We start from the raw sequence: 144,179 nt of genomic DNA on the forward strand, positions 1-144,179 counted from the left end.
TGGCCATAGCATTTTCAATAAAGATTTTCACCTGAAAAAAAACATAGCTTTATTGAGATAAAATTGGTATACCATGCCCCGCCTGTATTCAATGTGTGCAGTTTGGTAAGGGTGGTGTGACTGTGTACCTGACACCCCGAGGTCTCAGCCATATCATTCATGACAAGTCTCTTCACACCCCCAAGCCAGGCTATAGCAAAGTCTGCACCTAACACGTGCCGGAGCGTTGACCTCAGTTGTGCTGACCGCGGCACCGTGCTGGAACTTCCGGCCTTTTAAATTAAATGAAGTTATACATTATTTCCTTATTAATTAATTTTATTTTTGGTGCAGAGGATAGTGCCTGCACATTCCAGGACAGAGGGCAGCTTGCAGGAATCAGTTTTTTCCTCCCACCAAGAGGTTCTGGGGGTCACTCTCAGACCTTTGGGCTTGGCAGCAGAATCCTTTTGCGCTGAGCCATCTCACGGGCCCTCAGACAGGTTTAAAGCATTTCAGTGGTGGTTACTCTGATGTAACAACAGTATAAAGCACAATGTCAGTGTTTTCTGACTAATGACTTTGCTCTTTTCTTTTCTTTTCTTTTTTTCCCTAGTCAGGGTTTCTCTGTGTAGCCCTGGCTGTCCTCGAACTCACTCTGTAGACCAGGCTAACCTCAAACTCACAAAGGTCCATCTGCCTCTGCCACCCAAATGCTGGGATTAAAGATATGCACCACCCCTTCTTAATGACTCTTCTTAACAAACCACATGGCCTCAGCATTCTGGCACTGGAAGCCAGTAGCAACATTCCCACATGTGATCTAAGACTCAGAAGTCATGCTCAAATGTCTGCAGCTACCCAATTTTATGTTTTTATGGGGTTTCCTCATCATTAGGATCCAGACAGGCCTCACATCAAGTCCTCGTGCTAAGGCTTCTGTCCCTCTCTGCCCGCTAGCCCACTTACCTACCTGGCTGATTGTGGGAGCAGCCTGGCTGCTCTGTTCTCTTCGGAACACCTGCTGAGGACATGGTGCTGACAATGGCCCTGGATACCTGGAGAGCAGAGGCCTGGGGTGGGGGCAGGGGTAGAGGACAGACTGACAAGCTGCCCCTTCATCACCTGTGCTACAGAGCATCTCCACCTCCTGCCTCTGCTTCCAGCCCGCCCTCAATTTCTGCCTCCTGCCCCACAGGACCTGCCTGTTAATTACTTCTGCCTCTCTCCGATGCCTTTGCTCACTCCCAAGTGCTTTGGTCTCATAGCCCAAAAGGGCATCCCTGTCCCTTCTAGAATGACAGCCCATCAGTTCAGCAGCTAGGCTGAGCCCCTGGCACAACAGCTGTTATTCCAACCACACCCCAGGGAGGTAGGGGTGTGTGTGCACACACGCACCTCCCCGCTCCCCGTTTCCTTTCATTTATTTTAGTTTCTTTTACAATACCAGTGATTGAGACCAGGCACCTGGCAGGTGTGTGTGTGTGTGTGTGTGTGTGTGTGTGTAAAGGGGGAGGAGCTAGGCAAACACTTCACTGCTGAGCCCCAGTCCTGCCCTCTTTTTCACCTTTCTTTTTTTTTTAAATATTTATTTATTTATTATGTATACAATATTCTGTCTGTGTGTATGCCTGCAGGCCAGAAGAGGGCACCCTTACCCCATTACAGATGGTTGTGAGCCACCATGTGGTTGCTGGGAATTGAACTCAGGACCTTTGGAAGAGCAGGCAATGCTCTAAACCTCTGAGCCATCTCCCCAGCCCTTTTTCACCTTTCTTGAGTTAGGTCCTCGACAGGTTATCTAAGCTAACCTTGACTTCAACCCTGTAGCCCAGGCAGGTCTATGACCTGCAATCCTCCTGCCTCAGCTTTCCAATGATCTGGGATTACAGCTTCCTTTCTACCAGGGTAAAAAGTTGGAGACCCGTTGGAGTCACACAGCTGATGTATATTGAGGTGACTCTGTTCCTTCCCTGTCCCCCCAGATCTGGTTCAAAGGCTCTTTGTTGTTTAGGCTCTGGAAGCTGAAGCAGGGTGCCCACTGAGGGTATGAGGGCGGGTGAGCCATGCGGGTTTGCTTGTTCTCAGACTGAATCCAGCTGAGGTTGGTTCTGGGGGTGAGGTTCTACTGGAGATCCATTACATTTACAGAGGTCATGGTCATAGGCCTGCAATCCCAGCTAACTGGGAGCCCAAAGGCAGGAGGATTGCAAGTTCTAGTCCTGTGTAGGCACAAAATGAGTTTCAGGTCACATCTGTTTGCCTACTGCAGTTCTACAGGGTGGAGCCCAGTGGTTATTACAGAGGCCACACGTATGCAAATCTGAAGTCAGCTGACCCCTGAGCCATAGGTTTCTTTGTTGCAAACTGGGGAGGAAAATATCATTCCCCATCCTTAACAACCCAAATCACTTCAGATTTAAACACACACACACACACAAAAGAGGATGCTGGCTATGGTCCACTCTGTGTGCCTCTGACAAGGACCATTACCACAAGAGGCAGGTGGCAGTTTACTGTCCCAAGGCACGGTTCCCATGCTATGGGAGTTCCCTGCACAAATGTCATTTCAGCATTTAACAGGGACAGTGGCAACCTGAATGGGCTCAAGCGTCACAAACTCAGAGGTACAAGGAAAAGGACCTGCTGCAGGAACTTTGAGAGATGGTTTGAAGCAGAAGATCAGGCTCCTGCAGTATCTAAATGGACGCTCCTGGGGGTGGGGGTGGGGGTGGGGTGGGGAGTGCCACAGCCTGAAACCCCGGCGTGTGGAGCTGATGCAGGAGGATTGACAAGATCCAGGCTAGCTCGGCCTATGTAAGTGAGCCCTGATTCAAAGGGACAAACCCAAACCTCAAGAGACAAGAAGAGAAAAGCAACCTTCCTCTACCCAACCCCAGTTTCCTTCCTTATGTATGTGTTCACGTGTTCGGGTCCATGTGCTTGTGCATGTGTGTGCATGCACATATGGAGACCAGAGTTAGTATTGCTGCTTTTGCAATCAGTCTCCACCTTTTTTTTTTTTTTGAGTCAGAATCACTCACTGATCCTGGAGCTTGCTGATTGGCTAAACTGCCTAGGATCCAAGCTCAGGTCCTCTCACCTGTGTGGCTAGCACTTCACTGACTGACCTGACCCTCCTGGCCCCAACAAGCTTTCTTTCTACCAAGACAAAATGACTGTCTCAAATTTGTGTGGGTGGGCTGGAGAGATGGCTCAGTGGTTAAGAGCATTGCCTGCTCTTCCAAAGGTCCTGAGTTCGATTCCTGGCAACCACATGGTGGCTCACAACCATCTGTAATGAGGTCTGGTGCCCTCTTCTGGCCTGCAGACATGCACACAGACAGAATATTGTATACACAATAAATAAATAAATAAATAAATAAATAAATAAATAAATAAATAAATAACATATCTGTGTGGGTGACGGCCGTGATCTCACTCTGACGTTTGTGGGAATCAAGGTGGTGGACTCCCTTTTCACATAGTCTTAATTGGCACTTTGAGCACCTTCTGTGTGGTTGGTCCCCATCATCTGGGGCCTCATTGTATTCGGTGAGTTCTGGTATATGCCAGCGATGGGGAGGCCAGGCTCAGATGCGATGCCTACCATGACGATCTCAATGCCATTGGACACACTCTGTTATAGGACAGCTCTGACTGCAAGGGACACTTGGAAATGGCATCTGTCTGTATTTCCAGAAGAGAGAGTTTGTCCGTTAGTCAACCCGCCATACACATTCTGTTTAATTTCATTCTGATTTCTAACTCGCTAGTGAATTAAACATTCTAAGTGTCTCATGGCATCTTGAACATTTACATATTCTAATGAGTCCTAAGCATTTGGGAGGATTTGGTTGGGAGTAATCCTATATTTGGGGTTCCCTTGTAAATATTTATGCACAAATGCCATTTATTTAGAAAGAGGTTTGTGTCAACTTGGGTGAAAAAGTTGTTTGTTGGGTTTTGTTTGTTTTGTTGTTTCATTTTGGAGTTTGAAATAGGGTCTCATAGTGTAGTCCAGGTTGACCTGGAACTTCCGGCTATCCTCCTGCCTCAGCCTCCATCTTGTTTTTGCTTTTGATGCTGAGGTAAAATACCTTTTCTCAAGGGAGAAAGGGTTTATTTGGTTCATAATCCCATGTTACAGTTCATCGTTGCAAAGAAGTCAAGGCAGCAGGAACTTGAAACAGCTGGTCACACCACAGTGCAGAGCAGAGAGGGAAAGTGTGCACACCGGTGCTCAGCCAGCTCTCTCCTTTTCATTCCGTCCAGAAACCCACGCCAGGGAGAGATGCTGCCCACAGTGAGCAGGCCTTCTCGTATAAATTAACACAATTAAGATAATCCCTTGCAGATGTGCTCAGAGGCCCTTCTCTTAGCTGATACCAGATGGAGTCAGATTGACAATTAAAAACAAATCATTACCGCTCCCAAGGGCAGGGTTGACAGGAATTACCCCATGTTAAAGCATGAGAGTCCACAGTTACTGAGCCCACGTTTTGGTGGCTCAGGAGGAGTCACTGAGTGGAGGTCTCAGGGAGGACTCCGTAAGTCCAATTTCAGCATTCCTTCTTGGTTCCTCTGCAATTTACAGGAGAATGGGCATCCAAAGGCAGCTGTGGTGTCTTCTAGAAGTGCCCCTGTCACACCTCCAATTCACCATTCACCCCTGAGCCTCTGCCCGCCCTCCCGAAGGGATGTCAACAGATCTGATGTTGGGAGGGTTTCCATCAGCAATCACAACCGCTTTGCTTCAAGATGGCCATGGTCACACCCAGCCAGGAGGGACAGCTCTAGCAGCAATTCTTCCTGCCTGTGAAGATGCGCTCAAATCCTCCCCGTGTAGCTGAGCAGGGAGAACGTCAAGTCTGGGCTTCTTCATGCACCTCCCTCCTCTACAGTGGATACGGATTTCTTACATATTGAGACAACTGTCTAAAACTCCAATAGGCAGCCAGGTATGAGGGTGCATGCCTGTGATCCCAGTACCAGGAGGCAGAGGCAGGAGGATAGCTGCAAGTTTCAGTCTAGCCCAGTATACATATCAAGTTTGAGACCAGTCTGGACTACACAGCAAGCTATATAGTGAGACCCTGTCTTCTCCAATGAAAAAAATAGAAACAAAAAAAAGCTAAGGCAAAACAAGTGGATTTTTAAGGAAAGTTCAAAGGACTAAATGAAGCTCTCTCCTGAACTCCTGGGACAGAAAACTCTTGGTACATATGACTTCGGGCTGAGGCCAGGCCGTGTGTGGGCAGCTGTCATGGCAGGACCTCTACATAGGTGACATTGTGGGAGCAGAGGAGCCTGGAGCTGAGTCAGCCTTGGTAACTCTACTCGAGCTCAGCACACTGCTGAGGCCCTTCCTACTCCAGACTACATCTATCCACCTTTGCTTTTCTAGAGTCTTCCACAAAGACAGACAAAGGTCACCACCACACTCCCAAGGAATGGAGTCAGGCCTGTGGTACCCCAGAGAATGGGTATCGTATCAGCTGACTTCACTTGAGCGCCCTTCCCAAGAAAAGACACTCAGGCAGGTGGCTTGTCTCTTCCCGAGGCCACTGGCCAGAAAGGCCCAACCAGGCTGAGTGAAAATCCAGACCAAGACACACAGTGGAGGACTGGCGGCTTCAGAGAGCCATCCCAGCAGGTCAGTGCTATGGCAGCCAGTCAGGTACGCTAGCCAGTCTACCAGCTGTGTGGCTTTGGGAAAGCCAGTCTGCCTCTCTGAGCCTCAGTTCCCTCAACTGTGATACAAGGATACTGACAGGCTACACCTTATGGGGTTGCTGTGAGGACTGAAGGGCTTAGTAAATAAAAAGTCCTCAGAGCAATCTTGGGCTTGAGGTCAACCTGCAATCATTTTTATAAAATACAAAAGCACATACACATTAGTACATACATGTAGCCACACACACATTCATACCCATGCACACAGGTGTACACATACACACTTGTACATGTGTGTATACGCACATGGGAGCCTGCACACCAGTCTACACACAAACACATGACTATGTGCATACACATGCAGTATACATATGTACATATTGACACAACTCTTGGGTGTGCACATGGCCCTTCTCTTAGGTTGGACCTGGTGATTGCCTTCACTCCCCACCCCTAATCAGTGAGTACCCGCAAACCCTGCCTTGGTCAGGATCTCTCCTAGGAAAACAGGATGGCTGGAACAGCAATGGCGGCTGCGTTGTGCTATGGTTTCCACACTGGAAAATGGTTAACATGGTAAATCTGCCTGTAAGTTCTGTCTAAGTGAAAAGGAGCCAGGGTGGGGGTTTGCGTCTCCAGTCTCTCGGGAAGCCACAATGTCCATATGACTGGCAAGCCATTTAGGAACAGTGGCTGTAGCTCCTGAGCCCTAGGCTCCCTGATGCCTCGGGGTCTTGGGTCTCCCTGGGGTTGGCACACAGTCTTCTGGTATTGTATCCCACAGATGACCATGTCAGAGGTGGCCTGGGCATTGGGGGCTCTTGCATGACCATTCACACACTCAGCCCTCCTCCCCCTGGACCAGAGGAGAGAAGCAAGGCTTGGGGACAGAAGAGAAGGAGGAGGGGGGTAGGACGCCCTGTCCCACTAAACCATCCCTCTCTGCTGCTTCTGAGGGACGGGCTGCTGGAGTTAGGGGAGCAGTGACACCCAACAGGGACGCTCACCCTGACGCTGGCTCTGCTGCCTCTGAATTCATTTCAGGATTGCAGTGCTGGCCGGATGTATCTATGATTTACTGCCCCCCTAACAAATAACCCCAGAGTCTGCACTTAACACAATAGCTTATTATCTTGCGGTGTTTGTGAGGTAAGGAAGCAGGAACTGTCCTGAGGGTGTCTGGCCCAAGGAGTCTCTGCAGAGGAGGCACCGGCCAGGGCCGCAGTCTGAAGCTTCAACTGACTGAGGATTCCACATCCAGGCGGACTCTGTGGGAAGCCTGTTCCCTGCTCTGTGGGAAGCTCACAGCAGGCAGCTGGCTTCTCGGAGAGTAGAGAGAGTTCCCACAAAGAAGAGGAGGAGTGCGGGGGTGGGGTGGAGAGGGAAAGAAGAGAGACAGAAAAGGAGGCAGGAGGAAGGAGCCCCCTCTCTTGAGGGGCAGAATACCCAGGGCTTTTCAGACAGCTCTTTAAAGTCAGAGGAGTCTTGATCAGGGCTTCCATGCAGTGGCCTTGCATCCTTCTTCAAAAAGCAGCAGCCACTTTAAGAGGAAGCTGCCAAGAAGTGTGACCCAGGTGATGCCCTGTGAGCCCCTTGGGACAGCTCCTGGAGGCAGGCACATGGAGCAGGGGGGGCAGGGATGTGAATGGGAGCACCACACTGTCACTTCAGGGATAGGTTTCCTTGGTCGACCTGAGACCTGGGGACAGTGCCAAGGCTCTCCAAGTTTGCTCTCCTGAAGGAACACTCAAGAACAAATGCAGAAAGATGAACATTTGTTCTCTCTGTTCTGTGGTACACGCGTCAGTACGTGTTAAACTCGTTTTGTTCCGTGGTACATGACATTCGTACATGTTGAACTCATTCTGTTCCGTGGTACATGACATCCGTACATGTTGACCTCGTTCTGTTTTGTGGTACATGACATTCGTACATGTTGAACTCATTCTGTTACGTGGTACATGACATTCGTACATGTTGACCTCGTTCTGCTCCGTGGTACATGACATTCGTACATGTTGAACTCATTCTGTTCTGTGGTACATGACATTTGTACATGTTGAACTCATTCTGTTCTGTGGTACATGACATTCGTACATGTTGAACTCATTCTGCTCCGTGGTACATGACATTCGTACATGTTGACCTCGTTCTGCTCTGTGGTACATGACATTTGTACATGTTGAACTCATTCTGTTCCGTGGTACATGACATTCATACATGTTGAACTCATTCTGTTCCGTGGTACATGACAGCCGTACATGTTGAACTCATTCTGCTCCGTGGTACATGACATTCGTACATGTTGAACTCATTCTGTTCTGTGGTACATGACATTCGTACATGTTGAACTTGTTCTGCTCCATGGTACATGCCATCATCCGTACACGTTGAACTGTGCATGATGGGACATCTTCCCTATGTTTTGCCAACAGGCCTCCCTGAGCATGCTCCATGGAGGCGTGGCAGAGTGTGCCCCCCTATGCCCACCCCCACACTGATCTTAGCCTCCCCAGCTGACACACACGTGTCATGTCTCAGCATGACAGCAAGTGTTCAGCATCCTGCTCAGCACCCCCGTGTGTTCATCTGGGACCAGGAAGTGGGCATGCTAGATTTAACACCTGGATGCCGGAGCAGGGGCAGCTCAGGCCCTTCCTCCTGGGATATAGGCAGGAAAGCCCTTTCACACACATGGAACCCTTACCCAGGCCACACCCAGCCACCTAGCAGCCATAGCTGGCCTCCTGTCTTTGATCCCTGACTTAATCAGGTGAACCCCATCCTGCTCCCTCACAAAGCCTTACCTCCCCACTGTGCCCCATGTCTGAGCCTGACTTTGTTTCTCTCTTGTTTTGAGACAAGGTCTCATTCTTTAGCGCAGGCTGGCCTCAGACTCATAATAATCTTCCTGCCTCGTCCTTCGAAACCCTGAGAGTACAGGTTTGAGCCACTATGCTTGCTGAGTTCAACATTGGCAAGAGTTTCCTGCGACCTCAGTGTGGTCACTACCCCGGGATGCCTGGACATCAGGTGGGCGGGTTACCCATCTGCCAGCCTTATTATCCATCCTTTGAAATCAGCCAAGCTCAGCTCCTCCCCGGGGCTGACATTCTCCCAGGATTGGAACTCTGGCCTTGTTCTTCTACCTCTAAAACTTCCCCAGGACTGACCCTCAGAACTTCTGAAGAGAGAAAGAAAACCAGGGTCAAAAGGGTATCCAGCCCACAGCACACGTGAGGACCCAAGTTCAATCCCCAGGCCACCTGGGAAAAAGCCGGATGTGGGAGTGCACGCATATAATCCTAGCTCTGGGGAGGCAGATGCGGGAGATCTCTGTGGCTCAATGGTCAGCCAGCCTAGCCTAACTGGAAATCTCCAGATCCCAGTGAGAGAACATGGCTGCCCTCTGACCCTCACTTGCACAAGGACTTGCACACTCATCTATACATACCCCCCCCACACACACAATGAGAACATCAGGTCTGCTCCTCTCCCCAGGAGACAGGGGTTATGTCTTCATAGCTTATCAAGTCCTGCCTACACGTGCTGTTGTGTGGTCCTTCCAATGCTCCTCAGCCTATCCCAGCGCTCTCCTAACGCTGCCTCCCTGTCCAGGGACGAGGGGTCCTGAGCTCTCCTGCATGTGACGTCTCCGATTCAGTGGCGTGTGGTAAATGTCATCTGTCACACGAGCAATGTGTGTGACTGTGCACCCTTGCATCAACATCACACCTCCCAGGGATAGGGAGCTCACAAAGCTGCCTCGGAGGTTTGCTGGAAGTCGGGTGTTAATGTTAAACGCTGTGAAATTTCTCTTTTGGAGACAGAAAATGCCCCAGAGCCAAAAATAACAATGGTTCAAGTGGAAAGTAAAACAACCTAAGGAACACCCTCCCCCAACCTTTGCCTGAACATAAAGCCGGTTGTGGTGGCGCACGCCGGTAGGATTTGCCGAAGAAGGTGGAGGCAGGAGGATCACGAGTTTGAGGCCAGCCTGGGCTACACATAAAACCTTCCAAATGCAGAGCATGCAGCGGGATGTGCAGTGGGGGAGGGGGGAAGTCAATTGGCACAGCGCTCAGAATGCTCAGGCTCCCTCAAGGCTGTGCCTTCAGGACAATGTGGCTGGAGCTGCAGTGTCACTCCTGGGCCAGAGGGGGTCTCCCTCGATCTGTGATCCTCTGAGAGCCTGATTAACAAGCCACCAGAGAACCAAGGCCACGGGCTCCAGCTCCTACTGACCTCATGGATTCTTCCACTACACAGCCTCAGTCCCTGTGCCTCTCTGGAACTGGTCACGTTCAGACATTAGCTACACAAATAGCCAGACGGACTGGAAGCTAATGGCAGAGTTTCAGGCATCGTGGAGAGGGCAGGAGCCGAGCCCGGACGTGAGCAGTGTCCAATATGGCAAGCACATGTCTGGCCTGGCTATTGACATGCTGCTCTGGGTTGCTGCCTGGACCAGGCTTCCTGCGTGACAGGTGGTGGGAAAGAAGCTGCTCGTGCTGGACACAGAGGGTGCAGTCTGTGGATGTGCAGGAACTTGGGTCTCAGCAGAACCAGGGAATCTGCGAAAAAGCCACAGGGTCCAGCTGAGTCTGGAGTGGGCTGTGCTAGTTTATGGGGAGTGGACCACAGACAACAGACAGCAGCTGTACAGACTGCTCACGCCCTTTGGCCTGGGCGTGTGTGGAAGCAGAACTGACGAGGTGACTCAGTGGGTAAAGAAGCTCGGACTTGTCACCAAGTCTGAGGTATGAGTTGATTCCAGAACCCACATGGTGGAAGTCGAGAACTGACTCCTCGGGTTGCTCTCTGACCGCCACACACCCACCATCCTGCTGGAAAGGAGCAATTGTGTGTGTGTGTGTGTGTGTGTGTGGTGTGTATCTGTGTGTGGTGTGTGTAGTGTAGCGTATATGTGGTGTGTGTGTACTGTAGTGTATATGTGTGGTGTGTGCATGTGTGTGTGAGAGCCTTTGGGACAGTGACTTGGTGCGTTGGGGCTATTACTGTCGTCTACAAGCACAGGGGATAGCTCCATTTCAGCTGGGAGGTGGCTGCTTTGATAGAGGAGACACAGAGGCTCTGACTTGGCAGAGCTTGGAGTTAATTGTTTCCATGTCTCCTGTCCCTGCCAACTACCTCCACTACCTCCTGGACAGCATGCCCAGTGCAGGACAGGTCTGCATGGGAACACATCATGTGACACATAGGCTTGCAAACTTCTCCTATGCTGCCGCTGAAGACCAGCCCCTCCCCCTGAAGTCTACCCCTTTCCCCTGAGATCCTGCAGAGAGGAAGACAGCTAGCTGCTCTGCCCACAGAGGTTGCCCTATGTCTTGAGCCACCGCTGTCTCCACTGAACAGCATACTCTGTGCCAACCTACTCTGGCATTGTGAGCAGCTGGGAGATTCTCATTCCAGACTTTGGTGCTTGGGACCAAGGGGGAGAGGAGTTGAGAGCAGAGGAGGATGCTGCCCCTGCCTCTGTGTCTGCAGATACAAAGACTTTGAGCTTGTTGAGTTCCCTACGTGTCCTTTGGATGTAGTACATGTCCATACGAACAGGTATGGCCTCCACCACCCTCACCTCTATGCCTACCCCTACCCCCCAGCCTGCGGTGGCTGGTATGCACACCCAAAGCTGGCTAGCTGCTTTCTGTCCACCAGAGACCCACAGTAAAAGAGGTTTGTCTGCTTCAGAGCTGCCCATGCCCCTTGGCATGCCCACCCCCTCCCATGCTGTCCTTTCCACTTTGCCCAGAGTGAGACCACATGGACTCCGGAGGCCAGTTGCCTAGGTTCAAGTCCTACCTTGAGTCTTAGTTGTGTGACGCTGGGCAAATGCCTTGCCTTTCTGAGCTTCCTCCTCCCCAAAGAAGTCAGCAGTTAACCACTTCACATGCTGGAGCTGGGAACTGGAGTTGACTGGTACACATATGGACAGCAGTTAAACCGTGTAAGCAATCACGTACACATCTCAAGTACACACGACGGGGCTCCGAGGCACTGAGCAAGTGATACAGATAAAAAGAAAAAAATCTGCCCTTCCTGCCTCTGTAGAAAGATGCAAGTCACTGATAAATTCAGCTGAAGACGATGTGATGAAGCAAGGAACTTGCCAGGAGAGCCTGCAAAGCAAAAGGAAGCGAAGGTCCGGAAGCCCGTGCAGTGTGTGCCTAACTCCACGAAGTGCACTAGGCTAGCAGCACCATGAACGTTCTGGGAGGAGCTGCGTGGAGTGCGCATTAGCCATCAGGGTTTCTAGATAGTGGTGAACAATTTCTTTTTTGTGCTTTGTTTTGTTTAGTTGTTTTTGCACAGTTTCTATAATGACTGGATTGATTATAACACGAACCAAGTATATTTTTTTTAAAAAACTGTCATCTGGGCAGGAAACGGGTCCACAGGGTCCCCACTTCTTGTAAAGGAGCTGGCTTCCACTTTCCCAGGTCTACTGGAAGGAAAAGGTGATAGGGGTGGAGGAGATAAAGGACCAGAAGCACCCACAGATCAAGCCATCCTGAAGGAGATCGGGTATGTCAGGGCTCTCTGGAAGCCCCCAAATGATAGAGGAGACACAGAGGCTCTGACTTGGCAGAGTTTGGAGTTGTTTCCATGTCTCCCGTCCCTGCTACAGGGCAGTGAGATGGATTGAAGGTAGAGGTACTTGCAGCTAAGTCTGATGACATGAGTTGACCCCAGAACTCACATAGTGGAAGGAAAGAACCAAGTTCTGCAAGCTGTCCTTTGATTTCCACATGGACGCCATGGCACCATGGCACACACACAGTGGATCCCTCCAGTAAATGTAATTTAAAAAAACTCCTTCAAAAAACGAAAAGGAAAAGCTCGTGTTGCAAATAATGTCATGAAGAAATCCGAGTTCCAGGTGCTATGCACCCGTCTGTGATTCCAGGAGAGGGAAGGATGAAGCAGGAGGATTGCCATGAATTCTAGGCCACCCTGGGATACAAACCGTAATCTATCTAAAAAAAAAAAATGAAACAAAAAAAGAAGAAGAAAGAAAAGGGGTAAAGGGGTAAGACAGCTCACAAAATAGGTTTTGCAATCATACATCCAGTGAGACTCTTATATACAGAAGGTGTAAGGAACACAACAGAAATTCAAAGGAACGCATTTCAGTGGGAGAAGGACCTGAACAGACATTTCTCCAGCGAGGACACACAGATGGCCAGGAAGCACAGGAGGAGATGCTCAATGGCTGATTGCCAGGGAAACACAAATCACAGTCTTACAGAGGTACTGTGCTGCACGCTGCAGGGGCAGCGGCATCAAAAGGACCAACTATGAGTACGGAAGGTGCTGAAGACACGGGAACCCCCTGCTCTCATGCCCTGCCGGTGGGAATGCAACACGAGACCACCATGGTGAAAACTGCTGGGCAGTATCTCCAAAGACAAAGCACAAGCTTGTCGCGGGGACAGCAGCTCCTCTCCCAGGTCATACAGGAGACATTAAAGTCCCAAGTCTGTGCAAAAACATACGCATACCCCTGCCGAGCAACCTCAAAGCAGAAACAGCCAAATGTTCCTCCTCCGAGGGAGGGACAATGGGCAGAAAGGGATTCATCTCCACATGACCGACAAATGCATACTCGAGCTGTGTGAGGGAGAGAGTGCGCAACCTGTCCACACGACAGCAAGTTATGCGGTTACGGAAAAGAATAAAGCACGCACAACGTAGGTGATGCTCAACCACACAGTGATGAGCAAAAGGGGTCCAGGCTAGGTGCCACTCGGTGCCACTTATGTGAAGTGTTCAGAAGACCATAGAAACAGAAAACAGTGTGGTGGATTCTTGGAAGGAAGAGGAAGGAACACGGAGAATAGCTGCTCACGGAGACAGGGTTTCTGTCTAGGGTCATAGAGGGGCTAAGCGTTGTGACGTTGTGACATGGTGGCTCACGCAGTATGAATCACCATAGACATCAACAGCGCCCTCGAAATGGGCGACGGATACAGCAAGTGGGTCACATCTGCCTTGGTTAGGGTTTCTGTCTCTGGGGTAAACATGATGGCCAAAAGCAACTCAGGGAGGAAAGGGCTTATTGGGCTCACACTTCCGCATCACAGTCCATCACTGAAGGACGTCAGGACAGGATCTCAAGGCAGGAACGTAGCGGTAGGACTGAAGCAGAAGCCGTGGAAGGATACGCTTTCTGGCTTGTTTCCCGTGGCTTGCTCAACCAGCTTTCTTATATCGTTCAGGACAACCTGTACCACCTGTAGTAGGCTGGGCCCTCCTCACATCAACCAAGAGCATCCCCACAGACTTGCCCGCAGGCTGATCTTAAGCAAGCGTATTCTCAGGGTTTTCCCGTTTCAGATCTGTCTAGTTTGTCTAGTTGACAAAATGCTAACAGCACATCTCCAGCAAGAATTCCCCCAAATATCCTTTTAACTGACACAAGACCCCCAGGAACGAAAGCAGGAGACCCTATTGGCGTTGGCTGAAGTGTGAGGTGTACTTTCAGAAGTCAGTTGACTTGGGGTACTGATGGATCCAGGCTCTGAAACATGGGTAAAGCCCACCCGAGCTTTGTGAGCTGAGGACAGAGAAGTCTGAATGAGTCGTCTTTGCCCTAAGGGGCTTGGTCCCAGCACCCTTTGTGTCCTGAAGACTGGGCAAATGGCGCAGAAAGGTAGAGGGGGCGCCTTCCTCAATGTGTAGGCAGAAGGCAATGTGGGAAGAGGTGTGACACAGGAAGGGGGCGTCCCCAGCCCCTCACTCCCTCTCAGTAGCTGTTGTTGCCCACTCAGAGGCTCACACACGGTTATTGAGCATCTGGTATGCATAGACACTGAGTTGGAGACAGATGTAAACATGGGAACTCAGGCTGTGTCTTTAGTCTCCCAATGCTGATGGTGACCAGACTGGGCCATGCAGAGAACCCTGTACTGTGATATGGAGACACTGGGCAGGAAGAATGGAGAGGTGGAGAGTGGGCAAGCTTCCTGGAGGAAGAGGGCTACAAGTTGGCACCTGAAAGAAAACACCAACAGAAGGAACCCAGTAAGAGAAGGCAGAAGCTGGCTGGAGTCAGGGGGAAACAGGAATTTAAATATAGAGGGAGTGGGGGGGTCACATTGAAAGGGCCAGATGTCGTCCTAGATTCAGGGAGCGGTGGGCCCTTCCCTGAAGAGCTCCCCTGGGCGACTGTATGTCTGATGGAGCTGGCCCGTACCAACCAGGCCCCAGTCTGCCATTGTGATTCCTGACTCTTGGATCCACCTTGCAGCCTGCAGCAGCCACCGTGCCCTGCAATCCTCTCTCAAACCAGCCTTTCCACATGTGTGATGATCCCTCAGGCTCCTCGGCCTCCTTCTTATGGTCTCCTCTCTCAGATGGACCCAACCCTCAGTGGACAGGAGAGTGGCATACAAAGCCTCTGGCCGCTGGTCCTCACGAGCACCTGACTGGCGGTGGGAGCAAGGCAGAGGGAGTACGTAAAAGTCACATGCTTGAGAGCAGCGGCAGGGAGGCGGTTCCTCAGATGGCTTGTATGTCCCCCACACCATCTGCTGAGCAGGAGGGGTGAGCAGGGCCCCCATAGTCTCCCCACAGTCCGTACGCGGTGTCCCCAAGTGTCTTGTTGACGATACCAGCTGGAGTCTACCAACTATGAAACGTGGGTCAGACGTAGCCTGCGAAGCACCTTTAGCTGCGCCTGCCACTGTAGGGCAAGCTTCAGTTCAGCCTGTTTTCAGGGACACAGGCTGTTGGCTTGTTTGCTGTTCATCTACCATTCAGTCTAAACCATCTGTGCCAGGCATGGGGCTCAGTACCATGTGTCAGGTCTGCTTGGCCATGCTTTCCAGTCCCCATGGGAGTGGACGAGACCCTGACTTAGAAGACGGTCACATGACAAAGTGATAGACATGGTTCAGTGCACTGACCCAGCTCAGCAAAGAGAGACTAGCAAGAGACCAGGTTGACCTGGATCCTCCTTGGCACTGGAGGTGAACCTCAGTGTGTGATGATTGCCCAAGTGCTGAGCATTTGAGCAAGGCTATGTGAGTGGTGTGAGCAGAACAGCTGTGGCCTGAGTGTGTGCCTCCCCAGGGTTCTTTGTGGTTGAAGGCTTAGTGCCCAGGGTGAATCTGTTGGGAAGCGGCAGAACCTTTGGCAGGTAAGGTCCAGTGGATGGTCCTTGACCACTGGGAATGTGCTCTTTGGAGGGGAATTATGGCTCAGACTCTCTATTACACATCTGGCAATGTAAACTCTTTCACACATATCCGTGTACCTCTACTGGGATATGATGCTGAGCGAGAGGGTCCTCCCCAAAGCTGAGCAGAAGCAGGCTCTATGTCCCTGAACTTCTAGCACCTAGAGCTAAACAAACCTTTTCACTTGATAATGTTAGCTGCCTCAGGTATTATGCTATAGTGGTTTTGTTAAAGGTGAGTAGCACAGCCCCAAACACTAGAAAAAAATATATATTCGTGTCAGAATGGAGAACTCAAGAGGTACAGCTGTGCAGATGAATCTAAAGCACAGGGCTGGGCAAAAAAAATGGATATGATATGATTCCACACCATGAAATTCAGAAGCAAGGGAGACAAAGCCAACTAGCACAGGCTGTTGAATGCTAAAGAAAAGCAAAAATCACTAATTTAGGTTCATAGTTTTGTCTGAGAGGAGCAAAAAAAATAGGCTATAAAAGTAGGTTAAATGGGGTTTGGGATCTCGAAGATAAGGTTCAATTCCCAGACCTGGGAGGTCCTTCCATGGGCATTCACTCTACAATGATTTACTAATTATTCAAATATGCTTTTGTCCAAGGGCAACACTCACTTTACCCAGGGAGTAGACAGGGAAGTTGTGGCTGCAGAACTGTGTTGTGACACCCATGGCTCATGTCTGCCTTGGGCCAATGATTTGGCCTGTCTGAGCCTCAAGATTCCTCATCTATAAAGGGGAAAATGACAGTAATAATAATAATAACAGTAATAATAATACCTGCCCCATAAAGTTATTTTAGAATTAAAGATAACAGCAAATGTAAAGTACTGACTACAGTCAAGGACATAAGCTTAAGTTTTCCTCACCACCGTCACCAGCATCATCACCGTCATCACCGTCATCATCACCACCATCACCATTATCACCATCACCATCATCACCACCATCATCATCATCACCATCACCACCGTCACCATCATCATCACCATCACCACCGTCACCATCATCACCATCATCACCACCATCATCATCATCACCATCATCACCGTCATCATCACCACCATCATCATCATCACCATCACCACCGTCACCATCATCATCACCATCACCACCGTCACCATCATCACCACCATCATCATCATCACCATCATCACCGTCATCATCGTCACCATCACCACCATCATCATCACCATCATCACCGTCATCATCACCACCATCACCATTATCACCATCACCATCATCACCACCATCATCATCATCACCATCACCACCACCATCACCACCATCATCACCGTCATCATCACCACCATCACCATTATCACCATCACCATCATCACCACCATCATCATCATCACCATCACCACCATCATCACCACCATCATCACTATCATCACCGTCATCATCACCGTCATCATCACCACCATCACCATTATCACCATCACCATCATCATCACCACCATCATCACCACCATCACCACCATCATCACCATCATCATCACCACCATCATCACCACCATCATCACCATCATCACCGTCATCATCACCATCATTACCACCATTATCATCACCACCATCATCACCATCATCATCGTCACCATCACCACCATCATCATCACCATCATCATCATCACCATCATCACCATCATCACCACCATCATCATCACCATCATCATCATCACCATCATCACCATCATCATCATCATCATCACCATCACCAGCATCATCACCACCATCATCATCACCATCATCATCATCACCATCATCACCATCATCATCACCATCACCACCGTCACCAGCATCATCACCACCATCATCATCATCATCACCATCATCACCATCATCACCACCATCACCATCATCACCATCATCACCGTCATCATCACCATCATCACCACCATTATCATCACCATCACCATCACCATCATCATCATCACCATCACCACCGTCATCACCATTATCACCATCACCATCATCACCAGCATCATCACCATCATCACCATCATCATCACCATCATCATCACCATCACCACCGTCACCAGCATCATCACCACCATCATCACCATCATCACCATCATCACCGTCATCATCACCATCATCACCACCATTATCATCACCATCACCATCACCATCATCATCACCATCACCACCGTCATCACCACCGTCACCACCGTCATCACCACCATCACCACCATCATCATAATCTCTATCACCACCACCCTAGTCATCACCACCATCACCATCATCATAACCACCACCATTATCATCACCATCATCATTACCACCACCCTAGTCATCACCACCATCACCATCATAGTCACCACCATCACCACCATCATCACCATTACTGTCAACTTGTAATCAACCCTGCCATCCACAAGATGCCCACCCTGACTTGGTACTGTGCTTCCTCCAGGTGCACTAAAGGAGCGGTCACACTTTCTTCCTGCTATCACAAGGCAAGACACTATTCCTTGACTGGGGTTCCTGGGCCAGGAGTGGACATCTGGCTTTCGCTGGCCCATGCTGAATCTGTCTCACATGATTCGATTCAGGAGTCCGCATAAGCAATGCTTGCGATGGGGAGAGAAGACTGCAACAGAGAAAACAAGAGCACAGAGGGCACAGAAATTAAATGTTGACTGCAGGACTCAGAAGAAGGCAGACTTGAGCTCCAACACAGTGAGAAGGTGGCTATGACTGCAGGTCAGGGGGAGAAACTGAGTCAGCTGGGACCTTGACTTTGAGCAATAGATACCACTACATAAGCCCCTTGGTCTGTGAACATTAGTTATGGCTGATCCACAACCCGGTCACTTGGCAAGCCGGGAGTAGGTGGCAGGAAAGGGGGCTTGATTAGCAGAGTGTTTGCCTCGCATGTGAGAAAGCCTGGGTTCAATCCCCAGCAGCAGGTAACACAGATGTGTGCACACCTGTAATCCCAGCACTCAGGAGGATCAGAAGTTCAAGGTCAGCCTGGGCTATGTGAGATCTTGTCTGAAACAAACAAGCAAAAATCACTCAAGTGGGAAATGAGGTCAGCTTTGTGAACTATGTGGTGTCTAATAGAACTGCTCAGTTAGCCTGCTTGAGTGTCCGTGTTGGTAGAGAGTTATGGAGACCCTAAGTGGATGGCCATAGCTGTGTTACAACACAACAAAAGTGTATAAAAACAAGTTAGAGTTTGTGTGACCCTTTTCTTAAAACAGCAGTTCAGTTTATTCAGAGACTGTGAATCAGAAGAGATTGGAATAGGAAGATTTCCTCTCAGGACAGTGTGTGTGCATGGTTCTTCCTGGATTCTGGTTGTCTCTGGCTCTCTCTCTCTCTCTCTCTCTCTCTCTCTCTCTCTCTCTCTCTCTCTCTTTTTCTCTCTCTCTCGGCTGTCTTACAGCAATGGCAACTGCCCTGAGCCCCAGCAGCTTTCCAAGAGTCCAAGGCTGCCACTCACTGCTCAAGAGCTAACTTCTGTTGTGTTTGCAAGCCAGTCGGGGTTCAGGGGACAGGAAGGCAGAACCCACCTAGGGGTGGGAGGAGGGCTGATCACACATCAAAGAAGACTTCATAGGAGAGATTTTGCTTCGAGGGTGAAGAGTATGGACATGGCAAATACAGGGGACACTAGAGGGTGGCTGAGTTCTTTTCTAAAATATTTATGCCTTTATTTTGTGTGAGTGTGTGTGTGCATCTGAGTATTTGTATATATGTATATTTGCCATATGTGTGCAGTACCTGTAGTGGCCAGAAGTGAGCATCTGAGTCCCTGGAACTGAGGTTGCAGGTGGCTGTGAGCCCTCCAGTAAGGATACTGGGAACTCAACCTGGGCGCTCTGCAAGAGCAGCAAGAGATCCTAACCTCTGAGCCATCTCTTCATACCCAAAGTATTGCATTTTAATAGGTGTTTCTCGACAGTTTGAAATAATTTCCTGTCAGTTCTCAGTTCTACCTTAATTAGAATTTCCTTCTGGGGACGAGCAGGTAACAGATCTTGAACCCATGACCTCCTGCATACTGGACAAGCGTTCTACCCACTGAGCTAACTCCTCAGTCCCTCGGCTGAGTTCTTTCAAGGAGACAAGATGCTCATGTGGAGATAAAAAGGGGACTTTCTCTACACAGAGAAGCCAGAGCGCCCACCACCAGGTTACAACCAGAAAGCATCCTGGGCTTGGGAGAGACCAGCTAGGAGTGCTGGGACCTCAACTGTCACTATTTTCCCACTAGCAAAGCTCTTACCCAGGAGGGCCAGGCAGTCTTCTAGACAAGGAGTGTGTGACTCCACAGGAGGTCACGGAGGTTCGGTTTCCAGCCAAGCTCAGCACCCAAAGAGTCCATGGAGGACTAAGGCCACAGCTCAGTGGTAGAGCACCTGCCTAGCACAAACACACAGAGCCCTGGCTTCATACCCAGGGAGAGGCTGCAGAATCCTGCTTGCGAGGGGAGCTTTGCCTCTTCCTTGGCTCTTGTCTGAAGTTGCTGGGTGGTATTGTGTTTAAATCACTTTGGCAAAATTCCTCTTAGATGCAATCAATACCTCCAGCTCTACTTTATGGGGGAAAACAGTTTCAAAGTGCACAAATATGCCTCAAAAATCTGCACTCCAGAGAGGAGAGCAGGTCACTGCCTGAGCGACCCTGGGAGTGGGGGAGGAGGTGGGGTGTGCAGGGAAGAGTGGACAGAATGGCAGGGAGCAAAAGGCATACATGATTGGGGGAGCAGTGCCCTGTATCTGGCTTGAGGCCATCACCTCTTCCCAGAGGGAATGTGTTTGCCATGCAGTGCTGTGCAAGCAAGGGCTGCCGAGTCAGCAAAAGGGGACAGGAAATAAAATGAAGAAGACGCAGTGTGTTGCCAGAGTGGCGGCATGGAGGGGAAGGGAGCAGGTTGAGAGCCAGGTATCCCATCCCCACACCACAGAGACACACTCCCTCATAGTTATTAGATGCTGGACACCTGATCCTCACAGCGACCCTATCGGAACTGTTGCTAGCCCCACTTTACAGGTTAGGCAACTGAGCACAGAGACATAAAGTGGCTACCCCAAGCCACACAGCCTGGAAACTGGAATCAGAATTTGAACCCGTACCTCATTTGACCACATATTCACAATTGATGGTTTTTTCATTTACAGCTAACAGACTCAGCATCCTATTCCGTACCCACTTAGATGAACAAAACATACAGAAGCAAAATTAAACCTGAGGATAGCAAGCGCTGTCTGGAAGAACGGCGATTCTGTGCCCCCCAGGCGCATGGCAGGACGTTGCCAACCTCTGATGAAGTCCAAGATGTGCTGCACCCAGCCGCCCACCATAGGCATTTGGAGGACCCCCTGAAGGGGATGGGACGGGAAGGACAGAAAACCATGGACCCAGAGCTGGAACTGGCGCTTTCCCAAAGTCTTGGGAACTGCCACTTGGCTGGTGGTCTTTAAGGAGAGGATGTTGTGCCTAAAGCAGGAGGTTGGGGTTGAAATCTGGGGTTCTCTTTTGGCCGCTGGCGACTCTCCCAGTGGAGACCCTGGCTAGCTGCAGGTGCCACTCCTTACTGCTTCTGCTCTCAGCCTGGGACCCCACCTCCTGGGCCGCGATTCTGAGCCTAAGCTGTAAAGGGCCACCTATCACCACCAGCTCCTAACTAACCCTTACTTTGTGAAGCTGTAAAGCCATTCGACTCCCACCCCCACCCCCAGCCCACTGCACCACCCGCGGCCATTCCCTGTACGCTTTCCGGGAGTGCAGGGGATGCGGGCTCCTGTCTTCGGATTGATGATCCAGGAAATGCACTTTCAATTAGTCCCAGGATGCTGAGGTCCAAGAATCAGACAGCATCTCTTGATGGGGGTGGGTAATGAGTGGAGAGTGACCTAGTAACGCGGAGTAGGGACCCCAACAAGCGACTGCTTCTGGAGTGGGGGGAAATACCTGTTGGCCAGGGTACAGGGTGCACAGGATTTGGGTGGCTTTGCTCCAAGATGCAAACGTGTGGCCCAACTTTCTATTAATCTTTGGAGGGGGCTAAACGCTGTTGCTAAAGACGTGTTTTCCGAGGTGAGCGCCACCCTAGGGACCACCAGTGGCCCTGAAGGAGGAAGGAAGGAGTTTCGTGTCACAGGGAGAAACCACCTGTGGTTTCCAGGAGCCTCACAGTCAAATCGTGGCCAGCGCGGGCCGCGGTGCTGGCATCTTCTGAGCTGACGGGGTGGGGACCGCGCGGCCCTCCACTGCCTGCGGCGCCCGCGACTCCTCCCGGCTCCTGGCCGCGGCGTGCGCTCGCGGTGCCCGGTTCCTTCCCGTTACGCAGTTCCTGTCCCTTTAAATCCCAACCCCTGCCAGGGGAGGCTGGGGCGCGCCGGCCGGACCCCGGGCCGGGGGAGGGGTAGGGCGCCCCGGGGTCCCCGCGTGCGCGCGCGCGGCCGCCAGCGCCCCTCTCTAGGCGGCCGCGCGCTTGCCGGGGCCCGGAGCGCACGCCGCCGCAGTGCCGCCGCCCGGCCCGGCCGGGATCGGTGCAGCAGCGCGCGCCGCCGCCCGCGGGCCCCGCCGCCCGGGCCTGAGCCGCGCCCCGCGCCCTCCCGCTCCCGGGGCGCGCGGCGAGGGGCCCTGGCGGCGAGGTGGAGCCGCGGGCACCAGCCGCTCCCCCGCCCTGCGCCGCCCCTCCCCCGCCTCCTCCCGGTCCTGTCTCCAGCGGGAGCGCGAGACGCTGGTCAGGCTCCGGCGCAGCTCGAAAATGAACAATCGCCGCGGGCGGACCTAGACGCCGCCGCCGGTCCGCGCGCGGGGTCGCGGGCGTGCTCCGTCCGTCCCCACCCCCCCGAAAAGAGCATCGCAACAAAAAGCCAGCCAGCCAACCAAGACTCCGGTTTGTTGATCGCCTTGTTTTTGGTTTTTTTTTTCTTTCACCGCTTGCGGGATTCGCAAACCGCGTTACATGCATGTCCAGTGGGGGTAGGTTTAATTTTGACGATGGAGGGTCCTACTGCGGAGGCTGGGAGGACGGCAAGGCGCACGGCCATGGCGTCTGCACCGGCCCAAAGGGCCAGGGCGAATACACCGGCTCGTGGAGCCACGGCTTTGAGGTGCTGGGCGTCTACACCTGGCCCAGCGGCAACACGTACCAAGGCACCTGGGCGCAGGGCAAGCGCCACGGCATCGGCCTGGAGAGCAAGGGGAAGTGGGTGTACAAGGGCGAGTGGACGCACGGATTTAAGGGGCGCTACGGTGTGCGGGAGTGCACGGGCAACGGGGCCAAATACGAAGGGACCTGGAGCAACGGACTGCAGGATGGCTACGGCACGGAGACCTACTCTGATGGAGGTAGGTGAGGGCAGCGGGGGCGGGGGAGGAATGGGGACCGTCCCCCTCTTTCTCCCTCTGTTTATCTCCCGGGAAGTTGAGCTTCGCCTTCCAATTGGGCTATGGGCTCCTGGGGCATCTCTTAGGTTCCCAGGAGGCCTCAGCGGGCCCCTGGCCACAGGTTGCCCCACGCTTGATGGGGACAGTGGCCCGTGCCAACCCAAGGGTTGGGGGCTCTCCAGCAGCAGGGCCAGGCCCCTGCAGCAGCAGCTGAGCCAAAGTCTCGGCATATCCTGAGGAGCAGGCCTGAGATGTGCACCTGCCGGAAGGCCAGGCCGGGCCCTCTGCCACCTCTGGGACCCGCTAAGGCAGGAAGGGTCTGAAGATAGACCCTTCCCCTCCCTGTAGTGTTGCCCGCCTGGTGTCCCCAGAGTCAGGCCCCGCTTAGCTTCTTGTTTTCCTGCGGTGCCCAGGGCCTCCCTCAGTCCTAAAGCAACCCAAGCCAATGGAGAGGGAGCGCTGGGAGCGCCGGAGGCGGGGGATGCCAACCAAACCAAACAGCAAGGCAATAAACTTCTAGGTGGTTGGACACAGGCTGTCGAAGCAGGCTGCTGGAGGGAGGGAGGGAGGGAGAAGGCCCATCTGTTTAGCGGGAGCCCAGGAATCTGGCCGTTCAGTGGCTGAATCATTTTCACCTTTAGTTTGGGGATTCGCTCTGCGCCTTCAGTGTAAGATGCCACCACAGTCTGGGTAGAGCCAGTGCTGAAAGCCAGGAAACTGCTAGTGTGGTGATTTCTGTTCCGAAGTCCTGGCTGGCTTGGCAGCCTCCACCTTATCTGAACACTCCCGTGCCCACTCCTCAGCAGTGCTAAGACCTCCGCAATAGTTAGAGGTCCTGGAAATCAGACCCCCAAAGCCGACTCTGCCTGGAGCCCGCCCCCACCCCCTGGCGCTCATCCCAAGAGGCTGTTCTCTTGCCTCCCTCTGGGCCTGGGCGGGTTCGGATTTTTCGGGCATGGATGCCTGGGAAGGGAGTGAGATGCAGCAATGACTTGGGCTTCTGCCGGGGATCCGATGGAGCCTGTGTGTGTTCTTGGTGCCTGAAGCCAGCTCCTGCCTGAAGCCAGCACCTGCTCCCGGACACATCAAGGAGTGATCAGGGCTGGAAAGTAATTATTATTTTGGCTTATGCAACTGAAAGGCAGGGTTCGTTATTACCCGAAGAGGAGGCGGAGTCTGGGCAGTTAATTATATAATGCTCCTGCCTGTCTGCGCCTTGCCCAGCCCTGGTCCCAGGTGGCCTTTTCTGTACTGTTGTTTTCGTGGATTAGGCTGGAGAGTTTCCCTGACCCTGGGGCATTGAGGCCCTCCTGAGGTTCCAGGTGTGTGTGTGTGTGCGCACACGCACGTGTACTCACACAGTCTTGGTTAGGTCCTTGCAGCAGGTGTGGGTGGCCAAAGTGGGTGGTCAAGCAGCCTGGTGTTCCCAGCAGGGATCCTTAACACACAGTTGTGGCCCAGGGCAGTCAACACTCAGGGCTCTGGATAGACTGTTTTGCAAAACTGTCTTCTAGGGGTTTCTGCTCTGGAACAGCTGTCTTGGTACCCTGGGGTGACTGGACCTATCAGAAAGGGAGAATCCCAGAGCACTTGGAGGGGGGGGGGCTGTGCCCAGGCCTGCCCACACCCACATCTATCTCCATTGGCTTAAAGAATTCTTACCTCCCCATCAACAAATGTTTATTGAACACTTACTATGGCCAGATGCTGTAAGCTCTGGGAACTCAGAAGCAGACAAAGCAGGCATGATCTTTCCAAGTGTTCATTTAGGAGGATGGTAGCGATTCTCCATGGGGAGTTGGGAGCAGGCACTGGGTCCTCCAGGGACTCAGAGCCTGGTGGGCTGAGAACATCCCATAGATGACTTCCTGGGGATCTTGGCCCTCTCCTGGGAGCTTTCCAAGCCGTTGGCCTCCTGTAGTATTCGCTGCTCCCAAATCCTCCCTGATCCAGCCTGCTTTGAAGGTGAAGTCAGTAGGTCCAGGGTTGTGTGTGAGCGGAGGTTCAGAGCCTAGCCTTGTAGCAGAGCCCTATAGGTCTGGGACCACGATCCCTTGTTTCTTATGACCCGACCTTGCCCGGGTGGCTCCTTTTGTCCTGCACCCCTCAAGATGATCACAGTTCTTAGCACTTTCCCTGAGTGCATGGCAGGCATGTGGGTTCGGGCTTCAGGGCCAGTTCCCCAACTCTTGGCTGTTGGCAGAGCATGACTGAGCTCAAGCCGGCCCTTCTTGCTCTGGACATTCAGGTACAGGTGTCCAGATCCAATTTTCTGAGCATGATCAGCTTTTTGTTAGGAAGGGGTAATTTTTGGGACATCCCCACCCAGTTTTCCCTGAGGAAATCCTTTTGTGAACTCTGGCTGGGGTGTGATCAACTGCAGGAGAGGGTCAAGGCCTGGGAACCACATCCTCTAACCTGGTGGGCACACGGTCCTCAGTTGAGGATGACTGGTTCTCTTGAATGAATTGTCCCAACTTCAGCACCCCTCGGGCTTTCTACAGAGGTGAGAGTTTGGGGCAGAGGTGAGCAACATAACTCCACAACTTTTGCTCCGCGTCCAAGGCTGACTTGGAGAAGCAGTGATTGCCACGAGCAGAAAATGTACTCTGCCTTCAGCTGCGCTTGGTACAAAATCCGCTTCAACTAGGGACACTTCTGCCAAGTCCTCCTCCGGCTTGCCCTCCCCCAGGCACAGTTAGGCATCGCTCCTGATGTGAGCCCAGGGAGCGACTCCTGAAGTCCATATGAGGCCCCAGGGACAGGGTGGGGGCCACAGGAGGACAAGCTTTTGGGGCATTGGCCACTTGGCCTTGAGTCCTGGTCTTTCCAAGGATCTGCTTTGTGACTCTGGGCAAGTTGCTTAACCTCTCTGAGCTTCTGTCCCTTTGTCTTTGCAAAAGGATAGTACCATGGAGTGGGCGAGGATGAGCTGAGGGTGGAGTCCCAGGCTCTGCTAGGGACAAAGTGGGCATTCATTTTATCTTTCCAGTTCATGTGCAGAGAACCTATCTGTGAACAGCTCCTGGGAGAACAACACAGGCAGGTCTGAGGTCACGGTACAGGTGACAGTCGGAGGTGACAGGAGATATTTACCGTGTCTCTTCCACTTCCCATGTCACACACTGGGCAACAGGGACTCGGAGCCAGGAGCCTTGAGGAGAGCTGGGACTCTAAGTTAGCTTTTATTTGCTTTGCCTTTTTATAAACTCCCTTTGTAAACTGCCGGCTGCCTCTCCTACATCCATGTTTCCCATGCTGGGGGCAGCACCCTGGGTACATGCAGATGCCTGCTCTGGCACCCATCACTGTTATTGCATTGAGACCCTGGGACCTCCTTTCTTTCTGAAGATAAACAAGGCTTCCTCTGGATGCCTTGGACCAAAAAGTCACCCCCCCCATAAACCCTCCCACACTGAGAGATGAGTCATCGTACGCCCCGGCCTCCCCACTCCCCATACAAGCAGGTCCCGTTCACCGGCCCAGATTCCACAGCCCACACACATCACACACACCCACAGTAAGAACTCAGATCCACCCAGGCGCCTGCACGCGCACACACACACACGCGCACAATACACCTGCCACCCTCGGATCTTCCACCCCGTCCCCCAAAGCAGCCACATGTATCTCTTGGCTTTGTTTGCTCTGCCATAGCTGAGGGCTGGGAGTCCCTGCCACCCTGTAAATGTGGAGTTCTCTTGAAAAGGTGGTGCAGCTGCTTTCATTTTAAACATAAGCCTCTGGCATTGCTGCTCCTTGTGAAGAGAAACTGTTATCAGACAACACAAACAGAACCCAGGGCCTTGCTGTGCTGAGTGGACACTGCCGGCGAGCTCTGTCTCCAGCCCCTTTTCACTTTTTTTTTTAAATTTTATTTTGGATAGGGTCTTGCTAAGTTGTTTAGGCTGGCCTTGAACTGGTGATCCTCCAACCTCAGTCTCCTGAGTGCTGGGGATTCCAGGTCCGTGTTACCATGCCTGGCTACGTAAACTACCTTCCATGCTGGACTGTGAGGGAAGCTTTGATCGAAAAACTCTAGACTAAGGGGCCAAAACCAGCCCATCAGCCCATGCACACAGATGTTCTCCCCTGGACTCTGTGTCTCTCTTCACTGCTGAGGCAGGGGGATGGTGACAGGCTCTGTCAGGTGGAAAGAGCAAGAAAGCCGACGACTAGTTCTGTGTTCCAGTTATAGCTGAGAAAGAGGGGTCAGTGAGAAGTTGTTCCCTCCCCGACCCCAGCCCCATCTGCTGGCACTGGGGCCCTGATGTCAGCCTTGAGGGTCAGCATTTCCCTTGAGAGTGGTATCCAAGAGCGCCTAGTGTGGAGTGTCGGGTGACCTGAGGTGTGAGGACCTGGGCTAGAGAGAGGGTGACTCTGGAGGAGGTAGTGCCAGTGTCCCAGATGAGGACACGTCCTCCTCAGCACCCTAGGACTCCACAGTTCTTGGTGTGGCTCCTGGGCTATGCTTGCCCGTGGTCTCTGTAGGAGCCCCTCCCTGCTGGCCACGGAGGAGATGCCACTGGATAAGATTCTGGGCTTTTTTTTGGCATAGTTGTTGTATTTTATTCCTTTTGGGACAGGGGCTTACTGTGTAGCCCAGGCTGGCCCGATGTTCCCTCTGTAGCCCAGGCTGGCCTGATGTTCCCTCTGTAGCCCAGGCTGGCCCGATGTTCCCTCTGTAGCCTAGGCTGGCCTGATGTTCCCTCTGTAGCCTAGGCTGGCCTGATGTTCTCTCTGTAGCCCAGGCTGGCCTGATATTCCCTCTGTAGCCTAGGCTGGCCTGATGTTCACTCTGTAGCCCAGGCTGGCCTCATGTTCACTCTGTAGCCTAGGCTGGCCTGCATCCTTCAGATATCCTTATGCTTCCTCTCTTAAGTAGAGATCCCTTTTTAAAAATGCTTAGTAAGTTTTAAATTTGTCATTATTGTGTGTATGATGTGTGGGTGTGAACCTGCCACGTCGTGTGTGTAGAGGTCAGAGGACAACCTTCTTCTTCAGGCTCACACAGAAAGTGCCTTTCCCCACTTGTCTAGCTCATTGGCCCATTTGTTGTTGTTGAGACAGGGTCTTGTGTAGCCCAAGTTGGCCTTGAACTCTCTATGTACTTGTGGATGACCCTTTAACTTTATTTAGTTTTTCAAGACAGGGTTTCTCTGTAGCTTTGGAACCTGTCTAGGAGCTAGCTCTTGTAGAGCAGGCTGATCTCGAACTCCCAGAGATCCACCTGCCTCTGCCTCCCGAGTGCTGGGATTAAAGGCGTGCGCCACCATCGCCCAGCCGCCCCACTTTTACTTCTTATCATCCAGCCTTGACCTCCTGAGCTGGGATTATAGGTGTGCTTCGCCACACACACGTGTTGTTGGAGATCAAATCCAGGGCTTCTTGTGTGCTCTGCAAGCTCTCTACCAACTGAGCTACATCCCCAGCTCTGGGGTCCATTTTTTTAAAAAAGGATTGATGTGTTGATTTGTTTGGGCCCCTGTGTGCCAAGCTCCATGTGCAGAGGTCAGAGGACAACTTGCAGGACTTGGTTCTCTCTTTTCACCACTGGGGTCCAGCAGAATGGACACAAATCATCAGGCTTATCAGCAGGCGTGTTTGCCCAATGAGCCATCTCTGACCTGGGTTTCAAATTGAGCTGGCTGACGTCTGGGTGGGTGGCTCCTCTGAGATGGACCGAGGATCTTCAGCACCTTGGACAGCGCCCCGGCTCACCTATTGCTGTGGACTCAGAAGTCAAGCAGATGACATTCTGGGGCCAAACCCACTGGGCTCAAGTGTAAATGCTTGGCCCTGAACTCTCCTGTCTGTTGTGTGCCTAGTCGGTGTGTCTACTGGCTGGTCTGTCTTACCCCATGCTACGCCCTGCTCACTTTCTAGTGCTGTTGAGGTGGGTTTGGGTGAAGCTTCAGGAAGGCTGACTGCCCTAAGTGCAGTCCAAGGTTTACGACCCTCTTCGGTTGTCTGCTGGGGTCATGGCATGTGGCCGGTGCGCAGCTGAAGGCAGACGGAGGAATGGTTCTGTCTGGTGGCTGACGAGAGAGCGTCTTGTGCTTTCTCTTTAGATTGGCCTTAATGGATTAATCACCTAGGCCAGTCCTGCCCACCCCCCTGGCCTTGGCCTTTAGCCACGTGCAACCATTTGCATTTGAATCTAATTAAATGCAAAGCAATGTAAGGAGTCAGTTCCTTGGTGCAGCGGCCTCGTCTCAAATGCTCTATGGTTTGTGGAGCAGTGTCTGCTGTGGTGCACAGCAGACAGAGGGACCGTTCCTGTCACTGCAGAAAGGCCTGCAGGATGTGATGGCCTGGCGTGTGCTCCCCTTGCAGGAAGGGGTGTTGCTGGTGGGCACTCCCTTGTGGCCAGGGACTAAATATTGCCAGCATGTGGTGGTCACTCCATGAACTTGAAAATGAAGGTAACGTTTACTTTCCTCATTGTTCCTGATGTCCATTTCCTCTGGACAGCTGGAAAAATCTCCATACGATGTATGTCTGTGGTCAGCCTCCCATTTGGCCTCTTTCTGCTATATCCCTGCCGTAGTATTTTATTACTGGCTTGGACAATCAGCATTTGAGACATTTAATCATGATACTGGCCGAACAGTGAGATTCCCTCATGTCTGGAGATGGTTCTGGACCCCCACTGAGCAAGCACAGACCTTGTAGGGTGCTGGAAAGAGGTGGCCCGTGGCCCTCTCTCTGCCTGCGGGAGAACCACCTCTCGGCTGCTGCCCTCCTCAGATGGAAGCATTTGGGACATCAAGAGGCTGTCACAGAGCAGCTACTGTGTTCAAGAGACAGTGCAGCCACAGGGCCCGCCTTGCAATTGCCTGCGTTTGTTGCCTTGGCCTTACTGTGTGCAGGGCCTGGTTTACAGGAGCAGAGGAGACCAGATAAAAGAAAGAAACAAGAAATAGGGTGACATGGTCTCCTGGAAAAGCAGGCCGTCTGGATACAGATGCAAAAAAAAAAATGTACTATAACTTGGTGTCTGTCCTGCCAGACTTTAGGGATGCTGAGGGCAAGTCCCACAAGCCAGTGTTTCACGTGCATCCTGAAGGAGCAGGGGGGGGGGTCCAGCTGTGTCTGGAAGCTCACCCCAGGTTCCTAGCTTCGTGAGAATCCTCCACTCCATCCTCTACCTCAGTTTCCTAGTCTCTGGGGTGGGGCACTGACTTCATCCTGTGCAGCAGGTGCTGTCTCCCCACTTCCCAGTCTAGGAAGGGCTCTAAGGTGCAAACGCCGTCCTGAGAACTAAGACCTGGTGCTTCCTGCCAGCCAGCAAGGCATGGGCTCCCTCTCTGAGTCTAGGCCAGCATCTGTGACAGGACCATGCAGAAGGAGAGCCTGAACACAGATTGTCAGCCTTCTTGAATTTCTGGGCTGGGATATCACTCAGAAACATAGACATCTTACAGACTCAGGCGAGGCCGGTGCCAGCCCTGGGAGTGCTCTGAGAACCATGGCTTGTCTGGGTCCCTCCCAACCCTGCTGCACACTAGAACCACTCTGTGTGGTCCTGGTGTACCCCTATCTCAGCTGAGTTAGTGTCTGGAGCACTCTGTGGGACACCTGGGCTCACCCAGAAGTGCAGGTGAAGGGGCAGCTGAGCCCTGGGGATGCCCCATGAGTTCCCCAGGTGAGGCTGATTCCTGCCTCTAGAGAAGTCCTGTTGGTCCAGAACACTCCAGCTTACATCAGAACCCTGAGCGTGCATCCCTCTCTGCTGGTGCCCTGGTCTTGTTTCAAGTATTTCAAGGCTGTGGAAACGAGACTCTTAGGGAGTGGCATCCCAGGCTGGTGTTTGAGAAAAACAGATGGACCCCAGGATGGTTGTGGCAGAGGCAAGTGTCAAACTCTGGGTCAGTGCTTCAGGAAGCTGCTCAGGGGCCTCCTTAAATATATGCAAAGTAGACTAGACATTTCGAAGCTCAGTGGTGATGTTGTAGTCTCTGCCGCTCTCTTCAGGTGGCCTTCTCTGTGGCTATGATGGCTAATTTTGATTGGAGAGTTGATTGAACTAGGGCACTGGTGTGTTTGGGAGAGCATTTCTAGAGAGAAATAGCCGTGTTGGAAAGAGACCCTGAATGTAGGAACCATCAACTTGTACTGAATAAAAGGAAAAGGACAGATTAAAGTGAGCCTCCCCCCGCACTGTGAGAAAGCAGCTCCCCTTCCCACTGCCACAGCTGTGACCTCCCTCTTGCAGACCTGTGACCATGTGCACTGCCTCGCCCATAGTGGGACAGAGTTGGCAGTCACAACCTAGAGCTCCCCAAACTGTAATCCAGAATGCATAACTTACATACTGCTCTCTTCAAAGAGATTAGAAAAGTGAGGGCCATGGTGTGTATGTGTGTGACTTATTGAGGTCATGTGGTTGAGGGACAGCAGAACCCAAATGGTGTCCATACTCTCGCCACCATCCCCTAGTTTCCTGACGGAAGGTCATGTGTCAGCCACCCCCTTCCTTTATAGATAAGGGACCAGAGCAGTGAGGAGCTCTGGCTGTGGTCTCAGCTTAGCAGCAGGCTGATCTCTGGTAGGGCTTTGCCCAGTAAGTGCTAAGCCCCTTGACAAAACCACTCACTCTCTGGCAGAAACATAAAGGCCTTTGCAGTCTCGTGGTGTTCTGCGCCCTTCTAGGTGTTCACAGAGCCCCAGAGAGGAATACTGTGCTCACCACAAATGCCTGGACCTGCTCTGCTGGGTCTCCTCTTGCAAAGCAAGGACAAGAACAGGTAGATGGCCAGAGCCAGAAGGGCTCTTCAGGAGAGTAAATCTGAAAGTTGGGGCTGAGGCCATGTGGCAGAGGCAGATTTTGCCACCCATTGCATCTGCTACCTCCACTGGACACCCCACCCCGACTCCCTCTCCACAGCATAGGGTACCCAGCGTCTTTCTTGGGCCTGAACCTGGACCCCAGCTCGGCAGAATGGACTTAAATGTTCCTTGGGGTTGCATTAGCAAACATCTCAGACCTTGACTGCTCAGTCTCCAGGCAGGGAGAGCGGAGCTCCCCCACCCCACTGGGCAAATGTGCAGCTGTTGCTCCAAGAAGCCATGGAAGCGAGGAGGGCTGGGTCAGGGACACAGCCTTTGCCATCTGGGGGATCTGGACAGGCGCTTGTACTATGTGCAGGGTCAGGCAATGGAGACTCTTTACTACGACGGTGCTGAGGTCCCAAGGACCGTCACCCCTCAAGAAGCACCCGTCTCCTGCTCATTGTCCCTGGGAAGGGGAAGTGTTCATTTCAGGAAGAGCCATGACCGGTTTCCACAGAAAGAGTTTCCAACACAGAGGAAGGCCAGGGGAGACCTCCCAAAACTTCTGGGTGGAGCAGCCTCTGAGGCCAGTGTGATGGTTCGGTTTTTTTGTCTGCTCTAACTAGAGTCACCTGACAAGAGGGAACCTTGATTGAGGACTTGCCACCATCAGGTTGTCCTGTGGGCAAGTCTGTGGGCCAGCTTCTTGATTGACGATTGATGTGGGAAAGCCTAACCCACTGGGGGCAGTGCCATCCCTGAGCGGGTGGTCCTGGATGCTATAAAAAGGCAGGCCGAGCAAGTCATGTAGAATAAGCCAGTAAGCAGTGTTCCTCCGTGGGTTCTGCCCTGACTTTCCCTAGTGATAGATGTGGCAAGGAAGTGGGAGCCAAATGAAGCCTTTCCTCCCCGCAAGCTGCTCTTGGTCAGTTATTACCACAGTAACAGAAAGGAAGTCACGGCAGTCGCTATCACAGCCCCATGGGCATGCTCAGAAGCCGGTGTGTTTTGCGCTTTGCACCCGAGAGGGAGAAAATGACATTTTGATAACGTTTTTGGGTGATAACTTTATTGAGATATAATTCACATAAAAGTTCATTCTCTTCCAATGCATGCGTTAGTATTTTGTGTTTTTATTTTGTTTGTTTTTGAGTATATCCATAGTTGGGTTCTCATCACTAGTCTAACTTTTTTACTTCATTTTTGTTTCTGCATGTGCATGAGGGTGCATGTACGTGGTGAAGATTTGGGCTCATTCCTGAAGTGAAGATGTGTTGTAAGGAGCCAATGAAGGACTTGGGCTTTGGGGGGGCAGGTGCTGAGGGAGGCCCTAAGCATTAGGGTCCACTCCACACTGGTGCTGTCTGAAAGACAGGCAGCTTTCTAGGGAGGGGACTGTGGGGACAGGGCTGTGATTGCCTGGAAGCATCTCTCCTTTGTTTTTGCTAGAGAGGGATGGTTGGCATTTGTGGGTGGCACAGTGACCTCATTACCCTGCTCTAGGGGTGACCTTGCCTGCAATTGACACTCTAGAAGGCAGTTCACACCCAGAAAGACGTTGATGGGGGTCAGGGGCGCGGGGGTGGGAGTAGCACAGGCATGTAGGTGGCCAGTTGCTCTCTTGTGCTGATGGCGTTGGGGCCACCTCAGGCCTGTGCTCTGCCTCCCGTCCCCTTGCTGACCCTTCCTCAGCCCGTGTCTGTGTGCTCCGATTTCATAACTGAAAGAAGTTTCCAGAAAGTCCACCTGTCTCCTCTCTTCTTGGCTTGAGTCTGAGCTAAGCTGCCCAGTGAACACTGAAGCCCCCATGCCTGTCAGGCAGCAGCCAGAGAAAACCTCAGTACCCAGAGACCTCTGGGGGACCCAAGAAGGCTGACCTGGGCTTCCTGAGAGCTGGGCTTTCTTCTGCCCTCCCTCATCGAAGCCGCCCTGTCCCTCAGCTTGGATGTCCCTTTCCCTGACTGGTGTCCCTGGGGGCTGCAGGGGCAGATGTAGGGGTACAACCTCTGCTGTCCTCGTCCCCGGGCCTCCTTGGCTGGCCACTCCAGTGTCCGGCAGAGTGGGTGGGAGGCTGATCCCCAACTTCACAGCCAGGGCAGGCCACCTGTGCCGTGCTGTCCAGGGTTGTTTGTGTTCATTGGGACTGGGCATGCCATCTCCATGGAGGACAGTCACAGGCCTGGCTTCAAGTTGAGGCCAGTGAAAAGAGAATGTGATCTCTACCCACTTTGCTTGGTCAGCCCCTGCCCATCCTACCTCTCCTTACAAAAGGCCAGGGCTGGAATCAGAGACCAAGGCTGGCCTTAGCCCCAGCCTCCTCTCTGCATGGGACATGTGGATCCTCTGAGTTGGTTTTGGGTGTTTCGTGGAGGTTTAGGGGTACGGCTGGGCCATACCCCTGGCCTGCAGCACAGCTTTCTGGGAAGTCCTTGTCATGGGTGGTCTCCACAGAGCCCAGAACGGATTGAGTAGTTCTGAGCATAACGATAATAGAACATCCCTGTTTGTTCCCACTTCTAGGCTAGATGGAGGACTTGGATGACCAGCAGAAGGGAGCAGGACCCCTTCACCCCAGGGTCAGGGAAAAGGAAGGCTGTTGCTGCCTCCCCAAATTTGGTGAAGCCCACCAGAGGCCCAGCATTCCTCTGGGTGCAGATGGAGGTTTCCCACTGACCCATGGCCTAGAAGCAAAACAGACACGGAGCCCTTGTCCTTGCAGAGGATTCAGGGTCAGTCTTGGCACCCAGGCGGCAGCTCATAATCGTTTGTAACCCCAGTGCCAGAGGGTCTGACACCCTTTTCTGACTTCAAGAGGCACTAGGTACACCTATGATGCACAGACAGACCTGCAGGAAAAACACCCATGTGCGTAAAATAAATTAATCTAAAAAATAAACTCAACTTTATTGACATAAAATCTACACCATTCATAGTTCACTCATTTAAAACGTGTTGCTTGCTGGGCAGTGGTGGCATCCATCTTTAATCCGTGCACTCGGGAGGCAGGGGCGAGTGGATCACTGTGAGTCTGAGGCCAGCCTGGTCTACAAAGTAAGTTCCAGGACAGCCAGGGCTACACAGAGAAATCCCGCCTCAAAACAAAACAAAACAACAACAAAAAATGAAGCACATGCACCTTGGTGGTTTCTACAGTGTCCTGAAGTCCTAAATCATCAGCACAGGCTGTCTGTCGTCCAGCAGCTTGTCCGTCTCAGGAAGAAACCTGGCACCTAAGGATCATTTCTCTGTTTTTCAATCTCAGCCCCAGAAGGTCACCTGCTCTCAATCCTCTGGATCTGCCCAAGCTGGGGGTGGCTTTGAGCAGCTGGTTTCTGTCACCAACGTTCGTGTGTCCAAGGTCCATGCACATGGTGTCAGAGTGTTGTTTCTTTCCATAGCTGAGTAATATTCTGTTGTCAAGACGGACTGCACTGTTTTTGTCCTTCCTCCAGTGGTGTACGTGTGGGTGGCTTCTGTCTTTGGGCTGTGTGGACATCATCGCTGTGGACCGTCATGGTGAACATTCACATGGAAGATGTGTGCATTTTGCTTTCTTTTCTCCAAGTGTGGTGGTTTACTTGCTGTGACTGTGATGAATTTCTGAGATTAATCAAACTGTATAGCGAAAAAGAAGGCTTGGAGATCCCAGTCCAGATTGGCCTCCATGCCTTTGGGCTTGCGGGAAGGCGCACACCATGGTGGGAATACCATAGTGGACACACAAGAGGAAGGGGCAGGTGGACCCCATTATAGCCTTCAAGGGCACACCTCCCTATAGCTCTCTGCTAGGGATTGGCCCCGGTGGTATCCGATCCAGCCTAGAGGACACTAGACACTAGAGGAAATACTTACCGCGGGGTGACATGAGGCCGAATGTTTGAAGAGCTTCTCCAGTCACATCTCATGTTCTGGAAGCTGAACCTGCCCCAGGACCATGTTTGGCAGAAGCTGTAAGATGATGGGCCGGCTGGGGTTGCCAAGCACGTGGTGCATGGTAGGGAAACCCGTTTTGAGTGCTCAGCTCCGTCCTTCTGGCATAGGCTTCTTCCTGTCCTCCTTCCATGCCCTGCAGCCCAACCCTTGAGGCAGGCCAGCTACCCACTGAGAGTCCCTGGACGTTGGGTGCTGAGAACCACAGCTTGCCGTGTGCATGATGAGCAGAACCAAGGTCACGTCTCCATCCCCAAGGTTCTGAGTTGCCAGCAACCTGCTCTCCATCAGGTAGAGGGAAGTTGGAGAAAGGTGGTAAGGATACAGGGAACATGGAGTCTCTGGGGTCCTTCACAGGGACATACAGAGATGCTGGGGACCTCCCTGGAGACTCACAGAGACCCAAGGAACCTCTGTGGAGACAGAAAGACTTTGGGGACCACTGTGGAGAAACACTGTAATTCTCTAAACCCGAACTGCTGTGAAAGTCACATTAAGTATTTTACTAGGACTATGAAGAGCATCCCCATGCTGCTCCAGTGTGGACAGTGGTCAGCCAAGAGAAGTGTTACTATGAAGTCCACATGCTCAGGCCACTAGGGTGTAGCCTGTCATTCACAAAGCTGACTGCATCAGCTTGTCCTTTCGCAGGCTGAGGTGGACCATGCAGGTAGGTAGCTGCTCAAGCTGCATTGACCCTACGCTGCTCATGGTACCTCTCATTCAGGCAGTGTGGAGATGAAGATGGGGTTGCGTTCACAGCTCCGCTGGACTCTGGGTTTGCTCTTGACCTCTCCTGACTCCATGTTTGTGTTATGCAAACATGATGCATGTGTCCTCCAAAGTGGCCACCTTCTGGTCACCTTCCTGCTTCCTCCATCTGCTGTCTGACTCGTCCCTGGTGGCTGCTTTCCCTCTTGCCAGTCCTGTCTTCTCCTGTCCCTAATCCCGTCTGAGAACGCATGTGCCCACAGCTTATGAAGACTGTGTGTGGTAGACTCAGAGTTCAAGCAAGCCACGCCACCAGGGATGCCACATTCCACAACCTTGCCTCTGTAAGCACGCGGTTGGTGTCAGGTCTTCAACATCCTACCCCAGAAGACGGAGAACCTCGGATTCTCGTCCCCATCCCCTCCCCTGGCCACCACAGCGTTGGAGTACAACTTTAAAGCAGAATCCATACTTGGTGTTTTTCATCCTTGCCACTGCAAGCTGGATTACTGCTGAGCCAAGCAATGTTCCCCAATGTACATTTTCCGTGCACAATTTGAGTTAGCAATCGACTGTTTTTTAATTGTATTGTTTTATTTAAATCATTGGTCAGTTTCCCCCCCACCTTCCAGATGCTCAAGAAGAAAACCTCTCAATGCAGCCCTTCCTCTCACACCTATCAGGTCTCTGTCTGTAACTATGCAAATCCAAGTCTGTTTCCAGGCCGATTCTTCATCTCAGTGCCCTTCCATCATCATCCCCATTTGTTCACCCTGTCTTCCTCTTTCTTAGGTTCTTCCTTTGTTTTGGTGGACCGCATCCTGTAGTAGCTTTCTGAGAAAGGATGCCTAGAAGGTCACGTTTGTGTGTCTCGATCGCTTGATTGACATGTTGGTGTAGACTGCAGATGAAAAATTATTTTTATTCAGAGTCTGTGCCTTGTGGGGGGCTCAGTTTCACATCAGGAAAACCTTGCTGTTGTGCAGTCCTGTGTCATTCTGTCTGTTGGGTAGTGTTTCTTTTGTTTCTCTGTGTAGCCCTGGTTGTTCTAGAATTCCCGATGTAGACCAGGCTAGCCTTGAACTCAAAGATCCGCCTGCTTCTGCCTCCCAAGTGTTGGGATTAAAGGCGTGCGCCACTAGTATACATATCTTGTATGCTCCATTTTTGTGTTTTTCTGGAAACTTCCTGCTGCCATGTCCTTCTGTTCATTCTGCAGGGATATGGGTCCTCAGTCAGCACCTAGGCCCTTCCTGTTCTGGGAGGCTATCATCTCAGTATTTGGTCTTTCCTTTTTGTGCTTTCTTGGGACTTCATTTTAGGGCTTCCTGGATGAAACCTTTGGTGCCTGCCTCAGTGTCCTGCCCACTTCATTTCCACCTTCGTCTCCTGGAAGAGCGTGTGTCCACACAGTTCCATCCCTGGGTTGAAGGGATCAGGTGAACACACTTCTCCAGTAGCCGTCACTCTCCAGAGCCGCGCCAGGCTTTAGAATGGCACTCTGTGGTTGGTGATGACAAGGATGTGGTCATTCTCATGGCCTTTTCTAAGGATCACTTGCCAAAGACCTTGAGAAAACCTTCCTTGTGACTGAGAAATTTAGTTCTGGGGATGTGTCGTAAGGACAAAGTTTGATACTGTGTATGAATATCAGCCCTTATAAATAGGCAATGTGTGGCTGAGTGAGGGTTTAACTCGGTTTGTAGTCTGTGTCTGGTGTGTCCTTTGCACCATAAAATAAATATGAAGTAAGTAAAACAAAAAATAAAGCAAGATCCACAGGTCGGACCCAGTGGTGATTTCTGTGGTAAGAGACACCATGCAATGCATTATTACACTGCCATTATTGACAGTGGGAAGAGGTCCTCTGTGAAGCACAGAAGGTTCTAGAACATGCTGTTACTATGTGCTATGCTAGGCACGGTGTCCCTACCTCCCTGTCCTGCCTTTATGCCTAAGACACTGGGGCATACCTTCTGCGATGGTAGGATCCACCCCATCGGGACCTTGGAGTGTTGTGCTTCTCCTCTCAAACACAAGCTCGACAGGTGACTTCCATCCTCAGGGGCAGCACTACCGTGTCCACAATGGTCACTTGAGAGGCCTGCCTGGCACAGTCCCCTACCGTGACAGTGCCCTGGTACCTTCTTTACTCTGGGTGACATGGATTCAGCCTGCTCCCCAGAATGGTTGGGAAAATCACTTCTTGGCTGAAGCCCACGAGGCACAGCTTGAACCCTCGGTGCCATGCACTCGCTGGCCAAGACAGCTGACACTCCCATCCTCCCAGCTTCCTAGAGCATCCCATTGGCTGCTGTGGGCAGAGGGCTGCCAGGCGGCAGGCTCCCTGTCCTTTATGGATGAGGATGGCTACAGATCAGGTTGGAGGAGGGTGCCCGTCCTGGTCCTCAGACCAATGGCCTCCAACCTTTGTGGCAATGGATTGAAGGGCTGGTCCCCAGATCAGCTGCCTTCCCTGCAGGCCTCTGTCCCAGCCCAGCTTTGAGATCACAATGACCCATGGGGGAACACAGAGAGGTCTGCCCCTGCATCCAGGTGGGGTGGATTCCAGTGTGTTCTCCGTAGGATCCTCTGTGTCCTGTCCCTTCTCCCTGACCCCACCTATGTGACCATCATGGGTAGCTGCATCTCAGGCTCAGCTCTGGAGAAGCCAACCTTGCTATATTGCTGGCCACTTTCTCTTCCTTTCTCCTTTTGTTTTGTTATTTTGTTTGCTTTTGTCAAGGAGTCTCACTCGGTAGTCAGGCTGGCCTTGAATATATGACGATCCTTCTTCTTTAGCCTTCCCAGAACTGGGATTGCAAGCATGAGTCATCATGCCGGACTTTTTCTTTCTGTGTAATACTTGGGGTGGATCCCAGGCCCTCGCATGTGCTAAGTATGTGTTCTGTCACTGGGTTGTGCTGACGGCCACCAGTTATGTTTCACCAAGGACGCCACAGCTCTTGGCAGATTTGTTCAAAGCCCTGAGCATCTGTTACTGCTGAGAGCCCCGCATCAGTAAAAGCTGTGTGCCTGCAGTGTGGGGTTGGTGCCTGGGTAGCTAGGAAGGGACACTCTGGGCCCTTCAGGGACCTGGTACTAGTCTGGGCCAGTGTAGTATGTGGATGGTTGGTTCAAGTGACTGGTGTGTTACTAGTGGCTAGGGAGAAACATGAGCGGGGTTGACCTGGAGGGCTTGGGTTTGACTAGGGAGACACTCTGTGAACTCAGCCTCAGTTAACCCGATCTCCTTAAGTCTGATCTGGCTGGGACCACGTGGCTGGGGGCTGTGAGGGGAGAAAGCAGCTGAGAGTGATGATGGTGCGCACGTGGACCCTGAGTGGGGTCGCCTGGCTCACACCTGACGATGGCATGCATTTATCTCAGAGGTCTGTAAATGAGGAAGGGGTCCTGGGTGATGGGGGGGGGGAGGATAAGGGACCAGAGGAGGCAACTGCTATGGAGTCCCAGTCATGTCACATCTGAAAAGAAAGGTCCTGGCCTGCTGTGTCTTTAGAATACATGAGAGAACCAAGTTTGTGCTGAAATCGTTTGGTTTGACACCTTGTGCCTCAGAATGATACCAGTGTCCGCCTCGGGGCATCTGCTGTCGTGGGCTGGAAGAGCCCCTCCCAGGGTGATGAGCCCTTCTGCTGGGTCTGCAGAGAGGGAAGCTGAAGGGGTCCCAGACCTTGCCTCCAGTCAGACAGTCATAGCAGAGAGAGACAGGAACGGGAGGGGGGTCTGAATGTCCCCTTTGTCCCCTTGTTGTTGTCAGTGCCTTCTTAACATCTTGGGGCTTGGGAGATGGCTCGGTCAGCACAGTGCTTGCCACACAAGTGCAGGGACCTGAGTTCAATCTGAGCACCCATGTAAAAAGCCAGGTGCATGGCACATGCCTGGAACTGCAGCAGTGAGTGGGTGGATCCCTGATGCTTGCTGGCCACCTGAATTGGTGAGCTCCAGGTTTAGTGAGCTCTTGTCTCAAGGAGAAGGTGGAACATCTGGAGAGATGGCTCAGTGGCAGAGAGTGTGCACTGCTCTTCCAGAGGTCGCAAGTTCAGTTCCCATCACCCACTTTAGGTGGCTCACAACCTCCTGTAAGTCCAGTTCCAGGGGATCTGGTGCCCTCTTCTGGCCTCTGCCGGCACTGCGTACATGCAGGAAAACACACATAATTGAAATTAAAAGTTAAACCTTTTAGAACATTTTAGTTAAGATACTTTAACTAAAAATTTTAAGTCTTAACAAAGTGGAGAACAGCCATAGAGGAATACAGCCACCAACAATTTACCTCTGCACAGCTGTGCACACTTGCACAATCCATGAATATGTACACACACACACACACACATATTCTCACATTTTTGTTTTGTTTTTTCTTTTTATTTATTTATTTATTATGTATACAATATTCTGCCTGTATGCCTGAAGGCCAGAAGAGGGCGCCAGACCTCTTTACAGATGGTTGTGAGCCACCATGTGGTTGCTGGGAATTGAACTCGGGACCTTTGGAAGAGCAGGCAATGCTCTTAACCACTGAGCCATCTCTCCAGCCCCTTTGTTTTGTTTTTTCGAGGCAGGATTTCTCTGTGTAACTTTGGTACCCGTCCTGGAGCTAGCTCTTATAGACCAGGCTGGCCTTGAACTCACAGAGATCCACCTGCCTCTGCTTTCCAAGTGCTGGGATTAAAAGCGTGTGCCACCACCACCTGGCCCTTAACCACCCTTTTTTATTTGGAGAAAGAATTTGGCCGTTTTACCCAGATTGGCTCTGAGTTTCTGGGCTCAAATAATCCTCCTGCCTCAGCCTCTGAAGCACATACCGTGGCACCTTTCAGCATGCTGTTTAGTGGTATTAAACGTGCCACCATGTAGTCACTATCTACTCTAGAACTTCTCCATCACCCCAAATGGAAAAATGGCCCCCAGGGAGGGGCATTAGCCATGAACTCCTGTTCCCGCCCCTGGGGCTTTATCCCTATAGATAGAACCAGGAGGATTTGTTCTTTGATGCCTGGCCGCTTTTACTTTCATGGTGCAAAGGTTGTGCCTTGGTATGGTGACATCAATACATCCAACTTTTCTTGGCTAATTTTCCATGTCATGGCTTTGCTACAAGGCTGACCATTATTGACACGGAGTTGTTTTGGACTCCTGTGGCCAGGGCAGTATAGAAGTGGCATCTTTCTGTGCTCCTGGTCCTACTGTGTGTCTGTGGTCTGCTAGTTGTCCCTTCCCCATGCACCTGATGCTCTTCTAGGGTGTGCCCACTGAGTAGACTGGCGCCTTCTGGGACACCTCTAGTAGCAGCAATTGGGACCTCACTTTCCCTAAGGGGAGCCCTCAATAAACTCATGGCCTTCAGCATTCTACAGGCCATGCTTCCTCCACTCTTTTACCTCCCACTGAAGGCTCCCCAGGGTCACTCTGGATTCTGCCTCTCTGTATCATACCCCACTGCATTCTCAGAATCCAGCCATGGGAAACAAGACAGGGGTGCCTTTGAACATGACCACCAATGAGGTCTATTTATAGCCTCGTTGTGGCTCCTCTGCCTGTCTCTGTGCCCAGGTAAACCCACTTGGGATTCACCCTCAATGAAGAGGTTCTGAGGGGCAGGTGGATGTGGGTGTCCCACACACCTGTCACCCAAATCCTGCCCCAAGAGCTCACCCCTCTCTCTTTTGTCTCCCCAGGGACGTACCAGGGCCAATGGGTTGGTGGCATGCGCCAGGGCTACGGTGTGCGGCAGAGTGTCCCCTATGGCATGGCCGCAGTCATCCGCTCGCCCCTGAGGACGTCCATCAACTCCCTGCGCAGCGAACACACCAATGGTGCGGCGCTGCACCCGGATGCCTCCCCGGCAGTGGCCGGCAGCCCAGCCGTGTCCCGCGGTGGCTTCGTGCTGGTGGTCCACAGTGACTCGGAGATCCTAAAGAGCAAGAAGAAGGGGCTGTTCCGGCGCTCCCTGCTGAGCGGCCTGAAGCTGCGCAAGTCTGAATCCAAGAGCAGCCTGGCCAGCCAGCGAAGCAAGCAGAGCTCCTTCCGCAGCGAGGCGGGTATGAGCACCGTGAGCTCCACGGCCAGCGACATCCACTCCACCATCAGCCTGGGTGAGGCCGAGGCCGAGCTGGCCGTCATCGAGGACGACATTGACGCCACCACCACTGAGACCTATGTGGGCGAGTGGAAGAACGACAAACGCTCAGGCTTCGGCGTGAGCCAGCGTTCGGACGGGCTCAAGTATGAGGGTGAGTGGGTCAGCAACCGGCGGCACGGCTACGGGTGCATGACGTTCCCCGACGGCACCAAGGAGGAGGGGAAATACAAGCAGAACGTACTCGTGAGCGGCAAGCGCAAGAACCTCATCCCGCTGCGTGCCAGTAAGATCCGGGAGAAGGTGGACCGGGCCGTGGAGGCAGCCGAGCGGGCAGCCACCATTGCCAAGCAGAAGGCCGAGATCGCCGCGTCCAGGTAGGGTTTGGGCAGAGTGTCCTGCAGGACCTGTCTTTGGTCACCAAGTAGGTGTTCGTGACCTGCTCTGCCCATAGGTGCTGTGTCCCGTGTGAGGCCTGCACAGGGGTTCTCTCTCTGTCCCCCACAGAGTCTTGGTGTTCCTTGGAGGTCCTCGGGTGATTAGGGGCAGAGGTGGGGCAAAGAAATGATCTGAGAGGGCTGGAGGACCTACAGCTTCCTATTAAACAGGCTAGGAGGGAGTCCAGAGGCTGCAGGGAGGGAAGGGATGCCTTTTTTATATGTGTCTAAGTGTGTTTTGTTCCTGTGCACCACTGATGGACAGAGAAGGCTGCTGTTCTGTGGTCATGCCTCCCGCTGGCTGGTGCCTTCTGCCTCAGGGATATGGGATGACGCTGGAAGCTACTTCAGTGGCCCAGATCTGTGGCTGGGGGACCCACACGGGCCCCCAAGAGACATCTCTTCCAGCGGGCAGAACAGCTGGGGGGGGGCGGCAGTGAGGGACTCACATAAGACTTGGTATTATGGGTCAATAGCTGCCCCACTCAGACTATGCGGCATTAAACTTGGGGTTCAGAGGGGCCATTGGGCCCCAGGGAACATCCTGTGTTTTTTATTGCTCTGTGTCAGTGCATTGTGCTAGCCTCAGGGCTGGAGAAGGTGCCCCAGGCTGGCTCCCTGAAAACCACACAGGCAAGTGTGGGAGCCTGGGCTGGTCTGTGAGAGTCAGGAGGCAGCAGACAGGGGAGCCACAGGAGCCACAGTCTCAGGCTTGAGGATGATGCCCTGTGGGAAGCCCAGAGCTTGCTCGAGTGTTGCCTCTGCGCTCTGCAGTGACACACCCATTAGATGAGTGTCGTACCTCTGTGAGGGTGTTTACACGGTTATCCACTGAGCCAATCTACCACCAGCTTCACCAGATCACCTGTGCCCGCTTGCAGGAGATCATCATGACTCAGCTTATTGGTTGTGGACTTTCCCTTAGAAGTGGGGTGGGGAGCCTTCACCCGAGTAGCCAATTCTCTCATTCCAAATAGCTGTGTGCTCTTCTGCCCTGATTGCACGTGGTCTGTAGGTCTTGGGGGAGGGCTAGAGGCTATAGGTGGGGGAAGGATTAGGGGCAGAGGCTCCATCTATATGGCTATGGGGAAGCCAACAGACTTTCTGGATAAAGACTTTCCAGAGTGGCCTTTTGGGGAAAGCACCCATATTCCTGTCAGTAACCTCCGCCCAGGCTCTGTAAGGAAACCCGAAAAAGTTGTTGGTTCCCCAAGGTAAACTTTGGTGGTATGTACTTTTGATCCACAGTCCAGGGCACAGGTGTCAGCTAGTGGGACACCTGTCCCCCTGTGGTGTCTGTGGTCTAGAAGAGAGCACAAGAGCTCTAACATGCTCAAAGAAAGGCAGAATTTCTACCTCAGCATTGAGGTCTGAGCCTACCCTGTGTTAGCCCCTCCCACTGCCCCGAAGACCACCTGGAAGTGGCTGTGAGTGGCAAGTGTGGCCACTCACCTGGGATTTTAGGAACCTGCTCAGCTGTAGGTGTTTTTTTTTTAGATTTATTTATTTATTAAGCATACAATGCTGGCAAGGAAGGCATCAGGTTTCATTACAGATGGTTGTGAGCCACCATGTGGTTGCTGGGAATTGAACTCGGGACCTCCGGATGAGCAGCCAGTGCTCTTACCCTCTGAGCCATCTCTCCAGCCCAACTGTAGGTGTTTTTACTGTTGTGAACAAAGGCAGTGTCCTTACCGCATACAGAAAGTTGGGAAATAACAGCCAGAAGGCCACGGCGCTGTCTGAAAGCTGATGTGTGTACCCAGCAACCCCAAGCATCCAATGAACTACCTTTGGTTGTTTTGTTTCACTGTCTCCCTTGTATTTTGGAACCCTGGTGGATGAGGGACAGCTCAGAGGCTAGGATTGCTGGCCACAGCCCTGTCAGTTCCCAGATGAATTCTTTTCGTTGTTGTTGTTGTTTGGTTGTTGTTTGTGTGTTTGCTTGAAACAAAGTCTCTCTATATTGCTCTGGCTACCCTGGAGCTCACTGTGAAAGCCAGGCTGGCCCTAAACTCAAAGAGATCTGCCAACCTTTGCCTTCTGAGTGCTGGGATTAAAGGCACATGATGCCGTGCTTGGCTTTAGACTTCACGAATGAGGATTTGAGAAGCAGGAGCAAGTATCAAGGGATACCTTCCACAGACCTGATGTCCCATGTAAGCCACCACCAGATCCCCAGTGTTAGGCATGAGAATAGGGGACTCATGGTAGTTTCTATATAGATGCCATGGGACCCTGGGTGAAGCTGGTCTCCCTGGAACAGGGAGGCGGAGTTGGACCCAAGCCCATGCGGGGACAACCCTCAACCCTCGTAGTTGGTGTTTCTCTCTGAGCCTCAATTTCCTCATCTATAGCAAAGGAGCCATGCTATTCCCAGCACCTGCCCCTGGCCTGCTTTCCCCAGAGTGTGAGAATGCCAAGATAGACATAGGCTGGCACACAGTGACCTCCACACAGGAAAGCCCGGCGGTAGGCATATGAGGACAAGAAGGACTCAGAGAAGTTGGGATCAACCTGGGTGTGAGTGAGCTCTGAGTCACTCACCAGGGCCTTGGGTCCTGGCCAGTCAGCCAGTGTTTCTGTCTCCTGTGGTTCCTCTGATGTGTTTTCCCTAGTGGGCAAAGGGAGGAGACGTGTGTATCCTTGTGCACCGGGGTACCAACAGACCTACACACACACCCTCAGGCACCAACCTAGTAACCTAGTCTGTTGAAACCATGAAGCACATCCATGTGCTAAACCCCCAATGACTGCCTGACCCCAGGCTTGTTTTCTGCATGGCTAAGGCTACAGAGATGGCCCAGTCCTGTTTCCTTACCAGTGGCATGACCATGAGATGAAATGGACCCTGGTTCTGCATTTACACAGATGCGATTTCAGAGTCTTTTGAGAAAGAAGCCAGTTGATGAAAGGGTCCCCTTTTCTACCCCCACATAGTATGGGACCCATAACATGTATTGTGTACAGGTTTGCCAGTTCCCTGGGTGCCCTCCAGGCTAGTCTTAGGTTATTGGCATGTGCCACACTGTGGGGTCTGGACTGGTTGTGACCGATAGGAAAGACAAGAGGCATCAGACCCTCACCAGCAGTTAGGAACCAGCTTCTTAGACTCTGGCATTGAAAACAGCAGGGACCTGTGTTCAACTCTATTGTCACTGCCAAATGGCCAGGGCAGGCTGCTCTATAAGCAAGGGTTCCCACTAGAGCGGTGGTTCTCAACCTGTGGGTCATGACCCCTTTTGGAGTCACATATCAGATATCCAGCCTATCAGATATTTATAATACAGTTTACAACAGTAGCAAAATTACAGTTGTGAGTAGCAAGGAGGTAACTTTATGGTTGGGAGGGGGTCACTACAACACAGGGAACTGCCTTAAAGGGTCACCATAGCAGGAAGGCTAAGGACCCCTGCACTAGAGGGTAGTAGAGCCCATGATGTGGGGCTCAGTTTACGGCTGGTCCCATCATCGCGGGTGTCACCCCAGCACTGCTCCGAGTGCTGACTCCTGGTACCCAGAGTCTTCTGTTGGAGGTGGGGAGGCAGTGCAGCATCATCTAGATGGCAAGCCACCACCCCAGGCTGTGAGCCTGAATCCGTGTCTCCTGCATCTTCCCAGTGGGCTTAGAATGTGAGAACCAAGGAGGGGAGCCAGAGGCTAGTGTTGATAGGGTGCAGATGGCAAGTGACTCACGGAGCCTTGAGTCCAGCAAGAGCCACAAGCAGCTGAGCTGCCGGTGCAGAGCGTCCATCCCTGGGGTCATCACAGTTATCATCAAGATGACAGAGTCACGGGGCCATGCTGCTCCATTCTCAGCCTGCATGTCAGGGCTCCTTTGGTACGTGTAGTAAGAAACTCCCATGGCATTCTTATCAGACATTCCAGGCCGTCTTGGTGATGGCTCCAGGAAGGCTGGGGCCAGGCACGAGGAGAGTTAACTCTGAGAGGTGCCATCACTCTTGGAGAACCCCTCCTGAGGCCCATCTTGGTGAGGGCAAGAGAGCTCTGGCACCTTCAAGTACCCTTTAAAGACAGCGGTGGGGCTGGAGAGATGCTCCATGGTTAGGGGGACTCAAGTTCAGTTCCCAACACCCACATCAGGCAGCACCTATACAGCTCCAGTGACTCAGACGCCCTCCTCTGGTCTCCGTGGGTACTGCACACACACACAAACACACACACATACACACTAACACATGGACACAAAGCCATTAAGTGAGAAATAAAATGAGTCTTTATTCAACACTACCTCTGGGAAAGTGGTTGTGTACACCTGGGAAGAGGCCCACTCAGGAGAGTGTCCATCCCCTGCTGTTCCCCATTAAGGTGCTGAAATAGCATTCCCTTGTTAGGGATAGGAAGCCCCTGTGTACCATCTTGAGCTAAGGCTGTCCCCTCAGCACTGCATGCAAATGCCATGGTCTTTCTCATCCATTCATCTTCCTGTGGTCAACTGTGGTCTCTCCATAAATCCCATAAGTAAACAATTCATGAGTCTCCCCCCCCCAGCTTTGGGACAGGCTTTCCCTGTGTTCTCACAGGGCTCTCACCGGGCACCATTCTGAGGTGAGCGGTGCTGTCTGGCACCACCCCACCCCACCCTTTCCAGGCTGTGACTCATCCTGTGACTTCGTCTTGTCCATCCTATCTATGCCATGGATGATGCTCACCCGAGAGCCACCGAGTTGCTGTCTTCAAGCGACCATGTTTGACTTAATAGAGTGGCTGTCCTGTCACTAATAGTTATGGTGGGTGCCTGAAATAAGTGGACAGAACAGTTTTAGGGCTGGAACCTGAGATCTCAGCCCTCCTTGTGACAAGGGGACCTGCTATACATGTGCCACACTTGCCTTGTGATGCTAGCATTGCACTGTGTCTGGTTCTCTGAGCTTGTCCCTTCTTGTCCTCCTGTCCCAGGAGTCTCCCCACTGATGCAGCCCGGTGTACCCATTTCTTCACTGTTGAGATGTGGGTGTCGATGTGGCTGGAGCCCTTGCTCTGAAGCCCTTCCTTGGTCGGAATGTTCTGGGCATTTCTGATCTTGCAGTCTAGGAGTATGGCTGCAGAGGACATCCTGCTACCCATCCCGTTTCTGCACCGCCCTCCCCTGCAGCATTATGGTCTGCTGAGAGATGCAGGCTGTGAGCCTGTGCCGTGACAGATGCAGCTCCCAGGAAGAGGCCGAGGGGTCCTGGGTTTATGGATGTGTTCCAAGGGGCTGAACAGAGACCCCTGAAGTGCACCCACTTCTCAAGCCCAGAACCAGCAACTATGTCACCTCTCATGACAAAAGGACTTTGCAGATGTTGTTGAGGATGTGGAAGTGGGTGATTATCATGGACACCCCCCCCTCAGGTGGCCTGGTGTCATCACAGGGTCCTCGCACGAGGGCGGCTGTGAAAGCAGAGGTTAGAGCTGTGAAGTACAAAGATGGAAAAAAGAGCCCAGGAACCAAGGAACGCAAGCAACGTCTAGACATTGGGGAATTTAAGGGAAGGGGTTTTCCTGGAGCCGATCCGGAGGGGCTTGATGCAGACCACACCCCGATTTCAGCTCTTCTGTGTTTTGGAAAATCTGTGTAGCAAGTGGAGCTTTGTTACATTAATTTCGGGAGATTTACTTACATGCTTACTAATCTGGCCACAGTCCCGCCTGCCTCTGAGCACCCCAGAGAATGCTCAAGTCCCTTTGTTCCCCCACTGGCAGCTCTGCCTCACAGTATAGCACTTCCTGGTCCAGGGTTAGGCTCCTGCCCCTGTGGGAGGCTGGTCACACTTCTGGTGGGCAAAGGCCCATCTGTGTGTGCTCAGCCCTGCAGCTTGAAACTGAACAGGGTGGGTGGGGACGGGTTTTAGGGTCCTGGGAAGTGACTAGACGCAGGAGCAGCTGAGGGGATACTGGAGCCCAGTGGCTGGTGTACACCATCCGGGTTCTGGGTTTACCCAAAAGCCTCAGTTCTGCCTCGGTGAGCTGGGAGATCGTGACCTTGGCTGTCTGGCACCTTCTGTGGTATTTCTCATAGGCCCGTAAACTTGGGAATGTGGGCAGCCTCTGCCCATGCCAGCACTGCCTCCTGGTCCCCACCGCAAGGGCTCTCACCTTGCTGCAAACAATTAGACCCTGTGGTTGGAAGCCACAGTTAGGACAGCTGTCACATGCCCTTCCTATGGAACTGCTGGTCACATGGTAGTCTAGGATGGCTGCACAGTCTCAGGCAGCTGTCACCTGGATTCTAAGAGGCTCAGCAGGATTCAGAAGAGAAACAAGTCAGCTGGGGCCTGCTGTATCCACAGCTCACTGGGCCCAAGTCCTGCAGCCCTGAGCAGGTGCAGGAGCTGTGTCCACAGCTCACTGGGCCTGAGTCCTTCAGTCCCAATCAGGGGAAGAATCTGTGGGACTCAGGCCCATAGCACTCTCCTTTCCCTAAATGAGCCTGTTGCTGTTTAGAAGATCCCTGAAATGGGCCTCCATGGGATCTTAATGGTCTGTCCTGGGATTTGGCAACATCATGGTATATCTTCTGAATCCAGTCTGACCTTCTCACTAAATACTCTTTCCCCATCTTTTTGCAGAAGTGCTAAGTGGCTCTGCTGTCTGTGACCTCGGCAGGTGTCTAAACTCTGTAGGATGGCAAGTGGAGTCCTGTACCACATGCCGTACATATACCATGTCGCTAGTGTGTCCGCATGACCATCCCGAAGTCAAGCTGACCCCAGTGGACTCAGCCTAGGGTATCCAGACATTTATTATCCTAGCCTCAGCTCCTGTGCCCCTTGCTCCCACCGGCGGATGCACGTACAGAGTCTCTGTATCTTTCAGTGGCAGGCTGTCATCCCAGCGGGCTGTCTTTGTTCTTTGTTCCTCTGCCTTCCTTAGGCCCACCTGTACCTTTTGCAGGGAGCTCACAGCACCTGCTTGCTCAGGCGGTTCACATCCCCGAGAAAGGGGCTGTGTTCGAGCCTCCTGCCGTAGCCTGAGTCTCCGGGGTGATGGGTGTGCACTGCCGGGCTTGGCGCACCCACTGCTTTGCACTGGTTCTTGGTGAGGTTGATGCTAGACCTTGCTGTGACGTCTGACATAGCTGCCTGGTCCTGTGGTCTTCCTATACACCATGGCTCCAGCCACACTGACTCTTCTGGGAACCTCTCCCTCCTGCTAAAAAAGCCTCATGGCAGCTGTGGCAAAGTGCCATAGACCGGGCAGTCACAGCAGCAAGAATCTGTCCTGTGTGGGATTCTGGAGGCTGCAGTGGGTGGAGTCATTTCTCCTCTGCAAGACCAGGGTAGAGCCTTCTGTCCCAGTTAGGACAGCTGTCACATGCCCTTCCTATGGAACTGCTGGTCACATGGTAGTCTAGGATGGCTGCACAGTCTCAGGCAGCTGTCACCTGGATTCTAAGAGGCTCAGCAGGATTCAGAAGAGAAACAAGTCAGCTGGGGCCTGCTGTATCCACAGCTCACTGGGCCCAAGTCCTGCAGCCCTGAGCAGGTGCAGGAGCTGTGTCCACAGCTCACTGGGCCTGAGTCCTTCAGTCCCAATCAGGGGAAGAATCTGTGGGACTCAGGCCCATAGCACTCTCCTTTCCCTAAATGAGCCTGTTGCTGTTTAGAAGATCCCTGAAATGGGCCTCCATGGGATCTTAATGGTCTGTCCTGGGATTTGGCAACATCATGGTATATCTTCTGAATCCAGTCTGACCTTCTCACTAAATACTCTTTCCCCATCTTTTTGCAGAAGTGCTAAGTGGCTCTGCTGTCTGTGACCTCGGCAGGTGTCTAAACTCTGTAGGATGGCAAGTGGAGTCCTGTACCACATGCCGTACATATACCATGTCGCTAGTGTGTCCGCATGACCATCCCGAAGTCAAGCTGACCCCAGTGGACTCAGCCTAGGGTATCCAGACATTTATTATCCTAGCCTCAGCTCCTGTGCCCCTTGCTCCCACCGGCGGATGCACGTACAGAGTCTCTGTATCTTTCAGTGGCAGGCTGTCATCCCAGCGGGCTGTCTTTGTTCTTTGTTCCTCTGCCTTCCTTAGGCCCACCTGTACCTTTTGCAGGGAGCTCACAGCACCTGCTTGCTCAGGCGGTTCACATCCCCGAGAAAGGGGCTGTGTTCGAGCCTCCTGCCGTAGCCTGAGTCTCCGGGGTGATGGGTGTGCACTGCCGGGCTTGGCGCACCCACTGCTTTGCACTGGTTCTTGGTGAGGTTGATGCTAGACCTTGCTGTGACGTCTGACATAGCTGCCTGGTCCTGTGGTCTTCCTATACACCATGGCTCCAGCCACACTGACTCTTCTGGGAACCTCTCCCTCCTGCTAAAAAAGCCTCATGGCAGCTGTGGCAAAGTGCCATAGACCGGGCAGTCACAGCAGCAAGAATCTGTCCTGTGTGGGATTCTGGAGGCTGCAGTGGGTGGAGTCATTTCTCCTCTGCAAGACCAGGGTAGAGCCTTCTGTCCCAATAGGTTGCTTGTAGGGTTTCTTGGAATTCCTAAGTTCCATGTCTTGTGGTCCCATCACTCTGACCTCTGCCTATGTCCCTCTGTGTTTACTTTCTTTTCTTCCTTCCTTTTTTTCCCCTTCATGGAGAGTTTACGTGGTGCATGTATGAAGTTCAGGGCACTGCTTTGCGGACTCAGTTCTCTCCTCTGCCCTTACGTGAGCTCTGGGGTTTGAACTCAGGTCACCAGGACTATCTGACAAGCGCCTTCACCTGCTGAGCCGTCGTAGCCCTGTGTTCTTTTCCTTGTAAGAAACAAAAAACAAAAAACTAGCCATTGAATACGGGCCCATTGGAGTCCATAGTGGCCTCATCTTACCTTAGTAACTTCTACAAGGACCGTGTCCCAGGAAGACTGAACTGAGACTGCAGGTTGGCAGGAAGCAGGACACTATGGAGCCTGCCCGCTGCCTGATACTCTTCCATGGCCAGCCAAGGCACTCCTCTGTGCAGAGGGCCAACCCTCCACCATTGGCTTTGAGTTCTGCAGCCAAGGTGCTTGCTACAACAGTGACCCCTAGGTCTCATTGCCAGGTACTGGCCCAGGCCTTCCACTCTACAGGAGGCCATGATGTGTCCTCAGCATGGGCTCCAGCATGCAGGGTTTCTACTCATGAACTTTTTGCTGGTGGAATTCCATGATAATCTCCCCACGGAAGGTGCGTGCGTGCGTGTGTGCGTGCGTGCGCGTGCGTGTGTGTGTGTGTGTGTGTGTGTCTGTCTGCAGCTGTACAGATGGCTCAGTGGAGTGAGAGGCACGTTCAGCTCAGCCCTGGGAATTTCGCAGCACTGCCTCGGGTCCTGGCCTTTGAAAGTGTCCACCCTCTGTGTCTTTAGTGCTCCCGCCCCCTCCAGGTTCAACGCTGGGGCCTGTGTTGTCATTCATAGACTAGGATGGGCTCTGCTCCCTATGGGATACCTACTGCCACCTCTTGCCTTGGAATCAAGCAGCCAAGCGTAGGCTTCCCTTTCCCAGGTTGGAGGTGGAAGGGAGAAACAGAGGCAGTGATAAAAGGAGCCGAGTAGGATGTGGAAACAGCTCACCGACCTTGGCCTCCAAGGCTTAAAGCTGTGTGTGTGTTGTGTAATGCCTGATTCTAGGGTGTTTTAAAGTATAACTGATAACTTGGGGTCTCTCCAGTCTGTGTAGCACACAGCCCACCATGGAGTCAGGTGTGGTTGCAAGGTTAGCTCAATCTAAATGTCCCTGATCTAGCTCCCACTCCTGGAGTGGACGGCAGGCACAGACAGCATTGGGGCTCTCTCCCCATGGTCTTGCTTTCCTCTGTCCTCAATGTTACTATCCAGAAAGTTCTCAGCGGGAGGTAGTGGAGCCTGGCAGGTGTGTTTGCTCATGCACCTGAGAGTTCTCAACCTTTGCAGGAAGGAGATGCCCGCTCACTCCCAGCAGCCTTAGAGACATCACCTGGAAGCTCCCGGGCTCCTCTACAGCCTGGGATTAGTTGCTTTTCCCAGAGCTCCAGGGAAGAAGAGCTTGTTGCATAGTTCACTGTCTGTCATGGTGGTGGTAGCTATCAAAAGCCTGAGGCTGTCAGGGGAACATCATGTCTACAGACAGGAAGTGGGGCTGAGCTATCACCAGTGACCCACTTCCCCAGGCCAGGCTCCACCTCCTGAAGGTTCCACAGTCTTCCAAAACAACCCAAGCACCCAAGCAGCAGGGATCAAGTGTCCTAAGGGGGGGAGAGGCAGAGTGGGAAGTGCCCTGTCCAGGGGCCTGATGAAAACCCAGCTCCTCAGCCAACCCTGAGATAAAGCCAAGGCCATCAACCCACCTGCTTAGTGCCCTGTCAATGGTGTCAGTGCGTCCTGCCTCCACTGTCCACTCCCAGAACAACCTCATCACCTCAGGTGCAGCACTTCCCACTCTCTGTTCCCACTCCTCCCCACTCTCTGTTCCCAGTCCTCAGCGCAGAACTAGAATCTGCTTCCTGTCCCTGGACTTCTCACATAACCAGCATCCCACCCCACGAGGCCTTCCATTCCTATCACGCTCTCAGCGGCCATTCCTGTTAGTGATCAGGTGATAGTCCATGTGTTTAATTACCCGCTCATTATCCCGTGGACGCTTGGCGTGTCTCCACTCTTGTCTGCTGTGGATAAGGCTGACTTGGATGCTCATGGACCTATGTGCCGTTTTCCCGAGTTCCCTGGTGACTTTGCTAATCTGTTTGTAGAGCTGCTGGGTGACGTGGCGTGGATCTCTCTATTCCTTGCTTGCGCTTGGTGTTGGCTGTCTCCTCTATTAGACTATTCCAGCGGTTGGGAAGTGGTGTCTCTCTGTGGGTCTGTAGTTCAGACTGGCCTTGAACTGTGATCCTCATCCCTCAGCTTTCCTCGTCATCCCTGATAACCGATGGTGCTAAGTCTTTTTCTGTGTTTATGGATCACTTTATACCTTACCTGAGGGAGTCGCTCAGTTTGGTTTTTTTCAGTAAATATTTGCAGCCTTTGAACGTTAAATCCATGCAAGTTGCAGCTAGGCTCCCTGGCATGAGGCTGAGCTCTTCAAGAGCACAGTGCTGCCCAAGATGGTGCCTTGGAGCACACACGAGGACACTGGCAGGAAGGCTCCTTCAGGAACAGAGCCATACAGTTGATCCCGTGTGTTGACTCACCTAACTCGGAACCCTCCCTGCAGGCCTGTCTTTAGTGACCTCTGAGACACGAGGCAAGGGGAAGGAGGCAGATGCTCCAGCAGGCAGAGCCATTCCTACAGCAGCCCAAGGCTGCTTCACCACAGGACCTGTTGGTGCTGGGCAGAGCTGCTCACTGAGGTTGAGCGCCCAGGTCTTCAGTAGCCCCCCACTAAACATGATCTCAGCTCATGCCGTGATCTCAAGAGGGAGGAGAGAGAAGGCACAGTCACACTGAGAGGACACCCAGTTGCAAGAGAGGCTGGGAAACATGGTCCTAATCCGGGCTACGGGGCCCAAATAAGTGTTGGTGGCTTTAGTCTAATGAGAGAGAAGGGGTCAGCACAATGGGGAATCGACAGCCACATTTGCACCCTGACTGGGGCAGTCACTCTCAGGGCCTGTGTCCCTCAGCCCACCGTCTCCCCTGGGTCTCTGGCTGCCACACTTCTGCATGGCAGCTGCCCTGTGGAGCCCCCTTGTTCGCTGAGCAGAGAGTCTGCCCATATGTCACCTGGGGCCTCCAGGTTGGTCCAGACCGGGTCAGGTAGATGTTCCACAGTGAGGAGTGATTGTGGGTGGCTGTATTAGATTTCTCCAAATCACAGAGGTAAGGGACAGCCAAGGCCTGCTGTCCCCAAACCCAGGGCAGATGAACAGCTGAGGCCTTCTGTACTCTGGCTTTTCCCTCTGAGTATGGCAGGGAGGATATTCTGCCTGTCACCAACCCTTGTCTCTGTTGCTGTGTCTCTTCATGTCTGCCTCTGCCTCTCTCTCCTTTTATCTCCCTCTCTCCCTTCTGCACTCTTCATCCCAACTTCCTTAGCTTTCTCTGTCAATCCGTCCCTCCATTCCCTCTCCTTTTCTCCTCCTTTCTTCACCTGTGGATTCCGGCCATGGAACCAGGGTGGACACAGTGAACTAAGTCAGAGTCTTTACCACCCGGCTGACAGACACATGCAGGGCCTTTAGAAGGTACCGGCTCCCAGCACGTGGAGGAACGTGTCACCTCTGTATTGGCTGAGAGACGGCCTCACTTTCCCAGCCCCCAAACTGAGGCCCATTGACAGGACTGGGCTGCCATGGGAGCCCGCTTCCTTCCACAGTCCCGAGGCCTCCCCTCCCCAGCCCCAAGGCTCTGTTAGTGATTTTCCCAGCAGGGCAGCCTGATGGCTGGTGCCTTGAGAAGCAATTAGGTGAAGTGGCTGAGGAAGGGAGCTATTACCGGCAGGGCGCCACAGCTGCTGTGACCTCAGTTGCCACTTAGCTGTGCCCAGCTGGAGCACCCACAGCAGGCCCAGACACCCCGCCCTGGCGTCGCAGCCTGCCTCTTGTGGAGACCAGCTGTTGGGGAGGCTAGGGTGCTGGGCTCAAGGCTATCATTGATTGGACGGCAGTGGCTGCCTAAGGCACTGGTTAGAGAAGGGTTAGAAGGCCAGATCTGGGTGGGAGGTGGGCCTCTGTTGATTAGTAGCTTCTGTTATAGGTTCACCTGTTTCTAGGGGAGGTTGTTTGTTGTCTGCACTTTGTTGGCTTAAAGCTCCGGAGGTAGGTTTTCCCAGATGCCCCAGCATTGTGTGTGTGTGTGTGTGTGTGTGTGTGTGTGTGTGTGTGTAGTATCATGTGTGTTCACATGTATATGCAAGTGTGCTCATCTATGCCTCTGTGTGTGTGTAGATCAGAGGTCAATGGTATCTTCCTCCATTGCTCTTGACCCCTGAACCATCTCCCTAACTCTATGGTATTTTGTTTGCGATTTTTAAAGATTGTGATGAAAGCAGCCAGGAAGATGACTCAGCTGGCCAAGCCCTTGACTTGCAAGCTCGGGATCCTGAGCTCAATCCCTAGAAGCTCCATTAAAAAGGCAGCCGTGGTGGCTCACACTGTTCCCAGCACAAGGGTGGTGGAGGCTGGGGTCCCTGAGGCTCACTGGCCAACAAGCCCAGTTTAATCTGCACTCTTGGGCAGGGAGAGAACCTGTTCAAAAAAACAAGGTGTCTGGGCCGTGGTGGCACATGCCTTTAATCCCGGCACTTGGGAGGCAGAGGCAGGTGGATCTCTGTGAGTTTGAGGCCAGCTTGGTCTGCATACCTAGTTCCAGGACTGCCATAGCAGAGAGACCCTGTCTTGAGACAGACAAACACACACACAAGGCAAGGTGGACAGGAACTGAGGACGATCCCCAGGGCTAATCTTTGGCCTCCACATACGTGTGCACATGTGTGAACACGTACACATAAATATAAAACCCACAGAACAAAATTATCGTCTTAGCCATTGTTAAGTTCATGATGTCAAATACATGCAACCATCACCAGCATCTTTCTTTAGAATGGCGTCTCTGTGCCCAGGGAGCATGGCTCCCCTCTCACTCCCAACCTGCTGGCCATCATAAAGCTGGTTCTTATGGGATGGCAGGGTTGAGGAAAATGTTTTCCCTTCAGTCATGACTGGTGGGACACCTGCTCAGACAGGAGAGAACCCCGGCCTTTCCCATGTCCGAGTTCCAGCAGTCCCTCACTACCTCTGCACCCCTGGCTTCCTGCACCCTGTTCTTGTGGCACTAGGACTCGCCACCCAGCCCAGCTTTCCGTCTAGCCCCGTCATGGCAGCTCCCCAGCAGCCCCCACAAACCAGTGTCATTTCCAAGTTCGTGGCTGCTTTCGTGGGTGTGTTCTAACCCTGCTGGATTTTTTTTGTTTTTGTTTTTTTTTTTTTTCCATACAGGGTTTCTCTGTGTAGCCCTGACTGTCCCAGAACTGTAGACCAGGCTGGCCTCGAACTTACAGAGATCTGCCTGCTTCTGCCTCCCAAATGCTGTGATTAAAGGCGTGCGCCACCCCCACTTGGCTGACCCTGCCGTGTTGTTATCAGCTTCCTTGCCCTCCTGTGTCTCTCCAGCCCCCTCCACACAGCCGTGTAATTGAATGGTGTTGTTCACCTGTCCATGCTGCGATGTCCAGATGTGCAGACATCTGTTTTAGCAGCGGCCCTGTTCTGTGGCGTGTGGGGGGAATGGCCTTGCATTGTAAAGTCATCACATGGAAGTGTCGGGGGGTTGAAAAGAAATGCCTCCCACAGGGACCTGAACTCTGGGTGCTGGCCAGACCTGGACTCCTTCCAAGTCTTGGAGCGCTTGAGGGATATGATGAGGAGCTGGAGGCAGGTGGAGGTGGGCTGGTGAGGCAGGGAGGTGAGGGCCTGTCACTGGGCTCACCCTAGGCATACACCCCATGGAAGGTTGTTTCCCTCGCCTGCCTGGGCTTGTCCATGTGTTGGCGGGGAGTGAAGGCTGAGCTTGGGGTAAAGGGCCAGACCTTGTCTGGCACTCTGGGCCCTCCCCACACCTCCCAGCCTCCTCCTGTGGGGCTCACCTGAAGCCTGTGTCCACTCATTCATTTTGTTAGCTACTTAAGTTTTGAAACAGACTCTTGCCATGTCATTCTGGCCAGCCTCAAACTGACAGTAATCCTCCTGCCTCAGCTTCCTGAATGCCTGGCTGTCAAAATCAATCTTTGTGATGTTTCCCTTCATCCTCCCAGATGCTCTGCTCTTTTATATAATAGAGGAGTTAAACTTTCTTAGACACAGACAAAACCAGATAAAGCCAGCCTCCCTGCCTCTGCCGGCTCAGTAGTGCCCCCACCTGGCGGGTCCTTACGCTGTTCCTCGAGGTTAATGGATGACCAGGAGATGGCAAGCTCAGCTGGCAGGCACCCAGCTGGTGCTCATCTAGCCTGGACTGCATGTCTCCTCCACAGTACCGGGACCCCAGGCTCTGACACAGGCACCCCTACATCCTGCATGGGCCTGTAGGGTCTAAGACCCATCTCGGGCAAGCGCTTGCTCTCCCCACTCCTCCGTGTGTGTCCTGCATCCTGTATAGATGAAGAGGCAGACACACAGCTAGGGCAGGAAGGTGGCTTGAGTCTTGGTTGCTCATGGTTACAGCCATGTCATCTTCATCTTCTGCCCGTCACTGGGTGTGCAGCTTGGTGGGCACCTGCAGACTGGTCGAGTTGGAAATGAAGGTCTCCTGAAGGCAGGGGTGAGGAGTGGAGCCTGGTCAGGAATCTTGAGAGTGTTCTCGTGGCTGGATGGGGCGGAGTCAGTTGACAGTCAGTCTTTGGCCAGTCAGCTTGCGGGGAGGAGTCCAGTGCAGCACCCCTAAGTTCTGTTCACTCCAGTCTCTCTCTCCCATCACACATGGGGAAGCCAGGACTCCCAGGGCAGAACCGTGGCTTAGCCAGGCTCACAGCTCCTCACTGGCATAATTGGACCCCTGCCTGGTGTCTGTGTGCGCTTTATGGCAGCCAGCTGAGTGCTGTGTGTCAGGGTGAGTCTTAGTCCAGACCTGCACTTTGAGGGATTCCAGGTGTCACCTACACTCACACATCAGCCCCTCTGGGCTTCTGTCTTGCTGACCCTGGCAAGCAGGTGGCGCCCAATGCCATTCCTCTCAGAGAGACACACAGCAGCCAATGCTGCTCTGCTTCCTGCCCCCGTCTGGCCCTCATCTCGTCCCACGCAGAGTGGACCAACTAGAACCTTCCTCCCTTGGGTGCCTATCCGGGACACCTGAGTCAACTAGCTGCCCGAGGCCTGTGAGTTGCAAAGCAGCCTTGCCTGGATGACTTTGGCTGGTGACCACACAAAGTCCAGGAAGGCTTTGGCTGGTCCCACACATAAGGTCTCAGGGCGGGGGGGGGGGCGAGCCCCGGGGCCCCCTTGGAGTCCCTTTTGCATTCAGAGTGCTGCCCCAACAGCCAGCTCATGTCATTGGGTTCTGAGACACCTTCTTTGAGCTTCCTTTGCCAGTGACTTTGCAGGTGGCCTCACCTTGCAGATGCTGAACCAGCCAGAGAGGCAGAACCCAGCCAGCCCTCTTCCCCTAGGCTCAGACATCATGTGCAGGGGCAGGGCCTGCAGAAACTGCACTTGACTCAGTGACGGGGAGCCTGATGCCCCACCCTGTCACACAGTCCACAGCAGCTCTTACCCCTGTGAACCCCAAGCCTAAATTCCATCCCTGTCGGTGGACGTGGATTTTGATTGTCATGGGGGCTATCGTCAGCTCTGAAGTGGCCCTGGGTACTTACTCACTCCTGTCTCTGACTCCTCAGCTCTTTACCTGGTCCATCCTCAGGTGCCCAACTCAGATCTGCAGACAGAGGCAGTGTCTACAGACGTGGAAAGCCAGATAATTTGATTTCTGATGAACTCTTGTGTGAGTGTGTAGAAACCCCTGATTTCCCTATGCCCATAAGGCCTTGTGAGGTAGGCTGTCTCGTCATCTACCTGTCACACCAGCTAGAAGGCTGAGGCATGCACCTGGTCGCCCGTCTGCAGCCTGGCAGTGCCAGTGCACACTGCAGCAGCCAGTGCTGTGCCAGGGACCCCACAGCTGTCCCTGTCGTTTCCTGGGGCTCTGTAGCAGAGGATCGCTGGCCGAAGGCTCAGTGCAAACAGGGACTGTGCTCTCGGTCTGGACAGTTAGAGGGCTGAAGTAGGAAATGCAGGTCCACAGAGGACCACACTCCTCTCAGGCTTCAGGAGAGTCCTTCCTGCTTCTTCCAGCATCATCCATAGCATCCTTGGCATCTTTTGGCTCTTGGCCATACCAATCCAGTCTCCGACTGTCTTTACATGGCTTATCTCTGAAAGGTACCCTCCTCCTCACCCTCTTCCTCCTCCCTTCTTTTCTGTTGTTTGTTTTGAGACAAGGTCTCGTGTAGACCAGGCTAGCCAGATTCTTCTGTAACTGAGGCTGACTTCGAACTCCTAATCTTCTTGCCTCTGCCTCCCAAGTGATGGGATTACAGGTATGTGTCACCATGCCTGGAATGAAATCTGCCTCTTTTAAGCACACTGGTGGTGACAGCTAGGGCCTGGGTGAACTCACCTTAAGGTTCTCCCTTTTTGTATTTGTGTGTGTGTGTGTGTGTGTGTGTGTGTGTGTGTGTGTGTGTGTAGGTCAGAGGACAGCCTGGAGGAGGTGATTCTCTCCTTCCACCATGTGGGTTCTGGGAATTGAACTTGGGTCATCCGGCTTGACAATTAGCCCCTTTTACCTGCTAAGCCATCTTGCTGGCCTCTCTAGGTTTTCCCTTTAATCATATATACAAACTCTCTTCTGAATACTGCAGGTCATTCATTGCAGGGATGGGGGAAGAAGAGGGTGTATCTTTTGGGGGGCCACCTCGTCTGGTGTCAAGTAGGAACTGAATGAGGAGAGTGGGCATGGAATGACACCTAGTGATGCTGGAGTCGTTCCCAGCCAGGGTCCCTAGCCCTCTCTCTGGCTTTGGCACAGTAGACTGGGATGGGCTGTGACTGAGCCTCCCGGCCCTGCTTCCACACCCCACTCCTTCCACTCCCTGGATGTCAAGTTCAACTCTGGCACGAACTCCAGTGTGCTCTGGGTTCTGGTCTCCAGAGACCTCGTGCACATTACAAACACCTCATTAATCCTCTCAGAAGCCCCTGGAGGCCAGGCCGCCATGACTTTGCCTTCGGAGGACTCGAAAATCACAAAGAAATGGCTCCTGGCAGCCCCTGTTTCCTCTTTCAGGAAGCTCCATGTGGGTGAGGCTTGGTGTTTGAGTGTCTACCTGATGGGTGGGATGAGCAGGGAGCTGAGGTCCTACACAGGAGGGACAATGACCTCCATGTCAAACTGTGGGGCAAGGAGTCAATGAGGAAAAGGCCTTGGTTACATTTGAATGGCTACTCAGGCTCACACCTGTGCTGTGGGAGCAGGGTTCTGGGACTTTGGACCCCAGCCCCGTCCCCCTCTGGCTACTTGTCTGCCATCTGAGCCATTGTTGATCCCCTATAGTTCTTGGGGTGACCCAGACAGGGTACTCAAGCTGACACTACTGGAAGTGTCAGGAGCTCTGTCCCTGCTTCGTGTTGCTCCGATGGGGAAAGAACTGGGTACCAGGTGGCATTCAGTCCCGGGTCTCTGGCAAACCCTGTTCAGGACATTAGTTGTTGTTTTTTTTTTTTTTCCCAGAAGCCTGGGTACAGAGTCAAAGCTTTGATAGACATTTCTGCTGTAACCTGAGGTCCTCTGAGGTCCTTGGTTTCCTTTCTTCTGTCAACAGTTGTGTTTCAAATCCAGATCTGAGTGGTGGAGCCCAGGGCAGCCACAGGCCTTCCAGTCCTGCTTGGGCACTGCCTTCCTTTCCCCCCTCCCCTCTGCCCCCCCCCACTCTCTCCTGACACACGATTCCACTTTTAACTGAGTAGAGCAGAGTCGCCCAAGATTAGATGTACACTCGGCACTAGAAATGGCTGGAAACAGGTCTAGGTTACTGTGGCTCCGTCCACACACGTGAGGCTTCTGCTTTTACGTAAGCCGTGCCTGATCCTCCCCCCCCCCCCCCGCCCCTGTATTCCTGCGTCCAGGATCCACCTAGCTGTCCCCTGGGGGAAGACCCTGAGCTCAGCCTGGTGGGAGGACTGCCCTCTTCAGTGGATCTCTAGGCTGTTCCTCGTACAGTTCGCATGGTTTGCCTGCTATTCCTGGGCACGGGGGTGGGCTGTGGGGTGAGGGAAAAGAGGGGGGTGCTGGATCTAAAGATAGATAGGAGGCCTGAAGGTGAGGGGAGGCACCGGAAGGAGGGTGAAAGAATGCTTAAAAATCGACCTGCCTTTGCGTTTCTCAGGCTTCCCGAGCTCCTAGAGCCCTGGGGTTGTCATGACAACTGAGATACATCCTCTCCATCCTTCTCCCCACACAGAAACTGGTTGGTGTGAGTGGGGCCTTTTCTCTGACTGGCCAAGAGCTCTCTGACCCAGGCGGACTCAGCATTGGAGGGGATGAGCCTTGGCCCAGCTTCCCTTCCTAGTAACTGTTTCTCTGCCTGTGATGCGGGGTGACCCCTGCAGCCTGTGTGTTATGACGGCAATATTCTGAGCAGCCCTGCCCACGAGGAACCTCACAGCCGCTAACTGCTGTTCCTGCCAGTAAATCCTTGTCCTCTCTTGTTGGACTGTGTATATAAAGTTGGTTTTCTAAGCCCACCTCAGAAGCCAGCCTTGGTCTTCCTCATCTCGGCAGCAGTGGCACTGGTGAGATTCCAGACAGCAAGGAGGTGTCCATAGGAGGCCGTGCTAATAGGGAAAGCGAGGAGGCCATGGGGACGTGACTTTCAGATGGTGGCATTTAGCTGATGCAGATCGTGTATGGTGTTCATTGACGGGGCCAATTTGGGCTCCATGTGGGGCACAGGAAAATGGAAATCTCTGCCTCACACCTCACTCAGAAGTGAACCCCAGGTGTGCACAATGCTTGTGTATGAAGCACAAAGAGCTCAATTCTTGACTATGTGAAGCCTAGCTCCGAATTCAAACTGCCGGCCGTGGCAGTGAACACTTTTTGTCTCAGCACTGGGGATGCTGAGGCAGGACTGCAGGTTGGAGACCAACGAGATCCTTGCCACAAAGCAAGAGCCTGTTTAAGGCGAGGATACAGCTCACCTGTAGAGCATGTGCCTACCTGTACAAAACCCTGGGCTCAAACACCAGCACACCATCAGACAGTCAACCCAACTACCACACACCAAGCCCTGGGTTCAACCTCTCGTACTACATAAAACCAAGTGTAGGTGTTGCAGAGATGGTTCAGTGGCTAAGAGCACTTCCTGTTCTATCGTGAGGACCAGAGTTCAGAGGCCTTCTGTCTCAGAGCATGGCGGGCGCACTCCTGTTAGCCCAGCATAGCGGTACACCTGTGTAAGCCAAGCAGTTGTAACACTGAGGTAGGAAGGTTATGAATTTGTGGCTAGCCTGGGCTACAGAATAAGAGCCCTTCCTCCTGCTTTCTCTCTCTCTCTCTCTCTCTCCCTCCCTCCCTCCCTCCCTCCCTCCCTCCCTCCCTCCCTCCCCCTCACTCCCTCTGTGGTCCCCAAAAGCCTGCCTGGCCCTTCCAGGGTCTGACTCCAATGTCCAAGCATCCATGATGAGTCTGGCCAGAGGAGAGGAGAGGCATGTTTTACTTGTGACACTGGATGGCTTCCTTTGTGGTCTGCATAACCATCAGTGATCTGCCTGATCACCTATGTGTCCTGGGCACCCAGCATAGGCTCCAAAGATGCCTTTAGGGGAGGGTCAGAGGCCTTATTGAAACACATGCTGAGGAATCAAAGGGTTTGCATCTTTCGGTCGGCCTGGGTCTCCTGGCAATCCGCTCTTCCTTTTTTCTTTCTAAGAGAGAATCACCCATGTAACCCGGTGATCCTCCTGCCTCAGCATCATACGTTTTGTGTGATAGGAATGCGAGTGTGCCACCAGCTTGCACAGCCCTACAACTGTTACTTCAATGGCCTGAGTCCCGCATCACCTGCTGGCTGCCCCTCAGTCCCAAGGCTTTCCCTCGATCCCCACCCCACCTCCTTCCTGCAGCTAGCTCCTCACCGGCCCCTCTGTCAGATGACTGGCCCTTCCTGGCTTCTGGTCTATCTTGGTTTCCTCTATCCAGGTCGGATTCATGAGTCCTGGATCACAATTAGCTGCCTCTCAGTTGCTTTGGATTTTAAGTTGCCACCTCCTCTCTGGGTGTCGCAGCCTATGGTGAGGGCCACAGGTACAACTATGCCCATACACAGGGCACCCATGCTGAGGACATGTGGGTACAACCATGCAGAGGGACCAGCAAGTGATGTGTACAGGAGAGCCCCTCAGAGCTTGAGAGCATCCTATCCTGACACTGCAGCCAGACCTCACAGGCATGAATTTAGACAGTGGGAACCCCCTTTGGAGGTTGCTGTCCCCTAGAGTACTCCCTCAGGGCCAGGTCCTTCGAGTCTTATTTAAAATTACCCTTCGCTGTGTGGGGTGGAGTCTTCGCATCCCAATTGATTTTATTTTGGGGTTGGCACGGTATATTCTTTTTATGTATGTGTGACATACATATGTAAATATTCACACGGTGTTGGTGAATTAATGGTGTTTTTACTAAGTGAGGATGTGGGAACCAATCACAGCCCACAGGTATGTCAGGAAACTGAGCATCACCAGAGGAGCACTGTGAGCCCGGAAGGGTGAAAGGAGCTGTGCTGTGAGTGCCAACATTACCAGACGACAAGCTCTGAGCTACAGCTGTCAGAAGCTGCACCTGCGCAGAGTGAGCCCCGTATCCTAGCTGCCTTCTGTGGGCCTTGGGGGTAGGCACTCTCCCCTGCTTCCCAGGACACCTCAACTCAGCAGCTGCTCTGTCGGGGCTATGTTCTGCCCTGGGACACTGCAGACCCTGTGTGGGAGTTGGGGAACCTTGCAGAGAATTTGGGACAGTTTCCAAGTTGCACAGATTCTCGGGGAGGTCATTCCAGAGTGCCACGAGCTATGTTGGGATCACAGAACAGGACAGAAGGGGACTCTAGCTAGGGGACATAGGCTGTCCTCCAAGGTCCCTGGGCAGTTTCTGCAAAAGAGTCCTGAAGCCAGCAGCTGTCCTGATCCATTGTCAGTAATAAATCAGGTGTTGGTTATTATATTATACTATATTAGTGGGTCCTTCTCGGTTGCAATGACAATTACCAGATACCCAAGGAATATTCTAGAAGGTGTAGTTTTCTTATGTTCCATGAGATATATGAGGTCATGGCTCTGTTGAGAAACAATTGTTTTTTCCTACTTCTAGGAACCAAAGTGCTTCAAGGGATAGAATTTTATTAACACTACATTTTAGCATGGTGGGTTTTCTTGGCCTTGCACAGGCTCCTTGGTGTATGGCAGAGAGCAGGAGGTCGTAATGCTCGGGAGTCATATTAGAGGAGAACCTATGGGCAGGATTAGCATCCAAGTTGCCTGCTTCCCTTGGGCACATATTCATGGCTTGGCCTTCCACGTCTGTATCTGGGTAGCACATTTTCTTCTAACACAATCATTTGAAAAATGAAGCATCAAGCTGCAAACGTTTTGAGTGTTTCAGGAGTTAGCGTGGAGGCTCCAAGGCACAGGTGTGGTGTGTAAGACATGGGAGCCCCGCTACTGAACAGAGATTGTCCCCCAGAGCTGTGTGAGGAAACGCTGTCTTCCATGCATTTGTTCTGGGCGCCCATCTCTGGGAGATGATGAGATTATTGGGGTGGGGCCATCAAGAACAGCATTAGGACAGAGCATGAGGGGACCTTCTCTTTTTTCAAGGACACAGCCAGAAGGTGCCATCTGTGTGGGTCTTCCCCGATAGCATCCTAACTTTGGACATACAGCCCCAGAACTGGCAGAAAGTTAACTCTGATTGAAAGCCGTTGTCCCCTATTGCTTGCTCCAGAGACATGTGAGGAGAATGCCACCTTTATCTCAGGGACTAGGGACCACTGTGTCCAGTGTTGGGGAGGTGGTATTCATGTGTGGCCTGATCCAGCCCTAGAGTCAGTATTCCGGAAGGGAGGAAGGAGGAGCTGACGAGGAGTTCTCCATTCTGCCTTGGAATTCCAGCCTCTGCTCTTACAAGGACAGGGTGGCCCTGTGGGACTCAGCAGAGCATAGCAGAGCTGGAGGAGTAGATACAGGTCCTGGTCTTCCATCCCCAGTGTCCTGTGTCCTCTTTGCCACAACAGGAGCTTCCCCACCCCTGGACCCAGGAGCAGGAGCAAACGGTTCATGTCACATGGACTCACTGGTGACCTGTTACCACTTCCACCCTGAGACAGGAGCTGCCCAGCTTAGCTTTCCACAGTGTGGCGTGTTCTTTGATAAAAATATGTGCTTAAGAATGTGTCCTGCCCCTTCCAGTGGACCTGAGTTCTATTCCCAGCACCCATGTCTAGCAGTTCACAGCCACCTGCAGCCCCAGGGATCTGACACCCTGTTCTGTCCTCCAGGGGCCCTCCCCAACATGCAGCATACACTCACAGACACACATATACACACATGTAAAAAAACAGGATGTAGGGGGAGCTGGATGGTGAGAGCACTGGCTGCCCTTTGCAGAGGAGCCAGGTTCAATTCCCAGCAACCACATGATTCACAGGTGCCTGCAACTCCAGCCCTAGAGGATCCGGTGTTCTCTTCTGGCCTCTGTTGGCACTACATGCACAACACACACAAAAGGCACCCATATACATAAAATAAAAAATGAAAAGGAAATATGCCACCCTGTCTCCAGAGGCTGCTGCACGAAGGCTGGTTGGTTGGTGCCAGCCATGTTTGTTGAGTGACTTAATGAACAGGATCCAAGGGTAGACACCTTGGATCACTGCACAGGGTCCCTTCTGTGCCGCCGCTCGATGCTCACCTTTTGCCTCCTGTCTCCCCCAGGACCTCCCACTCCCGGGCCAAGGCTGAGGCAGCACTCACGGCCGCTCAAAAAGCCCAGGAGGAAGCGCGGATCGCCAGGATCACTGCCAAAGAGTTCTCGCCTTCCTTCCAGCACAGGGAAAACGGTGAGTTCTGCCTGAGCCGGTGGCTCTGAGGGGCAGGGCCTGGTGCCACCGGAGGGCTGATTGTGATGTCCCTTGCTGAAGCCAATTCAGCAAACACGTGGGTGTGTGGTTGTCAGTGTCTTGATTCCAAGCCCCAGCAGTGTGGACACTGCCGCTCCTCTTCTGGGTCCCTGGTGCGATTCTATAGCCATCTGCAAGGGTGGCTGGAGGGCTGAATCTAGTCTCATTCAGCAATTATTGTTGCTTGTTTCTAGTACAAGATTTTATTCTGTAGCCCAGGCTGGCCCATCGCAATCCTCCTGCCTCCTCCTCTGGGCTGAGTTTTATTTCATCTTCATGTGCACTCGATGAAGTGAAGACTTTGACTTACGGCCGGTGGCTTCCAGGTTAGAGAATCTGAGTAGGAGCTTCCTTTGGAAGTCATTGCCCCTCCGGTCTGGGAGCTGTGTGAACACTACATGGAGGCGCAGCGCCTCTGGGGTGGGACAGTCAGCTGCCCCAGGGCTTGTGTTGTGCGCACCCATCCCCAGAACACCCAGCTCTATGGTACATCTCTCCACTTCACTGGGAAACATCCTGGTCCCACTGAGCCTGAAGGCCGCATTGAGGTCATGGTCCCTCCTGTCTGCTCCCAGCTCCTGTATACTAAGGGTCGGGATAGAAAGATGAGGGAGGCTATGGACTCGGGTGTGTCATACCCATCTGTGTTCTCACACAGTCATGAAGAGGCCTTTGGGTTCAGGCTGAGGGTCAAAGCTCACGTAGAGGTACTGGGCCTAGCTAGGTCAAATGAGTCTTGCTGTCCGCTCTGTCTGAGGCTCTGCCCAGGATCCACTCTGGTACCCAGCTGTGACCGCCACCTCCTCTTTCAGGTGTTTCTGATATAGAGGGGGAGGTGGCCATCAACGCTCTGCATAGTCTTCTCACCCAGCTGCTCCCAGCTTCAAGAGAAAGTCAGAAAAAGCCACGGTCCCCAGTGGAGGACCTGCCAGCTGAGACTGAGGTGGCTCTTGTCTAATTGGCGGGCCACAAGCCCACATTCAGACTGCTAGGCACCTGACTGACCCCCACGCCAGGTGGGCCACGTGTAGAATATGTAGATGGACAAGCGTGCTAATGATTCCCATGGGTCCCCAGCTCCGGCCCTGAATGCTGCTGATTCCTTCCTGGGGTCCTACTGTACTGCTCCAAGGAGCTTTGGTTGGAGGGAGGGCAGTACTGTCTGGGGCGCTTGTGTGTGGAACGATGACCAGGGGATTTGTCCACTGGATGCTCTGAGAAGCCTGGGCAAAGCCCACTGAAGTCAGCCTTGGCCCCAGCTGGACCAGATGTGTTGTCTCTTTACGCTCGTGTATGGGGGCCTCAGAGCACTCAGCTGGCGGGTCCAGGGTGCTGCTTCTGTAGGGAGGCCTCAGCTGAGATTGTCTGACTCTCTGTTCAGCCTCCTTGAGAAACATCTATGAGGGAGGCCTCAACTCGCAGTACCTCAGCTGCTCCTTACTGGGATGGGACCAGACCGTGGGACTTGGCCGATGCAGGACCCCTTCCTGGCTGTTGCTCTCTGTGGTCTCTGGCCACGCCTGCTGCCTGGGGGGCTGCCATGGCCTTACCTCTCCAGGCTTGTGTGACTGCCAGGTGCCCTTAAATCCCTTCTGGGAGCCACTTGTCCACATCGGGGCATTTCCTAGAATACATTATCGGCCAGTGGGGTCCATGCTAGAAGGGGACTGGGTGCTGAGTCCCCTTCCCTGGTTCTCAAGGCTAGCAGCTCTTGTCTTCTCTTACAAAGATAAAGCTTCTGACTGCCTGAGGTCTTGTGAAGACGGTGGCAGAACTGACGTTTCCAAGGGGTCTTGTTTCACAAGCTATGGCTGCCTCTAGTTCTAAAAACATTACCAAAGTGCTTCGGGGCAGAAGGATACCCTCCTATGGGCTGGCTGCTTGGGGAAGACCCTGCTAACCAGTCCCTCTGAGACTGCCTGAGGCCACTGAGATGGAAGGGGGTACAAGATGGATCAGAGCAGAACCCACGATACCCATCCCTAAAGCCTGCGTATCCATGTACCTAGGACACAGGCTGGAGAGAAGTACTGGGATTATGTCGCGGCTGCCGCAGGTTCCTTCTTGGTCTTCGTAATGGTCTTCCAGGGACAGCACATGCTTTGCAGCTAATTTTAACTGAAAATGACCTCTGTGGCGCTGGCAGCCAGGCACGAGCTTCCCTCTGAGGTGCTGGTCTAATGGGCAGGCGGCCTCACCCTTGTGAGGAAGGCCACAGGGCCACCTGCAGGCTCCTGCCCTGACTTTCCAGGTCCCTGATGTCCAGCCAAGGGACTCTGGTGACAAGAAGTGCCCAGGCTCTAAGGTCCTGCCAGGTGTCCTTGCTGGGCAACCCAATCCACACTGGCACAAAGCCTCTCTGCAATGGGCTCCGTGTAACCCCATGTACTTTTGTCTTCCACCCAAGGGCTTGAGTACCAGAGGCCAAAGCACCAGATGTCCTGCGATGACATCGAGGTGCTCTCCACCGGGACACCCCTGCAGCAGGAGAGCCCTGAGCTGTACCGCAAGGGCACTACCCCTTCTGATCTGACCCCAGACGACAGCCCCTTGCAGAGCTTTCCCGCCAGCCCCACGGCCACCCCTCCGCCAGCTCCTGCCTGCAGGAACAAGATGGCCCACTTCTCCAGGCAGGTCTCCGTAGATGAGGAGAGAAGCGGGGACATCCAGATGCTTCTTGAGGGCCGCGGAGGGGACTATGCCCGCAACAGCTGGGGCGAGGAGAAGGCTGGGGCCTCTAGGGGTGTCCGCAGTGGTGCGCTGCGCAGCGGCCAGCCCACTGAGGACTTCCGCACCCGGGGCTCGGGCCACAAGCAGCCTGGGAACCCCAAGCCCCGGGAGCGGCGGACGGAGTCCCCCACCACGTTCTCGTGGACTTCTCACCACCGGGCAGGCAATCCCTGTTCTGGGGGCCCCAAACTGTCAGAGCCAGACGAGGAGCAGCTGAGCAACTACAAGCTGGAGATGAAGCCCTTGCTAAGGATGGACGCCTGTCCACAGGACACGCACTCCCAGAGACGGCGTCATAGTCGGGGTGCCGGGGGAGACCGGCGCTCCGAGGACCGGGGCTTTGGGCTGCAGAGACTGAGGTCCAAGTCCCAAAATAAGGAGAACCTCAGGCCAGCCTCCTCTGCAGAGCCCACGGTGCAGAAACTAGAGAGCCTGCGGCTGGGGGACCGGCCTGAGCCCCGTCTGCTGCGTTGGGACTTGACCTTTTCCCCACCCCAGAAGTCCCTGCCTGTTGCACTCGAGTCTGATGAGGAGACAGGGGACGAGCTCAAGTCCAGTACGGTAAGTGCTGCCCGCCTTCGCAGGACAGAGGTGGGCCGCCTCCTGGTCACTCTGCTTTGTGTGCATGTCCTGTCCAGGGATTAGGGTGCAGCTAGTGTGGGCATCTACAGGTAGCAGACATACACTGTCATAGGGGTCCCATTTGCTTTCGTCTACTTTGAGAAGGCTCCTTCCTCCTGGGATTGACCCTTTAGAAGCAGTGTGGGCGCTGGAAAGCTCCTGAAGAGGAACCGGTCTGCCTGGGATGGCATCCTGCCCCTGACTTGTTCAGACCTGCTGCTGTCGGTAGCTTGTTCTCTGGACCTGGACTAGAATAGGATGCTCTGTCCAGACATCTTTTCTTCCCCGAGCGGACAGGGCCCCATTTACCTGCTGTGACACAGATGACCACCCTCCGGTGCCTGGGCTTTATGTGACAAACTGGGTTTCTGAGTATCTGGCTGTGTGTGCTGAGGCTGCAAAGACGCTCCCCACAGGAGTGCTCTGTGGGATGTATTTGTATGGGTCCACACAGAGACCCATAGGGACCCACTGCAGGGTTCGTGTTGCTGCTGCAGCAGGGGCCGCTATCCCTCTCAAGGGACCTGGGGATGCTGTGGTTTCATCTGACAGCCCCAGCAGTCACTTGCCCCATGTGAGGTGTTTTCTGTGGCCCTCAATTCTCCTTGAAGTCACCGATTAACTGTCTTTCTCACCACTGCAATTCTAAGATTCTCCTCTGCTCTGGTTGCTGCTGGGACCACAGCACTAGCTTGGGCCTCACCCTGCCAGCATACAGCCGTCTGCGCAGTTGTGCGCATGCGGAGTGTGTGGCTATTTCAGGAGCAGCACAGCAGTGGGCAGGGGGTGGGAGGTTCAGGAGTAGTTCTATATTTAGCCCACATCACTGTGTCGGCTTTTTTGGGTGCTTTAAGACAGAGCCTCTGGCTGGGAACATATCTCAATGGTAGAGTGCATTTGCCCAGTGTACATACGGCCTAAGTTCAGGCCCCAGCACCACTGAACAGGAAAAGCGAAGTTTTAGCCACACCCGTAACCACAGCACTCTGGAACTTGCTACGGAGGAGCACCAGCCTGGGCTACATAATACGGCTGTCTTTAGAGGGAGCCCAGCATGGGAGATGCTGCGTGAGCCTCAGGGCATGAGTTTGATCCCTGGAATGATGTTTTTTCTGTTTTGTTTTTTAAAACATCAGCCACAGTGGCACATGCTTTGTAACCCCAGCACTGGGGACAATAGAGACAGGCAGATCCTCTGAGGCCAGCCAGGCTAGCCCACTTGGTGAGCTCCAGGCCAGGGAGTGCCTATGTCTAAGTAGAATGAGGTGGAGGCTCCTGAAGAAACCTGGGATTGTCCTCTGACTTCCATATGCGTGTGAATACATGTTCATTCATGCATACACACATGTATAGATGTTCACGCATACATGCACACATGCGAACATCCACACAATGCACATATACATGCACAACCAAAATAAGTACCCAGAATTCCCTAGATATGCAAAACATAGGAACTAGCCACAGGCTGGCCTTAAGTGTGGGGTGGGACAGCCATAGGCTTACAGTGCAGGGTCTCTTTACCCTAGGGCTTCCAGCTGGGATGAGTGATCTGGGACATTCTCTCACTGCCCAAGGCCACCCACACTCCAAGGGTAGAAATTGAAGAAAGAACTCAGCTCCACTCTGTGGTCCCAACATCCTGAGAAAGTAGGCAGGGTCTCTGTAGGTGCCATGCTGTCCTATGGGCCTGAAGGGAGGTCAAGCAAGGCAGATGGAAGGTGAACATGTCAGTGGTGACTGTGAGTGGCCTCTGGGAGGTTGGCTGTCAGGCATTTCAAGACCTAGATGTCCCCTCCCAGCGCAGGGCTCTATACAGTATGGCATATCCTATGTTCTGGTCTGGGAAGGTGCCTTCTGATTGGTAGCATCACTACTTCCTTCAAGTTGTCTGCCAGTGGCGAATGGGTAGGAGAGACCCAGGGCTCTGGCTCATAAAGTTCCTGGCCCTGGTGAACTCTGTGGTCTTCTCTACACCTTCCAAGACCTTAGAAGCCTCACACCCCTCTGAAGTGATAGGCAGAATACGAGTCTCCTGATCTAGACTTACATTCCTGGAAGCAGCTACAGATGACTCCTGGTGGTCAAGTCACTTTGTTGAGTATGGGCTGGCCCCAAAGCTGTCCTTCACCTCTGCCCTGTGACACACCTATGGGCCTGGGGCTTGACTAAACATCCCAGAAGGATGTGGAGCAGTGGGCTGGCATCGGGGTGGGACCTACCCTTGGCCGACTCTAATGTTAAGGCCTTTCCCACTTCCTTGCAAGGCTGGCTCAGCCAAGATGTCATGTAAGTCCTTGTCATAAAAACACTAGAGTTCAAAGGTGACTCTACCCTAGTAAAAACAAGGTCCTGCAGGACAGGCAAGCCTTCTTGTCCCCTCCTGCCATGCAGAGCCTGGGTCTCCATCCAGTCTTAAGCAAGGTGGTAACAGGACAATGGGCTGGGTTTCTGGGCACTGAACTCAGGCAGGACTAACTATTGTTACATGATTAATAAAAACCCAGAGACAGAAATTGGGGTTCAACCTGAAAGCCAAAAAAGTAAAACAGCCAGTCACTGGCTCTTACCTTAACCTCAGTCCGAAATGGCGATCCTGCCTCCAGGAATCTCAGAGTGAGACTGTGTGTGTGAGAGCTGTCTCCTCCCGTTTTATAATCCTCTCTTGTTCTAGCATTAAGGATGTGCACCACTACCACCTGGTTTCTATGGCAAGCTAGTGTGGCTACAGGGATTAAAGGTGTGTGTCACTTGGCCTGGTCTGTAAGCCTGGACAGTATGGCTACTTAACTCTCTGATTCTCTGGCAAGATTTATTAAAATACAAATGAAATGCCACTACCGAATACTTGGATTTTTTTTTTTGAGACAGTTTCTCTGTCTAGCTTTGGAGCCTGTCCTGGATTTCACACTGTGGACCATGCTGGCCTAGAACTCAGAGATCCGCCTGCCTCTGCCTCTGTGCTAGGGTTAAAGGCGTGCATTACCTTTGCCTGGCTCCCCAGGGAAATTTTTAAAGCCCTTGCTTTTTTTTTTTTTTTTTTTTGAGGTAGTTCAGTAGTAAAGCACTTGTCTAATGTGATCGTTAGCATCACAAAGTCAAACATGCATTTAAGAAACCTTCTACTTGGCATACACCAATAACCCCAGCATTCAAAAGACTGAGCCAGGAGACTCAAGATTGAGTTCACTCTAGCTGTCCAGCAAAAAATAAGGGGGAAAGCGCCCTGAAGCCTACCATCTAGTTGAGAAAACTCCTTGGTCTATTATAAGCCAATGTCTCTGGCAGGCAAGGAGCATACCCCTTTCGTGTGGAGTCTCGTGGGTATGGGATGTGAGCTAGAAGGTGCATGTGTGGTCAGCAGGCTGGGTACCTACTGGTCTACTCAAGAGGATGAACTGCAGAGCTGGAGGGTGGGGCCAGATGTACTGGCCTCGCACAAGCAGGCCTGGCTGAGACTTCTGCAGTGCTGGCTAATGCGCTTCTCTCTCAACTGCTGGCTGTCCAGGGCAGAGGCAAAGCCTCCTCTAGGATGGGCCTGTGGAGGCGAGGTGCAGGAGCAGGCAGCGTGATGGGGGTGACAGTGAGCAAGGCGGAGCTAAGGGTTTCAGGAAATGCTGGGGGAAACTAGGTCCTATAGGTGAAGAGCAGGTGAAGATTCCAGGTGACCCCTTGGAGAGCTTCCCGCCAGGTTCACAAGAAAGATCAGTGTAAACAGCAAGGGTACCAGTGAGCAGCCCTGCAGGTAAGCCTTCTCGACCACGGCTGTGGGCTACTCCCATTTAGGCACCAATGTGGAAGGAGGCCCCGCGTTGGCGTTGCTCTCACCTGTCTTCTCTATTCCAGGGCTCAGCTCCCATCTTGGTCGTCATGGTGATCCTGCTCAACATTGGAGTCGCCATTTTGTTTATCAACTTTTTCATCTGACGAGATTGTTGTGACCATGGAAGCAATGATGTACAAAAGGGACGTTAAAAGCAAAACAGAAAGGGGAATCTTGACTCAGACAGCCCCATGACTCCTGTCTTTCCACGAAAGAACAACATGACTGGGTATCACTCACAGTATGCCTTTTTTTCTGGGTAATGTTTTTTGGATTTTAGCCAAAATTCTTTGCTTGTATAACACGATGCTGCGTGGCATGGCAGGAGGAGGCCGGCATGCCATCCCTCCAGTGTGGTGTGAAAGGGTCCCGGGGATCTTTGTGTTTTCTGCCAGGTGTGGAAGGTGTGAGAGGGGGCGCCTTCCCCAGGGTGCCCGTCTAGCCGGGGGAGGGGGAGGGCAGCAAGGTAGCACAGCTGTGGAAAGCCAGTGGCTCTGCCCTCCTCTCTGGAGTAGCTGCTAGAGTGTGGGCCCGGGCCCAGGGACAGCGACAGGGTGTCCTGGCCTGTCTCCATGGAGTCTGTGCTGCGTACCTGTGGAGGGAGAGGGAAGCCCCTGCTCTTCTTCCCACAACAAACCATGATCCCTCTTCTCGGCACTGCCCCACGGCCCTCCTAAGGAGGCTGCCTCCCCACACTGAGTCTTACGGCAAAGTCTGTTCCCCTGCTGTCCTCTGCTCACTCATTGTTGGCCCTGTCCAGCCATCCTCCCTCCAGTCCCAGGGAGGCCATGCTGCAGACGTCCAGGGCTAACCCCGATCTCGCCAGGCACATCTAAGCCCTGATGCCAAGGGGCTGTGGCCCACATGCCCCGGACAGCCTGACAGCACGCCTGGGCTGAGCATGTGGCGTTTTGCACCTAGTATGCAGGATGTATATTCAGGCTTCCGTGTCCCTGGCAGTGACGCCCCATGGAGGACGTCACCTCTCACTGACCTCCACGGGGTCTCACATCTTTGCACTGTGCCTGCCTCGACTACCCCGACAGATATGCATATTCCCTCCAGATGCCTCAGTGCTACTCCAGAGCGAGTCTGGTCCCGGGACAGGAATGTGGTTGAAGCCAGTGGCTTGAATGTCCTGGAGACTGTTGCATACCCAGCACTCCCGGATGTACAATGTAACTTGTTTCAGTCAAACAACAGGTTCCTCATGTCTCTGCCTTCTCTACCAGGGTTGTTCCCTCATCCAAACAAACGAACAAGGGATGCCAGCTCGACTGGTACCCGCGGCTCTGTCAGTCTTCTTGGGTGCAGCCCGTCTGTCTTATGGACTCTGCCTTGCTTTGCTCGTGTTCAGCTGTTCTCTGCTACCTTTCGAGCAGATTTCTTTACTACAGTGCACTGGATTGCTATATTTTTAACCAGAAATAAACTACAGATTAGAGCATGTTCCAGCGACACTCAGCTTTATTGTTTCCGTTATCCACCCTGTTCCCTAGCCACTGCCTGTCCCTTCTTCCAGGCTGGTGTGGATCAGGGGTCAGGGGTCGAGGTGGGGAAGAAGCTCAGCAGGGGCCCTGATGCATTTCTTGTGTTTCTAAAGGGTTCCATCTTTTTGTACAGCTTACTTTTCCATTCACTTTTTTTAATATCAAGAGGTTGCTGCAGATCTGGCGTGAACCAAATAAAGATTCCTGCTCTTTGCAGCCACGAGAGCTGTCCCTACTGGACTATGTGAATCATAATTCTGTCTGCTGAGATGAGGGGCTCAGTGTGCATCCCAGGAGCCACATGACCCAGAGGGGTGCCGACTCATGAAGGTGGCATGGTCACTCACGTCACCCTGGCAGATGCACAGCCCGCACGTGCCTAAGAGGCTCTCCCAGGGCACAGCACTCATCCACGCATCCGCTGTGACTAATGTTACCACAGAAGCAAATCCACAGCCTGGCACTCCTCTGGCAGCCTGCAGCACACGCAGCACAGTCAATTCTCTAGTCCTGGTGGATTCTAGGCAGAGGTAATGGAGCCCGAGATGCACACTGGGTCCTGGGGGCTCTAGCAAGCCACCCTGCAGTGAAGGAGACACCTAAGGCTACTGTTCTCCCCTCTGTGCAGAGCCCACCTCCTCCCTGAAGGCAGAGGGGATGCAGCATGCTGAGCCAGAGGATGGTGGCTGGTGGGGACAGAACAGCATGTGGCTCTGGCTCCCAGGGTACACAGCATGTGATGGGTTTTAACTAAGATCCAGCTCAGTCTCAGAAGACAAGCACACTTCCTTCCAGAATGATGAGAAATCCTTCCTGGAGGAGGCAGAAGACACCCAAGGTCTTTCGTGCCTGTAGCAAGGCTGTACGGCTGGGGAGCATTGAGTCCTGCACACTGAAGGCTCATGCTGGCACATATGGGGTGCATGGATGAATCTGGGCATCACAATACCAAGTTCTAGGAGTCCCAATGTCACAGACCAGGCAACAGCACAGAGCCCAGGATAACTGGTCATGATGGTGATGACCAGAAATCCCACACAGCACCCACAATGCAAGGGTCACACACAGGATCTCAGGGAGCACAGACAGCAGACTGTTTTCCATGAACATTTCTGCCTTGAACCCAACTACTGACAAACACCCGACACCAGGCTCCTCCCCATGCACACCGCTCTCGGGAACCACAGCCATGGCTACCTATGGTCAGGTCGGTACCCAGGGTAAGCAGAGCACAGCCACACATCCCAGCTCCAGTTTCTTCCTGCTCACTAGCCAAACAGGTCCAGTTTAGACAGAACACAGGGCCACCCTCAGGGAGACTGAAGACATTACTTGGAGCCCACTAAGTGATCATCAGAGATGAACATTCAGGGAGTCGAGAGGTTCTGGGGTGACTCTTGGTTGCCCCACACAGCCCTCTACAGCCCTTGAGTGGCTGGGCAGTTCTAGGCAGGAACCCTTCCACTGACATCAGACAGGCCCTGTCGTACATCTGCGCCTGCCCTGCTCCAAGGGTCTCTTAGCTGTTTGTTTTGTCCCCTATAACCGTCCTCAAGACAATGTGGGACGTTCTGCTCTCTTCCAGCTTAAGCTCAGTTTTACTTCCCGCTCTTGTCCTCCCACTGTTGCAGCCTCCGGTTCCGGAAGCTCAGCACAAAGTACCTCCTAGAGTCTAACATGTCTCCACGCTTTGCGAGCAACGGACAGCCAGAGGCTCTGCATCTTTACTTCACCATAACAGTGAGTTAGCATACAGACAAAGAAGGGATTGTGAGCCCTTAGCTGTGCTGTCTCACTGAGATCAGCTGCAAGTCAAGCACTCACCAGGACAATCAAATGTCCCCAAGTGCCAAGAACTATCTGTCCTATGTACCTTGGCCTTTAAAGAAGAAAAGGTATAGCTGCCTTTGTTGAAATTACAAAGCCAGCTAAACTGCATTCTAGTGTAAATTCTGGGAACATGCCCACAAGACCCAAGCTCCCTCTCCCTGGGGAGCTACACGAGGCCTTCATGGTAGCATGAGAACAAGGGTCCAGGTATGTGGCAGGAAGGGAAGCCCTTCAAGGGCACTGGCAGCCCTCACGTGGCCAAGCGCTCTCCAGCCCTAGTAGGCACTGCTTCTGGAGTCTGCTTCTTCACCCACCCATCCCCCAGTGTGGCCAGGCTGAAATGCTCAGTTCCTTACCAAGCCTCAGAGAAATACTGGGAATACATCAAGGTGGGGGTGGGTACATACCACAGGAGCTGGACTGTGGGGACACGGGTCGAAGGTTTCCAAGGTTGTCTGAACAGGTGAGGCCACACACATCTATGTCACTTCTGGGCTGGCCTGTAGCCCATCCACCCCAGACGGCATGTCAAGATGCAGACACCCATGTGTAGGGTAAACACTTCAGGCTGACTCATCCTGCCCTTTGTCCTAACCCACCCAGCTGCAGATGGGTCTCAGGTGCTGGTCCCCTTCCCTATTGACAGTGCCTGCTAGCATGTGGCTTTCTGTCTACCTTGGTGACCCTGACTCAACTTTGGTGAAGGTCATCCCAGCACCAGAGCTCTCTATGGGTGCCTTCTGAGGCTCTTGAGAATCATGTTCTAAAGGCATACATAGTAGCTTTCATGTTGCAGCCTCCCCTGAACTGTGCAGAAACAGAAACAAGCACAGTCTGTGGGGTACACAGTTCAGGTCTGCCCATCAAAGGGTTCTGTTCTCTCCCTCCCACCACAGGGCATTCGAGTCCACTACCATCCAGGGTGGGTGGGCAGACACTGAGTAGAGGCTGAAGACTCGGGGCACAGGATGGCACCAGGTGTATACAGCATCACTCCTTCCTCCAACCATGAGACCCAATGGCTGGCAAACACCGCCAGCCCGATCACTGCCCCACTCGGGGCCCAGGTATCTGTAGATGCTGTAGACGCAGGTCCACGGACAACACCGTTATACACAGTGGCTCTCTGGGCTGGCACTCCTGAGCCTGCTGTTGCCCACGGGACAGCCCTCCCTTCCAGCAGGCCAACTGCACCATTCAGCACTCCCGAAAGGAAAGCCACCCAGGTGACCTGAGGACTGTGTGCTGAGCTTCACGAGGCCACAGCACTGGTGTAGACGCTTTTCTGTGACTGAGGCAAGCAACAGTCTTCATCCGCTTTACCTTTTTCTGCTCTTTTCTTGCTGCATGCAGACCACCCGCTAATGCAACTGCTCTGCAGGCAAGGCTGTTCTGGCCTTGGCCTCCTCAGCTGGAAACAGCTTGGTTAATCAAAAACTGGAAACAAATCCTAACAAATGTAACTTTCAATCAGATTTCACACAGGAAGCAAGAACACTAAAGAGTCACAAGTCTCTGCTCCTTTACTTAATAAACTCATCTGAAACCACAGGAAGCTCATCCATCTCATTTCAGTACAAACCATTCCGAGCCTCTCCCCCAGCCACAGGTGCAGCCCCTCTCAGCCTGGAACAGGATCCCCGACAGAACACCCTGCCTGAAAGTTCTATACTGTTAATACCCCATTCCAGCACCAGGTGGGAGCACAAGATGCTGGAATCGCTCATGATGCACTCCACCTTTGGTGGCCGAAAGACGGTAAAGACAGGGCTGAGCCCTCCTACAGCCTGAGCTTCCTCCATCAGAGCAGGGCACCCATTTCCCTCATCCTGGACAGGCCCCAGTGCTTTGAGTCCTGCCTCTGGCACCTGAGACCAATAGTCAAGCTCAAAAGATGTTCCACTGTGCCTACCACTATGCCTGTGCCGACAGCTACCCAGGTTTCCACAAGATACGACTGGATCAGAACACTGGGTCAGACCGCGTAACCAAATGCTGAGTGCTCTGGAGAAACAGGACAGTCCCTTGGGGAGCGCTTTGCTCTATGGTGCCAACCGACCCATGACAGCAGCAGGACTCAGTTCATTGGCACACGGATCTGAGTGACAGACGGCACACTGACCTAACGTTCCTTCATATAAAGGACCAGCTGTCCCCCCCTGGAAACCCATGTCTCTTTCCTACAGCATATCAGAAAGGGGTTCTACCTGCAAGACTGCAACTTCTGACCAGAACTGGTTGCTCTAGCAGGAAGGCTTCTTCTAGCCTTGACATCTTCGTATTTCTGTTTCATCATCTGGATACTGATTTGCTACCTGTAGCAATTCACTCTGAAAACTCAGAATAAACATAAATAACTATCAAACCATTTTTAAAAAAATCATACTTAGAATAAGGGTTTCCAGCCGAATGTAGTGACACATGCCTTTAATCCCAGCACTAGGGAAACAGAGTCAGGTGAATCTCTGTAAGTCCAGCCTGATCTAACTGGTGAGTTCTGGAACAGCAAGACCTACATAGTGAGAACCTGCATTCAAAACAAAAAACAAAACAACACAACAACAACAACAAAAGGGTTTCCAGCCGGCTTGGTGGTTCCCTTGTTATGATTCAACTTTACCAACCTCAAAAGATCCAGGGCCTTTAAGTGATCCCCAGCCTCAGCTAATGGCATGAATTAGGTGGGCGGCTTGCTCAGCTGCTCCTGGGGATACTATTCTCAAACCCCCAAAACCCACCTGGGGCCACAGACTACTGACAAGAGGAGGCAAAAAGGCACAGGTGCCATGCACTCCAGGGGACCCTGCTCCAGCAGCCAGGCTGGACACACCCTAACTCTGCCCTGGTCACAGTAGCCACAGTGATACTGGACATCCCCAAAAGATGGTGGCAGTGGCTGTGGAGCCATGGCCGTGCTAAGGTCTGCGTGCTTGGGTGTGCCTTTCGCACCGCACTGCTGATGGTGGGTTCTGTCTTCTAAAAACTCAGCCTTCAGCCTTGCGCCCCATTCACCCTGTGGGCCTGCAGCCCAGGACAGGCAGCAGAGTTCAAAGGAGCTGTTCCTCAGAGCTTTTCTGTTTCTCCAGCTATGGAGTTCAGCCTGGCCAGGCACTCTCTTCCTGCCTCAGCCGTGGACTAGGCACTGGTATGTTGGGGTACTAGACCCATGGCAATGGAGCCCCAACTCCATGGCCAGGTGGCAAAGGGCTGATACCATGAAGGGCTCGGTTCTTGCCCTGCGGCCTCCCTATCATTTCACAGGCACAGCCCTGTGCCCACAGGAAGGTGACACTGCTTCCTCCTCAAAGACTGCAGTGGAGGGGCTGGAGAAAGCAACACTCAGAGCTGAAGAGCCCCTGCTGCCTTTGCACAAGACCCAGGTCAGTTCCCAGCACCCGAGTCACATGGCTTACAACCATCTGTAATTCCAGCTCCAGAGATGTGACACCCTCTTCTAGCCTCCATGATGAGCACCAACATACACATTCACATAAGATGAAAATACATGTCTACACCAGGCGGTGGTGGCACACACCTTTGATCCCAGCACTCAGGAGGCAGAGGCAGGCGAATCTCTGAGCTCAAAGCCAGCTTGGTATGCAGAGCAAGTTCCAGAGCAGCCAGGGCTACACAGAGAAACCCTGTCTCACCTCCTGCCCCTCAATACACATCTGAAACGAGGGAGAAAAAAAACCCTATTAACCTTGCAGTGGAGCCAATGAACATATCCATGCACCCATAATATTCTACTGTGAGACTCAACACCAAACTAAGCGGCGGAGAAGGCCAATTGGCAGAAGACATCTAAGCACTCCACAGCAACTCTGGGTGACCGATGACACATACCCATCTCCTCGTTCTGTGAAGGAAAACCTTGGAGCACACGGCCCAGTTTTATTAGGACAAGAGCATATATCCTGTGGGTCCCCCAAATGTCCATCTCACTCTAACCTTCCCTCTGCGTGGACAGTAGCTGCGGTCAGGGCAGTGAGTTCCTCCTTAGACTGCAGCCTCTGCAAGGGCTCCTCGTGCCTGGTTAAGGACACCAGTGATGTTGAAGCCATCGCTCCGTCTAATGTTGGGCCCGTGCCATGTCTTGACCTGGACCTGCATCATCAATGAATGCTTTCGCCATAGCATGGGCTACTTTCAGGACTTTCTTCTCCTTTGCATCAGGGCCCATGTGGTTCCGGGCAAGCTTCAGCCAGTACTGTTCAGTCCGGGACAGGTACTCTTCGTACTGCTCCCCAGGCGCCACCTCTGGGTGCTGTGGATCTTTCCATCCCAGAAGGAAGAATGACACGGAGCATGCTCAGTCAGTAAGTTGAGAGGGATCAGAGCACTGCTGCCCTGAATGGCAAGCTACCCAGACCCACCCTAGACACAAGCAGTGTTAAACAGGCCTCCCATAGAAGCACAGCACAGAACAGTCAGGGCTGATGGGGATTCTAACCTGCTCCCTCCTCAGCGCTGTCCTCTGTACTATCCTCTTCCTGGTCCTCATCGCCCCCCTCTGCACCCTCTTCATCTGAGCTGCTGTCCTCTTCCGAGTCTGTCTCCTCCAGCCACTCCTGAGATTCTGAAAAAACAAAGCCAACACATGGTTCTGGCTACAGCCGAGGGGCCACGGGAGCTGGCACCACCTCATAAAACCCCTCCTTCCTCCCACGAACTGAACAGGAACCCCAACTCTCCTGCCCTGACGCCTGGGATTAACTGACAGACCTCTCAGACCTCAGAGCAACTTGGGAGTGATACTGTGGTGGGCACCAACTCCAGCCATACTGCCATCCTACCTGTGGGCACCTGAGTGGAGGCTGTCTCTTCCTGGATCCCTACAGCCCCAGGTGTTCCCAGAAGATGGTGACAAACCCTGCACTATGGGTAGGGCCTCTCCCTAGACATGCACTGCAGGTTTAGTCTCAGATCTCAAAAAAGTGAAAGACGGAAATGAGGGAAGGGGGCAGGAGGCTGACTGGCAGATGTATTGAGTTCAAGGCCAACCTGGTCGTTATAGCAAGTTCCAGGTCAGCGAGGAATACACAGTGACACTGTCCAAAAAATAAAGGATTTGGGGCCAATGGCAGTCTGGATAAAATGGGGATGTCATGATTTCTGAGCAGTGATGGAGAGAGCGACCACCTCAGAGTACCAGCCACCAAAGGCAAGCTCCAGTTCTGCCTGCTCTGCACTGACCTGGGGGAAGATGCGAGGCACATGGAGCAGGTCTGACCCGGGTATCAGTGACTTGTGCTGTGACCCACTTAGCTCCTGCGAGCACTCAGAGCACACAGGTGTATGCCAAGTGAGCCCCTATCCCCCAGGCTCTTCTCAGGGAAACCTGGCCCAGAGTCAATAGCAGAGGTCCCTACAGGGCAGGGCACAGGCTCTCCTAAGAGTCTCATTCCATACAGAGGTCTCACCCAACCCAGCTTACTTGGATCCATCTCTACCAAGGTTTTCCATTCTTCCATCTTGTGAAGGTCAAGGCAGTAGAGGTCACTAAGGGTCACCTGGCGATCACCAGCTTCAAACATGCCACCATAGACATAGAGCAGTCCATGCTTGACGGCCAGCATGGCATTTGAACGCGGACATGGCTCCTGCCCAGTGCTGCTGGCCTCCAGAGCACTGTCTTCAGCCTTAGGTGGGGGTCGCACTGTCAGCCCAGAGGGAGCAAGCACTTGTTTGATGGTGATCACTGTCCCATCTTCAGCCACCACCTCTTTTATCACCTCCAGTGGCTCGGGAGCACCAGTCCCCCCACTCTCCTCTTCAGTGGCACCTTCGTGTTCCTCGACTTTGCCCCGCCTCCGTTTCTTCTTCTCTGACTTGGGGCCCTGTTAACACAACTCAAGCTGCACAGCAGGGCAGTGAGAGCCCTCCCTCTACCACACCAGTCAACATGCCATCTAACACGCTACCCCTGGAAGAGGTGTGGAGCAGCGCAGGCATAAGCAGACATTCCAGGTAGCCAGGACGGCAGCGAGGAATGGCCTCCTAGCCTTCACTGTAATGAGGGACAGTCATCCTGAGTCCCACACTGGGAAGCACCCAGGTGAGACCAGGCCCAGCTAAAATACAGACAAAGGTGTCTGAGGCTCTTCTTGGGAAATCCTACCCATTCACACTGTCACTCACAGAAGGGATGCAGATCACTCCCCACCAACAACAGGGCTGGATGTCAGGAGGGTCAGAACTCCACTCTGACCCTCAAGACCATGCAGGACCCTCCATGTCAGCCCTGAGGTACCCTCCTACTGGGTTCCCTGCAGGAGAACATGTACTCTGTCTCTCTGGCCACTCTGCAGAGTACAGCTGAGTGGCTCTGTAGTAGCCACTGTCGTCTGGCAGAACAACATGCTCACAAGATGGCATTTACTGAACTATATTCAAATATTCCAGCTATGACTACCTCCAGCCAACCTGGACCTGCTCCCTGTTCTAGACACAAGACCCACTCCATCCTGAGATTGCAGTGGGCGTCTCATACAGAACAGCCCCTGAAGGACATCCTGGGGCCCGAGGACCAAGTAATCTGAAAATAAGGCTAACCTACACACTTGGGTTCAATGCTCTGAGCAATGTTGGAGACCCTGAGTGGCCATGCCTGGTATAGCTTCTCAGAGCAGGGGCCGACATGTGCAAGGTTTTCTATCATATCGTATCTACGTCTATCATAGACCCTTCCACGAGGCTGAGCCCACAGCAGGTACTAGTGCTCGCATACTGTGGGCACTCAGAGCAGTTTCTTTGTGCAGATGCCGGGGCGACCTTGGGAGATCACCTGCTAGTCTGTCTGTTCCAGGTAGGTCCCGGGCAGCAGCTGTTGACAAGGACAACAGAAAGGGGTATGGAAACAGGGCTGAGCTCAAGCAACTACAGACATTAACTGGCACAGAGAACCTGACATGCTCAACATCTCGGCTTTGCCAAGGAGTGGTAGGTGACATCAAGAAGGAACAGGGATCACAAGTCTAGTCACCCAGAACCCACACAGAAGAGTACATGGGCCTTAAAAGGAAGCAACAAGGCTTGAGAGTGTGTAGGAGACAGACAGGTAATATGGAAGACTCTCAGGAGCCTAGGTTACCTTTAGCTGTGCTGCGAACCAGCGACTCCTGGCAGGATCGTAGATATATAAGTCACTAAAGAATGAGCCCTCCAGGCTCTCCTCCTCCTCCTCATCACACACGCCCCCGAAGACCAGTATCTGATGATTTGGAGCCAGGGCCACAGAAAAGCCAGACCTTGGAGTAGGCTTGACCCCTGAAGGGTTAATCCGGGCCCAAGTCCACTTGCCTGTCAAAGAAAACAGAGGAAGGGGTAAGAGGGGACACTAAGAGCCAGGAAGAACACACAGAGAGCCTTGGGCACCTGGAATAAGGATAATTGCGAGCTTTGGATACTATTTAGGCATGGAAACTCACTTTGTCCCCCTTGTAGGAAAAGGGGACGCCAGTCAACCACCCTCAAGGTCCATCCTTCTCAAAGCTCAGCTGTGTGACACCAGACCTCGCCTTCTAAGGGACCCTGGAACCAACGGCCGAAAGGCAGAGGGACAGATGTGGAGGTGCCATCTTGCTAGAGGAGGATCATGGGCTAAAATATACCTCACTGGGGTCCTAAGCCAGCTTATCCAGCCCTGGACTACACCACCTCCCAGCGGGGACAGCTGCGCTCAGCTTTCACAATAGGTGTCAAATTCTTCTGACACATGGAAAATGTCTTCCTGTTACTTCTAGAAGAAAGAACTGAGATTGTCCCTCACTAAACATTACAAAAGTGCTGGTGCCCATGCACTGGAGGTGACTGATGAGGCCCACAGTGCGGGCAGGACTCTGGGCCTGCCCACTAGTGGTCCCCAGTCAATCCATCACAGCAGCAGGTGCTGTGGCGAGGGACTAGAGCCGAAAACACTAACATGGAGTTAGCGAGGCCCACCATCTCACACTGTGCATCTACAGAGGGAGCGCTGCTCATAACACAGGGCTCCCTTTTCATGAGGCTACTTGCTAGGCCCAAGGGACAGCACCACACTGTCCAGTCTCCAGGTTCAAGCTTCACAGGTCCCCAATCCTAGGTTCCTGCCAGCAGTGGCAAATGACTCACATTTGAGCACACAGAACTACATATCCTATTAATGTCTGTGTGCTCTTGAGTAAGAAAACACTCTTTAAAATGTCAAGCAAGGACAGGACCACAGCAGCTCCTCCTTCCCATCTCCCCACTCCTCATCTGCCCTCACATATAGCTCCACACATTGGGGCTGAACACGCCATATTCAGGGAGCCTGCCCAAAAGTGTCCTCCCCAATCTTACCTCTAAAGCATGGAAACTATACCTGAGAATAACACGTATAAATACAACACAGGGTTTTCGAGGGGGACACAGTGGCTGAGTGACCTGGGCTCCTGCTGCCTTCCAGACACACCGAAGGCTGACCCGTGTTGCATAAGGCACCACGGTCCAACCACTCCTGAGAAAGGTGGTCTGGTCCTTGGCTCTAGACAGGCAACAGGAAACTCAATGCAGTGCCCATTTTGATCAAAGGGACACACAGTCTTTGCTTCTACCCAGAGGCTAAATGTAACCCACCCGAAGGCCATACATCCAGAACACAATCCTCAAGCACAGCAGTACCTTCTCTCCCTTCCTCAGGCTTCAGCAGGAACATGTCTGAGTGCTGGGTGCCTTTGTCCACGTCTTTCTTGACTCTCTGCAAAACACAGAAGTCTTGAGAACCAGCCAGGCTGCAGCAGCACGTAACAGGAGCTGCAGTCCCACGGAGAGCACAGATATGGCAGACCGATTTTTTTTTTTTTTTCGAGACAGGGTTTCTCCATAGCTTTTTGGTTCCTGTCCTGGAACTAGCTCTTCTAGACCAGGCTGGCCTCGAACTCACAGAGATCCACCTGCCTCTGCCTCCCGAGTGCTGGGATTAAAGGCGTGCACCACCATCACCCGGCTTGGCAGACCGATTTTAAAGCCACCACCAATGGCCAGTCATGCTGGATCACTGCAGTATGCTCTGCCACAGAATCCCTGTGCATCCACAGGTCTGTACCATGTGGATGGACCCACACACAGCACAGCGCAGCCATACCTCACTCTGGCTCCTACGTGTCATCAGAGGACACTGTGTAGAGAGAAGCAAGCCAATACCATTGACAGAGCTTTTAGAGCCTTCAAACCCACCCATCCCGGGTCCTTAGCTGAAAGCCCTGAGGCCACCACCCACACATCTCCTACTCAGCACCCCAATGATGGAGGAAAATCATTGGTTAATTAATAAAGAAACTGCTTGGCCTCATAGGTTAGAACATAGGTGGGTGGAGTAAACAGAACAGAATGCTGGGAGGAAGAGGAAGTGAGCTAAGACGCCATAGCTCTGCTCTCTGGGGCAGATGTGATGAAGCTCTGACCCAGGATGGATGTAGGCTGGAATCTTCCTGGTAAGCGCACCTTGGGGGTGCTACATACATTATTAGAAATGGGCTAGTCCAGGTGCAAGAGTTAGCCGAGAAGAGGCTAGATATAATGGGCCAAGCAGTGTTTAAAAGAATAGTTTCCGTGTAATTATTTCCGGGCATAAGCTAGCTGGCGCCCAGGAGCCAGGCTGTGGGAAGAGGCCCGCAGCTCCTACTACACCCCAAGGCCCAGACAGCTGCTTGCCAAGATCATCACCCTGAGAAGGATGCCAGTCCACTTAAATGTCTTCCTGTACTTTTGTGCTTAAATTCAATGCACTTGATCTTGTGGTCTTTCAGAAAAACCGAGAGACTGCACAGAACCACTGTCCTGGCAGCTGCAGCTGCTCACCCTACCCAGGTGCATGCAGAAGCTACACTGATGAGAGAAACCAACCAGGCCACACAGTCCTCCTCTTCCCTACTGTTGCTTCTCTCCTCCAGGGTGCCATTCAGGTCCTACATGTCCTGCAGGCTGGCTAAGCTCTGCCCTAGGGAACCACTAGTTCCCCTTTCCATCTGGACTGCCCAGAAAGATGTGGCAGGAATGGGAGGTGCGAGGTAAGTGGATACAAGAGGCACTGTCCTTAGAAATCAAGTGCTGGTCTCAGGTTGTTTTTGTGTCAAGTTGTAATGGAAACAGCAAGTCTGACCCTTTGGCCTCTGGCTCCCTAAGCTCCCCCTCCCACATATGCTCCACCACTGTGATACCATCTGCCATGAGCCATCCATGTCCAATCCTAGATTTTCAGGGTCCAAACTCATTTTAAAGCCAAGTGTGCCCTCACAGTCTGGGAGGCTGAAATAAATAACCTCACTTCTTTTTAAGCCCTCAGCCTGTAGTATCTTATTTCCCTCTCAGAAACAGGGCCACTGTGTGTACAGTCAGGACAGCCAGGGCTACACAGAGCTTTTGAATACAGAGTTTTGAATGCATAATTTTTTTGTTACACAGATTTTGAAAAAACAAAAACAAAACGAAACAAATCAATGAAAGGAGTTAGAACTCAGGTACCCTGTATGTGTGAACAGTGACTGCCCCAAAAGACAGAGGTTTTAAAATGAAAATCTGAAGCCAGGTATATACATACACCTTACTATGAGTTACTGATCATGTAGGCCCCAGAAACAGTCGAAGCAACACAAGCTATTGTCATTGCTCTCAGCTGCCCACCAGACCGGATGGTGAAACTCTTCTCCTGACACCACTACATGCTTTGCTTGGAGGGCAATCAGGACAGAACGGACCTGAAAACTTCCTCTCTGGCTGGCTAGCTTTCATAGTGTCTGATGATGCAATGCAGGTCACTAAGGGAGAAAATTCATCAATGGTATTACCAAGAGGGGAACCTGAATACTGACTGACCTTCCAGACAAGATGTGTCCATTGGTGAAATAGTGGCATTAGGTTATGGGGACAGTAACCACTGATTGGAGCTGAGGCTGCTCCACAGGAGGCAATTCATGCCTGGTACTGTAAACTCAGTCAAAGGCCCCTGGTTCAGGAGGTCACAGGACCTAGGCAGAAACCTACTACTGTTCTGCTAAATGGACACATTGCCTCTCTGTCTTCTAAATAGTTATGCTTCTACCCACAGATCAGTGCTGCCCTCTACCGTGGTCAGAGAAGCGTCTCTCCGCAGTGGGTAACAGTAAACACAGGAGACTCACAGCTAGTCACAGAGCTGAGAATAAGTGGCTGTTGAGTGCTTGGCCCTAAATAGGATACTGAAAGCAACCCCACCTCCCAAGGCTCAGGAACATCACTGAAGAGGGGACAGAGAGAATGTAAGAGCTGGGGGAGGGGAGGAGTACTGTGAAAAGTCTTCACAACGTTATACTCGTGAAACTCAGAGCAGCTGTGGTCACTTGCACAGGACCTGCATAAGATCAAGCCAACAAGGTTTATCATTCCAGCAGGCTGTGCTAATTGGACTCAGTGGGTTACAAAATGCAAAAAAGAAAGAGCATTAAGGTGGGAAGGGGCATGCTGGAAGATGTCTGGGATGGGGAATTGTAAGAGCTGGGTTTGTCCTAGATGTCGTGTAAATGGATGGAATTGTCAAAACAATAAATAAAAAGATATTTATTTATTTATTATGCAGCCTTCCTTCCATGTACACCAGCACAACAGAAAAGGGCGTCAGATCTCATTATAGATGGCTGTGAGCCACCATGTGGGTACTAGGAATTGAACACAGGACCTCTGGAAGAGCAGTCAGTGCTCTTAACCGCTGAGCCATCTCTTCATCCCAATAAAAGATATTCTTAAAAAAGAAAGAAAGCAGCCAGGCGGTGGTGGCGCACGCCTTTAATCCCAGCACTCGGGAGGCAGAGGCAGGTGGATCTCTGTGAGTTCGAGGCCAGTCTGGTCTACAAGAGCTAGTGCCAGGACAGGCTCCAAAGCTACAGAGAAACCCTGTCTCGGAAAAACTAAAAAAAAGCCTGCCACAGCAGGTTATATTCACTGCATTGCAAATAAACCACATGACAGTCAACACTGACCTCTACCTGACTCCCCACACTCACATACATGAAAGGGCATGCACACAAACTAACGTTCAGGCATGACCCTGTACTTTTCTATGAACTACACAAAAGATAACGGAAGAGTGAGAGACACAGCTGCACGAACACACGTGATCAAACAAGTGTGCTGGAACAGGAAAGGCGGAGTCCCTGCAGCATGCAGGTGGTCACTGAAAAGATTCACGTTAACTATGTGAGAATGTTTTAAAGAAAAAAATATGAGATAGTCTTTGTTTTTTTAAAACCCTGATTTACAGCAACGTCAGGAATGGCAAAGTACCAGTACAGAGCAGGGCAAGTGGGTGGTCAGCACTTACATACACGCACTCCAAAAGCAGCAGGAGACTCCTGAGCACTGGCTTGGGAACACAGCTACAACACTGGCTGCAGACACAGGGAGAGGACACTATGCAGTCCTTATATCGGCTACAGTGTAAACACAGATTGTTCACCTGGCAGTGCTCCTGGGAGGTAGGCATGGTATGAACTAAGCTTGCATCCCCAACAAACACATAAAAGCTGGGCTTAGCAGCCAGCATCTATAATCCTAATCCTGGGAGATAGCAGAGGCACAGCCAACTGACCAGCTCCACGTTCAGTGTGAGGCCTGTCTTAAAACAACCAGGTGGAGAGCAGCTGAGAAGATGCCTGATGGTAACCTCCAGCCTAAACACACACCCACAAACACATAACTATACACCAACACCCACAAGTACATGTGTGCACACAAGTGTGCACGCACACACACACACAAACCCATCTCTGTATGCTTAAAGAGGAGCAGAGCCAAATCCACTGCAGCTTACAGCTCAGAGCAAGGCTGCTCCCATCTCAATGGAAGCCCCTCTCAATTCTAAGCACAGGGGCCCTTACCTGCTTTGAGTAGCCCCCATAGATGGCAATGCTGCCCTGGGGGGTGACAGCCATCAGGCAGCCTGATCTGGGTGTGGGCCCAGGGCCTGAAGGAGACAGCTTGCTCCACTGGAAAGTATCCAGGCTGAAGGCGTACACATCACTGTAGTAGATATAGTCCCTAGCGGGAAAAAAGGGCACAGGTCACCAGAGAGATGACAGGGGAAGGCAGGGTCATCAGTGCACCAATTATATTGAAGGCAAACTTGTGTTTCACCTAGACATCTGCTTCAAGTTTAAATCCAAATGAAAGGCTGAAGATCCTGAATTTACAGACGAATCAGAAACAACTCCAGTCGCAATCACAGTATAGCTTACTATGAAAGTTGTCCATTTCCTACCCCAGTGACAACAGCTACCTTCATCAGGCAAATTTGGCTACTCAGTGTGACAATGAGTCTAAATGATCACAAGGCAGGAGACTGACCATTTGGTAAGAACTAAGGCAGGGATGGACAGGGACAGAGCAATGCACACAGGCCAAAGGCAGGAACAGATCCTTCGCACCTACCACCAGGCAGGAATGGGAGGCTCCACCTAATGCTCACTCTGCTCAGAGCCAGGGACTCAGACACCAGAGCACTCAGAACATAAGGCTCTTGGAAACAAAACAGGGAGGCTGGCTATTCTGGGGTGTCTGTAACTGAACAGACACTGGCCTCAGCTGTGAAGAGGAGCTCAACTGTCCACAGAGAAAGGCAGGGGAAGTTGGGACAACCATCGCTCCACACAGTGTATCTGAATAATCCAAGCCTGGGGCTCTACAGCCACTGTGAGCCCTGAAGGCTGTAGTGGGAGAGCTGGCACAAGGCTGTCTGCCTCTAGAGAAATGCCAAGAAGCCATGGGACCTGCTGGTTGCCCCTCAAACCCACAAAGTCCTCTCCAAGAGCACATGAAGGAGAGGAGGCTCCAGGTTTCTAGAATTACTATAATCCAGTTTTCTCCAATTTCAAACTCCACTTTCAATTTAAAAAAAAAAAGTCAGCTCTTATTGAAGATAAATAACAACTGTTTCAAGGAAAATTCAGAATGGTGATATTTAAAAGTCAAGCTAATTTAATACAGATGGTGACTCCATTCACTGTAGGACTGTCATTTTGTCTGTATGCCTAAGTGTTTCCTAAATAGGTTTGTACTTTAAAAAACGCTTATTTCCACTTATGTGCATTTATGTGTACATGTCTGCATGGGCGCGCAGGGGCTGAGGAGGGCATTCGACATCCTGGAGGTGAAGCTACAGACAACTGTGAGCTACTAGACATGAGTGCTGGGGAACTAAACTCTGGAGGAGCAGCAAGTGCTCTTACCTGGCAAGCCAGCTCTCTAGTCCCCTAAAGAATCTTTAAAAACCACTGTGAAATGGTGATCCACAATCTACAGATCTGTAAGAGGGAAGGGTTACGCTGGTTCGCACACAACCATGCACACAGTAGGTGCCGACTTAATGTAAGGACAAGCCCATGTTTTCCTCAATACTTCATGTGGCTGTCACACACTGTCACTGCCAGGCCGTGTGCCCGAGAAGTTAGTGAGCAGAGTTCCTACGCTGATCAGATTGTTTGGCCCATGCAACCTATACCCTGTGCTCCAGAAGAGGCCCAATCTGCTGAGTACCAACCTTGTGCTTTCATGGAAGCCACCAAAAAGAATTAACTGTCGCTTCCAGGCTACCATCCGATGTCCACTACGACCTGAAGGACCACCTGTTGATCTAAAATGACAAGGAGAAAAAAAAAAACTTTATTAAGTTAGATATTTCTTATCTAGGGTTGGAGTTTTTTTGCTGTTGCTGTTTTCATTTTTTGAGACAGGGTTTCTCTGTGCAATAGCCCTAGCTGTTCCGGAACACGTTCTGTAGACCAGGCTGGCCTTGAACTCACAGAGATCCATCTGCCTCTGCATCCCAAGTGCTGGGATTAAAGGCACGTACCACCACCACCTGGCTGATTTTTTTTTTTAATATTTATTTGCATTTGTGTGTGTGGGGGTGTTTAATTCATACATATGTTTGTGCACTATGTGGTTTCCTGGTGCACTCAAGAAGCCAGAAGAGGACATCAGATCCCCTGGGACTGGAGTTACAGCGAGTGTGAGCAGCCATTTGGTGCTGGGAACTGAACCCTGGTGCTCGGGAAGAGCAGCCAGCACTCTTGACTACTGAGCTATCTTCAGCTCTTGATTTTCATTTTCAATACACTCAGTAAGTTCCCTTCATTATCTCTTCAATTACTAGACTCGACCTAACAGTCCTGCCTGATGCTATAGGGCTTCTGGAGGGGCAAGAGGGTAGATCAGTGGTAGAATACTTCCTCAGGAGTGTGTCAAATCCCTGAGTTCAACTCCCAGACAGTAAAGACTTCCAGAAATAGCAGAATCTCTGACTTGGAATAAATGTTTTTCAGACAAAAAATAATAGGTTGGGTTCTCTTAAATAAAGAATTCAAAATACGCTATTAAATACATATATGGGGAAAGCCATGTATGCTGGGCAGTGGTGGTACACACCTTTAATTCCAGCACTTGGGAGTCAAAGCGCTCGTGGCTCTTTTTGAGTTCAAGGCCAGCCTGGTCTACAGAGCAAGTTTTAGGGCAGTTAAGGTTACATAGTGGTAGCACAGGCCTTTATCACAGCACTTTGGGAAGCAGAGGCAGGTGGATCTCAGCAAGTTCGATGCCAGCTTGGTCTACAAAGTGAGTTCCAGGATTGTTACACAGAGAAACCCCATCTCGAAAACAAACAAAAACAAAACAACACACACACACAGAAGTTAGACGTGGTTGCCCACATCTTTAATCCCAGTACTGCGGAGACTAAATTAGGCAGATTTCAGTGAGTTCAAGACCAACCTGGGATACACAGAGAGATACTCTGTTAACAACAACAGCAATAATTTTTAAAGGAGGGGGTCAGAGTACTGGTTAAGATGCTAGCTGCATTTCAGAAAATCCTGGTTAAATTCCCATCACCTACACAGTGGTTCACAACTAACCTTCTCTAATTCCAGATACAGACATCCTCTTCAAACATTTATATGCATACAATCAAAACATTTACATACATAAATCCTACAAAACAAACAAACAAAAGAACCAGCATACAATGGGTTAGGTATGGTGGCGCACATCTTTAATACCAGGCATTTGGGAGACAGAGGCAGGTGTGTCTCTGTGAATTCAAGGTTAACCTGGTCTGCATAGTGGATTTCAGTACAGCCAGGACAAAATAATTATCTTGTCTCAAACCCCTTCACCAAAAAACAAGAAAAGAAAAAGTCTGAGCCTATAGAATGGTTGTCACACAAGCACAAGGACCCAAAATCAGGATTTTCTTTTTGCTTTTTTTAACCAAAAATAAAACAAAGCAACAAAAAAATCCCACTAAATTCAGCATAGTGGTGCACACTTGTGATCCCAATGCTGGGATGGAGACGGGTGGGTCTGGGCTGGCTGGTCAGGCTCCTTGCTCACAGGTGTGCTCCATGATCAGTGAGAAACTGTCTCAAAGTATGTTGGAGAGCAAAAAGAACACACCAAAAAAAAAAAAAAAAAATCAGGTGGTGCCTGCCTTTAATCCCAGTACTCACGTGACAGGAGTTCAAGGCCAGCCTGGTCTACAGAGTTGGTTCCAGGATAGGCTCCAAAGCTACCACAGAAAAACAAAAAACAAACAAACAAAAAAGACACCCAACACAGATCTCTGGCCTCCACACACATGACTTCTCCCCCTCACACACAATAAACAAATAATACAAACTTTTCCGGCTGGGCAGTGGTGGCGCAGGCCTTTAATACCAGCACTAGGGAAGCAGAAGCAGGAGGATCTCTGTGAGTTCGAGGCCAGCCTGGTCTACAAGAGCTAGTTCCAGGGCAGGCTCCAAAGCTACAGAGAAACCCTGTTTGAAAAAAAAAAAGAACCAACAAATTTTCCCAACTGCAAATAAGTGGGAATTCCACTTTATTCTATCAGACAAAGTTCTTTTTTTTTTTTTTAAAGAATCAGATTAAGATATTTCATGTCAGAGAAAAGTGTTCATAAGAATGGAAGGCAGCGTTACAAAACACATTACATAAGATTCTAATCCGGGGTTTTGAGCAGTTTTATTATTGTCTGTCTTCTACATTCCCCAAGCTTTCCACAGTGAACACATATCACTCTGGTAAGCGAAAGAGGGAAGACAGAGAGGAGCGTGGGGAAGGGGAGGCAGGAAAGAGCGCCTGTCACTGTAAAAGGCTGCCGGCTGCCAAAGGCAGACCAGAGCCCAGACGGAGCCTCTCCTCCTGCTGAGGAGTCAGTGCCCGGCCTCTGGGCAGCACTCTCACTGCTCCCAAGCAGAATGCGGGAAAGTCAAGTTGCTACAGGCGGTTACACAGGATTTTATGTGAAAAGCCCACAAAGTGGGGGCTGGCTCAGAGGAGAGATGTCTTACAAGTTAAAAGCAGTTGTTGCTCTTCTAGAAGATCAGAGTTCAGTTTCTGGCACCCACACTGGGTGGCTCACAACTACCTGTGATTCCAGCACCTGAGGATCCAATGCCCTCACCTGGCTTCCACAGGCACCTGACTCTACATCCCCCGCCCCCCCCAAAATTAAATAAAACTTTAAAAGAAAAATCCCACAAACAGCAAGTTCCTAACAAATGCATCCCCCCAGAATCTCAACACTGAAAGGATCCTGCCCCAAGGCCGCCCTTCCCGAGTGTTCAGATGCGGCAGTTGAAGCACAGCATGGAGTACCTGCGGCGGGGGGTGGGGGGGGGTGGGGGTGGGGGGGGGCGGGGGTGGGGGTGGGGGTGCCCTAGGTCAGTCCAGAGTGAAGACAGTTCCCAAATGCTTGACTATACCCATCACATCACCAGGATCCTTGCTAAAGTCACCCAGGATGGCCAGTATGTCTACCAGAAATCAGTACCCTCCAGACACCATTTTCTAGGGACTCACCCTCAGGCACCCTTTGGGGTGGTTGCATGTGGCTCACCCTCTACTCTATGGGGAAGGGCAGCTTTAGAGCCAAGTCTGCTTCACCCTTACTTACAGCCCTATACAGAAAATCTCATTAGACTGGGGGATACACAATTTGTCCACCAATTTATTTGCCTTTTCCTAGCTTTGTATTACTCGTAATTTAATAAGTATGTTCTAGGGTCAAAATTCATGATTAAAAACAGCAAACATCGGTTTCCAGGCTCAAAAGAGTCAGTCTAGGGCACATTATCACACAACATGCAAGCTTCCTTAGACCAAGAGGACTATCTGGACCATAATACAGAGAGACCCTGAACGTGCACATGGAAAAAGGCCACATCCCAGGGTGAGCAGACAGCATAACCACATTTCGCACAGACACAAGGACAAGAAAGAAAGTGACTGCTCGGGCCAAAGGGCAGCTCCGGCTGACATGGAGAAGGCGCTTACTGCACAGCTGAAGCAGCACATTCACATACACCTATTTCTACCACGGCAGCCACAGAAGAGGCTGGACATTTCCTGGTGCCACCCAGTGACAGAAGGCAAGACCACTGACAAGCTGGCTATCTGTGACCCCAGAACCCTAGAGACTTAGGCCAGGTTCCCAACAGCTTCCTGAACAGGAACCCCACCAGGTCATCCTCTGGCTGAGTCAGATGACACGGACACAACTCACTTGTGGCAGCAGCAGTGAAGTAAGCACCACTGTTCTGTAACTAAAAATAAAGTGGGGGGCTATAAAGAGGGTCCACGTTCCCTCTAGAAAAATACAGCCACCCTCCCAACAGGCCATTTATATTCAAGTTTCCAATAGGCTTTCAATTGCAGTCAATCCTAAATATGGAGATGCCCCACTCATCCAGAAGCCTATGTATAGCACAAAGACACGCACGCAATGGTGTGGGCGCCAGGCTCTTAGCTCTTCTGGGCTGCGCACAGAATGGCATTCCCATAGGGCATGCTGCCAGCCAGCATCACCAACTCCACCACCCAGCCACTGTGATAGATGCATAGAAAATGTCCATGCCATCAGACATCAGTGCAGGCTTAGAGAGTGAACAACCAAGCATCCAACACTAGTGCTCTGAGTTCTGTTCATGTTTATACTGACAACACTACACAGTACCCACTACCCAAGCCATTGCAAGCTTAGCAAACTGAATTCTATTGGAATACTGAGTTCAAGGTCACAGGGCCCAGCACAGAACAGAAACACTCCCTGCTCCCATGGTAGTCCCAGGATGACCTATGCCGCTATATGCAGCATGTCCTCTCTTTCTCAGAGCCTTCACCACTCGTGCAGACACCTTGCCTTACTTAGCTGTCAGTCCCAAGAAAACCAGTCAGGTCAGAAGCCAACCGCTAACACGCCAGATCACGCTCTTAGCTTTCCGTAAGTCAGCCACACTTTACACACGGCCCTCGCTCCTTCCGAGTACTCACTGGTGTCACGTCCACCCTCGACCAGCAAGGAAAACGCAACACTCGGAGCTCTTCTTGCAGCAGTTTTCAGGACTTTATTCACAGCAATCCATCTCCTTCTCCTTCTCTTTCTCTCTCTCCCCGGGCAAACCTCTCCCAGCCCTTAAGTAGGCATGGGCCGCCAACCCCGGATTGCCAGGTGGGCACTGCCCATAGGTCCACGCATATGCAAGCAGCTGATGATCATTGCGTGATCATAGCATAAGTCAGGCCTTAGCCATCTCAGGAGTTGTTTATACATATCCATCAGGTGTGACTCCACGCAGCTCGCTACACACTGGCATAGCACAGGTGCACAGCTGTCTCATAATTCTGGTTTACTGCTTTATTAGCAGAGAGGGAAGGACCCTCACACTGTGGCATGCATATCCCTGGCAATAGGGCTAGGGAGCACCCAAAGAAGATGAAGTCTGTTGGCAACTGGCCATTCTGCCAGGCTCCTCTCTGCAGTAATTCTCATTCAGAGACAGAAAGACACACAGCAGAGGCTCCCAGCAGAGAAGCAGGCACCAGCACTGCAAGTCTGGCTTCCGAGAACCATGAAGGTTCCCCTCTCCTCTGACCAGCTCTGCTATTTCTCCATCATCTGAAACAGGGCCATCACCTGCTCTTATCATGAGCGATCTCCATCAGCATCAGCACTGGCTGCAGTAGCCCTGAACCCACACTGGAGGAAATGCATGGAGACAGTGACTCAGGCCTGACACACTGCTCGCTGCTCACCATCCTAAACAACGCCTCCACTGAAGCCCTCACCCCACCACACAGGAAAGCACCCTGCTTGCTTCACCCATAACTCAATCCCAATCAGAAACACAAGCTAAGGCCAGGGCTCAGGTTCCCACCCAGATCTTACCGAATCTGTTCCCAGGTCTTGGTGGCCAAGTGCAGGACCCAGAGGTCCTTGTAATGGTAGAACTGCTCGCCATCAGGAGATGCAAACTCCCCACCAAAGACCCACAGCTGTCCACCGCTCTGGGGCACCACCACAGCCTGTTAAAGGAAAGCAAACAGATTAGGTGAGCCATGAGACAGCACAGCTGGCCCCAGAATGACAAACAGCATCAGCACCATCCACCTAGAGTCTCAGGGACTCCCTCAGCCACTGTCTCCTAGAACAAACTTCCCGAGGCGTATTAATTATAGTCAAGGATCTAACATCCGTGTTTCCCTAGACTGCAAGACAGACACCTATTTACATTCAGACAACGTACTGTCCTATTAAATGAGCAGTTACTGCAACTTCACACAGGTTACTGTGCATCTCAGGACAAGGAACAAATACCATTTCTGTTTATTAAATAACAAGAAAGCGCTTCAGTGCTGTTTATTTTAGTTATGTGTATGTGAGGTATATGCACGTGAGAATATGAGATGTAAACATGAGAGTCATATGTATCTGTGCATACATAAAGCATATGTACTTGTGTTGAATATTCACAGGGGTGTATGGTGTACGTACATGTACATATGAGGCATATACATGTGTGGATGAGGTATGTGGACATGTATGTGAGGCATATACACACTATGTGAGGTGTGTGACATGTATATGAGGCGTATGTACATGTGTATGTATAAGGCATATGCACATGGTGGATGTGAAGTATATTTACATGAACATGTGTATGTGTGTAAGGTATATGCATAGCATGAATGGGAGGTATGTGGACACATACGAGTTCTATGCAACTGTAAGGTATGTGTAGGCACACGTGTATGAGTGTGCAGGATGTATACACAGGTGTATGAGTGTATGAGGTGTACATGCACTGTGGGGGGCTGCACTTGCCTGTGTGTGGGTGCAGAGGTAGGAGGAGGATGCCGAGTATCCTGTCTATCACTCTCACTTTATTCTTAGACAGGGTCTTTCACTGCACCTGGAGCTGGGCTTGTGTAGCAAGCTCCAGTGATCCTGCCACCTCAGCCACAGACAACACCGGGGTTACAGGCACGTGCCACCACGTCAATATTTTTACATGGATGCTGGGACCCTAACTCTGGTCTTCACGCTTGTGGAACAAGAGAGCACTCTTATCCTCAGAGCCTGGAGACTCAGGGTGCACAGCCCCAGGGACTGGGGTAACATCTGTTGCTGCAAACTAGTCAAACACCCTGCTACAACTGATTCCTACAGCAGCCTCCCAGCTCAGAACAACCTCCTGGAATAAAAGCACAGGCTAACGCTACTGTGCATCTCAGGACAATCCCGACCACTCTCTCTAGAGACCAGGAGTCCTCCCTCCCGTGTAACTGAAAGACCTCAGGCAGCTTCACCTGTACCCTCACTACTGCACTTGGCTGAAAACGAATCAACAACAACAACAAAACCTCGAAAACGCATACACTGTATGTTCCCAAAAACCATGTGAACTGGCAGCAATCACCTTTCCCACTAGCCCAAACAGAAGCCAAGCTGCTCCACACATACACAGAAGGTGCGGAGCAAGGACAGGCGGGACAGTCCTACCAACCTGCCCCAGGCTATTTGGGTTCACTTGTAACTGCACTGAAACACAGGGAAAAAACATTAAGCATCAAAAACAAAAACAAAAAAATACAAAACTTAAGACCAGTGGCACAAACAGTCAGCATGTATAAAGATTCTGTACCCATTTCATCCCATCACCACCAAAACCCAACACAATACAGGTTTCTGACCTCAGCCTTACTCTTCTGTCGAGGGAGTCCAAGCGCTACCCAAGCCAGACACCCTCAGGACCAAACAAGGTACAAAACAGGGAACTCCTTGGGAAGGTCAAATATTCTCACTGCTGCATCCCAGCACCCAGAGGATACCCAGCAGACAAAGGGGCTCTAACCAGGACCCAGCTGCCAGCAAGGTGGTACTTTCACAGGCAATCACAATATATACTAATCTTTCCACCCATAGCTCACTGCTCACTGCCACACTGCACCAATGAAAACAGCTTTTGCTGGTGGGGGGAAGAGGAGGGAAGCAAAGTCTTTAATCCCAGCACTCAGGAGGCAGAGGCAGGCGGATCTCTGTGACCTCGAGGCCAGCCTGGTCTACAAGAGCTAGTTCCAGGGCAGGATGCAAAGCTACATAGAAACCCTGTCTCAAAAAAAATTAAAAAAAAAAAGAAAGAAAACTTAGCATTCACTGAAACCCCCACCACAACTTGTCCTTCCTTTTCATGAGTGTTGCGGTCTGTGCTCTTCTGCTGTGATGAAACACAGAGCAAACCAACTCAGAGAGGAAAGCTTTTGCTTTATACATCACCGAGGGCAGCCAGGGCAGGAATTGTAGGCAGGAACTGAAGCAAGGGCCATGGAGGAATGCGGTTTACTACCTTTCTCCCCACAACTTGCTCAGTTTTCTTTCTTATATGACTCAGGGCCATATGTCCAGGACCAGCATAAGCCATGGTGATCTGAGCCCTCCTACATGAATCTTTAATCAAGAAAATGCCCCACAGAAGTGCCCCAAGGACAGTCTGCTGGAGGCAATGCCTCAACTGAGGCCCCTCCTTTCCAGGTGACTCTAGTTATGTCAAGTTGACAAAAATCAACCAGCACAATGGGAATGCACCTGACTATTAATTACTCTGGGAACAAACCATCCAGTCACCAGGCAAACACAGCCCTCCCTCCCTTTTTTCTGACATCAAGCCTCATAGTCAGCTGCCTGCAGCCTCCAAAGTCCACACAGAAGAGCTGTCCCTCGTTCCACACCCACCTCCTCCCAGGACAGGAGAGCAAACTGTTCTGAGAAAGAACTGGGTTGTTGGACAAGGAGGAGAGCTACACCACAGAGCTCAGGGGATGCCTGACACTTAGGAACAGCTTTCCTGAGAGGCAGAGCAGCTCTCACCTGCTCCCTGTATCTGCCAAAAAGCTAACTATAAGCTTATACCATACAATTTATCCAAAGTGATTCTGTTCCCTCCACCATCTCCCCACTCCTGAACATTGCACCTTGCTCTGGTTAGCAGCAGCCCAGCCCTGCGGCACACATGGGAGACTCTAACCAGCAGGTGCTGTTTGACGCTGTCCTAACATGCAGCATCACACTCAATCATCGCATTCAGAGCAGGGGCTCACTCCCTTCTCACAGGGGAAGAGACCCGTGCAATGAAACTCAGTAAGGTGTCCAGGGAAGATGGCGGAGCCCAGGCTGGCGGCTCCAGCCTCCTGTTCCAGCACGCAGGAGGTTTAAGGCAGAAGGATGCTAAGGCGCAGAGTGAGACCCTGTCTCAAAGACCCAGACGGATGTAGCAGGAGGGAAGCAGGAAGTGGCCTGTCATCTGTAGATGACTGTGACAGACAGTTCAGGCATTACCTGATGAGCACAGCGCCTTGGAGGTGGGCCAGGAATGTCAACTTTCGTCCAGGTGTCCTTTCTGATACTGTAGACGTAGAGTTCGTTATACATGAAGGTCTGCAGGAAGGAAGTGACCATCAGTGCCACAAACGACACAGCAGACAGCAATGCCACAGTGGTTGAATATGCTCCAGGGAGCTTATACACCAATCACAACAATGCAGACAGCAATGCCACAGTGTACACTCCAGGGAGCTTACATACCAATCACACCAGTGCCCTAGGCCACGTGTACGCCCCAAGGCTGCCTGGGAGGACATGACAGAGGCTCCCGACCTGCCACATGCTTAAGTCTCCATGAACTTATGAGCAGGTAAAACACTAATGGAAGACGCTTTACATGCCTTGTCCTCCAAACCTCCCCTTCTCGGGCCAGCCGCCATAGCATGGTTTCAGAACACCAGCCACTGGCTGGCAGCCATCTAACATGCCACCTTTTTTTACAAAGCGCTGCCATGTCCCAGAACAAGGTTCTGAAACGACAGACATAACGGCGGTATCAGCATCCTCTCACCAATCTAAGCTCAAAGCTCACAACAAAATCCTCGAGTCGGGGCCAGCGTCACCATGTCAACCGATGGCTCAGGCCCCAAGAGTCTGCAAGACTCTTCACTCTCTAACTTTAAGCCAGCTTATAAGTGGATGCAAACACAGAGAGTGAGCTGGACGAGGAAGGAAGACTTGGAACTTGTCACAGACTACTGGAGGAGCCTATGCTTTCAACTGCTTTACTTCACATTCCAAAACTCCGGGTTTTCTGGACCCACAATTCACTAACACTTTCTCTACTCAAAACAACTCTGTGCACCCGTATGACCCAGTGGAGCTGGCTCTGCTGACTAGAAGAGACCAGGACCCCTGCAGCACTAAAACTCCCGTTGCCAGTCCCGGAGGGATCCTGGTGACTGGTCAAGCACAGCCCACATCAGGCCTGATACTTTGGGGGTACAGGAGGGAAGAGACAGGACAGGGCACACTTGTATCACCAATTTACATTCACTTCAAATGAGCCCTAAAAAGATGGGGGAAAAAGAAAAACATATACTTTACTTTTTGGCCATTGAAATATTCACCTCCGAAAAGGATTAATTCATCTTTCTCAGGGTGAGCAGACAGGGAGGCATTTAAGCTGCAAGACAAAAGCCACAGAGGAGCAACATCAGAGAACATAGCACCAGGCTAAGCACAGACTCCCCTTCACATTCCCAAGAGGGCCGAAACCACAAGCTCTGGCAGCCCTTTCCTCCCTTCAGCTGACTCTCAGGTATTTTGTCGCAGTGAAAGAAAGGCTGAGTAACATGGTCTGAAAACACAACTGAAAGATGGGAGGTCAGAACATATTTAGGTCATCAAGGAAGACGCCATCTCATTACTGCAGTTCCACCTCCTGTTCCCTTCCACCAGGAAACATTCTCGGCAGGCATTTTAAACTATGCCCTGACACTGATCCTAACACCAATCACTGCTACTTTATAAAAGTTCCAAATCATCATCAAAAGAAATTCTCCACATTCAGGATGAATATGAACCATTGGCACTCAGAGTGAACTCCGGAGTGAAGGTGTCGGGCTTGCTGCAACAACCAGATGGGTCTGACAGCACACCAACTCAAGAGAAAAGGAAAAGCCAGTGCCAGCAGAATTTACCACCACCACTTTACTCCAGGGCTCAACACTGACTCCCTCCCACACCCTAGAGAGGTAAAGGCCATGTGTGAATCAGAGAAATTCAGGCTCTGGAGCATCCAATTATCTCATACCAAAGTGTCCCATCATGGGCTTCCACTCAGGCAAGTTATGGTGGGATAAAATCAATCCCAGTCTGGGAAAATGAAGCGCCCAGTTTACAACTAAACAAAATGGGGCTAGAGGCAGAGAGGCTTGCACACTTCCCCTACCTGAACAATACAGCTTATTACACACTTTCCCTACCCCAAATGACAGTCCATGAAGGCCCTCTCCTGATGATCCTGAGCTTCAGCTGAATGGCACAGACAAGTACTAGGGAGCCATAAATCAAGTCAAAAAGGAATCCAATGTTAGAAGCTGAGAAAGCAATCTGATGGAGACCCAAATTGTCCATTCAGCCAATTTTACAAGTATATAAATTCTACATACACTTGGGACCTTGCTCATAAGTTATAAATTGACTTAGAATGACAAATGTAAAGTTTCTATTTCATAACCTTTGCACATGGAAATATAAAAGCATTAAGAACAGCAAAAACCTGAGGTGCTCTTCAGTCTACACCTATGAGACACCCTTCAAATACTCGCAAGGCAAAGGGAGGCTCACTGGGCCATGTCTCTGCAGTAAGAGCAGAATATGAGACCACCTCCCCACCCCCTCAGCAGAGCAGGGGATGACAGCCAACTCGTCCTAGCATTTGGGAGGCAGAGGCTGGCAGACACTGTGTTCTGGGGCAGCCTGGTCTACAGAGACAGTCCCCGGACATCCAGGACTACACGGAACCCCTGTGTTGAAACCCTCTAGCTTTCCCCCACAACAGGAGACACAAAGCTGTCTCACTTACCGTGGCGTGGGTGGAGAAGATGGTGTCTCTGTGACCTGGGTCTTTTTGGCATCCAGGGTCTGGAAATGGGCTATGAGGGCCTCCAGGTCTTCCTAAAGATACAAAAGTAGCTACTGTGAGACTCAGTAACCTGTCACAGAGTCAAAGGCATGCTCAGCTTTTGTCCCATTCGCCCTACTAGACTGGGATTCAATCACACCTGAGTCCTAAACACACAGAATGTAACACATCCAGGAAGTACTTGCTGCGACACCAATGGCGGCTTTCCTGTAGGTGTAGATGCACGCACTGCCCTTTCTACCAACCAAGGGCTTTCTAAGAAGGGGATTCCAGCCTGGCCACACTGCCCTCAATGGCCTCTGACAACCTATTTGTGCCAACAGCCTGCCTTGCTGCCTACATAGCCATACCCGGGATTTCTCTTGCTTACTGGTTGTCAGCTCCCACACCCAACCCCATGATAACATATGCACTCCAAGAGAACAGGGCTTGAGTCCTTTAAAACAGTGCCTGAATGATGGGGCTCACTGGCCCCAATTTCCCAGATGTGGCACTAGACCTAGAAATTAAGGTTTCAGTTCACAAGTATGCTGGACAGCACTGAAACCAAGCCTGCCTTCCCACCCCAACCCAGTGCTCACTCTCCTGCGTTTACTAGACTGTCCTAGCTTGCCTTCTATTGTTAGGGAAGAAAAGTGTCCCTACATCTTACAGCTTATATTCCAACATGAAAGGAAGTCAGATCAGGAACTCAAGGCAGGAACCTGGGGGCTGGAAATGAAGCAGAGCCCAAGGAGGAAAGCTACTTACTGGCTTTTTTTTCTCACCGTGGCTTGCTCAGCTTGCTTTCTTAACAACCCAGGACCACCTGTCTAGGTATGGAATGCCCACAGTGTAGACCCTCCTACATCAATTACTAAGCAAGACAAGACCCCCAGAGACTTGTCTACAAGCCAACTTTATGTATGGAGGTGTTTTTGCATGAATGTTTGTAAATGGAGCTTATGCCGGGCAGTGGTGGCGCACGCCTCTAATCCCAGCACTCAGGAGGAAGAGGTAGGTGGATGATCTCTGTGACTTTAAGACCAGCCTGGTCTACAAGAGCTAGTTCCAAGATAGGCACCAAAGCTACACAGAGAAACCCTGTCTCGAAAAACAACAACAAAAAGATATAAAATGATGCCTACAAAGGCCAGCCAGTTGTGAGCCAGTGGGTACACAGAATAAACCCTGGATCCTCTGAAAGAACAGCACATGCTCTTAACAGCTGAGCCACCTTGCCAGCCCTGTACAGGTCAATGTTACAGATTTATTTTCTCAATTGAGGTTTCCTCTTCCCTGGTTATGAGGATGGGAGCCCAGGAAATCCTGTGCCTGGAAAACTATTGGGCAAACCCTGGTCAGCATAGCTGCCCCGTGTGAGAAAGACCTAAGACAAGAACAAGCATGGCACTTTGCCCGAAGTTCAACACTGATCCATCTGCAGTTCCTGGGATAATAGGAGTGTGTGAAAATATGATAGCAGGGGCAAGCACCAACTGTTCTGAAATACCCCACAGTTTCAGCGACTTATCTGGTTACCTAACTCTACTTGTGCCGCCAGCGTTGGTGGCGCGCGCCTTTAAGTCCCAGCACTCAAGAGGCAGGGGCAGGCGGATCTCTGTGAGTTCGACGCCAACAGGGTCTACGTAGTGAGTTCCAGGACATCCAGGGCTACACAGGGAAACCCTGTCTCGAAAAAAAGAATTAAAAATCTTACTTGTGGCTCACTCTCTTAAGGCTATTGGAGGGAATATCTGCCCTCCCTTGAAAAAAAAAAAAGCGCAGTACAGTTAAGCCTTTACTCCGAGAACGCACACCTGAACAAAGTAAGGGCCACTCAACTTCAGCTTCTCCTCCACTAAACCCCACCAGGCTGCTCCACTCTACCAGAAAGGGAAGCAAGCAAAACCGAACGGCGTCCGGGACAGATCTGATTTTCAAAGGAAACGTGGGAGAGAGCGACCGGGTAGACCAGGGGAACCAGTGCGAGGAGGGGTACCGGAGAAACGGAAGGGCCTGAGGGAGCCGAGCTTGGCGCAGGCCCGCCACCCACAGACCCCGGCACGACTCCGGCTCTTGGCCTCCCGCCGCAGACCCAGGCCATGCCACGCCTCCCTCCACTGCCGTCCCTCTGAGCCTCACTGACCTCCTCCTTCCGCGAGCGCTTGGACACCTTCTTCTCCATCTTGGAGGCCGTCTTCTCCGCGCCGCGGCCCTTCTTCTCTTTCTTGCCCTTCTTGCCCATCGCGCCGGTTCTGAAGCGGCACCTGGAGACGACGGAATGAGAGCAAGCGGCGTTCTGCCACGGTCGGGAACGAACAGCGCGTGAAATAAAGGTCACTTCCTGTCCGTTTCTCTAGTGTTCCGGCGAGCTGCAGACTCCACGAGTACTTTGGGTCCGCCTTGCCGGCGCATCTTGGGACGCTTTAGTACGGAGCTGCTCCTGGATACACTGGTTAAGTGGGGGACTCTAGACTGGAGCAAGTGGACTTCTGGACGTCTCATATCCCCAGAGAAATTTCCGTGCATTTAGGGGATTTCTGACCCAAGTTAAGGCAGCCCCATTCCCTACCCCATGGAAATGTGCCAGTCGTTGTCAGGCTCTCGAGGCACTGCCCTGAGCGAGAGAACAGCCCTTGACCTTCTGCAGGCGTGGCTCCGCTGACCGACACGTCCCTCCACGGGGAGGCCCCTGCTGATGACACCAATCTATCCTCCCAACGGTGCTCAATTTATAGTATGACAAATATGTGGTAGGAAAATATGCTCCAAAATTTGACTCAAATGGCAGAGTGGAAGACAGATCCTACGGTTTGAAAAGGCAGAGTGGAAATGCTCATTGCCTAGAGGGTATCATCTTTGGGGTGTACTCAAGGAATGGCGCAAAGTAAGGACAAGGACAAGCAAAATATCAGGCAGAGGGAATACAAATGAACTTCCTTCTTCATGGGAACGCCGCCAAAGCACCGCCTTTAATGAAACTGGCTTGGATCTGGTAACCACTAATCACTGAAGCTCTGAGGAGGCATGAGCTCCCAGATCATTCGAGATTTTTCTAGAAACCTAGTTCTTAAGAAGAAAAACAATGGCGTTGTGTGATTTTTCCCGAAGAGATTCCCAGAAACAGAAGCCCACTTGTTCCAGTCTAGGTCAGAGTCTCCCACTTAGCTAGTGTATCCAGGAGCAGCTGCGTATTTTTACCCCAAATAGGACGTCAAAAGATAAAAGAAATGCGTTTATTTTGGCAGCAGATACACTAGAGTTGGAGCAATGCAGGGATTATCATGGCCCCAAGATTCGTGAAGCGTTCCGTATTTTTCAAGGCTGAAACTGAGATTGTTATCCTCATAAAGCTCTTCTGGGCTAGAACCTGTCTGCAGTGCTGTCCTAGGACTGCATCCACAACAGCCGCACCTCACTGTTCCCAAAGGAAAAGCCAGTCAGGATGGTGTCTTTGCTCCTTCTTCAGACTTGTGGAAGGGAGAGCATATTCCCCGTGGAAGATTTAGAGGGATTTGAAAGAGGCAGGAATTGATGCTTTTGTGGTCTGGAAGAATCTCAGCGCTAAATTGGAAAGCTCTTGAGTGATACGGGTCACAGGGATTCACGAGAGGTTGAAATTTTCATTACCAGGACCAGGTTTTTTTTTTGGGAGGGGGTGTTTTTATTGTTATTATTTGTTTGCTTGTTTTTTGAGAAAGGGTTTTTCTGTAGCTCTGGCTGTCCTGGAACTTACTCTGTAGACCAGACTAACAACGCACTCAAGAGATCCACTTGCCTTTGCCTCCTGAGTGCTGAGCTGGGAATAGCATGCCTGGAGGACAGAGTTCACTACAAATGAGAGAGGAAAAAGAGGTGGAACCAGATGAAGGCTTCCATGGTCTCCAGCATTGCTTGCAGATTCTGTGTGGTGGCGGGGGGGGGGGGACAAAACAAAACAGAAAACATTTATCTGATCAGACAGAGACAGCAATACGGGCTGAGTCTCTAGACATCATGTTCATTGTAGCAACAGACTGCATCCTGCCCATTGCTCAGGGGAATATTATGTCCCCTTTCTGTCCCCTTATGTTGTCTCTTTAAAAACATTCCTTTTCCTCCCTGGCTTTTATAAGAATATTAGGTAACTTCCAAGCAGCAGTACAGAAGACATCACATCAGTACACAGTATAGAACCGCAGTCCCTCTTCAGGCCTCTAGAATGGAGCATGTATTCCCTGTGGAAGATTTAGAGAGATCTGGAAGCAGCCGGGCTTAATGCTCTTATTATCTGAAAGACTCTCAGAGCTAAACTGGAGAGCTCTGGTGATACATGTCACAGTGATTCACAGGAGATGGACATTTTCATTGCCGAAGAGGAAATGGAATAGAACAGCTAAAGTGAGATCAGAATCCTAAAATAGTGGGAATATTAAGTACCAGTCCTATTTTAGTAAAATTCTTATTTTTGAAAATTTAATAGTTTGTCTTAAATGTAATGTCACTTTTAGACTCTTTGATGTAGATGGCCAGGCGCCCTCTGCTGCCTTCAACTTGAAGTTCAGAGGAGGAAAGAGTCCATTCCTGATAGAGGGCTGGAAGGAGAGGGTACTGACTGCTAACCGCCTTCACCACAAATGACCAAGGTGACAGGAAGGGTTGAGTCACTCAGTTAACATTTACTGAAAGTTCTACAGGGTGAGAAGTCATTCCAGGCCACAGGAGGGACACCAGTGAGCAGGCTTTCTCCTGTCCAGACAGACAAACATACGAAGACACCCGCCAAAGAAGTCAAGTGCAAATAAGTCGTGTCTTATTCTTATGCGAATAAGAACGGGGGCTGGTGGGGATAGAGAGATGGCTCAGCAGTTAAGAACGCTGGGTCAATTCCCCCCCCACACACATCAGCACCCATATGGTGGCTCAAAACCATCTAGCGCCCACTCCTGGCTTCCTCAGACACTGCATGTTTAGCACATGGCTCATAGACATGCATGCAGGCAAAGCACTCATACACATAAAACAAGAATAAGTAAAATAAAAAGGGGGGCTAGAGAGATGGCTCAGAGGTTAAGAGCATTGGCTGTTCTTCCAGAGGTCCTGAACTCAGTTCCCAGCAACCACATGGTGACTCGCAACCATCTATAGTGAGAGCTGGTGCCCTCTTCTGATGTGCAGGCCAAACACTGTATACATAATCAATCAATCAATCAATCAATCAATCAATCAATCAAACAGAAGAAACCAGGAGGTGGTGGCGCACACCTTTAATCCCAGCACTCAGGAGGCAGAGGCAGGCGGCTCTTTCACTTAAAGGCCAGCCTGGTTTATAGAGCAAATTCCATTAGAGCCAGAGCTACACAGAGAAACCCTGTCTCAAAAAAAAAATAAAAATAAATAAATAAATAAAATGAAATGAAAAGAAAAAATGAATGAAAGGAAGGAAAGAAATAAAGGGTAGAGAGCGATGGAATGCAAAGAGAAAGCCACACGATAGATGTTGTGCCTCGATTTCTAGTTGTTTGGGGTGGAGGCACATAAATCCATCTTTGCATCACCCTAAAAGCTAAATTCTTCCTCTTCAGGGCATTACTTAATGACCTGCTCTCTGGAGATCTTTTTTGTTATCCCCGGGCCCTGTGCCAGGCCAGTCCCTCTCCCACTAACCCTCATCCTAGCCCTGTCTCATTGTCTTTTTGTTACTCACCTCTAATCTCTGCTTCTGTAGTTGGAAAACGCACTCTGTTGCTCCTGGTCTGCTCCAGCTCGTCGGTGAGTTTGAGGATGTTTGGTGTGTTCCTGGAGTGATGGAGTCTGCCACGGAGTTCTGCCACTGTCATGTGTAGTTGATCAATTAACTGATTGATTAGAAATTCATTGTTTAGATTTTCTATGGTAGTGGTTCTCAACCTTCCGAAGCTGCAACCCTTTAACACAGTTCTTCATGTTGTGGAGACCCCCCAGCCATAAAATTATTTCCATTGCTACTTCATAACTGTAATTTTGCTACGGTTATGAATTGTAATGTAAATCTCTGTGTTTTCTGATGGTCTTAGGTGATCCCTGTGAAAGGGTCATTTGACTCCCCCCCAAAGGTTTGAGACCCACAGGTTGAGAAACACTCTTCTATGGCCTTATATATTATTGTTGACTTCTTCTACTTGTTTGAGTCAAACCCGGAGAGGGGAATATTTCCAACCCTAGAAAAGATTTATGTAGCTATTTTCGTAAACAATAAACTGCATGTGCTTAAAGTATGCACACGGGGCTATGCTGGAGCAGGTAGAAGCTGAGAAACAGGAGGGACCTACATTTGGCCCTGCCTTCAGGGAGGACACACCAGCTCAGGCTGGGGAATGGAGGGGAATGAGCAAAGAATTCATGAGCCCTGGAATTCCAAATTGGAAGTCTAGGTGCAAGTGGGTCATCTCTTGTTTTTTTTTTTTTTGTCACACATCTGCCTTTATTGTAAACAGCAGTTGGGACACTTGTAGCAATGGTAAAAAGTTAATTTATAAAAGCAGGGACTTGGTGAAGCTGCCTGGTGGGTACCCTTGGGGACTCATACATAGATGCCAACCCAGAGCAGGAGGAAGAGGACTCCAAAGCCCATGAAGAGTGACCACCAAGGAGATGAGGAGCTCTTTGTAAATGTCACGAGTGCACTTGGTGGAGGTGACCTTGTAAACGAAGAACCAGGCAGTGAAGAACATGCCAATGGCCAGAAGTACCACAATCAGGTGTGGGAAGATAGCTGGGTTGACAGGGCTGGTGTACCTACTCATGGCCTCGAGCTCCTTCTGCTGTGTTTGAGGCGAGGCCTCTCTCATTTCTGTTTTCTGTGTCACTGTGACATGCACTCCAGGTCAGTTGACCCTCAGGCTTCTGAGCAGGTTTCCTGCTTCCATTTTCCACCTTGCTATATGAGTCCATTTTGCCCCGCACACGATAAACCCTCATCTTTTGTTTTTTAAAAGGTTTATCTTTCATTTTTAGGTATGTGTGTGGATGTGTGTCATGTGCATGTGTGTGCAGTTCTGAAGAAGGCCAGAGGGGACATTAGATCTGCAGGAGCTGGAGTTACAGGTGGTTGTGAGCCACCAGACAGAGGGCCGGAATGCAGCTCGTATCTCTGCATGAACAGCATACACTCCCAACCACTGAGCCACCTCTCCAACCCCAGGTAAGTCCTCTTTTTAATGGACATTTTCAAACTTCTTGGCCCAGGGCTACATGTGCTTTCCTTCTAAATAAAAGAAAAAGACAACAAATTAAATAAAAGTGTAGAATTAAATATACATTGGCATATATTATGTTATGGGGCCACCACCACAGCAGCAAAACACTCCTGTCCCCCATACACTTCCCTGAGCACTTCTCTAGTCTCTTCTTCCCTTCTGCATCCCTACCCCAGTGCTCGCTGGCAGGGATTGCTTACCATCTTCAGGGTTTTAGACACAGAATCAATCATAAAGTGAATGTCTTTGGGGAGGCATTCAGGGGACTCTGTCTTCTTTCCCTGAACCTAATTCTTTGGAGAGTTGCATGCTTATCTATGACTATTTTTGACATTATATGCATGTGTTCTCATTCCTGCCCCCTCTCATGATAGGAACCAAACTGAAGGCCTCCTGCATGCTAGACGAGTCCTCTGCCACTGGGTCACACCCCAGCCTAATGAGTTCTTTTCTGGGCGCAGACAGACCACACCTCATCATTGACACAGCACCTGACATGGATCCGAGCCGCTTTCAACCTGAGGGTGTGACAAAAGTCTCTGCTTTGAATAGTCTGGATCTGACTCTTACAACCATGTGGTTTTGTTTCCCTTGGGCGAGTGCTTAGAAGCAGAACAGCTAGGTCACAGCTCGCTGGAGGTGTGTGTATGGTCTTTTAAGTGCCCAACCATTTTTCCAGTGTGGATCGTACCATGTTACGTCCGCGGCAGCAGCAGTGAGCAGTCCTGCTGGTGCCAACCTGGGTCCCTGGGTCCCTGGGTCCCTATTGAACTCAGCAAGCATTGCTCTTAACCACTGAGCTATCTCTCCTGCCTTTCCCTTCTGTTGTCAGTATAGGGCACAGGACCTCATTGCAGATTGTTGTGAGGCATTATGTCGTTGCCAGGAATCGAACTTGTTACCTTTGGAAGGGCAGCCAATGCTCTTAACCACTGAGCTATCTCTCCAGCTCTTCTTTCTCTAGCCAAAAGAGGTTGCCTTGGCCTTGAGGATCAGAGGATAAGGTTTTCACCTGTTGGCCCAATTGACTGTTGGGTGCTAAGCCTCCAGGGTGCTGTTGTTTAAAGGGCTTCTTACCAGTGACTAGAGGTCCATGTCTCTGTCTCTCTGTCTGTGTGTTTGTGTATTTTAACCTCTAGCCCCTTGCTCGTAGCTCACAAACTGTATGGTAGCACATAGAGTGCAGACAGGCATTGTGTGCTGCTCACCTGGTCTTGATTTAATTTGGGTATTTGGATTTTATCTAAAAACAAGTCCATCTCTTTTACATTTTCCAACTTTGTCACACATAAGCTTTTTAACAAGACCCAATGATTCTCTGAATTTCCTCAGTGTCTGTTGTTATGGCTCCGTTTTCATTTCTGATCTTGTTATTTTGTGTGTTCTCTCTCTTCCTTTTAACTAGTTTGGATAGGGGTTTGTCAATTTTGTTGATTTTACTCAAAGAACTAGCCCTGTTTCCTTCATTGATTCTTTGGATTGTTTTCCTTGTTTCTATTTTGTTGATTTCAACCCTCAACTTGATTTTTCCAGTCTTCTTCTCCTCCTTGGTGAGTCAGCTTCTTCTTCTTCTTCTTCTTCTTCTTCTTCTTCTTCTTCTTCTTCTTCTTCTTCTTCTTCTTCTTCTTCTTCTTCTTCCTCTTCCTCTTCCTCTTCCTCTTCCTCTTCCTCTTCCTCTTCCTCTTCCTCTTCCTCTTCTTCTTCTTCTTCTTCTTCTTCTTCTTCTTCTTCTTCTTCTTTAGAGCTTTTACCTGTGCTGTTAAGTTTCTAATGTGAGTTTTCTCCGTCTTTTTTTAATTTGTGAATTTAGCGCTATGAACTTTTTTATTAGCACTGCATTCATAGTGTCCTATAAGATTGGGTATTTTGTATCTTTATTTTCATTGAATTTAAGGAAGACTTTAATTTCTTTCTTTATTTCTTCCCTGACCCAGGGGTGGTTCAGTAGTTACCTGTTCAGTTTCCATGAGTTTGTAGGTTTTCTGGGGGTTGAATTGTTGTTATATTCTAACTTTATTCCATGGTGATTCGATAAGACACAGGTAGTTACTAAACTTTTTTTTTTTATATCTGTGGAAGTTTGCTTTGTTACCAAGTATGTGATCAATTTTCCTGGGTCGTGTTTAACTTTGAGAGTGTATACTTAGGTGTATAATTGGGGATTTTGTAGTACTGATGAGTTTAATGTTTTGAAGAACTGTTGAACTCTCTTCTGTAGCGTCTGCACCATTTTATAACCCAACCAGCAATATATGAGGGCTTCAAATTCTTCACTTCATCGTCTTTAGAAGAAAAACCTATTGAGAGGCTGGAAAACGTCTCAGTTGATGAAGTTCTTTTTGTGTAACCATGAGTACTTAAGTTCAAATCCCTGGACCTGTGTAAAAGCAGGATAAGGTGGCATGTATCTATAATTACAGTGTGAGGAGCTCATGGTCAGCCCTTCTAGGCAAAACAACAACGTGTTCTCAGTTCTCTCTCTGACCAGACACACATAAAGAAAAAGAAAGGAACCTATTCAAGCCTGTGTCAGCTTTTTTGTTGTTGTTTGTTTTTTGAGACAGGGTTTCTCTGTGAGACAGCTCTGGCTTTCCTGGCACTTGCTCTGTAGACCAGGCTAACTTTGAACTCAACAGATCTGTCTGCCTCCCAAGTGCTGGGGTTAAAAGCCTAACTAAGCCTTTGGTCTCCTCACTTCCCAGATATTAGGATCATACACTATGTTTGGATGTGTCCTTTGACACACCCTTCATTTTGATGAAATCTACTGCATGCTTTTTTTTTCTTTTGTCCCTTTTATTGTCATATTTTAAAATCCATTGTCTAATGCATGGCCCCAAAGATTCATGTTTATCCTTCTAGTTTAGTTTTATACTCATGCTTTGGCTCTATTGGATTTTATTATTGTATGAAAGTGATAACAACATGCAAATATACTTTTGGCATGTGGATATCTTATTCTCCCACCATTTGTTACAAGGACTGCACTCTTCTTGAATAGTTGTTGGTCTCGGCGTACTTGTAAAGGTTTCTATCTAGACATGTCTGTTCCATGTTCTGTGTGTCTATGCTTATGTCAGTATTAAATGCTACAGCTTTGTGTGGCATATTTGGAAATGGGGAATATATGAATCCTTCAGCCTTTTTCTTCTCTCTTTTTTCTTTTTTTTCTTTCTTTCTTTCTTTCTTTCTTTCTTTCTTTCTTTTTTTTTAAATATTTTGACTCTTCAGTATCCTTTTTATTTCCTTGTGAATTTTAAGGTCAGCTTGCCATTTGCTCCAAGGAAACTAGCTATGGATCAGTTTCTACAGTAATAGCACTTTAACAGTATTGAGTTTTCTGACTTTTAAACATGGGTGTCTCTTTATTAGGTTTTTATTTAAATAATATTTTATAGTTTTTAGCTTACAGGTTTTTTGGTAATTATTTTCCTAAGCATTGTGCTCATCCTAGTGTTAGAAGTTGGTTGTTTTCAAGGTTCATGTTTGGATTGCCCATTTTTCAGGTCTATAGCTAATGCAGTTCACAGTTGAATATCAATCTGAGTCTCAACCCTTCAGATCATTTACTAAATTTATTTGTTTATTTATTATGTATACAGTGTTCTGCCTGCATGTGTACCTGCAGGCCAGAAGAGGGCACCAGATCTCACTATCGATTGTTGTGAGCCACCATGTGGTTGCTGGAAATTGAACTGAGGACCTCTGGACGTGCAACCAACCAGTCCTCTTAACAGCTGAGCCATTTCTCTAACTCCCTAGATCATTTACTAAATTTTAAGCGGTCTTTTGATAAATCCCTCAGAATTTCCTCTTTGTAAGATCATATCATCTGCCAAAGAAAGTGCTTTCTTTCTTTCTTACATTCTCATTGGGATGCTTATGTCTTCTCCGATTTATGCTGGTAAGCGTTGTTGGTGGTGTTATTGAAGGGAAGAGGACAGACATACCTTTTTCCTGATCTGAGAAATAGTCTTTCACTGTGAAGTCATGTTTGATATCTTGATTGAGAAGTTCAACTCTGAGTTGTTGAGGACTTTATGACATGATGTTGGACAAACGTTTTTTATAATTATTGCTTTTCTAAAGTCTTCCTACTTCAAATTATAATATTTAAGACCAACAGGTATTTTGCTTTTTAGAATAACATAGCATTGCTTTAGTTTAAGAATGCTTCTCAAGTTTAGATCAGTCTCTGGATGGTGTATCTCACCCCAGAGCAGAGGAACTCTGCAATCACTGTGAAAACCAAATTACCATTCCAGTTTTAGCAAAAGAACGTTGCTTCAGGATGTGTGGTCAGAACTTAAATGTATTTACTGATAAAATTGCAGTGAATTCAGAGCAAGCTTTACAGCAAGCTGGAAACAACATCAGAGTGAAGTAAGAAAAAAACTCTGCTTAGGCTGGTTTTATTGTAACCAACACTGAACCAGGACTTCTACAGTCTGTTCCAGAAAATTTTATTTTAGCCATATTGAAGTATAGTACAATTTTGTGTGAAAACAGTAGACTACAATTAACTTAGTCCCAAGTGTATGACAATTTAAGACATGTTTACATTGAAACTTTTTGCAAAGTGCATATGGCTTCATCCATAAGATGGTTTTGGTTTCTTGTTGACTTAGAAACAATATTCATGAAAAGGGTCTAGGAAGAATGGCTGTGATAAACATAATGCCTGTGGGAGTCAGGACTGTCATGGACATAAGATAACATTCTATGTCATTTAAGTTTTTGTAAAATACAATGACTTTACTCATAATACTTGGTTTTATGGCCTAAAAGCAATCCTCAAGATTTAGGGGGAAAGGGTTTGGGATAAATAAAAACAAAAATTCTGTGAAATATGCGCAGAATCTATCTCAGTGAAAAACAAAGATCACCGGGTTATAAAACTACATCATTCCTGGCATTCCAGGAAAAGCAGTTAAGCACCTTTTTCCATTGAATAGGTAAGCTGTGTGCTTAACTTTCCTGGCTTCTCCAGAGCTTTTCTGTGTCCACAAGATCTTTTTGTTCTCTGCATAAAATAAATATGTGGAGAGTTAAGAAGATTTCATAGAATATTTGAAACTATTCTGGGAAAATAAATGTATTTCAAATTAAAAAACAACTAGAATAACAACAAAGCTTACCTTGAAAGTATGCAGGCTTTGTCGATGAATGCCCAAAGCTTAGTTTTTGTAGCTATGATGACATGAGGTCAACTCTAATTGTCAAAGTAGTATTGATGATTCTGAAGCTCAGTGTTAGCTAAGGATGAAAAAGAGCTGCAGTTAGGGTACATGTCATCACATTGGATACTGAAATGTCAGTTGATTTGGGTGATGTTAACTCCTAATTCAACTGGTGTGAATTGTTCTTTCATTTTCAGGGAACATATGAAGAATATTATTTCTTGCCCATTGTCGACAATTTGGGTGAAACTGTGTCACTTTGGCCTGTTCTACACATGTAAGTCAGCAAGTTAAATTATGATACGCATCCTTTGGGAAATTTGAGTCAAATTTTAGAAAGGTTACAATCAAAATTAATTAAAGCTGACCCAAGGTAGCAAAGAAAGGCTCAAGGTGTTGCCTGTGAACTCCTGCAACCCACTCTGAAAGATGATTATCATATTATCATATCTGTAAGTTCAAGGATATGTTTCATGAGAATTTGCTATATTTTTAGAATTTAGTTCTCACTGTTTAAGGCTGGCTTCCTTAGAACTTTCTATGTGGACCAGGCTAGACTTGAACATGTAATAATCATATCATCCCTGTATCTTTGGTGCTGTGAATGCTATATAACACAACCATATGTAACACATGTGCCTTATGACAATTTGTGGAATGTGTGATATTCTTCATGTTTTTTTAAAATTTATTTTGATCCTTTTTTGTTTCACTTTTTGTTCTTATGAACACTGATCACAGCTGTTGCCAGATGTCCATTGTATGTACTAGCAGGAATAAAACACTGTAGGGAAAACATGTTTGAACCCAGAGAATTCACTCTGTAGATAGTGTAGGTATATATTTCATTCCACAGAAGTTAGTAAGATAAGATTTCTGATAAGGGGAAATGTGTAATGGGATAAATGTAGTCTAGGCTTATAATAATGTGCAACAGAAGTATATGATGTTCCATAAATTCATAGAACAATTAATCTAGTATTTCATATATACTAAATGGTTTCCCCGAATCAGATTTTTCCCATATTTTACTGTGCTTAGTTAGATATAGCATCACAAAAAGAACATGGGTGATAAATGGAATCCAGAACAGATAGAGAAATGGTTGTCCTGGGGCTGGAGAGATGGCTCAGAGTTTAAGAGCACTGACTGTTCTTCCACACGTCCTGAGTTCAATTCCCAGAAACCACATGTTGGCTCATAACCATCTATGAGACCTGGTGCCCTCTTCTGGCAGGCAGGCATACATGCAGACATAATCGTATACATAATAAATAATTGAAAAAAAGAGAAATGGTTGTCCAAAACCACAGAAACTCAATGTGTTTTTCTTCATGTTTAAAGGAAACTCCTGGTATATGCAGTACTTAACAATGAAACATATTATCATGCTAATATATGCTTGAACATGGTTTCCTTCTTTTGTGTCTCATTAAAATACTTAAATATCTTAACCTTACATCAAATCATAGAGTATTTCAAACAATTATTCTGATAAAATGATAATATTGTTGACATATTATTTAATTATCTGCTGTAATTCAAAGTCTCCATACATTTCTAAACTGCTGATTTATCATAACACTCCATTGTTCTGGACACAATATTATGTTCTTCAAAATTTGGGAATGCAATTAAATTCAGTTATTTTGGTGACAGGCTATTAAAATGCATAATACCAAGAGTCTTATGAATTATTTAAATGTACATATCACACTTTTCCAACATTAAGTAAAATATGCTCTAACCAAACATTTGAAATTCTTTTTATTGCATTAGGTACTACAATATTCTATGATGTCACATTTACCTCTTTTTCCTCTACTATATAAAATCATATTCTTTCCCTTATTTTTCATCATCCTTGACATAGATTCTCATAGCACTGCTCTATTTGGCATTTGTGACAGGCACATTAATCATTATCAATTGTAATTAATATAATGTGATTCTATACTGAAATATGTGATAGGGCACTACTTAAGCTACTTCAAATACCCTTGAGTAACACACATTACTTCATGTAAAACTGAGAAAGAAACACTATTATGAAGGTAACATCAAGAAATTCAATAATGCATAAAAAAAGATAAAAGAAATTCAATAACACTATTTATTCATATGTTTCAATATAAGGAAGTCATTAAATGTGAGTAAACAGAAAAAGATAGAATGCAAATAAAAGGAGTACAGACCTAAACAGAGAACTCTCAACAGAGGAATCTAAAATGTCTGAAAGACACTTAAGGAAATGTTCAACATCCTTAGTCATCAGAGAAATGCAAATCAAAACAACTCTGAGATTCCATCTTACACCTGTAAGAATGGCCAAGATCAAAAACACTGATGACAACTTATGCTGGAGAGGTTGTGGGGAAAAGGGAACACTTCTGCATTGGTGGTAGGAACGCAAGCTGGACAGCCCCTTTGGATGTCAGTGTGGTGATTTCTCAGAAAATTAGGAAACAACCTTTCTCAAGACCCAGTAATACCATTTTTGGGTATATATCCAAAGGATGCTCAATCATTCCACAAGGACAAGTGCTCAACAATGTTCATAGCAGCTTTGTTTGTCATAGCCAGAACTTGGAAACAACCTAAATGCCCCTCAACTGAAGAATGGAGTACGACACAGCAGAAAAAAATAACAACAGCTTGAATTTTGCAGGAAAATGGATGGAGCTAGAAAACATTATTTTGAGTGAGGTAACCCAGACACAGAAAGACAATTATCACATGCACTCACTCATAGGTGGTTTTTAAACTTAAAGCAAAGAAAACCAACCTACAAACCAAAATCCCGCAGAACTTAGACAACAATGTAGACACTAAGAGAAACTTCTATAGATATAATCTACATGGAAAGTAGACAGTAGAAGAAGACAAGATGTCCTGAGTAAATTGGAAACATGTGGACCTTGAGGGAGAAATGAAGAGGAGAGGGGAGAGGTAGGGAGGGGAGCAGAGAAAAATATAGAGCTCAATAAATATCAATAAAATAAAATAAAAAAAGAATGCGAAGAAATAGAAAATTACAAGCAGAGTAGGCCCAAGGATTTCCTGCTCCATTATGAACAAAGAGTTTTTCCAAATTTTCTACTTTAATCCTGAATGACTCTGGAGCTACTTTAATTTTTTTTATTTTATATTAAGATGGTATCTTAATGATTATGAATACTTTAGCATTTATATGCCCATCCTATGTCCCAAGCACTTAGGTAATTAATCTTTAAAACACCCTTGTGAGAAGAGGAAGTGTTATTATGCCTACTTGAAACATTAAAATGCAGATTCACACAGAGAGGTTTGGAATTAAGGAAACCATCTTGCACACAATGAAATGACATTTTGAGGATGAGAAATTACAAATACAAATCAAAAAGCCAAAATTATACTTATATGACTTCGATAGCAGCAATTTATTTTCTGTCATGCCAATCAACACTACCCATCCTGTATTAATTAGCAAAACAAAATAGGCACTGATAGCAGAAAGCCCCAGCTAATGCTAGCTTGAGAGAGTAAATGAGTGAAGATGGCTTAGCAACAGCACTGACTTATCTTCTGCCTAGCAAATCAGCTGGATTTTTTTATAAGCTTAAACTTTCTATTTCTCTGTGATCTAATACTTTTATTCCTATATTTTGATTAATTGGCTATTTCATCCATTACAGAACTTATTTTTTAAATTAATCATGTTTACATGCATAGGTTACAGAGACTCTGCTAATCAGTGCATTTACAGTACACTTATAAACTGATAAGTATGAACTCATTGTCATTTTATTTCTATCTTCAAACCTTGAAACTGTTTAAGTTTAAAATGTAGAGCTCTTTTTCTAAGAAAATAAAAATAAGGATTCCCTAAAATAAGGAGTATAAAAATTTTCCATTGCCATTTATGTTTTCATTGTCTTAACACATTTTTTTATTTTGCTTCCTGAAAATTCCTTGCAAACAAATGATATTATGAGAGAAATGCTTCAAAGAGTTAAGGGAAAATAAAGTTACCATATATGATTCTAAGAACCATGCTTCCTTGGGGATACAGTTTTTCTGTAACCTATTAAATTTACATAGTCAATACATTCTCTATTATCGCAACTACCTGTTCTATCACACTAACTGTAACACACACACACACACACACACACACACACACACACACACAAATGCATCTGTTTAGTTTGTTATTTAATAAATAAAGATTGCCTGATGATCAAAGTGCTGAGTTATCCACAGAGGCCAGGCAGTGGTAGCACACACCTTTAATTATAGCACTCCTGTGGCAGAAGCAGATAGATCTCTGTGCATTTAAGGTCACCTTGAACTACACAAGATTGATCCAGTTTACAAGAGAAACAGCCAGGACGTCATGGTTCATACCTTTAATCCCAGTATTTTGGAGTCACATGCCTTTAATCCCAAAACTAGGAAGGTGGAAGAAGGAAGGGATATGGCTGGGAAGAGGGAGGAATATAAGGCAGAGGAGACAGGAGCTCAAGGCATTCAGTCTGAGGATTCGCAGAGATAGGATCTTACCCTGCTTCAGTCTGAGGATTCCAGAGAGGTAAGAAGTCTCTCTAGCGATGGTCTTCTTTACTTCTCTGATCCTTCAGGTTTCACCCCTAATATCTGACTCCAGATTTTTAATATTAAGTCCAATTAGAATTTTCACTGCACATACACACTTATACTTTCTTATCACATAACTGTACAAACTACTTTTAATCATTAACTAGCTAGCTATGAAAGAAATGCTGTTGCTCCCTTTTTTGGAATATTTTGAGATTTTTGCAACCTACCTGTGTGTTACTTAAAACAAATCTCAGACTATAAGATGGCAACTTTAACCCCAAATCAACAATTCCCTTATTCACTTATTCATTTGCTAATCAAATTCCCCACAGCTTTTGGTGTTGCCTGCTTCTCACTAGAACTCAATTTTCTTTTTCTTATAAACAACAGCAGCAAAACTGTATAAATATTTTCTTGATGATTTCAAGTTTTCTACCTAGCTTCTAATACCTATTTCTCCTGACTTATCTCTTTAATTATTTTTTTTCTCACTGATCTAAACACAGTCAAATTTGCCACTATTGTAACTTTTTGGCACACGAATGGAGAATTACTTAATGGCTAAAAAAGAAATCTGTGGTCTTTTTTTATGATTTGGATACTGACTGCCTTACTAGTTTGGGGTTAAATTGTTCAAATTACTTAAAGTGTCCTTCCTTTAATTTTCTAAAGTGAAAAATTTATGCAGACATAAGTCCTTATGATTGTCATGGTTGCCATATTTAGAAGTTAATAGATTACTATTTTATAATGTTACTCAGAGGTAATATTTCTTTGTTATTTATTTTTTTCTCATGTGTTACATCTTGAGTGCAGTTTTCCCTTCCTCTCCTCTATCCACCTCTTTATTTTTGCCTCATATCTACCCCTTCTACCTTGCCTCATATAAGAGCTGATCTCCCAGGAATGTCAACAAAGTATAACATAAAAAATACAATAAGACCTAGAATATAGTCTCACATCAAGGCTGGCTAAGGTAACCCATTAAGAGGACAAATGTCCCAAAGGCAGGCAAAAGCGTCAGAGACAAAACCACTCCTACTGTTATAAATCCCATAAGAATTCCAAGCTACACAATCATAACATATATTTAGAGGACTTAGGTCAGACCCAAACAGGTTCTTTGTTCTCTATGAGCCCACTTGAGTTCCAGTCAGTCAAATCTGAGAGTGATCTTGTAGTCCTACAGAGCGTGCATCAATGGATAAAACAGGACTGTCATATCCTGCCAAAACAGGGTAAGATAGTTTTGAAAAGTTCCTTACCTTTAATAATGGTATGTCAGTTATGTTAGGCCTTAGCCAAAGTTGGTTGACTCAACATTGCAAATGAGACTTTGGGTGACTGCCCAGGTAGTCTGTTGTCTCTGTCAATTGTTGCACATTTTGGATATATCTCATGTGTTAAGTAATATTTATTCCCTTCTCAGATCTTTGACGGAGTTGAAGATTATATAATTGTAGTTACTCTCTACATTATTTAGACTTCTTGAAATAGAATGTTTAGCAAAACTTTTGATTCTCAATATTGTTTGTTATATTTATCATTTGCTATTATTGTATATAGTTGTATTTGATTTAGTTCTGTCTTATTTAGACAAAAATAGGAGATGTAGGGATAAGTCCCGCCCCTTAGGGGGCGTGTTCGCCTTGGGCTAACGTTTGCCTATAAATTTGGCACGCATGCTCCCAGCCTCTGCTTCTGCTTTCGCAGAATGGTGGTTCTGTAATTCTATTTCTCCATTAAAGCTGTATTTAATTTTACAATCTGTCTGCTTTCGTTTACGCCGTTACAGAGAAAGAAATGCAACATTTGCTTCTACCATGCATACTTATAAGTAAGAGGAGCTAAGGTTGTGGAAGTTTATTTGCAGGAATCCTGAAACAATTTAATTTAGCATTCATTAAGATTATTTTTTTTTGTTTTCAATTCCCCATGTAGTTATTTCTCAGTTGGCTGTGGGAAAAAAATGAATAGTCACAATCATACCTGATTGAATTTAAGAAAAACAAATGAAGTTGACATTAGACATTTAATTTTTTCAAATTACAGTTAAATAAAATATGAAGTAATTATAAATATAAAAACAAGCAATTTTGCATTATTCCAGAGAATACATTATTTATGCATATATAACTTTCCAAAAATTACTATTAGGAAGCTATAATTCTAAGAAGTTATATGTATAATCCTGCTGGACTTTCTCTGTATTTTCTGTGCATTGGCATTCAGGGGTTTTCTAAATAAAAATAATTTTTATGTTGTTTGCCTTCACTGGATCTATAGGTAAGCAAAAATCATCTTCATCTTCGTCATGAAGTTCAATTTTAGCAGTTCTAACTTTAGATGTAAAAAAAATCACAAGGGTAATTCATCTAACTTAAAATCAGCTGGAAAAGACAAGCTTTATAACGCCCATTTCAAATGGCTGTTACAGAGATCATGAGGCCTTGGGAAAGCTATAAGTTGGCTACATTAAAAAGAGTCAGGAAGATATTTCCTGTATAAAGAGGAATTATATTTCTATTTATACTGGCACAGAACTTTGCTGGCTGTTCTTGCCTGGTTATAGTGCTTGATGCTGATGGTACAAACTAAATACACATCATTTTGTGAGAGTAATAAAAACAACTATTTGGAAAAATAATGTTCTGAAGTAAAGAAATCTAATTGTGTTTAGTGTTGTGAATTTCAACTTAACCTAAAGTTCCATGATAAAACCTGTGTCTCAACGAATTTTAACATTTATACTTTTTTAAAACCTCTAATGCCAATAAGAACAATCATAATGATTAAAATCATAGTTTTAAGCTGTATATGAAAAATAAAGACAAATTATATTTTACTTTTTTTCCACTTAAATTGCAATATAACATTTTATTTTGAATGCAACATTCTAAGATGTTTCCACTGTTGATTGTAGGGTTTTCCAATAGATGTGGATAGATGGCCATGGGTTAAAGGTAATAAGTAGTATGTATGTGTATGATTCATATCTACATGTACATTTACAATGAAATTTAGCTACAACATGTTTTATGTACAAGAAGTTCATCTACAAAAAGATATGCATCATCAAATAGCATGAATCTCTTTGTATTTTAAAAGAATAGATGGTAAAATTTTCTAATTTACTCAATAGCTAATTACTTTAAATATTTTATATTTTAATAACACATGTTTCATTTATATTATATTTTCTAACACTCTAGAGTTGGTAAAATACAGTATCTCACAATATAGTGAATAAGATATTACATTCTTTCAGTTTGGTAGGATTTTAGCTGTCTTGCTTTTTCATGTATTGATTAATTTAATGATTTGTGTGTGTGTATGTGTGTGTGTGCGCATGTGTTTGTGTGTCTATGGTTGAATGTGCTTGGTTGTGGGAAGGTCAAATAACAGCATACCAACATAGGTTCTTAGATATTCCCCTTCTCTTCTATCTGTGAGACTATGAGCTAACTCAGGAGCTCAATCATCTTGTTCCTATTCTGACTTTCAAGGTTGCTACAACAAGCATTTAGAAACTCGAAATGATAAACAAAGTATCTAAGAAAACCAACTAAAACACTTTCATATTTTAAAATTTAATATTATGAAAATGTGTTTCTACCTTAAAATGTATGCTACAGAATGTATGTGGTATATTTTTATTTTTTATATATTTTATTTTTTGAATGTTTGTCCTTTAGCTTAGGCTTTCCCTATCTCTTATAACTCAAATTGACTACTTCTATTAATGTATCTCCTGACATTTGGCTTTTGCCTCTCTTTCATTCTGTATGTCTGAATTTTCTGCCTCTTCCCAGTGACTCTGTCTCTCCTCTTTCCAGAGTCCTCTTTCTGTCAGGAAGTCCCACTTGTACTCTCTTTCCTAGCTATTGGTCATTCAGCTCTATATTAAGCCAATCACAGCAATACATCTTTACATAGTATACAAATATCCCACAGCAGTACCCCTTTTGTCTAATTAAAAAGGAAAGATTTTAATTCTAACATAGTGAAACTGTATGCAATAAGAAAAATTATCAGATAATTATTGCATTCAGAATGTCCAGTCCATCAGCATTTGGCAAATTCAGAGAAAATACTCTATTATAATTTATTCTATCTTGATGGATCTAATGTTTTATACCTAAACCATTTTTTGTCATAATTTGTATTAACATCGAAAAATATTGTTTAACCCTTAAATATTTTATTATATAAACAAATTGTACTTTGTTGTCTCTCAACCTTATAAACTTTACATTTCTTTTGTAAGATTTTTTTTAGTTTATTTGAGAAAGTAGTGTTACCTAGCCTTCACCTTCAATCACAGACTCAAAAAAGATCAAATTTTCACTGTGTAAACAGTAAGTTCAGAGCAAGCAACTTCCAAAACTATAGAAATGACAGAAATCACTGACGCTGGACAGTCACACAAGTTTCCTCTGCATGTTGTTTTATCAATCATGAGTCTATAGGTCTAGAATATCTGACACGCATTTTAATAAAGCAGAAATTTTATAAGACTGTTCTACCTTGTCTTGGTAAATATGGTGTGTGTTCTACTTGTTCACTTTGGGCAACATACAGTCAGCAGTCAAGGTAAGAGAAGCACCTTTGCCCAGTGTCTAACATTGTCATAAATGAAAGCAAATCCCTGCTAGAGGTTCATTAATGCCCATCATCCTTTGTTGACATTTATTGGTACTGTCAGGGGCAGGCATGTCTCACTGTCATGAAAACCTGATGCTATTAAAACATCTTGAATGCCATATTCTGTAGGTCTCTGAAGTGTTTAAAAACCAACTATCTATCCAAAATAGATCTCTGTTTTACCCTGAACATATACCTATATGACTGCAAGTTTGATTGTTACAGATGAGCAAGTGCTAACCTACATTTCTTAATTATCCTAACCAGTTTGTAATAATAGCCATTAAGGACTGAAACTTTATATTGTATTTTAAAATGAATAATGTCTTAAACAAGAGTAGAAACATATATACAGTATGTTAAAACACAAATAACTTTAAATTTGTATCAGTATAGAGAAGTTCATATCAAAATAAAATATTTCAGTCAGTAGTTGCTTCTTTGTAGTTTAAAAGTTGATTTAATTATGTACTCTTATTCTATAATTACTAAATTTCCCTTTTTTCTTTTCAAAGGAGATTTCCTTTTTTCTTTTTTTTAAATATTTATTTATTATGTTTACAATATTCTGTCTGTGTGTATGCCTGCAGGTAAGAAGAGGGCACCAGACCTCATTATAGATGGTTGTGAGCCACCATGTGGTTTCTGGGAATTGAACTCAGGACCTTTGGAAGAGCAGCCATTGCTCTTAACCTCTGAGCCATCTCTCCAGCCCCTCCTTTTTTCTTTTTATTAAGAATTTCCACCTCCTCCCATTTCCCTCCCCCTCCCCCCACTCCCCCTTACCCTCCTTCTCCAAAGAGCAGTCAGGGTTCCCTGCCCTGTGGGAAGTCCAAGGTCCTCCCCCGTCTCTCCAGGTCTAGGAAGGTGAGCATCCAAACAGACTAGGCTCCCACAAAGCCAGTACATGCAGTAGAATCAAAGCCAGTGCCATTGTGCTTGGCTTCTCAGCAGCCCTCATTGTCAGCCACATTCAGAGGGTCCGGATTGATCACATGCTCCATCAGTCCCAGTCTAACTGGCCTTGGTGGGCTCCCATTAGATCAGCCCCACTGTCTCAGTGGGTGGGCTCACCCCTAGCGGTCCTGACTTCCTTGCTCATATTCTCCCTCCTCCTGCTCCTCATTTGGAACTTGGGAGCTCAGTCCAGTGCTCCAATGTGGGTCTCTGTCTCTATTTCTATCCATCGCCAGATGAGAAGCTTCTGTAAAGCAAAAGATACTGTTATTAAGACAAAAAGGCAACCTACTGATTGGGAGAACTTCACCAACCCTGCATCAGACTAAGGTCTGATCTCCAAGATATAAGAACTCAAGAAACTAGAATTTAAAATGCTAATTAACCCAATTAAAAAAATGGGGCACTGAACTGAACAGAGAATACTCTATAGAAGAAGTTCAAATGGCCAAAAGACACTTAAGGTCATGCTCAACCTCCTTAGTGATCAGGGAAAGGCAAATCAAAACAACTTTGAGATACCATATTACATCTGTCAGAATGGCTAAAATCAAAAACACCAATGATAGCCTTTGCTGAGGAGGATGTGGAGTGAGGGGAACACTTGTCCATTGCTGGTGGGAATGCAAATTTGTGGAACCGCTTTTGGAAATCAGTGTGTCAGTTTCTCAGAAAGTTTGGGATCAACCTACCCCAGGATCAAGAAATACCACTCTTAGGAATATACCCAAGAGATGCCCTATCATATTACAAAAGCATTTGTTCAACTATGCTCATAGCAGCATTATTTGTAATAGCCAGAACCTGGAAATAATCTACATGCCCCTCAATGGAAGAATGGATAAAGAAATTGTGGAATATATACATATTAGAGTACTACTCAGCGGTAAAAACAGTGACGTCTTGAATTTTGCATGCAAATGGATGGAAATAGAAAACGCTATCCTGCCTGAGGTAACACAGACCCAAAAAGATGAATATGGTATATACTCACTCATAAGTGGATTCTATCCACAAATAAAGGACATGGAGCCTATAATTTGGAATCCTAGAGATACTAAATATGAAGGTGAACCCAAAGAAAAACATAGTTATCTTCCTGGATATTGGAAGCAGACAAGATTGCCAGACAAAAGTTGGGAACTTGGGGTGGGTGGGGTTAAGAGGAGAGGGGGAGACAGAAGTGAGAAGGGGAAGATGGGAGATCTTGGGGGAATGGGATGGTTGGGATGGAGGAAGGGTGGATATGGGAGCAGGGAAGTAGATATCTTAATTAAGGGAGCAATTTTAGGGTTGGCAAGAGACAGGTGTCCAAGGAGATGTCCCCAGCTTGTTCCTTGGGCAGCTGGGGAGAGGATGCCTGAACTGGCCCTATCCTATAGCCACACTGATGAATATCTTGCATATCACCATTGAACCTCCAAAGGAGATTTCTGAATCTAACCTGCTTTGTTTAGTTTTTCTCCATGACATAACTAGTAACAACTTTAACCAACCCCCTTACAAGATGACAGAGATTTATGACAACAAAATGATCAATAGCCACCTACCAGTCTTAGGAATATAGGCATTATGTTCTCTACATTGATCCCTGCTTTCTAGGGCTGATATCATCTTTAGAAGTCTCTAAGAAAATTTGAAAATAATAATTATGAAGTCCATGAAGAACTAGCTGTCTCATTTGTTGTTCAGTCTCTATGTGATATGAAAGTGCAAAGCTAATCTGACCTCCATATTGAAATAATATGTGAGAATGGACTAACTTAGATACCAGTTTTGAAGTTGTTCTAGATGGAAATATTTATAGAAAATGCAATTAAGACATTCTGAGTGGCTAGATCACTTGGTATACTTGTATGCTTTTATTCATTTCTGTCTCTTTGGTTCTGAATATATACAAACTTATAAAGGAAACATAAATATCTGCATTAACATGAGTAAGGAATGCACAGTATATACAAGCCATCTAAGGATGATTTTCTATTCTTGGTTTGAGAAAGTTGAAATCATCTGTCAACTTTATAAATTCATTTGGACTGTATAATCAAACTGTAATATAAATCTCTTTTCATGTCATGAGAACTCTGTATCCAAGTTGATTTATTATGTCTCCTTCTATATAATAACTGTTCTTATAGCCAGGATTCAGCTTATATATTATCGCTTTGTAGTTTTTTTATGATTCTTCCTTCATTCTCATAGTATTTTCAGGAGGTCTACCTCAATCAATCCTGATCTTTATGGAATTTGATGAAACCCATAGCTTTTTGTTTTCTATGAAAACGATGGCACAACCTCTCCCACAACGCAATGTATTTCCTGGCTTCTATTAAGAAGTTAAGACATTATTAAAATATATAGATTGGTTTAATTTAGCCGTTATTTTCAACAATTCAGTGTCTCTTATCAGTGTTTGTCTTTCACTCATGAGCATTTAAAAAATTTAACATCAACAAAACAACATACAGGATCCAGGTGCACTGTGTTTTTCCCATCCATAGGTGGCTTTTTTTTTAAAAAAAAATTACTCTTTCTTTAAAGACTTTATTATTAATTTTTAAACTATCTGCTTTATATGACTGTCCATATTCATTTTCTTTTCTTTCTTTGGCTTCTAAACACGTTTTTAGGCTTTTTGTACCTGTTTAGATTTTTGTTGTTGTTGTTGTTGTTGTGTTGTTTTGGTTTGGTCTGGGCCTGACTTTACTAAGTGTCATTAGGTAAACTTAACTGCTAGAAAAGTGCTAAGCCCTTGGCTGCAGGACTAGCTTAGCAGATTGTGCTGGGCCTGGTTCTGCCCATGCCCGCTCTGATAGATGTGAACCAGGCCTCATGCTTGTAGTCCCTGTAGTCTGGAGCCAAATCTATCTGACCCAGCTCTGAAAAGTTTCTAGGTGTACATTGACACAGGCATTTCTATCTAATCTCCTATCAGTAGAATAGCACCTAAATTGCTCATAGCAGGGCCTCTTAAACAAGTCACACCTCTGCAAGCATGGGGCCTTCCTGAAAGACTGTGGTGCCGTGAAGCCATATCTCACTCCTTGTTAAGATTTTTTTTTCAGCTTTCTCAGACCCTATGTGGATTTATGTGAAAGACATTGGGTACCAAATGTAGTCAGATTTTCTTTGGGTTACCAGCTCACAAATAATAACATAGAGACTTCTTCTAAATTAGGCCTTTTCCCAAATATCCCTTTATAAATCAAATTTACCTGTTACTAACCTTCATTCTGCCACATGGCTTTTACTTATCTTCCATTATGTATTTCTGACTTGCTCTGTGTCTCACTGGCATCTCTGCCTCTCTTCCCAGATTTCCCAGCATTCTTTCTTTCCCTATAAGCCCCACGCCTTTTCTTCTACCTAGATTTTGGACAGGTCAGCTCTTTATTAAATTGATCACAGCCATACATCTTCATATAGCGTTCAAATATCACACAAAACTAAACCATAGAACAGTAATCTAAAATGATGTATACATATATAGGTATATATTTAGTATTTTATTATGTGTGAACTGTTTGTTGTACAATTTTATAAATTATGTGCACGTACATGAAGGGGGAGGAAGAGAGAAGAGAGTCTAGTGAAGGAGAGTGAGCTAGTTGTCATCTCTGGTTTCAGAGAGCAGCAGTGAAGTCAAAAGCAGTGCAAACAAACATTGATGAGAGAAAAATGTTTTGCATTTTATGGAGGATTATTTTCTAAGTAGTGTATATAATATGAAAACATATCAAAATCATGTCTCAACATTTGTTTTAAAAATATGTTATTGTTTAATCTCCATGCTCAAAGCTGAAGTTATAAGTTGTCACATGATACAGTAAATGAGTGAACATACATTTTCAGGTACCCAGCAAAAAGCTAGTCCTAAAGTAGCAAGAGATGTTCTAAAATAACCATATGAGTAGAAAAAAATCTTTGTATGATTTTTTGTCAAATTGCTGCATATTGTATGTGCTATTAGAAAATCACAGTTGAAAATTAAAGTATGGGATTGTAACCAAATGCCCAGAAATTATTTCTCCAGAAAGTTATAGATTAAGTAGATACTTTATACAGACTGCTAGTAGAACAATAATAAAAGATGAATTTTCTAAAGACTACAGAGGCCAGTATTTATTGCTATTAGTGAAAAACAGCATAGCAGAGACCAACTTTCAGGAGCTACATTTATATAAGAAAACAAAAACATACTGTACACTGTTGTCACAATATACAAGATTAATCTTTAAAGGATATATAGAGAGAGATTATGTAATTTCTTCTCCCTGAAATGTGGATACATATTCTTAATGCATAGATGTAACTTGTAAAATATAAATAAATACACCACAAGCAATGTAATCAATCAAAATGATTCAATACTGTGTGTTCCTTTAGAACATTCATTAAGCCAAACAGCATACAAGTTTGCAACAAAATGACCAAGAGGTAAGAACAAGTATTGGTTTGATCACATGGTAGTTTGTGAGGAGGTCTCTAAATTTGACTAGTCAATGAAAGAAATATGAAAAAATATTCAAAAAATAAATTGAAAATGATCATATGAAAAAAGGCTTATGTGTTAATAATCTAGATTAAGTAATGATACAGGGAGAATGGGAAAAAAGATATAAAATGAAAAACATGTGCAGGAGTTTGTGAGAAAACTTACAAAGAAGTCCACCCTGGCAACTACAACTAAACTTCAGGGACAGACTCTTAAGAAGAGACTGTAGCAAAATTGACAGATGTTTTTCTTTAAATAATAAAATACAAATGATAAGATTGAATGACATGTTCTTTTTAAATATTCTTTGATTTTAAGACACAGATTTACAACATCATATTTTCTTTTCTCTCTCTCTCTCTCTCTCTCTCTCTCTCTCTCTCTCTCTCTCTCTCTCTCTCTCTTTGTTTTTTTGAGGCAGAGTTTCTCTGTGGCTTTGGAGCCTGTCCTGGAACTAGCTCTGTAGACCAGGCTGGTCTCGAACTCACAGAGATCCGCCTGCCTCTGCCTCCCGAGTGCTGGGATTAAAGGCGTGCACCACCATCGCCCGGCTTTATATTTTCAATTTTTAATTCCTATGTGAACTTAAAAATTATAGTAAAATTGATAGATATATGAAACCAAGCAGTAATTAACTAGAAAAGAAATTTTGAATATTTAATTGTTGCTTAATATCATTAAAACAGTATACTCAAAGCTATAAGGAATTCTACAGTAGATGATGTTTATTGACTAAATGAGGAAGAAACTCACACATAGTAACAATCTTGAGAGACCTGAATCAGAGGATGTGAGAAAAGCTTAGAGTGAGATACTGTTGGAATTTTACACACACACACACAAAAAGAAGGAAGAGAAGACAAAACTGCTCTTGGTGAAGATATAATTCATTCATGTCAGCAAATGCAGGGCTATTTCTGTTTTTAAAGATCATCTATGCTCAAAGATGTAGACAAAATGATTTTTGTCTCACCATATTGTTAATGCATGCCTGTGATCTTGGTATTTTGTGAAACATTTTATTAACAGGAGAGCAACAATGCCTGAATGTTATTGCTAAGCTATCTTTTAGCTGAATCTGGCGATTAGTGAGGAAACAAGAAATTAATATTGATAAATAATAAAATTGCTACAAAAATTATGATAATTGAATCTATGAATCACCTCACTTAAAATACAGATGTGGATGATCAAATACCACAGAAGAAGAAAGGTAGCAGAATTTTAATTAGTTTATGAACCAAAACTTGGAATTAAGATGCTCTTAGTGAAAATTCACATTCCTTTCTTTACTTGCTGAATAAATTTTGGCTAGTTTCTTAACACTAGTATGCTCAGAAACGAGATACACACAACATGGTTTCATAAAAAACTTGAATAGGTCCTTTCGGGTACATTGTTCCCAATAAGCCAGGTGTAAAAGTTTTCTATTCTGACCAGTGAAGAAGTAAGAAGCCATAGTGAATTTTTTACCAAAGAACAAAAGTGTACGGTAAAGTACCAACAGTTCTTTGCCTATTTAGTTACAATACATTTTCTGTGGCAGAGTTTTCAAACAAGTGAATTTGACTGAAGAATTTTGCAGTGAGAGTTCAGCACCTACTTCAGGGATCAACCCATCAGAGATGCAGGTCACATGGAGGTCACACCTCCATTAGCAAGGTGATGAGGAATGTTGTCACCAGAGATGCACATCTCATCAACCTTATGACAGTAAGGAATGATGCCCTCTGAACGTGTTAAGCTGTCCCCATTGCAGACTTTTGTGAAGAACTCTTTCTCTCACATTACAGCTATTGGTTGACTACCCCAAGTAGTGCGTGATTCTGGCCAGAAAATAATTACAGTCAATGCCATTATTCCCTCAATAAGGTCTTTGTATAAACTTAGAGGTCTACCCCCTTGTGATTATGTTCCTTAGCAGACAAAGGATCAGTGTTTAGTGTCCAGGCAAAGAGACCTCATTTGAAACACTCACAGATGCCCAAAAACACCAATTGCTGCATTTCTTAAGTTGTTAAGTCATAGATCTTAGAGAGATAGAGAACATGAATGTTCTGGATTCACTCTGCCAGCAGATAGGAAACTGCTGTAACCTCAAATTAACCTTTAAACACGCCCATTCTTTGCCTTCCATTCTACTACAATGGATCTGTGTCTCGAAGTTGTCATTGGGCACTGTGCCCCTCTGTTTGGTTGAGTTTTTTTTTCTCCTATGGCCTAGAGCCTTTATGTTGTTTGTCATGGTGAGCAGCTCAGCTTTTCATCGCTTCAAGGCTCCTGTAGGAGAAGAGTTTTTAGAAGAGAAGAAGCAGCATGGAAAGGCTAGAATTATTATTAGAGTAATTATTAGATTAGATTATTAGAGTAGAAATGGAACAATAAAGAGGATATGAAATCGATAACACGGCCCTCAGATTGTGTGTGAAGCTACTATAGAAATCTTATACCCCCTCCTTCACTCTTGAGAAGCGTTTCACCTTTGGGCCCCTGGGTAGGGGCTGGAGTCAGTCTCTTAGCTACTACAAACAAGTATCCATTGACAGCATCCAGATAAGTGAAAACTACTCCAGACATAGACTGCTAGTGATTGCTGGGATCTCAGCAGTGTAGTGTGATGTCTATTTGATATGGCTGTAATAAGAGCTGGCTATTGGAAAATATGAATGTTAATACTATATTTTGTGAGAATAACTAGGAAAATATGCATAGCTACCCTGTTTAGAAACCATTTAAATTCCTATCAAAGGAGAGTTGACACTTAACATATTAAGTCATCATCAGGGCTATCAACCTGTGGGTTGATGTGGGTCATCAACCCTACCAGAGAAACTACTACCATTATTCTACTAAATGAAAAAAAATACTTCTAATGATTTATTTTTATACCCGTAGATTAGTGTATCACTCAAACTTGACCTGAGAAGTTTCTTCTTGCAGTATATGTAAATTAACACAAAGTACCACAACCTGTAAAGTAAGGGAATGAGATACTTCAGAATTTTCAATAGTAAGTAGGATTTCATTCTCCTACTCTCAACTCCCAAGGCTTAACAGTCATTGCCAAAGAGTGGGCAGAGATATAAGATCCAAAGTTGATGGATAATTGGAAAGAAACAGTGTTTCTTGTACACAATGGGGAAGTTGGACCTATGAACTCAAAGGTGTCAAAGATATACACCAGCTTAAGAAAGACAAAATCTCAGCGAAAAGAATGTAAGTAGTCATGAAAACCCATTTCTAGCAAAGAAACTATTGGTAATTGAAAACTACTAGATGAGGGGTAGTCAATTTTTATTTTTTTTTCTGTTTTCTTTAAGGGAGTGATAGTTAGATAGAATATTTATGTAGTCTTCATTTCAATACTGTTTCCTTCCCATTTGATAAACTCCGTGGTGTTTAGAGAAAAATGTGTGTGTATGTGTGTATATACATATTTGTGCAAGTATGTGTGTTTCATGTGTGTGTTTGTTGTGTGTATACTATGTATTTGTGTGTGTGTGTAACACTGTGCTTTACTTGTGGGGTTGAATAGTATAGTATTATTGTGACCCATTTTTTGTAAAGTATACTAAATATACCAAGTACGCTTCTGCTGAAAAGTTTTATTTTCTTATAGATATCCACTGCTACTTTGACCTCTTTTGACTTTCAGCCTGAATTAGAATTGACAAATTGAACTGTGGCTGCTATATTGAAACTGAAGAAAGAGGCAGGATAATTGCATGGACTATAACCCTACCATAATTGAACTGCTAAAATAATTCCAGCAACCACTTCCATTCAGACAAGTTCTTATTAACAAAATACTTCTAAATCAAAGCTACTTTGATTGTCTCTTTGAAGCTAAAATAACTCCTAACATGCATTATTTTAACTTCATTAAGACTCACTTGTTCATCAATACAATGGTAGAAAGCTAAGGAATGGGCTGGATTCAGCCATCAAAGCCATGGCTTTAATTCTACCCATATTGTTTAACAAATTAAAGACTGACGTGGTCAGAAAAAGAAAGAGAGATACAGTAAAGAGAGATTCAAAGTTGAAGAAAACCTCTAAATGATTTACAGTGTGTTAAAATTATATGCAGGCTTGGGAGAGAAAAGAAAAAGGTTAAATTCCTTAAAATAAAAAAAAGAAAGAAAGGGAGTAGTTGGGTGTGGTGGTACACACCTTTAATCCCAACAATATGGAGAAAGAAGCTAGAAGACCTCTGCACACACCTTTAATCCCAACACTTGGGAGACAAAGGTAGACTGGCCTTTGCAAGTTCAAAGTGTGGTGGCACATGCCTTTAATCCCAGCACTTGGGATGCAGAGGCAGACAGATCTCTGTGAGTTCAAGGACAGCCTGGTCTACAGAGGGAGTTCCAGGACAGCCAAAGATACACAGAGAAATTCTGTTTCGAAAAGCCAGAAATTAAAAAAATAATAATAAAGGTTAAAAAAAGCCATGTAAAAATGAAAAATACACAGAGTCTGGATACTGTATGTGATTATGCTCTTTCTGAGTTGTTTGAATACTTGCGTGATTATTTTGAGGCAAATTAGCTGGGGACAACCAAGCAACTCTCCTCCCTATACAGTTCTCAGCTTCCACCATCACTAATGATAGCAGATGCACTTTGTCCATTTTTAACACCAGGGATTGAGTCACAGTTTTTTTTTCTTTCTGGAGTTTTATCTCTCTTGCAATCTACAAATATTTTTTCTGTGACAAACATGTTCCTGAGAACTTACCCTTATATTGAAAATCCCATTCTTAATAGTTTAAACCAGATTTTAAAGTATTTGTTTTGTTCTCTAGCATGTCTTTATATAAATAGAATGCTATAGAAAACTTTGAAACATGTGGCAGAGATCATCCATAGGATATAATTAAAAATGATGAACTATATCCATTAAAAAGCCTAAGGCTATGTCTTCTCTAGAAATTTTATGAAACAACAGTAAAATATGATTAATTATATTAACATAAAACATGAAAGAGAGCCACAAAGAGAGATGACTATGTTGTGTGGTTCTTTTCTTTTGTACATTGAGTATTTGTACATTACATGTATGTATACAAGATAGTTCGTTCCTATAATCAAGGATAACCAATGAAAAATATACATATACCAAAAATGCTGTTTTAAGCTGAAGTTCAGCTTTCAATAATTATATGTATATAATTGGAAGGTTTATGAAAGAAATAACAGAGGAATATTTTATAGTATAAGATGGTTGGTTAGATTCTAAATACATACATTGTAAAATATTGTTATATGACTAAAAATGGATTTTCTAGTGAATAAATTCTTCAGGGTATAAAAGCAGAATATCTTAGGAAGAAAAATGATTCTTTGGCAAACTGCTATAAATGGCTCATTCAGTCAGCTTTATTCATTTATAAATGTGTTGCCTTTTCAGTAGCCATAGGAATGGGACTGTCCACTTATTTTTACAGAAACACTAAATCACTCATGTTCTCCATGCACATTAAGAACCAGAGAGCATGGGAAAGAACATGGCACAAATGGGAAATAGAGTTCCCAATATTTTCATGTACCTGTACATTGAAGTTAATTGTGTTAGACCTAATTTGCACCTCTATGAGTACTTACAATTTCTAAACTTTCCAAATTGTCAAATATAAATTCATGACCTCTTCTCTTGCCTTAAATATAAAAATTCAAGTAGTTATTCTAACCTTTTCCTCATTAGTTCTTGATCACTTTTCCCATTGTATGAGTCTGATATATTGTGTACTGGTCTGCCTTGGTGAATAAGTTCCAGACTGATTATAACAACACATTGAGTGGTAGACAGTACTTCTTTCTTGGTTGAGGCTTGCTTCTCTCTAAACAAAGTGTTTATTTTTAAATTGTTTAATTAATTTTTGTATTGCTTTATGTAAGAGCCAGGCAATTACTATTGTATGTTTCTGGAGTACAACAGACAAGTTGTGGTAGTTTCCCCTTCACTATGTTGGTTCCTGGGCATCACACCTGGGTTGTCAGGATTTGTAGCAAGGGTTTCTATGGACTGAGCCAAGTCACTGTCTTTACATTTGCTGTTGAGTCCTTATCAGCATTAATGACTGACCTATTATTTCTTCTTGATGTGTTGTTTTTAGTTCATTCTTTAGTGCAACTAAAGCCCAATGGCCCATGACTAAAAGCTTAACTGCATTCAGAATGTTTTTTTTTTTCAAATTCTATACAGTTTCACTCATTTTTAGCCCTGGTTTTTGTCATTCTCTTGTTATGTACCATAATATGAGAATTAAGTAATCTGTTATATCTCATTTGTGCTAAGATTACATACGTACTATATAGTTCCCATTTGACAGGTTGTTTTAGTGATGAATACAAAATAATCAAGCTATACAGGTGGCTTATTGTTAAATTAATTACATAGATCTAGACATAAAATAGAAGGTAAAATATTACACCTTTATGAAATACGCTAGTATTGTTTTAGAAGAAAAATAATTCCTGGAATTACCAACTTAAATGTTTTTCTCAATGTAGCCAAAGTGATATCGACAATAAGTTTTCTTATATGTTAGAATACATGAAGCAATATAGAGACGGCTCAGAAGTTCTTACAGAGCACATTGGGTTGATATCCAATATCTACATGCTTGCACACAACCATCTATAACTCAAGATCTAGGGCATATGTCTCCTTCCTCTGACATCTGTTGATCCCTGATATGCTTAATAATATGTAGGCAAAATACATATACAATTGAAAATAATAGAACAGAGTTCAATAGTTCCCAGGCAGAAGGTTTGTTTTCCTTTACAAAGTACAGCAAGAAGAGTCTATGGCATCTAGCAATGCTTAGACCAGCCCCAGGTCAAATAAACACAGAGCTTAAAGTGAGGGCGAAGCTGAGAGAATGACTAATTAAGGGGTAATAGTTCATTTCTAAAGTTGGAAGCAAGAACAGTTACTTTTCCTCTGAGTTTGTAGAACTCTACATAGAGAATACAATTCCATTTAGGTATATTCATAAAACTCCATATTTTAGTTTGGATTCTGTTCTCAGAAGACTCATAAAGTGAATAAAAAGAAACAAAAGGAAGTATTAAAATTTTTGCTGTCCTCTGTCAGTATTTATAATACACTGACAACAGACAGGAGGATGGAGTTTTCCCAAAGCTTTTGTATCCATGGAAACAAAGTCTTTCATTTTCTTGTCTGGAAGAAACACTACCCACATCTCAGCAGTATCAAAAAATGCTGCTGGAAATCAATTTATTTTCTATTGCTGCAACTTGACTGAGAAAGACAGTCATCAGGTCCTTTCTATTTATGGGCCAACTGGGTGCTTGCTATAAATTTTCTTTCTCAAACCTTACATAACAAATATTTTGAGATATAGAAAGAGCACAAAGAGTCCAATGTATAAAATCATTTATTGTTCTTGTTTTTCCATTATTTTCATTAAAACCATCATTATAAATAATAGCAGAAATAATTTTGGAAAGATGGAATTTCTCAGGTCAGCTTTTCACACACACACACACACACACACAGAGAGAGAGAGAGAGAGAGAGAGAGAGAGAGAGAGAGAGAGAGAGAGAGAGAGAGAGAGAGATGGAGAGAGAGAGAGAGAGAGAATGTAAAAATATTCAATGGGGAAAACATGGATAATTCCACTATACATGCAACTTGATGTGTTTGTGTATACATTCATATGTGTTTATGTATGTATGTGTGCATACTATATTTGAGGGCCATCCTTATTCAACTGGGAAGAAGTTTGATATTGTCTTTAGCACAAGAAGTCACATGGCTGCTTTATTTCTGCACATTCTTTTCAACTATTCTAAGAATTGTTTCTGAAAAAGTGTTAGAAACACACTATCATAAATAAGAAGCTATATTTATGTATTTTCATATTTAACTTGAAAAGTTAAATGTACTGTTGCTTCTGGAGAACATTTGTCCTTAAGGCTGAGGAAATGGCTCAGTGAGCATGTGTTGATATGAAACATCTGGAACCCATAGAAAAAGCCAGATGTAGTAGCACCAGTGTCAGTAGGCTCAGCATCTCAAAGAGAAATGAGAACCAGAGAATGGGAACTCCTGGAAACTAGTAGGCCAGCTCGCCTGGCATACAGAGAGAACCTACATGAGATTCTGACTCAAACAAATTGGAAAGCCACTAGCAACACTGAAGTTGCCATCTGACCTTTACATACAAACTGTGGCATGTGTAGAGAAACACTCACACCAACACCCCACATACATACACCCTGCACATATATCATCCAGACAAAAAGGTTTTTAGGAAAATAAAAAAAAATTAAAATATTCTCATTTGGACTTCTCATGATTATGTATCTTTTTTTTTTCTTCTAGACAGGGTTTCTCTGTGGTTTTGGAGCCTGTCCTGGAACTAGCTCTTGTAGACCAGGCTGGTCTTGAACTCACAGATATCTGCCTGCCTCTGCCTCCTGACGAGTGCTGGGATTAAAGGCGTGCGCCACCACCGCCTGACGAATATGTATCTTTTATAGCTTAGAACTACCTCACACACAAAACAACAATGAGACCCCAATAAAGTATGTTGAGATCATCAGTATTTAGGTTTCTAACTTATAATTGGATTCTAAATTGTCAAATTGTCATTATTTACTTTTATTTATCTCCGTGTATGTGTGTGCTTGCATGTGTATTTGTGTGTCTCTGTGTGTATATGTGTGTGTGTGTGTGTGTGTGTGTATGTGAGTGCTGCACCCACATGCTATGTAATGCATATGAAGTCAGAGGTCAACTTTTAAGAATTGATTGCTACCTTCTGCTTTATTGATGCAGTTTTTCTTGTTTCTGATGTTGAGCTGAGAGTTCAAGATCAGTTTGCCTTTTACCTTTCAGGTGATCCTCCTGTATCCAACTCCTATCTTACTACGTATAGATTTTTTTTACACAAGTTCCATAGATAGTATTTATGCCATCAGGCTTGCATGGCTAGTGTTTTCATTTGTAGCATCATTTCTCTGGGCACACTATATTTCTATGTATATATACAACATGAAAATTCAGTTTTCACATACACATTCTCTAAATAGTCCCTATCATACAGTTGCAAACAATTTTCACATCAATTTCTATTAATCTGTATATCACCACACAGCTGTGGCCTATTGGAACTGTTCTGGGTATTTTTCTCCTTTGGAAGCTACATGGTGTCTCTTTGACTCTGCCTTTTATATATATGTTCAGATTTCCCACCTAGTTTTATTCTGCCTTGCCATAAGCCAAAGCATCTTCTTTATTAATCAGTGATAATAAAACCTAATCACAACATACAGAGAGGAATCCCACATTGTAGGAGAATGATACTGAAGGCATTTATCTCATAGAACATGACAAGTGAAATATAGCATCAGGAATGCATAGGGCGGTCAGCAATTAAAAGAGAGCTCTTAGGAGAAAGAAAATATTCCTAGAACAATGGTACTGTGTTTAGGATGCTCAGAATTGTGAAAAATTTTATATCATTGAAACCATATAATTTTAAGTGATTTTCATGGCAACCTTAAAGTACTAATAGAGCCATTTTTTGTTTTGTTTGCCCTTGGAAACAACAGCCATGAACTTGAGTCCTTAGCAAATTTCCTTGACAAATGATATTAAATGAAACTCCAGTCAGGCTTATCTGATCTGAACCCTCCTTTATAAATCCTACAGGCATTAGATCTCTCCATTCTTTATGAGATTTCTCTAATATTATAGCTATTGATGTCAGTATGTATAAATAAGCTATTCCCCACCATTGGAAAAAATACTTTATAAATGTATTTTTGTTGAATTAGGTATGCTACATGGTTATAAAAGTAATATTAGATAATTAGGTCTGAAATGTTCAAATACAGTGATAACCTTACATTTTCTTCCATATTATTAAAATCTAGTAAGTTTTTCCAGTGCTGATAATGTAAGCAGTAGCTATCACAGTTCTCTTTGTAATTCAATGGAAGAGTAAACACTGAATACACTTTTCATTACTTCTTTTAAGTTCATAATTAAGGGCTTACATTAATTTTCTGGGAGGAGATTGGATTTTGTATTTGGTGATGTTCCACTTTTTCAGGGATTAAAACCTATAGGTAAGAGGGTAGCCTTAGCTTAACCTTTAATACAGTGTGAAGGAGAAACCCAAACAACAGAGAAATAAATAACAGTCTTAATGCAAAGATTATAAGACAATGTTTGAACATGAAAGGAATATCAAATCAATGCTTGTTAATCATTTTGGAAATGTGAAGGCCATAAGCCCTCCAGTTTTAATATCAGGAGGATGGTCTATGAAGGATCTAAATAGGGTCATTCCTGATTATTAAGCAGATTGCACATATATTAAGTATACCTAGGAATTAAAAATATTTATTAGAAGTTGTATACATACAATATGATAAAAATTGGAAAACTAAATTCTTCTGAACAAAAAAATAAAAAAATGAACAAGACACTTTGTAAATCAGGAGGAAAAACATAAGTGCATGCCAGACCACAGAATAAAGTTTTAATCTAAATGTAAGAATATTTAGAGATTTGAGCTTCAAGTGCTTAAAATGGAATAATGTGGAAAATAGAAAACAAGTTTTCAGCAGTAATTATTTCCCTGAGAAAAGTATTAAAATTTATTAATGCAGACCTTGTACCCTAAGAAGAGAATAACAAAATATAATATAATGGAAGTAATTTCTTCAGCTTAAAAGCCAAGTACAAGACTGATGTTATTTTTTTTTAGAAAGTAAGACTGTAATTTTGATAAAATATAAGATATTCAGATACATGTCTTCAATAGTCTTTTTAATGTTACTGAATATGCCATCACCACACAGTGAAAGTGAATAGAATCTTTTTTAATAGGGACTATGGAATATATTATATTATCACCACACAAGAGGAAGTGAAGGAATCCTTGTGTTAGTGAATATAGAATATATTATGTTATCACCATACAAGAGGAGGCAAGCTTCTCTTAAATGTTAGTGAATATAGAATATATTTTGCTAACACCATGAAAAAGGATGCATAGAGCATTCTTGAACTTTCAAAAGTTCATATGATTTATATCTGAAGTTATATGCCTCGCACATATGTACACACATTATATACTTTCTGACCATAAAAACATATGGTCTTTGACTCATTGACCAAATTAGTAGCACAACAACTACCACTGCTTTTCTTTTACATCCCAAGTCTCCAACTTGCCACACAATGAAGCACATAGCTTAAAGCACTTACAAAAGTCAAGAACCTGAAGAGGACATCGACTGGAAAGCTCTGCAGAGGATGCATAATAAACATATCAGGAAAAGGTCTCCAATTAAAATATTTTAAGACACAGGGAAAGAAACCAATTATTGAAGATATTGGGTATAAGAGAGACCTTCTATGCTCCTAGGTTAGCAAAATAAATATTTTAAAACTAGTTATATTATCAAAAGTCATCTAAAGATTTAGTGATATTCTACTAAAATTCTGATGTTATTAATCACAGAATTAGAAAAGAGAAAAATTAATGTGTAAAGACACCACATACTCAAAAATATTGTCAAACAAACCAAAGGAAGCAAGTAGAAAGAATGCTGAAATATCATACTAACAGGCCCCAAATTAATTACATCACAATGAATAGCATGGTGATGGTTAAAACCAGAAATGAAGACCGATGTCCTAGAGTAGATCCAAAAGTAAATCCCTACAAGCATGGCCATATAAATTTTGGCAACAGCATCAGAAACATACACTCTTTAAACAATGGTGCTAGCAGAACTGAAATCCACCTGAAGAAAAATGAAATTAGAAGGGAGAAGAAAAGCAACCTAAACAAATTGTGTTTCAAAATGATTCATAATGAAACATAATAATATGTTTGCTATTAACATAACACTTAAGACATTTCCCACTTTTGAGGGTGAGAGAGTTGGAGTAATTACATAGTAGTTACAGACAATTATTTGCTGATAAATGCCCTTTGCTACATTGAATATATCACTTGGATAATATACATGGCAGGCTAGGTTTCCCCACACAGTGGGAAGGAAAACCTCTTGTTCACAGACAGACTGTGTTGACTGCTGAAAGCTAATTGAAACACTGGGGGAAATGCCCAACAGTTATCTGTGCCAAGCATAAACCTTTTTTTGTTTCCCACCCATTACCAATTGAGATTCACTTGGAGACTCCTGGGAAATTATCTTAATTAGATTATAACCTGGAAGGAAAGAGCAATTTGCAGAGCCAAAAATTATTGCCTTCATTTGAGTGTTAAAATTGAACATGGTGTTTCTACAGACTCAATATCTTCAATAGTCAAAGTATAGTTTAGGTGGATGTGACCCCTAAGTCGAATCTAGGGAATAAATGGTCATTGTGAGATTTGAGTATCTGTATCAAAAACCAAACTACGAAAATCATACCATTTGCTATTCAGTTGACAGTAATTAATTAGGATTATAATTGAACTAGCTATTGTTAACTAAGGATATTTTACATGGCAATTTCCTGAAGCCTGAGCAAAACAGAAGAGCTGACTTGACATATGATGTAATCATATAAGAAATGATTAAAGTTACTCCTTAAGATAACATACTTTGTGGCAATCAGCAGTTTTATAGAATCAAATAAGCAGGGAACAAACATAGAAAACATGAGTCAGTGTACAGTATTGCTGCAATATGCCTGAAGGCACAGTCCCTTAGAATGTCTTTCTGAGGCCTATAGAAATTTACACGCAAACATTCTAATTAAGTTACAAGTCATCCACAGAGCATGTTGCAGCACATTTTTGCGTCAAATGGTCCTTAAGATTCACTCCACTTTCTATCACAGGCCAATATAAATTACAAATTTATTCTAATTTTAGTAAAAGAAGCCACATGACTCAAATTTTTTATGGTGATAATCAACATTAAAACATATTATTATATTACTTTATAATAGAAGATGTTCATTCTCTTATGAACTGAGAAATGAAATGAAAGGGAATAGGATTGTGTCTAAAAAATAAAATGAAATAGAGAAACAAGAAAAAAAATCTTTGATAAGTCTCAATGGGATGTCTGAGGACTTCAACACATTCTTGCCAGAACAGCTATTAGTTACTGTGCCATCCATGATGGCTAGTTTTGTGGTATCAAGAAGCCATTCTTAGGAAATTACCTAGACTTTGCTAGTTCCATTAGCTTAATAATGTTACAATGAAAACACATTGTAGAGAACTAATTTTCTATTAAATTTGTATTCTCTACCTATAACTATCACTTAATAGGAAAACATACACGGTTCCTATCTTATTCAATTTTGTTAACTGAAAGTGTAAGGCAGCTAATGTCATATAAAACAGATGTTGATGATGAACTTGACAAAAAGAGGAAGTAAGAATGAACTTAGTTTATTTACTTTAGTGGTTATATCAAAATAGTTTCTGCAACGTCTCAAACCTACACAAAGACAATTAAAGACAACTGAAGAAACCCAGAAACAGGAAAGGTGGCCTCCCCCATGGAAGAACACACCAACTGTTCAA

The 144,179-nt window shown here is 48.0% G+C and overlaps 2 protein-coding genes and 1 pseudogene across 4 annotated transcripts; 1 reads left to right on the forward strand and 2 right to left on the reverse strand.

Annotated features, from left to right (window-relative positions):
• Positions 1-22,544: 22,544 nt before the first annotated feature.
• Positions 22,545-75,415, forward strand: Jph3 (junctophilin 3). The gene is made up of 5 exons (XM_075977487.1): positions 22,545-23,184; positions 42,342-43,119; positions 66,608-66,732; positions 69,200-70,083; positions 73,990-75,415. The coding sequence occupies exons 1-5, from the start codon at positions 22,803-22,805 to the stop codon at positions 74,068-74,070; spliced, it is 2,250 nt and encodes a 749-aa protein (XP_075833602.1). The 5' UTR covers positions 22,545-22,802; the 3' UTR covers positions 74,071-75,415.
• A 3,376-nt stretch (positions 75,416-78,791) lies between these two features.
• Klhdc4 (kelch domain containing 4) lies at positions 78,792-105,903 on the reverse strand. Of its 3 annotated transcripts, none has more exons than XM_075977489.1 (12): positions 105,712-105,903; positions 103,524-103,615; positions 102,041-102,119; positions 100,949-101,047; positions 97,502-97,638; positions 91,817-91,909; positions 90,159-90,318; positions 85,930-86,005; positions 84,380-84,588; positions 82,724-83,126; positions 81,740-81,865; positions 78,792-81,561 (listed from the first exon to the last, which is right to left on the reverse strand). In XM_075977489.1, exons 1-12 carry the CDS (start codon positions 105,808-105,810, stop codon positions 81,359-81,361), a joined length of 1,776 nt encoding a protein of 591 aa, XP_075833604.1. In that variant the 5' UTR covers positions 105,811-105,903; the 3' UTR covers positions 78,792-81,358. The 3 variants fall into 3 exon arrangements, with proteins under 3 accessions (XP_075833604.1, XP_075833606.1, XP_075833605.1); XM_075977491.1 differs by having other exon boundaries at positions 102,064-102,119; positions 105,712-105,885; XM_075977490.1 differs by lacking the exon at positions 91,817-91,909.
• Positions 105,904-109,987: 4,084 nt separating this feature from the next.
• Positions 109,988-110,336, reverse strand: LOC142852996 (dolichyl-diphosphooligosaccharide--protein glycosyltransferase subunit TMEM258 pseudogene; annotated as a pseudogene).
• Between the last annotated feature and the right edge of the window lie 33,843 nt (positions 110,337-144,179).

Source organism: Microtus pennsylvanicus, chromosome 6, assembly GCF_037038515.1.
Source record: "Microtus pennsylvanicus isolate mMicPen1 chromosome 6, mMicPen1.hap1, whole genome shotgun sequence".
Classification (NCBI taxonomy): Eukaryota; Metazoa; Chordata; class Mammalia; order Rodentia; family Cricetidae; genus Microtus; species Microtus pennsylvanicus.

Coding starts and splice junctions, on each gene's coding strand:
- Jph3 (XM_075977487.1), top strand. CDS start 22,803: ATGTCCAGTGGGGGTAGGTTTAATTTTGACGATGGAGGGTCCTACTGC. Junction 43,120..66,607: donor GCCGAGATCGCCGCGTCCAG/GTAGGGTTTGGG, acceptor TGTCTCCCCCAG/GACCTCCCACTCCCGGGCCA. Junction 66,733..69,199: donor CTTCCAGCACAGGGAAAACG/GTGAGTTCTGCC, acceptor CTTCCACCCAAG/GGCTTGAGTACCAGAGGCCA.
- Klhdc4 (XM_075977489.1), bottom strand. CDS start 105,810: ATGGGCAAGAAGGGCAAGAAAGAGAAGAAGGGCCGCGGCGCGGAGAAG. Junction 103,616..105,711: donor AGCGCTCGCGGAAGGAGGAG/GTCAGTGAGGCT, acceptor TTGTATCTTTAG/GAAGACCTGGAGGCCCTCAT. Junction 97,639..100,948: donor CAAGGCGCTGTGCTCATCAG/GTAATGCCTGAA, acceptor TTCCTTTAACAG/GCTGTGGTGGTGCCCCAGAG.